This window comes from Anopheles gambiae, chromosome 3 (genome assembly GCF_943734735.2).
Source record: "Anopheles gambiae chromosome 3, idAnoGambNW_F1_1, whole genome shotgun sequence".
In the NCBI taxonomy this organism is placed as follows: Eukaryota; Metazoa; Arthropoda; class Insecta; order Diptera; family Culicidae; genus Anopheles; species Anopheles gambiae.
In genome coordinates, this window is record NC_064602.1 from 98836790 (window position 1) to 98974571 (window position 137782).

General features: G+C 44.2%; 19 protein-coding genes and 1 long non-coding RNA gene across 37 annotated transcripts; 12 read left to right on the top strand and 8 right to left on the bottom strand.

Moving 5' to 3' along the window:
* Positions 1-28987: 28987 nt before the first annotated feature.
* LOC1280324 (mpv17-like protein) lies at positions 28988-31439 on the top strand. 5 transcript variants are annotated; one of them, XM_061656185.1, is made up of 6 exons: positions 28988-29149; positions 29370-29706; positions 29781-30010; positions 30096-30184; positions 30799-30911; positions 30986-31439. In XM_061656185.1, exons 3-6 carry the CDS (start codon positions 29882-29884, stop codon positions 31204-31206), a joined length of 552 nt encoding a protein of 183 aa, XP_061512169.1. In that variant the 5' UTR covers positions 28988-29149; positions 29370-29706; positions 29781-29881; the 3' UTR covers positions 31207-31439. The 5 variants fall into 5 exon arrangements, with proteins under 5 accessions (XP_061512169.1, XP_061512170.1, XP_320168.4 ...); XM_061656186.1 differs by having other exon boundaries at positions 29027-29149; positions 29336-29706; XM_320168.5 differs by having other exon boundaries at positions 29027-29149; positions 29467-29706.
* A 2945-nt stretch (positions 31440-34384) lies between these two features.
* On the top strand, positions 34385-37135 carry LOC1280323 (uncharacterized). The gene is made up of 4 exons (XM_061656181.1): positions 34385-35725; positions 35803-36373; positions 36462-36625; positions 36720-37135. The coding sequence occupies exons 1-4, from the start codon at positions 34847-34849 to the stop codon at positions 37056-37058; spliced, it is 1953 nt and encodes a 650-aa protein (XP_061512165.1). The 5' UTR covers positions 34385-34846; the 3' UTR covers positions 37059-37135.
* Positions 37136-37318: 183 nt separating this feature from the next.
* Positions 37319-41389, bottom strand: LOC1280322 (uncharacterized). Its single transcript, XM_320166.5, has 5 exons — positions 41196-41389; positions 40969-41047; positions 39227-39363; positions 38561-38620; positions 37319-38498 (listed from the first exon to the last, which is right to left on the bottom strand). The coding sequence occupies exons 1-5, from the start codon at positions 41245-41247 to the stop codon at positions 38323-38325; spliced, it is 504 nt and encodes a 167-aa protein (XP_320166.4). The 5' UTR covers positions 41248-41389; the 3' UTR covers positions 37319-38322.
* Positions 41390-42593: 1204 nt separating this feature from the next.
* Positions 42594-44138, top strand: LOC1280321 (gonadal protein gdl). The gene is made up of 3 exons (XM_320165.5): positions 42594-42883; positions 42954-43114; positions 43183-44138. Exons 1-3 carry the CDS (start codon positions 42723-42725, stop codon positions 43458-43460), a joined length of 600 nt encoding a protein of 199 aa, XP_320165.3. The 5' UTR covers positions 42594-42722; the 3' UTR covers positions 43461-44138.
* A 1323-nt stretch (positions 44139-45461) lies between these two features.
* LOC1280320 (peptide methionine sulfoxide reductase) lies at positions 45462-47168 on the bottom strand. The gene is made up of 4 exons (XM_320164.4): positions 47012-47168; positions 46733-46935; positions 46381-46641; positions 45462-46057 (listed from the first exon to the last, which is right to left on the bottom strand). Exons 1-4 carry the CDS (start codon positions 47021-47023, stop codon positions 45823-45825), a joined length of 711 nt encoding a protein of 236 aa, XP_320164.4. The 5' UTR covers positions 47024-47168; the 3' UTR covers positions 45462-45822.
* Positions 47169-47558: 390 nt separating this feature from the next.
* LOC1280319 (peptide methionine sulfoxide reductase) lies at positions 47559-49359 on the top strand. The gene is made up of 4 exons (XM_320163.5): positions 47559-47808; positions 47885-48087; positions 48179-48439; positions 48763-49359. Exons 1-4 carry the CDS (start codon positions 47797-47799, stop codon positions 48995-48997), a joined length of 711 nt encoding a protein of 236 aa, XP_320163.4. The 5' UTR covers positions 47559-47796; the 3' UTR covers positions 48998-49359.
* Positions 49360-51404: 2045 nt separating this feature from the next.
* On the top strand, positions 51405-55969 carry LOC4577524 (uncharacterized). The gene is made up of 4 exons (XR_009765970.1): positions 51405-51609; positions 51935-52141; positions 55109-55763; positions 55831-55969. It is a non-coding gene; the product is annotated as an uncharacterized LOC4577524 (long non-coding RNA).
* A 6-nt stretch (positions 55970-55975) lies between these two features.
* LOC1280317 (DNA-directed RNA polymerases I, II, and III subunit RPABC3) lies at positions 55976-56840 on the bottom strand. Its single transcript, XM_320161.3, has 2 exons — positions 56360-56840; positions 55976-56255 (listed from the first exon to the last, which is right to left on the bottom strand). The coding sequence occupies exons 1-2, from the start codon at positions 56568-56570 to the stop codon at positions 56014-56016; spliced, it is 453 nt and encodes a 150-aa protein (XP_320161.2). The 5' UTR covers positions 56571-56840; the 3' UTR covers positions 55976-56013.
* A 521-nt stretch (positions 56841-57361) lies between these two features.
* Positions 57362-58923, top strand: LOC1280316 (COP9 signalosome complex subunit 7). Of its 2 annotated transcripts, XM_320160.5 has the most exons (4): positions 57362-57686; positions 57758-58231; positions 58297-58435; positions 58673-58923. In XM_320160.5, exons 1-4 carry the CDS (start codon positions 57489-57491, stop codon positions 58696-58698), a joined length of 837 nt encoding a protein of 278 aa, XP_320160.4. In that variant the 5' UTR covers positions 57362-57488; the 3' UTR covers positions 58699-58923. The 2 variants fall into 2 exon arrangements, with proteins under 2 accessions (XP_320160.4, XP_061512166.1); XM_061656182.1 differs by having other exon boundaries at positions 57401-57686; positions 58297-58923.
* LOC1280315 (maltase A1) lies at positions 58784-60952 on the bottom strand. 2 transcript variants are annotated; one of them, XM_320159.5, is made up of 3 exons: positions 59831-60952; positions 59655-59762; positions 58784-59588 (listed from the first exon to the last, which is right to left on the bottom strand). In XM_320159.5, exons 1-3 carry the CDS (start codon positions 60950-60952, stop codon positions 59001-59003), a joined length of 1818 nt encoding a protein of 605 aa, XP_320159.4. In that variant the 3' UTR covers positions 58784-59000. The 2 variants fall into 2 exon arrangements, with proteins under 2 accessions (XP_320159.4, XP_061512163.1); XM_061656179.1 differs by having other exon boundaries at positions 58784-59762.
* A 206-nt stretch (positions 60953-61158) lies between these two features.
* On the top strand, positions 61159-63635 carry LOC1280462 (maltase A3). The gene is made up of 4 exons (XM_320158.4): positions 61159-62013; positions 62115-62681; positions 62763-63370; positions 63430-63635. Exons 1-4 carry the CDS (start codon positions 61534-61536, stop codon positions 63572-63574), a joined length of 1800 nt encoding a protein of 599 aa, XP_320158.1. The 5' UTR covers positions 61159-61533; the 3' UTR covers positions 63575-63635.
* Positions 63636-64500: 865 nt separating this feature from the next.
* Positions 64501-66782, top strand: LOC3291576 (probable maltase). The gene is made up of 3 exons (XM_320155.5): positions 64501-65796; positions 65880-66475; positions 66552-66782. The coding sequence occupies exons 1-3, from the start codon at positions 64732-64734 to the stop codon at positions 66631-66633; spliced, it is 1743 nt and encodes a 580-aa protein (XP_320155.4). The 5' UTR covers positions 64501-64731; the 3' UTR covers positions 66634-66782.
* Positions 66783-66875: 93 nt separating this feature from the next.
* Positions 66876-68102, top strand: LOC1280314 (exosome complex component RRP43). The gene is made up of 4 exons (XM_320154.4): positions 66876-67021; positions 67091-67560; positions 67643-67763; positions 67854-68102. The coding sequence occupies exons 1-4, from the start codon at positions 67002-67004 to the stop codon at positions 68065-68067; spliced, it is 825 nt and encodes a 274-aa protein (XP_320154.3). The 5' UTR covers positions 66876-67001; the 3' UTR covers positions 68068-68102.
* Positions 68103-68774: 672 nt separating this feature from the next.
* Positions 68775-80201, bottom strand: LOC1280312 (probable serine/threonine-protein kinase DDB_G0282963). Of its 6 annotated transcripts, XM_061656177.1 has the most exons (9): positions 78824-79610; positions 78229-78402; positions 77231-78136; positions 76772-77107; positions 72585-76709; positions 72047-72323; positions 71704-71970; positions 70831-71614; positions 68775-70752 (listed from the first exon to the last, which is right to left on the bottom strand). In XM_061656177.1, exons 2-8 carry the CDS (start codon positions 78265-78267, stop codon positions 70863-70865), a joined length of 6702 nt encoding a protein of 2233 aa, XP_061512161.1. In that variant the 5' UTR covers positions 78268-78402; positions 78824-79610; the 3' UTR covers positions 68775-70752; positions 70831-70862. The 6 variants fall into 6 exon arrangements, with proteins under 6 accessions (XP_061512161.1, XP_061512156.1, XP_061512157.1 ...); XM_061656172.1 differs by lacking the exon at positions 78824-79610 and adding an exon at positions 79666-80201 and having other exon boundaries at positions 68775-71614; XM_061656173.1 differs by having other exon boundaries at positions 68775-71614; positions 79208-79610.
* Positions 80202-82424: 2223 nt separating this feature from the next.
* Positions 82425-88284, top strand: LOC1280310 (alanine--glyoxylate aminotransferase 2, mitochondrial). 2 transcript variants are annotated; one of them, XM_551780.3, is made up of 6 exons: positions 82425-82779; positions 83883-84189; positions 84270-85098; positions 85172-85285; positions 86943-87077; positions 87297-88284. In XM_551780.3, the coding sequence occupies exons 1-6, from the start codon at positions 82749-82751 to the stop codon at positions 87399-87401; spliced, it is 1521 nt and encodes a 506-aa protein (XP_551780.3). In that variant the 5' UTR covers positions 82425-82748; the 3' UTR covers positions 87402-88284. The 2 variants fall into 2 exon arrangements, with proteins under 2 accessions (XP_551780.3, XP_061510738.1); XM_061654754.1 differs by having other exon boundaries at positions 87931-88284.
* LOC5667934 (protein amnionless) lies at positions 85100-86996 on the bottom strand. The gene is made up of 2 exons (XM_001689179.2): positions 85790-86996; positions 85100-85723 (listed from the first exon to the last, which is right to left on the bottom strand). The coding sequence occupies exons 1-2, from the start codon at positions 86802-86804 to the stop codon at positions 85302-85304; spliced, it is 1437 nt and encodes a 478-aa protein (XP_001689231.2). The 5' UTR covers positions 86805-86996; the 3' UTR covers positions 85100-85301.
* Positions 88285-88287: 3 nt separating the features above from the next.
* LOC3291575 (uncharacterized) lies at positions 88288-95323 on the bottom strand. Of its 2 annotated transcripts, none has more exons than XM_061654755.1 (5): positions 93988-95323; positions 92212-93156; positions 90414-90537; positions 89481-89648; positions 88288-89399 (listed from the first exon to the last, which is right to left on the bottom strand). In XM_061654755.1, exons 2-5 carry the CDS (start codon positions 93120-93122, stop codon positions 89274-89276), a joined length of 1329 nt encoding a protein of 442 aa, XP_061510739.1. In that variant the 5' UTR covers positions 93123-93156; positions 93988-95323; the 3' UTR covers positions 88288-89273. The 2 variants fall into 2 exon arrangements, with proteins under 2 accessions (XP_061510739.1, XP_551778.4); XM_551778.5 differs by having other exon boundaries at positions 93693-95323.
* An 889-nt stretch (positions 95324-96212) lies between these two features.
* Positions 96213-102386, bottom strand: LOC1280308 (protein disulfide-isomerase). Of its 5 annotated transcripts, none has more exons than XM_061654752.1 (4): positions 102243-102386; positions 101692-101917; positions 97293-98563; positions 96213-97215 (listed from the first exon to the last, which is right to left on the bottom strand). In XM_061654752.1, the coding sequence occupies exons 2-4, from the start codon at positions 101843-101845 to the stop codon at positions 97165-97167; spliced, it is 1476 nt and encodes a 491-aa protein (XP_061510736.1). In that variant the 5' UTR covers positions 101846-101917; positions 102243-102386; the 3' UTR covers positions 96213-97164. The 5 variants fall into 5 exon arrangements, with proteins under 5 accessions (XP_061510736.1, XP_551775.4, XP_061510734.1 ...); XM_551775.4 differs by having other exon boundaries at positions 101692-102135; positions 102243-102371; XM_061654750.1 differs by having other exon boundaries at positions 101692-102182; positions 102243-102358.
* Positions 102387-102492: 106 nt separating this feature from the next.
* Positions 102493-104768, top strand: LOC1280304 (tRNA (uracil-5-)-methyltransferase homolog A). The gene is made up of 3 exons (XM_320147.5): positions 102493-102731; positions 102803-104123; positions 104187-104768. Exons 1-3 carry the CDS (start codon positions 102552-102554, stop codon positions 104483-104485), a joined length of 1800 nt encoding a protein of 599 aa, XP_320147.5. The 5' UTR covers positions 102493-102551; the 3' UTR covers positions 104486-104768.
* Positions 104769-105009: 241 nt separating this feature from the next.
* LOC1280307 (beta-1,3-glucan-binding protein 2) lies at positions 105010-106766 on the top strand. Its single transcript, XM_061654753.1, has 2 exons — positions 105010-105991; positions 106066-106766. The coding sequence occupies exons 1-2, from the start codon at positions 105010-105012 to the stop codon at positions 106620-106622; spliced, it is 1539 nt and encodes a 512-aa protein (XP_061510737.1). The 3' UTR covers positions 106623-106766.
* Positions 106767-137782: the final 31016 nt, after the last annotated feature.

Here is a 137782-nt window from a genome sequence, read left to right on the forward strand (position 1 = left end):
ACCAAAGGCTCCCCCTGCAACGGTTCGCCTGCAAATTGAGTAGAAACAAAAGCTTCTTCCTCCCTTGGGATCCCATTTACGCCAGCCAACGTTAGAGCAGAAAAGGTAGAAACATAAGAATAACACAATACCACCAACCACCAGCGCTGACCGAGAGAAAAAAGAGAGAAATAGAGAGAGTGAGATAAAAAGAGTAATCCATCCAGTTGCTCCACAACGAAGGCGAACCCTGTACGGGGCTGAGAAAAAGGTGAGAACAAGGAAACTTTTCTCGGTCTCGCGCTAACGGAGAGATTCCGGTGCCTTCAATGTGGTCGTAGCAACCCGTGTATCACGTTGTTCTTGGCCACATCCAAGCAGCCAGCTAGAAGGGTTTTGTTGCAACTTCACGTTCCAGCAACCGGCTAACAAGCCTGACAACCTATTGGCCCTACGATAGAAAGAGAAAGCGAGAGATAAAGAGAGAAAGTAAGGGAAGAAGAGAAGAGAAACATGAACACCAATACAGCAGCAATTGCAATCGAGTGAACAGAAGCAAAACAAAAAGAACAGTCCACGGCACCTTTTCCTGGGAGCTTTTCTACTCCATCCACCTACCGTTCCTCCCTCTCCGATCGCTCCCTACATTATGAAGCTTCCCTTTTACACCCTTTGCTGATCGCAAGCTCTTAGCTCTGCCTGCTCTTCTCGCTGCTTACATGAGGGCGAGGATCGCGTCTCGCCAGCTTTTCACCTGCCGCCTCCCACCGTACCCCGTTTCAAGCCGTATCAGCGTACCACGGGAAAGGGTACGCTTCTTCCCGCGACCGAAGCTCAAGATTCTTGCGCGTTCTCGGGCAACAGCGACTCCGCTGCCTATAATCATATTCTTATTAGACAGCCCAAGTTTTTCGTTTGGCCAAGTGGGCTCGCGATGGTTTGCCCCAGCTCTTTGCTTGCGCGTTTGGGTTCGTTCGCTCCTTTGCCTTCGTTCTTTTTTGCTTTCAGTAGTGTTTGGTGGTTTCCTTTTCATCCCCAATTCGTTCCCGGCCAGCCACTTCGCTTGCTGCTGCTGCTGCTGCTGCTGTTGATGTTACTTTTATTTTCTCGCTCCTCTTTATCCCCACTAATTCGTTTCTTGTTAAGTTCATCTTGCATCTTTGGGCGAAGCCCAAGCAAACTCCAACAGGGAGGAGGAAGTGGCGAACGATTCAGTGTAGTAAAGCGTACGTCGAATTGAATGCCAAAAGCGAATGCGCGATGGTAGATTTTACGCGGGTTCAGCTTAGAGGTTGCATCAACCGTGAGGCACAAGGGGGTGGGAGTGTGGGCTGTTGGTTGGTGCCACAGCCAGCCACGACGCCCGATGAGCTTTGAATGGGAAATAGACTATAAGCAGGAGCAAATGAAGGAGCCAAATCGAGAGTCAGGTCGAGGGCGAAGGCGAAAATAGAATAATCGGAGTTACGTGTTCGCACGAAACAAATCCTCCTAACAGGCTGTGCACCGGTGCAAAAATATTGTACAGGTGGGTTTGCTGTATTGTTGTGGACAGTTTTATCATCAGCTTGAGCAATGTAAAAAATAAACCATTTTTGCACTCACTTCAACGTGAGTGCATGTTTGGGCAGCATAAATGCCCTTCCTGCTTTCAGTTGTGCAGTTTTCTTACCACTGTTCTTGGCAATCATAACACTACCAGAAGCACAACGGAGCATAATTTGAGCGCTTGTTTGTTGCCATCAGCAACATCAGCGGGAGCCACGCAAGACGATCACCACCGATCGAACCCTACACCGCCATGCGAACTCGCCCGATTTCCACTTCTGATGGGTACGTTCAGCAGAATAGCCATACCAAGCGAAGGGGTAGTACTCTTGGAAACGTGAATACACTCACCCTTCTCCCCCAACCCGGTACCAGCCCACAGGAAGAGGCGTAAAGAGCCCAACAACACGAAAAGTGTTCTCGACGAAACGAGCGAACGTCGAAACCCCGAAAACGAACCATCGAATTAGCAACGAGAAAATAGGAGTCCCGCAGAAGGAGCTGAAAAGAGACGAAAGGACGCATGCGAGAGCAAAGAAAGACACAGCAGAAACACACACAAACACACACAGAGAAACGCAACAAGGTAAGGAAAAACGATCAGCATCCGTCCTCTATGCGCCCCTGCCCTCTGCTTCTCGCCTGGTGGTGTGGTACGGTTCACCCGGAAAGGTGAGAAGAGTCGATAAGGGTCGATGAGGATGAGATTTTAACGATCGAGCCCGGGAGAACCCGGTTGTAGCCGGCTGGGCCAAGCGATCGAACTGTCTCTCCGCGCGTGTTTGTGTTTGCGTGTGAGGCAAGCCGAGCCAGCTTCGCGGTTCAGACACGCCAAGAAACCAGCGTACAGCAGCATCCCGCAGCATCACAATAGCCACATTCGCGCGGGAACAAAAAAACGTTGTCGAGAGGGATGGAGGCCCGTTTGGTACGGGCTGCTCGTGGAGAATGACGGTGCGTACCAGCATCACCAGATCGTCGACTGGCTGGACTGTGGACTTGTGTCTGTGTTGGTGTGTAGTTATTCGAACGCACAATCAGGTATTGACACGATCATCGATCGACCGAGGGCGCGCGGGATACCCTCCGTGCGAGAATGCTGTTTTGCGCTGAGACCCACCCGTTACCCCTCGTTCTTGGTGTGGCTCCATTGGACATGGTTCTCCAACCACCCCCCCCCCCCCTCCCCCAGACAGGTTCATCGACGCGGAAGGTAGTGTGACGGTTTCCCGTTCTTAAGCTCAGCGGCTGGTCGATCAATTGCAAAACGTAAAGCTACGCGCAATTACAGCAACGGCTCGAGAGCCCGACACACACATCAAACATGCTTCAGCAAGGGGTGAATCGATCGCTTTCGGGCATTTAACACGATCGTATATTCGACACTTATGGGGTTGTAATGATTTTTTACTAGCCAACCGAATCAGCTACTGGCTTGCTGTTTGATGTTCCTCACCATAAAACTTAGCCAAAGTTTATTGCGGAGAGTGCCGTAAGCAGATCATCTCGTTGATAAATGCACATCCTTTGATGAATTCTGGCCAAGTAAAGTGCCATCTTTTGCTAGGCCCACCCAATCGTGGAACTATAATTTACATTTTTTTTTACCACCTTTTCATCGACAGCACGCAACGGTCGTTTCATTGCAGATGCATGAACGATTGTTGACCATTCTATAGTCGTTACCATCAACTATGGTCCCATTATCCATTTGCACCCCAAAGGGAACCACGGGGAGAGGAAAAAAACGTCTCAAAACAAAACATTTACTCCTTTTCCTTACACACACACACACACACGCACTCTACTCTCTGTAGCTCGTTACGGAGTGTATGTTTTCTATAATTGCGGGCCATAAATTGTTAAATAACACATAATACGCAGGTTCGGAGTGTTATGTTCGAACGATGCGGAAGATTTTTATTGCACCTCCAGCATGACTCGCCCCTCCGCTCTCCACTGCCACTGCTGCGCCACTCACGACCGCACGATTATCGCACTTGATCTTCGTCGCGCAGATGGATCGTGTCGAATCTGGGTTGGCGTGCCAAAAATTCGAGTGTTAAGCCACAGCACGCACCGATCCTGCCCGTCTCGCCGCATGCCTGCCTCGACAGGACATTCTGCAACGGATGCTTGCGATCACCGACCGACCAGGCGCCTCAGCTCCCGGGCCCAATTGTGCCTTCATCTCGAGTGAGGGAAAAACGTAGCGAATCGGCGAAGGACGAACGAAAGCAATCCAGGGACGGTTGATGGCAGCGCAGACGAACAAGTAAAAAAGCAAAGAACTACACCAAACTATATCCCAAAACCCATCCCAAGACATGACACGTTGCCAACGTAGAAGAAGCAAGAGGGGGCAAAGAGGTTAAGAAAAGAGGCAGCAGCAGCAGCAGCAAAAAATAAACCAGCCGCGTATGCTCAACACTCGCACATAACGAGAGCCGGAGGCACCACCGAACCTCCGGGCGCGAAGGAGCAGACGAATGCGAGAGGACGAAAAAATGCAATAATCTAAACAAATATTCATTCCCTCGTTAACATAAGACGATCGCGGTGGCTCCAGTGCGTGATGGCCCTGGCGGCCCTCGGTCGAGATCCTGTCTGGCGTCGACACGACCACTACTACGACAGTCAACCGCTCAGACCGCTCGGAACGACCACTAGCTCTCTGGTGGCGCATGCATGTTGGCTCCTACGAAACAGAAGAAACACGACGAACCCCGCGACTGGATTCCTTTGCTGCGTGCGCTGCTGCTGCTGCTGCTGCTGTTGCTGCGGTCGTTCCAAAACCCTCAATTTCGGCGCTAAGTTTTCTCTCTCTATCTCTCCTGCTCTTGCTCTTTCAAATGATCATCTCACGACAGTATTTTTGAAAAGAAGATTTTAATTGTATTTCCGAATCAATTAACTGCCACTCAACCGACCCTGACCGTGGAGAGCTGACAACGGTAACATCAACAAAAAAGAACGCCTTACATAATGGAAAAATTTATTGTTCAATCAAACGATTCCGAGGATTGGGTTTGCATAAATCGGTTTTCCATAGAATCCCGGCACCACAAAACATCGCCACATTTTGCTCATTGATTTACGACCCATCCCAGAATTGGGAGAGTCATCATCGCAAAAAAGCAGATCGTTAAATATGACTGTATAAAATGGACGGGCCGTCGTCTTTTTTTTTTACTTTCTGGCACCCTTCCATCCTATCCCAACTCCCCTAGCACATGTCGCTGGATGCGGGGTGGGTAAAAATATTCAATTTATTTGCTTCTCGCATTGTATCAACAACTCAATATGATATCACCCATCTGTATGGCTCGGGATGGAAATAATCACACGGGCTGGAGCAAAACGATGGACCGAAGTGTGTCAAAACGGTTCGATTCGTTCGCACAATGACCTTCAGCATTATTATCATATTTCCCACCGCAAGGTATACGCGAATTTTTAATTTGTTTCCCCTCTGTTTCCGATCATCTCGATCAGAGGAAAACAATAATTGCGGAAAAAGGTTCACAACATAGCTAATAAAACTTCACGAATCCTACCACCAACGAGGAACCCCATCATCCGCAGCAGCAAGGACGATTGACCTGCGCAATAAGGCTGGCTCTTTTTTCGGCTTTTGACAGTAAATCTTGTAATTTAACGCGCGTATGTTTTTCAATCCGCTCCTTCCGCTAAACCGCTTTGGCAGTGGGTTCCTCCTGTGCCCGCGCTGGCACGAGAATCCATTTCTTGCGCCCTTTTATGGAGCTTCTCGCTCACTCCCATTCGTTCTTTCGGTCTCTCTCTCTGTCTCCATCTCTTTCTCTATCTCTTCCTCAACGCATATCCCGAAGCATCCGGCGAGGTACGACGGGCAACAGTGCGAAGAAGAGGAACCGTTTCCACCCACTTCCGCCAAACACCGTGCTGGTTCCTTTCCCTTTCCGACCCTGGTATGCTTGCACAATCTCGCCCGGGCTTCTTCATACCGATGCCATTGCGGCTGTGATTTGTTTACATATTTTGCTTCCATGTATAATAAAACTCGCACAATCCTTTTCTTTATGATTTTCCATCCCCGATTTCATATATCTTCCGTTGCCGCTCGTTCCCGTTGTATTGCGAGCAAAGGGATGCTGCGATACGGGGTACGGTTGCACTGCCTTCTCTGTTGCTGCTGCTGCTGCTGCTGTGTTGTTGCTGGACCGTTTCGGCCGTTTTTCCATTAAATATTATTTTATTCCCCACCACACTACCGCACGATCCCCGCAGCGCATCCATCATCGTGCGCCGGATCCGTGACGGGTTCCGTGCCCGTACCCGAACCCGTTGAAAGAAATCAACGAAAGCGAACAACGAAATATCTACATCCCCGAACAGCAACGCCCGGAACCGTCGTCATCCAAATTTGGTCGTTCCCCGAATCGGGCAAAGGGCGAAACGAAACGCTGCCCACGGCGGCGGTGTCCTTCCTGCGTGGTACGGAGGTGGGATCCTACCCGGTGCTTTAATGCTTGTTGCCCAATATCGCGCGCGCGCACACACGGATAGTGAGAAAACATATTTTACTAACACGCACCATCCGCGGTCGGCGCGGGGGCAGTACCAGCTCCACCACACAAACCTGTAGTAAGAGGTAGGGAGTCCGGCGAGCAAACAAAAACATTACAGACACTGGCAACATAAATAGAGATTTTGTGTGTGTGCGCGCGAACGAGTGGTATGAAAACGAGACAACACACGCACCAAAATCACGCTGAGAGGCAGGCATACGCTTTGGGGAGAAGGTGGGAATCGCAGCAAAAGTGTTGTTGTGATACATTGGCTTCGGTGCAGCACAGACACTAGCTGGAATTGCTGGCTGCATGCTGATTCGGGCACCGGTAGGAATTGATCCGAAAAATGTTTTCGTGCTCGTTGGACAGCGGTATCGCTGTTGGGATAAAATCCAGCAAACCCAACGCCTAAACACCCGGACAAACGGACTGCCACTGCCCAAAACCAGCCGGCCCTGCAACATGGCGTCCGGTCGGTCGGATAAGCGGGGACACGGGAGATCTGGTCGACAATCGATAATGATGTTGCAATTATCTGATCCCGTCCTGCAGTGCGCTGGACAGGTACGCAGGGCACCAGTGCATCCTTTCGAAAAGGTTGAAGTATTTACAACGACATCGTGGCCGTGGCGACCCCTTGTAAATGGACAGTGCCGGGAGCGTGTGGTGCAGCCCAGACCCGTCCCGGAGAAAGGAGCTCGGCAGTAAATATTTGCCTTTAAAATGCAACCATACACATACCTGCGGCTAGGCCCGAGGGACCACACCGGCGATGGGCTAGTCCTTGGAAAGAAGGGAACGAATAGACCGGAATGGGAAACCAATCGCCCAGCACACAGCGCAACACAGTGCAGTAGGTCAGTCGTATGCGATGGGCTGTGCAGCATAGGGATGTTGTTTTTTTTTGTACTCTTTCCTTCCACCGGATGTGCTTTGTAATTGTTTTTATTGGACGAGAAGGCTAACAAACCTAATGTAAACCGTGTTTTTTTAAATATCACCAAAGCTCAAGCTCAACGTCACGCTAGATACTGGATGACATGTTTAGTGTATGATGTTCGTGACTACATCCTCCATCGGTACACTAAAACTGCTAGCCAGAACACACATACGTTTTTGCTGTGCAGTGTGTAACATTCCGACAGCACAGGCCCAGGTCCAGACCCAGGCACAGCACCTTACCGGTACACATCGGGACTAGATTGAAGCCGATTGTGGCGGACGGGAAAGATTGACACGTAATTCTTCCAGTGCGTCATTGTCCTGATCGATTTCCCACCGGGCTCAGCGGTCAGGTATGTGAACGGTGCTCGCTTTGCCAGGTCGAACGAACGCAAGGCCAGATTGCTTAATTTTTGAGCACCGAGAATCGCACTTTTTGCACTGTTTTGATCCCACGCACACCCCACGCGCTGCATTGTGCGAAGGTGATGGTGTTTGGTGCCGTCCCGTTGCGTCCGTAGTGTGTTTTGTTCCTTCTCTGTGTGGCAGGACATTTGTTTCGGAGAAAATCACACATCGTCCAGCCTGACACAAAGAGGATCGAGGCCAGAGGAGCACATGATGTGAGATGTGTTTTGTGCAAGGCCTTTCCTAAGGCTCGTTTTGTTCAACACAAAGCTCTCACACACACACACACACACACACACACACAATCCATTGCCAACGTTACTTGGCCCTTTTCCCATGGCGTTCGGTGCTGGTCTTTTGGAACTGGAAGGAGCGAAAACCGTTCCATGGTTCCAAGCACGGTACGGGCACGGGAAAAGCGCATTGTCGCCAGTTTCGGTCGTAACAAACCAACCTTTTTTGTTAGACACTGGGATAAAACATATAATAAACGACCGTCCCTTTCGTTGCACGTGCATTGTGGCTTCGTAAACATTTTGATGGTTTGATCGTTCCATCAATCTCGAACCTAACTACCTTTCCCTCCCACTAATCACGCAAGCTTTGGTGCCTCTGTGTGATGATTTTTGTCGCAAACTGCTTCAAACTAACTTCCAGGCAGGCAATGTATGGGACAGAAAGACCGCTGCGAGGCGGCGCACAGCTGGAGCCGAGTGTACCTCGGAACGGGATCCACCACCAATGATTGAAACACAAATTATGTTGATGCATTTAGCGTATGCAATAAAACAAAGCAATGATCTATGCTGTGTGGATACTGTGCTCTTTGATCCGAGAACAAAGTCTACCGTTCAGAGCAAACAGCTTATGTGGCCCAGCTTAGAGTCGCCCGATAGCGATCGGCACAAAGCATGGCGGGGAGTACGAAACAAAACACGAACAAAATGCTTCCAACTTGATCATGATCGTTGGCAGAGAAAATAGTTCACGATCCCCAACCGTTTTGCCGACTGGCAGGGGCTCACTGTACGAAACCTGCACGAAAACGGCACAAGAAGCTTGTGAAGGAGAGGGACAGAGGGGCGGCGAAGAGGGCGGTTGGCCTGAAAGAAAGCAGCAGGCAAAGGGATGTTTGTGGCAGGGCACACGAGCAGTAGGGGCCAGAGGAGCATCTTTTGCACGACGCGAGAACAAAAAGAAAAGAAATTATTCATAAAATTTAAATTGATGGAAGTAATCGAGGAAAAGGCGAAAGATGAAACCCCCGAGATAAAGGAGCATCGTTAGGCGGATGAAGTGAACCGGAGCTGCCTGGAGTTTGCCGAGGGAGGAGATTGAACGATCGAATGACAGATGAGGCTTACACAGACCCGGCGGAGTGATGGCTGATAAACGGCACGGTGGATTGGCCCCCGGTCGGGCGGAAGGGCGGGTTGGGGCCGAACGGACAAAATAAAATGGTGAAACACATCTCTCACTTGCCAGTTGCCACACCGTGGCTGTACTGTCGATTGTCGTTTATATTCATGCGCGCACATCAAACAATCACAACCATGGTTATCCTTGCCTACTCTAGACGCGCTAATCGCGAGCGAGCGAGAGCAAAAACGTTCCCCGGGAGCGAGACAAAGCAACAAACGCTGCGTACTGCCTGCTAGGGTCGTTTTAGGCGAGCATTATGAGCGAGCTCTCCACCGTAGCGAAGGAATTTCGATTATGCACCGTGTCGCCTGCATCACTTTCGTTGCACTCACTGTCAGCACTGCAGAGCGCACCTCTCGCCGCTTTGCATACGGGCAATTGATGTGCATAATGTGCGCCCATTTATACGCACCGCATGAAGGCGTCATAAATGAACACACAGACACGCACTTCTTGGTGCTGCTTTTTACCCTCCTTTGTCACCACATCCAGGTGTAACTTAGTTTAAATGCTGTACACATTCACCTGAAAATAGACACGCACAGAAAAAAAACCAATCGCACGTATCACAACGCGTGCTTCCTTCTACCACCGGCTGGTGCTTCCTGCAATGAATTGGTGTCTACTATGCTTGGAAAGAGCTTATATTGAACACGTTTAAGTGAAAAAGTGCTTCTTTCTCGATTTTGTCAAAACCAAACTCAGAACAACTCAGACACCCCGAACAAGCACCGAAGCCTGAGAATAGAATCGCGTTACCAACATTACTCACTTTCAGCGAACGAATTACCCGTGAGTCAACGAACTTCCCACCTTGGGCGCTCAAAATTAATTCTTGGGCGTTTTCTAACCTTCATCCCACACAGAACTTCTCAGCTCCAAACATAAAAAAACAACACTCCCTCCAATCTTGCATTCATCAAATGTAATGTTCCCCATGCTCTCCACACCTCACTGTCCGCTTCCCCACCCCTACCACACGGTAAGCCCATCAATTGGGAATTATGAAAATCATGGAATAATTACTCTAATAGCACTGGAAATCAATTTGTTTTTCTCTTGTCTTACTCACCGATTCCGCCAGTGTGTCGCTCGCACTACGCACACCAACCAGAATCCAAACATACTTTTTTTCCACAGCACCACCACCACCACCCAAAGGCAGAATCGTGTATGATTACATTGTTGTTTGGGGCTATTTAAATTCATTCAACTTAATTATCCTGACCATTTTAAAATATATAGCTTTCCTCGTGTTTCATCCGTCGCCCTGAAGCTTCGCTTTTATTTCGTGCAACATTTTAACCCCCCTCGACAACCATTCGGACTCGACAACCAACGATGGATTGGCAATGTTTTAGTGCGGCATGAAGAGAACGCTGCTCGTCAAAGGAAACTACAACTCATCGGAACCAAACCAACAATGGCGACAACCCGGTGCTGGCATGGCCCTGAATGGCGAGTTGCAGTTCCACCATCTCCGCAAAGAGTGCCAAATTGCAATCATACTTCCTGTGCACCGTCGTTTTGGCTAGACGGTCACGTGTTCCCTTTGATTCGAGGATGCTCGAGGGGATGCTCGTTTTCTCGAACGTTTCTAAAACGGGCATATCTGGCATGACGAATTCGAGGAGCCAGGAGGTGGTGGTGGTACGGTAAAACTGAAAATAATTCTCAATAGCGGATGAAACGGCATTACAATGCAACTGCAATACCGTCCGCATTAACCCGAGAAGCGATACTTATTCGTCCTGCATTCTTGGGACAACGCTTCCTGTTTCGTGCTTTTTTTTTTCAAGTCTGGCTGATGTGTGTGTGTGTGTTAGTGCTTTTTTGTACAGTTTCTTTCTCCTGCAGGGTAAAACCTTTTTTCTCACTCATTTCCTTTCCTTTCTTGGTTTCGGGGGCTGGTGCCAAATTTGGTCGACCGAAAACCGGCGCAAGATACTCCGTGCCACGGCCCGTCCGCCTGCCAGCCTGTCCATGGGCGTATATAAATAGGGCAAAACAAAATATAACCCTGTCGCCGTTAAGTAATTTAATGATGACAACGATGGCTGGTGAAAACAATAACAGCACCAAAACAAGCTACATAAAAGAACACGCAGTCCGGAGCGGCGGACGATCGAGAGGCAGCGCAAACAAAAACATACAATCGTTATTATCACAGGCGTGTGCGGCGGAGGAAGCAGCACCGCACAACGGAACGCATCGACTGCAACGGACGCGTTCAGCGTCCAAATCGAACCTGTTTGCGAATGCGATGGCGATTCGAGAATGGAACCGTACCACGGGCCCACCACTGTATACCGGCCCAGGGCCCGTGCATTCTGGTGCAGCACGGCAGACAGATCTCAGCAGCCGAAGTAACCGAAAATTGGCAATCGCTGGAAAGATGTCGCCACACGAACCAACAACAACAGCGCGCTTGTAGCGTTGAAACTTGCGAGATGTACAAGAAATCTTCGAATCGAAAATCAACTTCAACCTGAGAGAAAGACAAAAAACAACAAGCACATCGGAATACAATTCGTGTAAAAGCGTGCATTTCGAAGATGTTTTTTTTTTTCGCGCTATTCTCCAAAACGGTAGTCCCAATATACGCAAGGCAAAGATCTACAACAACCATCCCTAAGCGATCGGCCGCGAACGACTTGCAGGGGAGCAAACGTAACGTTGTCGGGATGTGGTTACGAATGCACTTGAATGAGTAAAAAAGTGCAGCTCATGGAAGGACAAAACAGTGTACAAACAGAACAAAAAATACACTGACGTTGCTTATCTACAGTAAAAACCATTCCGGACATGCAGAGACTGTCGGCGTGGAGATAGCTAACGGAGCGACAGAACCTGGAAGATTTTGATTTCGAGAATCGATAAATGTCTCGATATCGAAAACTACCACCAACATAATTTTGCTCGTCTTAATGTCACCGTACAAGAATCCTTTTCCTACTCGATCGCCGAAAACAATTCATCCCCTTTCCTTGGCCCTAAGATTGGATTTAGTGATCACCCAGTAACCACAGCTTCAATAACGCCTTCTTGCTTCCACTCGACACACAACACAACTACGCAGGCATGTCGGTCTTCCGTCTTGACCGTGGCATGCTGCGGTTAAAATTGAGTGACAACTTTGTTATTAAAACGGTGTCCGAGCAGCAGATTAAAACAGGCTGCCAAGCCATTTGCCCGCTGCACACACAAGAAAACAAGACCCCTTAGTGTTTCTCGCGTGTTCGCGACAGTTTTCACGCTTTATTAAAACATTATCTGGATTTTCCAACTCTTTGATTGAAATGTCAACATGTTGGAAGCAGGAAAACAAGACGGTACGAAAAAAAACCAACAATCTCTCGAATACATAGCATTGCATCAATAAAGACTCATCAAGACTTTGCCATTTTTCATGAGATTTAGTTTGTTTCAACAGTATAAAAACACGAAGGGAGTAAAAGTTCGGAACACGTTTGCAGCGCTCATTTCACATAGGAAAACAACTATGAACCTATGTTTATTCACACCCAGGCCAGCCAGCCTGCCAGCCAGCCAGCCAGCCAACCTGCCATCCCATCATGCCAATGGTGCTCGAACATCAGTCTTACAAACAACACTCCCATGTCTCCATGTGCTGTACCCGTAGTGCAACTTGCTTCTGTTTCCATTCACAACTGCATGCCTGCGCATCGCAATGCTTTGCACTTGCGTCACGGCGAATTCTAGTTCAACAGTCTGCAGCAGCTCTCCCATCCATCGTCATCATTACCGTGGACGACTCTAGGCGACGTTCCCGACGCCTCGAGGCCCAACCACGACGAACAAGTTTCCACAAATGCCCAATCATTTTACACCGCGAAGGCAGAGCACTAAAATACCAATCAATTAAAACCACCTTTTCGTCACCTTGCTAGTCTTGGTCGATGGTCGGCCAGAGCGAGAGAGGACAGCATGGAAGGCTCCGCTGCAACCAGACGCATTGGATAGGCCTAGGGTACTGGAACATGCGCTCGAACGTCTCGAGGTGTGATGGCTACACGGCTCGTTCGTCACGGTTTCCGTGCATTCGGAGGCTTCTTAATGCGTGCCCCATCGAAACGCTGGCCCTGCTGCAAGGCGCAACCTCCCCGGACGGTTGGACCCGGGAGAGCGAGGCGGTCGGCGGTGTCGACAAGAAAGCGATTAGCTTCCCATTCGCCATTCCGGTTTTCCGCAGGGCCGAGTCTGGAAAGATCGCATACTGGATCCCGGCCATGGAAGCCCACGATGAATCACGGTAAGCACAAACGACAACGGAAACATTCGTTCTCTTGCCACCATGCCGAAGTACACTATCCGTATCCGGAACGGATGGGCAGGAAATTGAAATTGAAGCAAAAGCCCCCCACTCGCCCAACGTCTCCGGCAGCATAAGCAGACGGAATGAGATCATTTGCGCAGAGGACCAGGCCGACACTTATTGGTAGGCACCCCGTTTCGCGATATCACATCTCCGAGTCCTGACCAAGCTCATCAAACTCTGCTGCCATCAGTGGAAACCGTGACCGATGGTTTAACATGTTGTACCATCGGCTTTTCCAGCCGTACCAACCATTGAGCGATCGTCAGTGAAAGATCACTGCACCAAAGGGAGACTCCAACAACCCTTTGCCGGGAACAGGTCCATCTCAACGCTAAATAAAGTAGCACTTGCGCCGAGGTGCAAACATGCAGAATTAAAACGGGAACTGACAGCACAACACCACTCGAAGTGATTCTTCACCAATGTGTTCGTTTTCCCGCGATACCGAGATAGCAGCTCTCGTGAGGCACACAATGTTTCATATGCCGTCTGAGCTGATTTCCGTGCCGAAGATTAATTAATTTCCTTCTCTTTTATACGATACGAACAATTACCGCACTAGCTTAATGAGCAGAGGTGTTGCACTGGTAGATGTACATGGTAATACCTACGACGAACTTCGGTCCACGAACGATTGCTCCAAACAGTCGCCCAACGATCACCCTCGATCGTGGGCTAAACAGCGAGAGAACAAAATTCCAAGTAAATTTAGTTACGGTCGAAACAGAAGAGGGTGAGCATCGCATTGTTTAGGCAATACTAAATCAAAATCTGTCAATCAGTGTCAGACCGCGTTGGGCATCAGACCATCGGATCGCTCACCCTCGCCACAAAGAGCACCCCATCTCCTTACCGTCGGCGCAGGGCACGAGGACGATCCCGCTAAAGGAAGAACGACCACCCAAAGATGGAACGATGCGAACGGACGCGATCCGTCGAACCGAAATCATCAATTCCGTGATCCGCGAACGGAAATGGCATCACGCACAGGTCCCCCTCTTCTCCAGTCCTGAGTCGCACCACAATGCTCTGCTGAGATATTCATGCAAGTGTCAGTGATCCTGTTTTATTCTCTGGTTTGGTCGGTCCTAATGAACTCGCGAGCATCGGTTTTGGAGAATGATGCACAAAACAAAACCATCCATCTACAGCGCGCCCCCAATAAGGTTCGCATCAAAACGGATGAATAATTTCCATTTTGGAGCGCGCGTTCTTCTGCACACGCCAGCGAAGCTATTTGAGTCCTGTCAGGAGACTCGACGGTACAACATTTACACCATTCTCTAAAATGTATTTTGCATGTAAGGCAGTTTTGTCTTTTGGCTTGTGTTAATCATCGCATCGAAAGTACCAGTTTCTCAAACAAGCAGCGCTCTTCGTGTTCCCCCTTTCAAAACTGAACACCGAACTGAATTATCTGGTGGCTTTAAGTGTTGATCCGTGGTTTAATTTCAAACTAAATACTTCCTAAAAGCCTCAACTATCAAAATACCACACCCACGGGTGACAACACACACTTCACTCATGGTAATAAACTTGTCCATTAGCATACCATCGGAAGTAGGAAATAACTTGAGTCCCTCGCCCCTATGAACTATAGGCACGTGGTGGTGGTGGTGTATGCGAGCAACCCAGCAGGACGTCGCACACCCAAGTGCTTTGACCGGAGAACAATTCATCCCACCCGAATGTTTCGTCATACAACAATCGAACGAGACAAGAAAACTCTTTCGATGGCGGTATCAGGAGTACAAGAAGTTTTGCTGTACCGAAAGGAAGTTTGAAGACTGTCCAATTGTCTCGTTCGGGTCTGTGCAAGCCTGCAACTGCATCTCGGCTATTATACGGCGCCCATTTCGAATGACTTTGGCTTTCGGCACGGCTTCCGGTTTTGCCTTAGTTCCGAGCATGGCGGCTAAGAAACGAACGGTGTTCACTTTTCATGTATGACAAATGGTGTCTAATCCCAAAACTGTGTGCTATCGTAAAACAGGGGCTATGCACTGGGCGTTTGAGTGTGTGGTCAACGGCATTATTGCTGCTCCTGATATACGGACTGTTCTGCAGACGATGGGTTGTCAAAAGTTTTGCATACGACCGTTACCATGGGCCGAAAGTGGACCTAACAAGTATTTTCGAAGCGTCTCGTGAACTTCGTTATTTAGCGCTTTTCAAGTTTCTAATAGGTGGTTCCCACTCAACCTTCATTTTAAGCTAGTTAAGACGCATAGACAAACAGACAGACACACACATACACGCACAAAACACACACATACGCATACGAATGAGCTCTTCTCGTTCTAGTGACTTGAAGGAAACATAATTTATCCCAAAAACGGGTCAAATTAATGTTGGAAAGAACGAACGAAATCTATTAAAAAAGGTAACCAACCAACGAAGAGAACAGACGTAGACAAATCTTCGACAAAATTGATCATTAAACAAACGTTTCAAGCCGTTCGCTCGGCCCGGAGAAGAAGAGCTTCGAGTGGTACGAAATGCCCAGCACGCCCAGCACCGTAGCCGTGACCACGCAGGAAAATGAGGCAGAGAAAAGTTGAAACCTCATTCTTAAAAATTATGTTTAGCCTAACCACAAGAGTCTCATCACGGGCCAACAAGCCCGGTCCGGTGTACGATAGAGTCTTGGGTGCGGGAAGCTGCGCTCGTTGTTCAGCGCGGCCGGGCGAATGGGAGATGCGAGATCCTGAAGATCGTACGGAGATAGGACCGCGCTGTCCACGCTGTACGATCCCCACCGTATCGCGCTAGGAAGATCGAGGGGAAATAAAACACTCAGATTCATAAGGCTGTTTACACGACCATCATCGACTAGAGCGCGGGATGCGGGAAATAGCTAAGCAGCCACTGGGAGTTTGGGTGCTTTGGAGCCAACCCAGCCAGCCCGCCACAATCCTGAACGGACCATGTCGGAGGGACAGCGTTCCAGGCGCAAAGGTACAGGGAGAAAACAAAATGAGTTTAAGAACAACAACAACAACAACAACAAAAAGGGACCCACAGACTCGCACAGACGCTGTAGTCATGAACAATCAAACATTATTTGACTTTGGTCGCTGTTGATGGGAGGTCGAGTATTGGAAGTGCGGATATATCGACGAGATCTAGGGGCGCTCAGTAACCTCATCATTTCACTTGACTCAGGTCGAGGTCCATCGCAGTGAACCATCGCTGAGGTGGTTTGAGGTTTGGCAGCAGGAAATATGCGGTCAGTTCTTGTCAATCAACAGCAACGGGGATAAAAAAAAACCTGATAAAAAAACGATCATTTCAAGATCGGTAAACAACAGTAGTGCCATTTGGCTAGACTTACAAGACATCCAGCTTCATACACCTATTTCAAAGCGTCAGTTTTGTGGTTTAAGATGATTTTGTTTGTTTTTGGAACGATCATCTGCTCTTAATGTCCAACGCTGGATGATCGCATCGTTGTGCAGTTATGTAAAGTATGATCTGCTGGCTTGGTCTTTCACCTCATTCGCCTGAGCCCTCGGCCACATTAAACCCATCAGAACCGGGCCACCAACCGAACGATCTCACTACGTATAAAATTGACCTTCTCTGGATGCTTGGTGTTTTGGTATCGATGGAACGACGAGCACCCGGGAGGTAAACCAAAACCCATCAACAGAATGATTATGAGCAATTTGAATCCCGCCAGACACTCGCACACAACACTCGTGTCTTCCTGTTTGCCCTTTCTCCATCGCTCGCATAACCATCGATCGTGTCGGGCCGTCCTCTCCCGGCTGCATCCGGGCAGCAAGAACACCAGCACCCCATCTAGTGTTGCAAGAGTGTTTCGGTGCGACGCAGCAAAACATTGAACGCGATGCGTACTCCACCGAAACTCCCGCCCGACTTTCACCATACGTCACGCTGTGCCCCGCTCGGTTCAACAGCCCGGCCGGTTAGAATCGATTGGATTTGTGACGGAACGGATCGTTGCGTTAACAGGGGGAGATCGTGCGAAGAAAGTGGAGAAGAAGAACGACACTCTCGAATGACGCGAGCACACGCTGGACGCCATCAAAATCAAAAACCATTATAAGCAGAGCAATTGACCTTGGATATTTGAAGCCTTTTTCCCCTCCCATCCATACAGTGTTCACACCCTCCGGCCGCGGGCAACGGATGTGCCAGAAGAAGACGACGCGGCAAGAAACCGACAGAAAAAAAACCCAGAGGAACCGAATAAGGCACCCATCTATCGAGCATCGCGATATGAAATCGTATATTTCTTGGCATGTTTTTGTATACACAAAAACCAAATATCTTCGAACAAAAAAAAAACCGGGAAGGTGACGGAGCAAGAGACCCGAAGATGACTTCACAAAGAATAAAAAGAAGCAAAAACGCACATCTCGACGATGAGCAGGGAATGATTTGCGTTCGATTTTCAATCCTCCTAGAGGTGATTGGTGTTTGGATTATACGGACCGAAGCTGACAATCTGCTCTACCAATTTTGCATCTTTTGCACTACTGTGTTTCAAAACTGTTTTAACAACCAATGGTACACTAAGTACAATAACATTTACAGCATGCTCAAGCTTTTCCACCGTAACAAAAGCAGCCAAAGAACACCTCCAATTCGGGGTGGAAAGAGTTGTTAGCGGGTGGAATGAAATGCAGGAAAACACGCCACGGGAGGGTCGGTTGTGGAGAGAAAGCCCCAGACACGAGGGGCGAGGGAGAATAGTGGGACACACTAAAGAAGAGGAAACGACAAGAGCGAACGAACCTCAGCATAAACGAGATATAAATTTATTACTGTTTCTTACGCGAGCGCGTTCTTGTTCTTATCTCTGCTCTGCTTGGTTTCTTGCCAGAACCAGCCCCAAACTCAAACACAGCGGCCCATCACCATCGCACCTTCATCTGGCTGCTCCGTTGTGGTGGCTCCAGTGTCTCGCGCGCTACGATCGTAAAAACGAGGCCTACCACACCACCACCTGGACACCGTGCAGACCCATCATGATTCAGCTCCCTTCGCATGGATCTGTGTCGTGTCGCGCGTTTGGGTGTCGTATTTTGTGGCCTTCTCCCATTGCACGCACCCCCTCCCGCCTAGCGTCTCTATTGTGTGTAGAGTGAGCGGGAACGAAAAATTGAAAACAGGTCTCTCCCTGGCCAACAGTGCCACTAGGGATAGGGAGCGTACGTAAGCGGGATTGGGCTCCCCCACGAACCCACCACAGCTGCGGTAGAGCTCACGCCAAGGGACCCAAGGTCTGCCTGCGAGCCGTAGAGTGGGAGCGTTTTACAAGGACCAGTCGTTTGTGCAGGAACGGATTTGTCTTTTGCATCTCAAAACAGGCCTCTCCTGTCACCATTGCCCGTAAGATAACCCTTGCATCGTTCCTTGAAGCGGGCAGCTGCCTCCGACACTCGCCCAGGATACAAACGGCAACAGTGGAGCGGATTAAAGTCTTTTGTGGATTTTGGTAATTCGGGACTTTCAACTAACTTTGTCGGAAGTAAAAAGATGTTCTATTTTTTGTGTAAACTACTCACAGCGTCCTTGCATACGAAGCTACATAAACTGTAAAAGGTTCATAATGTGAAATTCCACTTTCGCCAATATACAACGCCGTTACTCGACTGATTTCGGTCCCTTTGCTAGTTCCACAAACGCTCGAGGTGGATAAATATTTGACACCGATTTCAATCCGTTGTTCTACCGCATGTTGACTTCACAGCGCACATACACACACACACACACACCCAGCCCACTCCCTTCCCGAACCATCTGTTTTTCATGCCAACATCGCACAGATCTCCATGAGCCATGTTCGCGAATCGCGGTACGCGACACACCCGTCTAAAAGGCTCGCGCACACTGCCACCACTCGCTTGGGTTCGGCGGAAGCGTTCCGTCGCGCTTTCGGGGAGGGAAAGCTACAACAGAATGTCTAATTTATTCTAATCAGCTCCATTATTACGGACTTAAAGGTGACACATTAAACCGTCCTAAGCTGGTGTCGTACCGCGAACGGTGTATGTGTGTGTGTGTGTGTGTGTCTCAATGTGAGGTGAGTCTCACAGCAACTTACCAGACACTCTGCCGTGTGGTTCACTCGAAACATGCGTGTGATTTACCGCCCGGCCCAGAGCAGCTATTGACAAATAACTTGCTGCGCCGTTTGCGTCATACATTTCGTTTAAATAACAATCCTTTTTGCCGTCCCACATCCGGCGGTCGGGCGCATTTTTACATGGCCACTACCTATGTTGCTTACAATTACCGTTGGCCATATCGGCAAGTTTCTCAATGTACCAACGATGTACGATTTTGTGATTGGGTTTGTGGGCAATTAAAAAAAAAACTTTCGCCAACAGCAACAGCCCAGCCCAGTCAACTGCGGCAGCGCGTTCGTCGTTGCCGAGTTGTCACTCACTTCAACAAATATGGCTCGCGTACCACGCCCTGCAAAAGTGCGGACAAATTTCATCTTACGCTCAAAATCTTCGTAAAGGAGTATCAATAACAACAGCAAAAAAACGACTCAACTCCTTAAAATAGAGACACCCGTAGTTGACATGGTTTTAAATTAGCATAACGCGCATAGCGTGGAACGGCTCCTGCCATCCATTCGCCATCCTCCAGCCGGAAGCAGGCAGCATGGCAGTGAGATGAAGCAGAAGAAACAGAGAGAAAAGGAAAGAGAGAGAGAGAGAATAAACAGCGAAAAAAATACAAATCACCAACCCTATAAAATACGTAACGAGTCAAAGAAAAACGACCACCAAACCAGTTCGGATCGTTTCGCAGATTCGACCCCAAAGGTAGCTTCTGGAAGACGGACATCTTTCGCCCCCTCCCTGGCCCGGTCGTACGCGGCTTGTGGGGATGGCATTTTATGTTTATGGCGTGTTTGCTCTTTTTTTTTTGCTTAGCCCCTACACCATGTCAAAATCGGTCCATTGTGGAGGACGGGAAAGGGAGGACGGGAAGCGTTTGTTCTCAGGCCTGCCACCCATGCCAGAGCCAAAGGACTCGAATGACAAGCCAATGCGTGATAAAAGCATGTTTATCATGCGTTCGCACGCTGGAAAAGAATCACGGCGACACAAGCAGATCGTGAAGACAAACCCTCACACACACACGATGGCAGAAGTAGAAGAATTGTTATTCTTCTAATGAGATTAACACCGATGTGGTTGGTTGGTGCAAACCGTTTCTTTGTCTGGCCTTCTACCATCGGTCCATCAAGCACCCAAGCGCGCCCAACATCCGCATCCGAATGTTTGTGCTTATAAGGTTTCAATTTACCAAATATAACACCATCGAGTTTTAACCAATCCACTAATGAGTGCTAATCTCACGCATAAACCCACCAACCAAACCCTTGCGGCACGAACGAAGGCACATTGCTAGAAATAGACAATATTTATCATGAAGCGCGATGGCCTTGAATATTCGACACATATTGCACGTGACAGAGGACATGGAAATGCGAAACTAGTTTGCTTTTGCAACCTTAAGCTAGTTCAACAACAAATACTGAACGTGTTTGTTGCATTTTGCCAAATGTCCACTCACACCCACGGACAGCCACAAACGACGATAGGCAGTGTCAATAAGCAAGCTAAACCGTTCCATTCAAATGAGCTCAAGATCGTTGGTTTAAAATAAATTGCACATTAATTTAGCAGTATTTGAGACATCGGTCCGAACCTTTTTACGCGATCCACGCTTAAACTCGGTCCTCAATTAGTTTATCTTGCCGTTATCAGTCGCCAGTAACGCTTGGCCTATTCACGCATCGCACTCTGCAACATCTACAGCGTCTTATGCTAACCGACGTCGATGAGTCATTGACACATTGGCATCCGGGGCAACGCGGTTAGCACGAGGAAATAGTTTTAACGCCTTATTTTTGCACACGCGCTAGCAAAAAGCAAACGCTCCGATCAGCATAATGAGGGGGCTCTGGGTTCTTTTTCCCCTGGCCAGACTAGCCTGCCGCTTGTTGGTCATTCGGCTGGCCATGCTGCTTCTAAATTATGTGCCTCCATTCGCTTTGCTGCTGGGCCGAGGGGTTGGATGATGCAGGGGGGGGAGGAGAGGGGGGGCATTGTACGTTCGATTATCGTTTTTGACGTGTTATCGTTTGTTTTGCCTGTCTTTTTCGACGTTTCGATCGAGCCTCGTTCTGCTGTGGCTCTGGCTAGCATTTCCCTCCCATGGAGTACACCCTGTCCCAACAACCAGCCTTCCATGGGTTTATTACCATTCGATTTTCTCAATCTTCGCACACCCATTCCATCGGCATCCCACACGCCCTGCTGCCGCCAGTGTGCGTTTCCGCGCGGGATGATAATAATAATCATATCGTTTGTTATGTTTCAAGCGTGCTCACGAACGGATGGGTCTGTGCCGAGTGGCTCTCCGTTTCCTCACACTGCTACGAAACGGCGTCGATCGCAGCGGAGTGGAGAAAAACGACTCTAGCCATTGCCGAGGGAAGGTGATCGATCGGTCAATCGATGAGACGCGATCGCAAGCATGTGTAAAGTTGGTGTGGCGCGCTTTTTTCTGTTTTGTTTCACCCTCCCGCCCGGTCCGGTCGATCAATTTGGGCGCATCCGTCGCGGGTCTGAGGTGAATTGGACGTGGGTTTGCGCTTAGCCCATGCAGAAAAAATAAAACATAAGGACTCGTCGACAATGGTAACCCTCCTAGCTAGTAAGAAGCGGAGAGAAAGGGTTGATAAATGCGATTTGCAGTGTTTAATTGTAGCCCCAGCAAAGGTAACTTCGTTGAAGCTGTTGGAACAATTATGCTCATCATTACGTCATACTTAGGAGCAGGAAACCATTCGTGTTGGATGTTAATGAAATTACAGTACCTCAGTACCTAAACCAACATAGAAAAGTGTTTTTTATTGTACGTCAACAAACGAATTACGGCACAGTTATTGACCGATTACCTTTTTAAGATGCATCAAGCGGGAGTCGGAAAAAACCGGGGCAACCCGGCAAATAAACTCCTTCCACCCCCTGCCCCATCGCATACCTAGCGTGATTCCATTTTTGGTCAATCCGGTGGCACTTCGGAGAGCAATGCTGCCGGTGGACCAGGCAAGGTGTGCGCACCAAACTCCTCCATGCTGCCCGTGTCACAGCAACTACGGGGCACAGCCGAGAACAGTGTTGCATTCGGTCCGAGAAAATGCAAAACAAACACATACACCTCGCAGATGTGCAGCTGTGACGATGCGAGAGGAAGGTTCGACCGTACCGTGGCATGCCCTCCCCTCGGCACTCGATGTGCTATGTGCCCGATGCATAAATAATCGTTTACAAATGGTTCACTTCATTTTATTGATACATTATGGGTGCGCTCTCTTAAATCAACTCTCGGTGCCGCCGTTGCGCTACGACTCGACTAAGGGTTGCGGCGTAAACGCGCGTCGCTTAGCGCGGCGGCTTTTGCGCGCCAGTTTCGCGCGAGATACCGGACCTCTCTCTCTCTCTCTCTCTCGCTGCCTTAGCCCACTTGCCGGGCCTCTTTCGGTCGCCCACGAAAGTGCATTCGGCCAGAGATTAACTCAAGTTGCTGCGAAAGCAGTTGCTAGACGGACGGCGAGAAAGGACGCGGCGGGCCTTTGCCAATGCCGCGCACACATGTGCTGCAGGCCCACGGGTGTACACACACGGGTACGGATCGATACTTAACATTTTACATACATTACATTTTAAGCCGCGTCGAACGCGTCGTGAGTGGTGCGTAGTCTATGCGCGTTTCGCTCGGCTGCGGTTTCCCTGCGTACGGCATTTTAGGGGCTGCTGCTGCTGTTGCATTTTGTCGCGACGCAAAGACGACGCAATGCATGCAACCCATGGCAAGAAGCAATGAAGGGCAGCTTAAGAGGTTCATGTCTTAAAGCACACAAGCTCCGGCACTCGTCATGATCCATCTCGACCCATTTGCCTAATCACGCACACGAGCAGCACACACTCGCGCGCGCTTGTTCGCTCGCTTCGTGTCTGTGTGTGTGCTGTTCGTATGGCGGCCAGGCCGGTTTCAGCTAAAGTCAGGCTCAAGTGGCTAGAGCCACTCCAGGGCACGGCCAAGGATACTCCTAAAAGTCGGATCAAGCACACACCTGAGTGCTGGGCGGAGAAAAGAAAAGCAAAAAGCGAAAAAATATTAAAACAAATATTTACCCCGTTACACATATTGGACCAGGCACCATCCATCCCACCCCACTATTGGTTGCTGATGGAAGCGAGCGAGTAGCAGCGTGCCTGCCAAGGGCCCAACAGCGCAGAAGCCCGAGTGCAGGCCGGCCGCAATGTAAAACAATCTTTCCAACACTCGGCACACACGCCGCCTATAGGTGGCTCGCTGAAGTGCTGAAGGCTCTTAAAGATAGAGAACGACGCAGCGCGCACTGCATGTGTATGCTGCAACAAGCCCGCCCGTACCCATTTGGGGCCTGCCTGAGTGTTTGATCTAAAATTCGATCGCTCGAGCACACGGAAGATGAAAATCGTTCTGCACCATTGCACGGGCACGACCAAAGGAATGCACCGGGTGACGTAGACGCAAGCCGTCAGGTCCGTTAAACAAAAGAAGAAGAGCAGCGAAACCGAAACGAACCACAAGAGTAAAGTTCCAAAATATTTCAAAACACCTCCTGCGCTGCGTGGTCGTAAATTATCCTTGGTAGAAAGAGAGATGACGACGACGAAAATACGCATAAAATGTTCCAAGCACCAGGAAGAACGAAGCTCCAGAGAACATGATTCTCTTCTCCCCTCGCGGCTCCCCATCTCCTTCTCCACCTCCCTCCCCCCAAAAGGGCATGACCGACGGGCGCGATCGGGCGAAAACGAACCATCCAAAGTGGTGAAGGTGAATAAAAACACCTCCGGCGATAGCGAAACTTGATCCGATGACGACGAAAACGGCACGGTCGGGGCTGGACGCAACCGACGAGCAAGGTGCGCAGCAGTGCGGGGAAAAGGGCGGTCCGCTAACGAGTGCGCGCAGCCAGCACACACCCGCCCTCTCTCCTCCTTTATCTGCCTGCTTGCGTGCACCACACTCCGCCGTGCGATCCGGTTGTAGGGCTCGTTAGAAGAGTTGAGTTGGGTCAATTAGCACATGGTGAAAACAGCTCCACGCTGATGGATGAGCCGAGGCGCTGGCCACAGCAAGCCTCGAACGATCGTGGCGTGGGCATACACAGCTGCACCAGTGTGTGTTAGAGAGAGAGCAAAAGAGAGAAAGAGAGAGAGAGAGATCAAGAGTGAGAGGAAAAGAAAATTAAAAAGTAGAAAACAACAACAACACCATTCTTCGCCCTCACTGTGCAGATCGTCATCTCCATTTCCATGGGGCGCTGAGCGGAGCATTCAAGTTGGTTCAACCGACGGCGGCCCTTGGGTTGCAAGCCCCTTTCAAAACGGGCGCTCGGTTTTGAGTCTCGGTCGCTCTCGCCCTGCTCACTGGTGTGATCTCTGGACGATCGTCGATCCCAAATGGACGACCGACGTCATCCGAGAACGATCATCTGTGTGAGCTTTTCCACCACCACCGGCACCCGGTTGGGCCAACCGAGGACAGAGGCGCGCTATGCCCGGGACTCAGCACTCCGGTTGGATAATTAAGTGAATGATGTCTAATCGAGCGTAATAATTTTTATGCTCTCTCGTTTTCTCCTTCACGCCAACCTTCCATTTCCATCGGGGAAGCCCCATCGTTCCAGACGCCCGCGCGGGCCCCTCGCACACTAGGTGCGTGTGCAACATGAAACCGACCAGGAACGGCAGCACCAGCATCAGCCCCTTTTACGTGCAGGACATGCAGACGTCAGCTTCTGCTGCTGCTGTTGTTGCTGTTGCTACTGCTGCTAGTACCACTCTGCCATGATGATGATACCGTTTCGCCATTGCTCTTAAGATAATTTTCTCGTGGCCTTCTTACCCCCGACTGCTTGTCCCAAACGCAGACGCTGTCTGCTGCTGTGTGCTACTTAATGCGCGTTTACGCTCTCGCTCACGTTACGCCGCTCTGCCTTGTTTCCATGCGCGCTCACACAAACACGTGTGGAAACGCATTTTCTACCGTCCTGTTATCGGTTCAATTTGAGCCACTTATCTGTTCTGCACACTTTTGACGAGCAAATTGAATCTGCTTCTCAGGTGCGAGAACGACCAATTGCGCCTTTGCCACCGAACTGCCCTGGGAAGTGTCAAACCTGGCGTGGCGGGTTCATTGAGCTCAGCTCACTCACCCATCATGTCGCTATTATCTTCGATCGGCAGCGAAGCGCCATCAGTCCAGGCGGCCATTCTGAAAAGCCGCATTCTAATAACGATGCGTTTTGCCGCCCATTGCATCATAGGTCGGGCGGCACCCACCCGAACCAGGCATAATCAATAATTGACTTCCTTTTTGTGCAAATTCTCTCTCTCTCCACACACACACACACACACCCATAGGGGCGTGCGCGCGATACGCACCGCATGCATAAACAAGGCGATTGCAATTGATGCACTCTTCCCCGGTACGCCGCCTGATGCAAAACGGAAAGCTCGACTCCGCTACGCGCGACTCGGTCACATGTCGTTCGCAAGACCGCCGCGGCATTGAAGCCAATCGTTATGCATGCCAATTATTACCCTAGCCCCGACCGATGCAAGTGCATCTCTGCAGTGCGATTGCACACTGCCGGACTGCATCGTTTATGCATCGGTTTGTGGTGCCACTAGGCAGCACCCGCTAGGGCCACCCCGAAGCCATTGTTGGGTGGTGGCGGTGCCGAACAAGGCGCGCACCCGTACATAAAATCAAAAGGGAAGCCATACCGGAAAAAGGAATACTGGCTGCTTCCTGAGCGGAAGGCATCGCGCAAATCGCAAAATCGAACGATCATTGAATGACTACAGAGAGCGGGAGCGAGGTAGAAAAAGAGAGAGAGAGAGAGAGAGAGAGAGAGAGAGAGAGAGAGAGAGCTGGAGAGGCGATCTCTAGCCCCGTTCCTAACACGTTCACTCACTAGCTACCATGTTTTCCATCGTGTTTTGCCTCCACTGGCCATACCAAGGACAAGAAAGGATTACAATGAAAATAATGCCATGCACTTCGTATCCCGTGGTCCGTGGGGTTCCTTTTTCTGATGGTTGCACGCCCGCCAGGCTAACCGATGACGCAGCCCGTTTCGCCACAGATCGGGCAACATTTTATCTGTTCCGTTCACGATCGCGCTCAGTCCTCGGGCAAAGTGTGGACATAAAAGTGGGGCGCACGGTTAGCAGAACGAAGCAAAACAGAGCAAAAGCAGAAAAGCAATAGCTACATAGTCTCCAGGCCGCCGCCGCCGCCGCAGCAAATGCGCCCAGCATCCAGCCAGTTGCGCATTTGTGCCATTTGTTGCGCCTCGCCGCTCGCGAAGGCGTGTTTTGCGTCTGTCGTCGTCTTCTCGTTTCGTGAATAAATTATAATTATGCACTTACATCCATTGTGTGTGAATTTCAATTACGCTTAAATTGTTTCCAATGGCACGCCGGGGTGGAGAAACTATCTTTCCACCAGGATGACGCGCCACGATGATGCTTTGCGCTTCCCTTCCACGCATCCTTCCGTCGACGCCGAACCGGCTCGATGAGTCAGGATTTCGGACGGTAATCACGGACTCCGGCTCCGGAGGTATTCTCCCGTTCGGCGCTCGGCGACCGGAAATACTCTTCCCATCCAGATTGCCTCCCTCTCCGCGGTTAGCAGTGGTGCCGGGTTTTCCGATCTTACGAATCGCAGCTCATCACGGATCGTTCTAGCGAAACCACCTCCAGTCCAATGTGCTTCGCCCGTGTTGTTCGCTTGATTAGCATGGGGTAATGCTGGACGCTGCTGCTCAATCTAATAGCAACTGTGCTGCGCCCTCGCTCCCAGAATTTGTAGCATGATCACCCGCACTGGCAGCGCATGGCTTTAGCTCCCGATCCTTCGCCATAGTGCGATGGGTCTGGGTGGAGCAGACGATCGAACACCAATAGGGGTTACCTCCCCCATCAGCTGCCGGTCGGATGTGGGAAATTATGAGGTCCGTTCGCCTCTACTTCGGCCTCCCGGACGTTTCTCATAATCACCGTTTGGTGCTGCCAGCCTACTCCAGCTGCTCCGTCATTACCGCACACACACACTCATTTGTGTGAGATGTGTGCTGGTGAAGAATATCACTAATCACTCGCCTTGCCACGAGTGCGAGCTGACCCTGTAAACATCAGCGAATGAAAAACGAAGGTATATATGCTCGCAAGCGTGCAGAATACGCTGGCCTCTTTGCTTCGAAAGCTCTTCAGCGCCAGCCAATGCCAACTGGACTCGGACCACCGACTTGAAGCTGTAGAGGAAGGGCGGTAGGGCGGGGTGCACATGCGGTTATTCAGTCATCTATATCTGTTTGTTTTCGTACGCTCCGCGAGTGCCGTTGGGAAGGAAAACATATCAATCTTCCATTATTTTATTTGCCAACACCATACACGAAGGGAATTCAGTGCCCGCTTCATTACGATCATTTACGTTCGGGTGCCATTTTCGGGGAGTTGGCAAGAAGCGACAGCCGTGCCGTCGGTACCTTGTTTTATCCGGTGGGTACCGTGTACGTGACATCAGGTTCAAAGAAACTACCGGCTATACTACTACCCTAATGGATGTAGTGCAGCAACCACTGCCATGATGTCATACCACCGACCGATTGGTGGTGAAGTGAGCGAAAATTCCATCCCCAATATGCAGCACACAGCAAACCCCATGCTCATGACAGAAACGTCTACATTAGACACAAGCATTTCGTGGCCACGAGGTTCCTTGCGAGTGCGCATTTTGTACATCTAATAATCGCAACAATAAAATTAATATTTATCACTCGCTGTAGATTCGGTAGCCGATCGCGACCAGGAACACACTTTGTAAAGCAGGAGGAACACCACCGCTTAACCACCGCTGCGCCACATGTCGGCTACCCGTCTATTAGCCACGTGGTTACGCACGACGCTTGCGCCCCTTGCGCAAGGCGAACCCTTGCCATCGAATGTCATCGAACGATCATCTGGCAATATCTGGCGCCATCGTTGCAGGCCAGCCGCTGCTGCGGCACAGCTATTGCCTCGCGTTCTAGCTGCCACCGCTCCGTTCACCATTGTGACCCCGTGCCAAAACAAGAATAACAGTGTCTCGATGCGTGGGCCGAGGCGCTTGTTAATGTCGTTAACTGCACCGCGGCTCCCAACTCAAACACACATCGAGCAACTGCAACGTTGTTGTTGTTGGTTCGTGGTGCAAGCCAAACGGCACCCAGCACAATTAACAGGGCAAGCGAACGCAAGAACCAACGGTTGAGCAATACGTCACCGGTCGAGTTCTATCGAATCAAAGGAATAGTTGTTTTTTTCTTCTCACTACTGCTACTAAGCAAATAATTTGATATCAATTGCAATGTGCAGTTTGATCAGTCTGCAAATTGGAACGTTCGATGATATTCTTACGCCATCAAAGCAGTGCAAATCTTTTGAATGCTATCGCCACCAACACCTTCGCCACGCACGTAATGGTTCGCAGAGAAAGCAACATCCAGCGAATGCATTTGCCAATTACAAGCATGTCTTTTCCCGTTGGGCACGACACGTTAGGGTGCCGCCGCCGAATCAAAGCCCGAACCGTCCACCGCCCGCGACTGTTTTCTCTCGCCGCCCGATACTTTTCGGTCGATTTCAATTTAAAACGATCGTGGCGAGTTTATTAGTATCAATTGACGGTGATTACTCTCGGCCGCAACGGTCGCGTTTTGAGGCCACCAGCACCGGCGCACTGTTGTGCCGTCTATCAGTCTATCGTCCAACACCACAACGATCTGTTCTCGAATGGTCGTCCGCTTCAACCAGGGGGACCTCCGGTTAGCCGTACCGTTTCATACCCAAAGGTAAGCAGCGCTAAACACGCGGCCCTACTGCGTGACAGTATCACAACAAACGGGGGAAATGTCAAACACAGCAGCTTGATGCGTGGTAGCAATATCCCAAACATGCTTGGTGCGTTCTGCGCATGAACGATATCTCCCCACGAGTTGTGTGTGTGTGTATGGTGCTTGTGTGTAAAGTGTCTGCAGGCATGCAGCATTGATTTGCTCTACCGCTTGACAGCTCAGTAAATCGGTACGGTCACGTTAAACTCAGCTCCCAGTGAACCGGGACCAGGACACATTTTTGCTTCCGGACACCTTACGAAGCACACATACAGCTCTACTCCAACAGGCCCACCGCCTACTTGACTACACTTCCCCAACCAAGCATGGTGAAATTGTGATACGGTAGGGTCACCAGCATCAGTCCACGCGGGCGTTACCGCCTTCTCCCGACCAAGGTTTTCCGAAACCCGAACCAAGCGAACCAAAACGTTGCCCTTTGGCCGAGGATTTTCTGCCACTGTTGCACGATCCGGTGCGTTCTGCCTGCGTGTGTGGGGCGGAAAACGCGGCACGTAAGTTATTGGCTAGTTGACTAGTTATCCTGGCGCTGATGCACCCTACTCACCTTATTGATTATCTTCACCAGAGTTCACCGAGAGCGCAGCCTGCTGGCCAGTGAGTGTTCCGTCCGTGCACTGCAGTCAGTTTGGCACGCTTTCCAAAATACAAAGCGAACGCGCTGCTGCCATGGCAACGTTTCTGCGAGCTTTCGGTCGCTTTTTCACAAAGCACCCGTTGGCGGGAAATGGACTCGTGTACGGCACGCTGTACGTTGGTGCTGAATTTTCGCAACAAACCATTACGCGAAAATTGTTGGTACGTATTGACGGCTTCGGTTGCGTTTCGGCAAGTAAATTAGTATATAGTACTTATTTGGCCATTTGTTTGTTTACACTTTTAGACTGACCCTCCGCAAGATATCGACCGCCCCACACTGGCGCGGTACGCCGTTATGGGAACGTTTATCTACTCTCCCATACTATACAATTGGTGGGTATGCGTTCGACGTTCTACGAAAATTGGTTTATGATTTCCATTAACTAATATATGCAACAACATATGAACAAATGCACATTTTAATTGAACATTTTTTTCCCTTAACCATGTTTCATCAAATGAACTCTTTTATTTTCCCATCTCACTTTCTTTCTTTCTTTCTTTTCAACATCATTCAACCTGCATGCGCCTTAATCGAATTGTTACATTCCACGGCACAGAAACAAGCGCGACACAATAGCAAATATAACACATTTCCGCTACCAGCGATGCACAATGCATCTCGTATTTCTCATTATGCCATCGCTTGCACATCATTTCCACATAGAAGCCTGTACACAGGAGAGCAAAGGGGAAATATAGCTGAACAAATTTGCTCATCGAAGGTAATTGCTTTACGTAATTGTCGTGAAAGGGGAAAAGTTTGTAAGATTTTGGTAAAAAGATTGTTTACGCTGCCGGAAAGGAAATCTCGCAACGTATCTGCATCTGCTGCTGGTATACTGAAGCATCGTTTACATATGTATAATATGTTTGTGTGTGTGTGAATGTGTCTTTTAAACGAATTCCCCCCGTTTTCTCCCACATATCCCGCCCTCCATCCGCAGGTACAAGTGGCTGGATAAAACATTTCCCGGCACTGCCAAGCGCATTATTGTGAAGAAGTTGCTGTTGGATCAGTTCATTCTTACGCCACCATTGTTGGTAATATTTTTCACCGGTACGTATGACATAGCCCAACCAACATCAGAATACCATACCAGCACCTAACCACCGTGTTTCACCCCCTGTCAGGAATGTCTCTTATGGAGCGACAATCATCAATCACCGAAGAGTGCCGGCAAAAGTTTTTGCCCACGTTCGCACGATCCTGCCTGTTCTGGATGCCAGCCCAAACGCTCAACTTTGTTCTAGTGCCACCGAAATTCCGCGTCGTTTACGTGGGCTCCTGTGCCTTCGCCTGGGTCAACATCCTGTGCTGGGTAAAACGCCAGAAGATGTTAAGCTCCAACTAAGCATAAGGAAACGCACAACAGCAACTCACAGAATGTCGCCAGTAAGCTTTTAGATAGGAAAATCCAAAGGCCATATATGTTTTACCAAATGAAATAGGTCGCTAGCTAGGTGAAGCGCTTGCAGAGCATTGCGTTTTATACGTCTCTTACCAGTAGCATAAGCCGTTGCGAATGTACGATGTAAACATATTTATTATTGCTATCTGAATGCAATAAATGTCTCTAAACCGAAATGCCGCAACCGTTAGCATGAATTACAACCCCGGTAGACAAATGGTTCGAATCTGCTTTCGAGGTTCGATCGCTGGAGAAAAGTTATGCGGCCCAGCTCATCCATTCCTTTCCACGCATTGCATTAGAGTGCGTTCGTTCTACATCAGCTAGCAAATTGTAAATAGTAAATCTCCACTCCGCTAGACAGTTTTGTCCATTTTCTCAGCTGTGTTGTGTGCTCCTGTTTCCCATCGTTTTTCTCATTCCCTTCCTTCCCCCCGCAATCACCATCGGGCCCGCCCGAAGCCATACGCACGGCGAATAGCAACGTAGGTGGGAATGGTATACTAATATTAGCCACGATTTATAAAAATATTTCACACCATGCGCAGCTCCAACCACTCTCCCCATGAAACATCGTTCCCCCCTCCCCCTGCCTCCTCCACAACTGCTCACTAAATTAATACAATTCCACATAGACTGCGTGGAGTGGTAGCGGTTTACGGTTTACCGTACGCTGGCCATATCCTAAGGTGTACACGTGAGCAGCAAAGAATCGAACCTGGGGGGGCTGACTGGCTGGCTGACTGGTTGGCTGGCTGGCTGGCTGGTTGGCTGGCTGGCTGGGAGGTTCGACAACGCATTTCGCTGTTGTATACAAAACTGAAAAATTGATTATAAACAAATGATTTTACTCGATCGTATTTCGCTCTCATCACCTTACCTTACCGTGGACAGGGACTGGCAGAGCTGGTGGCGGTGAGCTGATATGGCCGTGTAAAGTGCACACGGACATCTAAACCCTTTCCTGCTCAGTGGTACATTGTGCAGCCACGCACTGTCATTGCACGTCGCTTTATTTTTGAACTTGTTATTGTTGGCCTTCTCTTTACAGTTACCTTGAGGCATACAAAACATAGGTTTGTTGCATATTCCAGCTAGAAAATAATTTAAAAAGTTTAAATAAAGCGAGGAAAAACTGTGGTGGCTTTTTTTTGCACAGCACTGTACCTGCCTTCAACATCTCAAGTCATCGCGCACTACCTTCTCGCCCTCGGTGCGCTTTCTGCGTTCATCCAACCATCCATCCATCCATTGTGTATAATAAAAAATTAAGAATAACAAAAACAACGCAGCATCCAGTCAAGCTCGATCGTTTCCAACACCACACCAGCAAATATGATCGCAGTACAACAGTAGTAGTGGTGGTAGTAACAGTAGTATCGCTGCGCTAGAACGCGAACAGGAGATGCAGCAGGGCGTGGGGAGTTCTTGGGTGGTTTCGAGTAGGATGAAAATATGCACCATGCAGGGGGAGGGGGTAGGGGGCATACACTCACTAGTGGACAATGCGGCGCACACGCGGACACGAGGGCGGCGGTGTACGATTTATTTAACGATCCAACGGACGATGGACGCGCGTATTTAGCGCCTCGGCTCCCCGTCTCGTCGCCTACCGTACACGCGTGGTTTATGTACATGGGCGTATTTTGTCGTAAACCAAACCGCATGGCGCAGTTTTCCTCTCCCAAAAAGAGAAAAAAAACCACCCGCACGCATTTTCCACTGACCAATGGGAGCACAACTGGGGGCGAAAATAAACTCGCTCCTATCACACCAATCCCAGCCACCGTTCCTCCAGGCAATGCTACAAACCATAACTTTAGGAAAAGTGCAACAATCCCTTGGCTGACCATGCTACACATTCATCGTAGGACCACACATTGAACAAAATCCGAGGAGGTGGAGGGGGATCGCTCCTTTTTTTGTATGTTTTCAGCCCTCCAGATCGGGGGGGGGGGGGGGGGGGGGACTTATTTGTATTGCGGCGTTTGTAGTAAGCATTTCGCAAACCGTCAATCACGATACCGTTCGTTCGGTCTTAGCTGCGCAGAAAGACGCACCAGCTATCGAGGCTGTGCTGGTGTTTGGTGCTATACTGAAAACAAACAACATCCAAACGACCAAAACCCCAAGCGACACGCTGCGGGTGCACAATGTAACACGTGTTTCATATTTAACCACGTTTCTTCCGCTATTTCGTCCACTTCCTGGTGCCACAGCGGGCCCTTCTGTTGCGGGCCCCGTTGTGGCACACCGCAGGATACGAACGGAGGAAAAAGGGCACATACACCGATACGCCAGCGTAAATTTTGACCGATGCGTAATTATGTGAAGCGGCCGCCTGGTTATTGTTGTGAAGTTGTGTAAGAACAAGCTTAAATGCGCTATCCAGAAAATATGTTTTCACAACAGCGAGAGGCCTTATCTTTTACGATGTTTCCTTTCCCAGGCACTGCGTAGTTGTTCCATGTTAGGACAGACAATAGTCCCCCATCTGCAGCAGCATTAGGCCAAAGCATAGTTTCCAAATTACTATTCAGAACGTTACCGCAGTTGATACTAGGTGCTAGGTTACATGACACACTGCTACAAGTGCGTCAGTAATACTGCCTCCATTTACTGCACTTTAAATAATTGCATCACTGACATCAACGCAAACATAACTGCATTTCACCCGAACCATTTTGCGCAACACTGTTGCATACCACATAATGCTTCTGTTCGTTCTTTTGAATGGAACAAAAAGAACACAATACACAGCACGCGCTAAAAAGTAATCTACATATTAACCCCTAAAGGTCAACATTCATTGCGCAAATTGAATATTTTCGAGCTTATCTACAAATATGTTTTGAGGGTTTTGTTTTGAGGCCAAGCAATATATCCGCCTCTTTACACGTTGCTATAAAAGGAACATAAAGGATAGTTATGCAGCAACTGTAGAGCACGATTTGCTTACAATTTCTACCAGATAGTGCCCAGTAATGATTGCCTCGCTGTCTTCGCCGTCACCGTTGTCACAGAATTGATAAGGATTCCTGCCACCGAGCGCGACGCGAAGCTACTGTCGTTTAGCGCTACAGCACATGTGTTCGGTTATATACCGACAAACGAACACAAAGCGACAAAATGCATTCGCAATAGCAACTACTGGGCAGTCAGGACAGTCGCAATACCAATAATTTAATATACATCTTTTCGTGGTTCCGTCAACGGAGCCGTTAAACCCTCTGCCGGTGTCTACGTGCCCGGGGCGAAAGCTATAAAAACCCTGCCGCAACATTTCGCTCAACTTACTTCGCCCGCGACGGATCCCCTGATAACACCGCTCTACCAACGACCGTGCTGTGCCAACGACGGAAACATCCTTACGCATGATACTCTAGCGTGTGTGCTTCGCGTCGTGTAAGCCAACAGCTGATTGCTGGAATCGGTGCTTCCGCCACTGACCTTTGCCAAGTGATCCTCGCATTTTTGTGGTTTTGTGTGTCGTCGAGAGCGCTCGATCGATCAAGTGCAAAGTGAAGTGCAAAGATTGCGAATTCCTTACACCAATCCTCGGTTCCTGCTATACGCCGAATCAATGGCGCTCGAAGCTACCACATTCTTCGATTGGGCCTCCAACCAGGGCGTTTCCTTCTGGGAAGTTGTGTCCCGCAACTTTACCCATCCTGGTCCCTTCGGTCCGGTGCCAATATCAAACAGTGCACAATTAGTGCCGGATGAAAATCGGCTCGATCTGCTGCTATCGCCGGCGCAGTTTGGACTACTTACTGGCGTTGTTTTGTTTCTGTTTCTGCGACACAAAATAGCCCGATGGAGGGAAGAGCACAGCCACCTCAAAATGACCAGCAGCGCAGACATTCGCCGGGCAGCGTACACCTTCCTAACGTTTCTCGAGTTCCTGGCGCTCGCTCCGTTCTTGTGCACGATTCTGCTCGTATTCCAACTGTACCGTACGGTGATAGGAGCTGTGCTAAAACACCGCCATGGGAAACATTTCAAGGGCTTGCTGGACGGTGCCGATGTCGTTTGGGCAATTGAAGATCAAAACTCACGTGGCATGATCAACATCATGGCGAACGTAGAGGAGCCCGTGGCGACCTGGACAACCGGTGAGAGCTCGATGAGCGCGGAAATTCTGCTGACATTACGCAAACGCATCTCCTCGCGACTCATGCGCAACTACCGACCGCATCCAAAGATGTTCTGGAAACGCAACGTAGAACTTGGATACTACTTTTGGTCCGACCAGTCCGAGCTTACCGTGGAAGACTACATTCGCTATATGGATACAATGCCCTTAGCTGATGGAAAACGATTCATCGAGGAACAACAGTTGCGGAGTTTGCTGAGCAAAATTAACAATCGACACCTTCCAGCAGATCACACCTCCTCGTGGGAAGTGCTTGTAGGCAGGCAACCATTGCTTGATAAAGAACGAAACATTCTCCAGTATCCGGTACGTCACGCAATACCACCGCCAGTACCGGAACAATCTTCTTTAACTTATGTTCTGTTTTGCCCTTCCTCACACAGATCCTCTTCCGTGTCCATCATTCACTAGGAGACGGAGTGGCCCTGATGCGTCTGCTTCTGGAAGCTATTGTCGACAAGGAAGTACCATCGCGCTGGAAGCATCTGTCCAAGCTAAAGGTGATGAACATCGACTACATCCTGAAAGAACAGAAAGCCTCCGATCATCACCATTTGACTATAGGCGAAACAATGCTCCAGCGCATATGGAAAAGAATTCCCTCTCTCACCGATCTAGCAAAGCAACGGGACCACATTTTGCGAATCCTTTGGACCATCTACACTGCACCCGCCTTCTTTCATGATGTATCTAGACGTCAGGTCGATAACAACTGCATCCACGCTTCACAAATGGCCAACGAGAAGGTGGTCAGCTGGATACACGAGGATCACAACCGTGATACACGCTGGGTTGAGATTATCAAGCGCACTAAACGGCTTCTGCCTGGAACGCGGTTCTCGGACGTTTTCCTCACTGCACTTTCCTCCAGTTTGGAAACATTCTTTGCCAGCAAAAATGGTACATCGCCAAAAAACCTCACAGTCGTGCTTCCTGCAAGGATCGAGAAAGAGTGTAAGTTTACGATACTGAACCATTCATGGAATACTATTTCCACCTCACAAGTTCTCACTAATACTAATATGTTCGTGTCTATCTGCAGCTCCTCACTTAAAGCTACATAATCGCTTTTCGGTAGCTCTGCAAACGCTACCAATTACTCCCGGTATACAGATGAACGACACCAATAGGCATTATGCACTCACTAAGCGTATTTTGGCGGTTAATAGTTATTCCGATGTATTGCGTTCTTCGTCCGACTATTTGGTACGCACATATACAATCAAACAGACAGATAGCAGATATCGTCATAACAAGATAACAATCTGCTAAATTGATACCCTTTCGATACCTTTCGCAGATTAACTATTGGATCATGTCTAAAATGACTTGTCTCTTTCCGGAGACCATACTAAGGAAGATTCTCAAAAGCGCACACAGCACGCTGGCGATCTCGAATCTACCGGGACCGCAGCAGATGCCCCGTATTCAAGGCAGAGAGCTGAAGAATCTCTGCTTTTTCATTCCCAATCTGGGCACCACTGCCGTTGGAATTACGCTTCTTACGTACGGTGGTAAGCTGCAGCTGGGTATACTAGCCGATCGTGCGGTCATTCGCACAGAAGACGAAGCCCACAGCATTCTCCGTGGAACGATCGAGGAGATTGAACGTATGGGCCAGTTATTAGATGAAGTTTGATTAACTAAAACTTGTGATTTTTAATTTTGACCTATATCTCTCGCATTTAAAATATACTATCATTATTTTAATTAAAATCTTCAACGTGTGCGTTTATCTACGGAGTGCCAGCTTTTCCTGCTGTTGGAAGTTTGACCACGATTATAATCTCGTACAATTTCGACTAGATGTATCATTATATATCTTGGGCCTGTTTTTTTTTTTTGTCACAGTTTTCCTTTAAATGGTCATTTCTTTCTAAACATTCATATTCTATAAGGTTGTATCAAATATGGTGATTCTATATTTTCATATTTTCCGCCACTTGCTTAACCAACGCAATTACATATGCAATATGCAACTAACTTGTTCAATCTATTGCAACTAGCCCACTTCAACACAATCAAGACAACCGCATTACGATAAGCAATTCAGCCTATTATTTTTCTTCAGCCTTCTGGAACCTATTATTTTCACTTTACAAACTACTCTCAGTTATCTAATATCAGCCTGAATAGTCAATATCCAATATCAGGATGAATTGTATGCGTTTGTCAATAGATGTCCTTGTAAAACGATGAGTCTATTTTTTTTTCTCTTTAAATCAAAGTGATCTGAACTTTCCACAAACAAAATTAAAGTTCAGTAGAAAATAAACTATTTCAAAACCAGCATGTATTGATAACTGAGAGCAGCATAGGCCTATCGAACCTGTTTATTGTTCCAAAAGAGCACGTCGCGACTACACTGCCTCACTCCAAATAAAAACAACCGAATGAAGCAGCTAACCAACACGTGCTCTTGTGAATCTTGATAATTAATTGAACGTTGCTAACAAATTTTGCAGGACTGCCAGCGAAACAGATTCCTGTTTACGTTTCGTACTCTAAACGCTAATAAATGATCATGATGCATGACAAACGTATGAATACATTTCTTCGATAGGAACTACGTAGTAAGATCTAGGACTGGGTTTCATCTGAACATTTTCGAACTAAAACATATTGCTAACAGAACGTATGACAAAGACTAACAGAACGGAATCTACCGAGAAAACAGAAGATAAACAATGATTCCAGCATTTTTTTGCCGCGATATTTGCTTCTCTACCCATCAGCAATCATCGCGTGCATCTTGACGCATACATACATTCACAATATCGCAAGCCTCACTCAAAGCTCTCGTTTCCGCGACATCTTTGCCTCAAGAGACACACGTCAATTACTAATTAGCTATTCGTTTAAACGCTTAAAATACACATGATTAGGTAAGCAGGGGAGGTAATTCACAGACTTTTGGTTATGTTGTTAAATATTCTTTTCCCCCACCATGTCTCAAGGTCGAATGGTTTGAAATCTACCAGCAGCGGATTGGGTAGTTCATTATAATACACTGTAGACGTGCTCGATGTCGACGATACAGAAGATGTACTGCTGTTAGAAGATAGCGAGCAATTCGATCCTGAAAAGCGGATCCAACCATTAGAACAAAATCGGTATGATCATTTGTTGCATTCGTCTTACCCGTACTATCCGGTGAACCAGGTACATCGTAAGGATTATCAGCTACCACCATATTCCATGCTGAAAAATAATAACACGGTGTATGTTAGATCGCGCAACGTTAGATTCTCAACCATAGCAGCTGATGTCGGTAGCTTGTTTGCAAAACGCATAATTCGAGTTCAATGAACGAACACCTCCCATCCATCCTACCGACTAATGAATGTGCCAAACCGTGCCAAAAATAATACACTTTCACATGACCGTTGACGTAAAAGCACGGGTGAAGTAACAAACAACGCGCACACGATCAAATGTGAATCAAGCTAGTAGCGAGAGAACCTGTTGTTGTTTCGCTAGCTACTGAGATATTTTACTAAAAGGTCAAGACGCGTTATGGCCCCATGTGCCTTTCAATTTCACTCTTATCACATACGTTGGTGCCGTTCGCGCTGTAACATCACAGCACGAAAACCACATCATCGATTCATTCTCGTGCACAATCGAGGTACAGCACAGCACAAATGGTACAGAATTTTGTAACTTCAAACAGGATGTTCTGGCACGCAAAAGGATGGATGGATCAGATAATCTTTATTTGTTTAGGTCGTGAACCAAGCGATAACGAAATGATTATCTAAATGGTTGGGCGATTGCTTCACTAACGGCATATTATTGAATACCTACAATCATTGATGTATTTGATGAGCTCTTCATGCTGGGGACTGACATTCTGTTCATGCTGCTGCTGCTGTTGCTGCTGAGCCTTTAGATACTGTACTGCAGCGGATTTTGTGGACGCTTGAAACACAGGCCGGGGCACACTGCAACAGAAGAGAAAACGCAAATATTTAAGATACCGCTTGCAATATAGTATTTGTACAGACTCGTAGTCGCACAAAGTAACATTAAATATTTATTTCGCACTACACTTCCCCCAACTGCCCTGCGCCTCACACCCATATTGTACCAAAGCTTGTGTGAGGCTGCAATCCAATGAAATTTGTTCACAATGATGAAGGAAAAAGCTTTTCCTCTTGTTTGCATTGGTACGCTTTCTTTTCTGCTTTGTACAACACTGATTTTCAAATTATTAACATCCAACAAAAAACTACCTGATAGATAAAGGCATGCCATTTGCTCTTCCGGAATTTTACGGATAATCCGGACGCAAATCTACCACTAACGATGTACAAAAACTACAAACCGGATAATAGGACACGAAAACAAGATGTGGTATAAAGTTTATACTTTCTCAGAAGGATTGCCAGACTAAAACCACTACGACGAAAAACAAAAAAACATTTTAACATTAAACGACAACACTTATACCAATTTAAAAAAGACAAACAATCAGCATTTGAACGCGCCTCACAAGTTACATTTTGCTTACAAGGAAGTTGTTTAAGGATGTGAAACATTCTTTGGGTGCAGTCCAATGCAACTTTGAAACGTATGTTTCATTGCAAATGATGATGATCATCATCATCTCGAGGGCACAAAGCAACCTTAGTGTAGCAATCATGATAATGGTAACAATCTTCTCGCACATGCCGCTTCTAAATGGACCACTTGAGCCGACCTTGTCAAACAAATCTTTACTTCATTTCATTTTTCTTTTCATTTTGCCCCTGCGCCTTATCATTTGCTTATGCTTTCGGCGTCATAAACATCCTCTTAAGAAGTTTCCCTTAGCAACCAAACAGTAATACCTGATTGTTTTCCTATTGGAACCACCGTACAATCATACATTCATCGAAGGAAAAGAATTCATCGTTGAACCGGCATTCCGTAACTGTAAAAATAGTTCTGTCAATCATTTTCCATGCTGCCGCCTATAAGTGTGGTTCATACATCGTTATATAAAAAAAACACCACGGTCTCTGCCCTGCTCGTAAACACGTGACTACCATACGGCTGCTGGGCACATCTTGGCAGGAGACGACGTTGATTTTTTTATTGTTACATTTCGCTACCAGCGACTAGTCGTTCCTGTTTCTTTTTCTCATAAATCGTGGAACTGATTCCTGACATTTAGTTGATTAGCTGTTTCCATAACCCGTGTTTCCATTACCACGTGTAGTTGATGTTTCACCTCTTTGCTTAATAATCAGAACGATACGGTGTTAAAGCTAACATGTGAATTGAATTAACACCTTGAAACGTTTGGAAAACTTTCCCAACAGTGCTGAAACTGATGTACTGAATGCAATTGCCTGCATGGGTTCAATTTCGAGCACCGAGTAGAGCGATTCTACCCATTACATAATGCTAGCTCAAAGCACGCAGTCAGAATATATTTCAGAAGTCACTCTTCGCCGTTCCAATGCAATTGTCCCGCTTACTTCCATCATACCGTTAACCGTTCCTCACCACATTGCCTGACGTTAGCGGGTTGTTATGTAAACTTTTGCGATTTCTCCACTCACCTGAATTCACTGCTAATATCACATTCTTTCCGGCCCAGGTCACGAAACAGTTCGTATTTCTCATAGTTTTGTGGTATTCCTGTGGTCACAAATGAGAATCAACATAAAATTATGTCCTGCAGATACAAAAATCACATTTTCCGTTGCTATTCGGCACCAACTCTATTGCACAACATTGCCTCAGCTGTTTTCCGGCCTACTCCTGCACAGTTTCTCGCAAATCTTACCTCTCCGAGTTTTTGCCACCAATTTACTAGGCCCTTTCGATACCGTATACATGATTTGTACTGTTCACTTACACCACGATTCAACTTTTGTTTCAATAATTTCAATTCAAACAAATGTCCCTCCACGAAAACAACACACTTCTTGCGACGACCGAACTTGCCCAAGTGACAATTTCAAGTGGAAATCGTGAGAGTTTCTCCCTCTCTACACGCTCCCAAAGCATCGATGCTCTGTTTGACAACCCAATTGTCACACAGAAAGCGCCCGTTAACAATTCAACTGTATGACTGCCATTTTGGAAAAAAAATATCAACGTACATACCTAAATTCAAATGCTATTTTATTATTCAAACTTGTTTGTATGTGATTCAAAAAAATTAAAAAAAAAACATTTGCCTAAAGGAAACAATACGATCTTGTTAATGTGTTGCTACTGAGTGGCTGTTTTTTATTGTATTATTCCTTTGATAAACTGTGTAACAATTAAAGCCGCAGATATTTCCTTTGATTATTCGGTTGTCTAGTGTGGATGCGTTGATATTTTATTGCCGTATCTGGTGATAGTTTCACCGGTGCTCTTGGAGTACGTATGCAGTCGAACTGACTTAGTAGATGATGATCGATTTCGTAGTCTTTTCTCCGCTTACTTATGGATTTCAGGAACTCCTCTTGAATGATTTCTTCTTGTTCTAAATTGTATATACTGGAGCAATTGCTGGGTTCCAATGTGTACATTAATAGACTATTGCTAGCACCGCTACTCAACACCGGTGTCGATGTAAGCAACGTCACTCGTTGACCATTTTCTCTCTCAGCATCTCGATTCATCTCGACAACGCGTGATCGCTCCAAATGTGTACCAACTTCGTCATCAACTTCTACCAACTGTTCAGCATACGAAGTAAAATACGATGGATCTGATGGACGATCGTGCAACGATTCCATTGTTTGTCGCAGTGACCACGAAATTTTAATCACAATTGTCACAACGATCGCACTTATCCACTCTACCAACTCCATGATGTGACTGAAGCGTCCGTACTCGGTTATTTCAGAATAGTAACTGAACACGTTCTCTATGGTTTACATAGAATTCAACTTTGTAGCTGTGTAGTCATTGCTGTTATGGGGTGCGTACCATTTTCAGACTCAACCATACATAAACGATTGCCACAGGTAATTTTACAACTTTTTAATGTGAGCTTAGACGAGACGAAAAAATAATAATTGTACCCAGCATAGCCGCACTGTACCTTTACATGGAAAATACTCATTCCTAACAGCCCAAAAAAAACGTTGATTTAGGTAATTTAATGTAGGGTCATGTTTCTAAAGATTATTACGGGTACTAAATATTCATCGTTTTTGTTACATCCTGCACTGGAGAATATTCGTATCTGGAGAAATACCTAATGGCAAATGTGTTACATGGGTACAGACTAATATGCTTGTCCAATTATGCTCCCACTGTGTGGTTGAACTGCTGTCATTTAAGCTAGCTTGCATTGTGCCGGTGGTTTGTAAACATGGAAAACTCGAACAGCACGGAAAATGCTGCTACAATCAAACCAGATGCAGGAATACCACCAGACACTGTCGCTGATCCGTTCAGCAACCAGGAATATCTTCAAAGAAAACTGTACTTCCTTTTAGAGCATCTTAAAAAAATGCACGGCGATCTGCCAGAGTAAGTATGTTGTTTACATCGAACAATTGCAGAGGCTGGTGTAAAAAGGCTCCGTATTTCTCTTTTTCAGACAGTATCAAATGAGAATATCTTACGATCTATTAGCTGGCCTGGCGAACTCTTTGCTAAACGATACGATCTTTGAAATCGTAAAAGGATTGATGGAAATTCAGCATGTAACCGAGGCTCATTTGATGCAAGTGCGCGAAAAAGTCGAAAATGACCACCAGCGTACGTATGCACCAAAGTGAGTAAATGGCTCAAAGTTCTATCACTAATTCTTTCTATATTCGCTACAGTCGAATTGAAACAATGGGAATCGAAAATACAGGATCCCGAAGAGCTAGAGCATATTGTGGCTCTGATGAAAATCAAGCATGGAAAGAATATGAAGGAAACCGATATGAAACTAGTTCTTCATCTCGATCAGAAAGTTAAAGATCAACAATCCACTCTGGAAAAAGCAGGCGTTCCTGGATTTTACGTCACAGACAATCCAAAAGAAATCAAAATTCAGATGTATTTATTGGATTTCATTCTACGACTTAGTCGAATTAAGTTTGAATCGAACAAATAGCATACGGATGAATTTGGATTAATACTGGCTGCTCCGGAGACGGGTAATTTTCTCAAGCTTAGCTAATACAAGAACCCAACGTTAGAAAAGGCCTTTTGCCTGGATAACAATCATTACATGGTAGTGGTGAAAATCGGTTGGTTGTGTATGGGTAGTTTGTGCATGTGTGTGTGAAAACATTGACGTCGGCAGATTTATGCTACGATCTGGAACATGTGGCTGTAGGAGACGGGAATAAAGCAAGCCGCATCTTCCGTAGCTGCTACAACTTCTGTTTCTTTGCTGATTTTCGCACGCTTAACGTCATTCGTTTCAACAGCTGATGCAAAATTGTAAAACTCTATACAATCGGTACATGTAAATGCTACATATGCTAAACTACAACTGCATACGCCAGCTGATGTATAGCATAAGGTCAATGACCTACTAATACATAGGACACAAAGCAGTTTTATGTACTTTCAAAACATGTTTTTTACAATCGTTAAAAGCACGTGATCGGACATTTGGGCGCCTTTTTGTTTAAGAAAGTAATAATCAGCACAATTACAATCACGTTATCAAACCAAAGCAAAAGACGCTCTTGTATAAAGCATCATATATGCCGCTCTTCGCAACGACTTAATTATATTTGTAAGTTATTAAACAACAAAAACTATAGAAATAAAAATAATATATCTGAGTAGTTACGCATCAATATTCAGTTTCATATTTACACGCATCACAAACTGTATCGAAATAAAGATCTCGTTTCACCCTTTCCGAAAAACTTACTTTCACTCCAGTTCGCCCTTTAGAAGTGGCTGAAATCGCGACGAGAAAAATAATTTGAATGAAATTCGCCATCCCACATCGGAAGCAAGTGCGCGCCGTTATCATCGTCACGAGCAAGGTATTGCCCCGACCGACAGCGACGGAAAGTCTTGAATCACCGCCAAGCGAAGCGAGAACGACAAGCAAGCAGCGTTTTACGCCGGCAGGGAGAGGCAGCACGAGACAACGACGAACCACGCCGGTAATTGCCCATGCGCACGGGCTAAGCGTGGTTTGGCGGTGTGATGATCTTGAAAAAAAAAACGTCCTACTGTTTCTTTGCATCAATAATGGACGGCTGCGAAGCGTGAGCTTTCTGAGCCGGAAAGGGAGTCACAATTCCATTTGGGAACTGACCTCACATTGGTACCGCCAATATGCGAGACATTTTCTGCGACGCAATAAGGTTTTCTTGTGTGAATTGGCGAATGTTTCTTTTTGCTCAAATTTGATTGGCTTTGATTATCACAGAAATAGACCCATTTCATCCCCTCCTGAACTTGTCCAATGATTGCTAGTTCACGTGCACATTGAAAGCTTGTAGCGCACACTTTCAAATCTCACCGCAAGATAGCTCAAACACTAGCGCACGGTACGCGCACACCTTCAAGTGAACCGACGGGCACATCAGCGCACAGCTGGCACCCCCGAGATAACCTCATCATCACTTATCGCTCACGAAAGTTGCAAATCATCTTATTTTTCCGTTCCATTTTTATTCATATTCATATACTTGACATTCAATTGTACAACAATCATCAAATGCCATGTGTTTCGCTATCCTAACGAGATATTATTTGATAAAATAAACCGTATGGAACTGTCCTGTAGGATAACCGGAAAACGAATCAATTAACAAAATCCCATTCTGGATTTTAAATCTCATATGAACCGGTCCGAAGGAGGTGCATCTGAAGTGTGCTAATTTGTTTCATAAAGAAAAACCATAACGCTTAGTTGGTATGACTCCGAGAAACTTAGACTCCTTTGGACCCCTTTCGTCTTTTAAACCATACTACGGCGCACTAGCCGCAAACAGTAAATAAGCTCACCGTAACATTTGATCCCCTGGATCGCTGAAATCGCCGCTAGGATCACCTGATAAGACATACTGTTTCGAAAGTGGTAGTAAGTTTCTTCCTCTTTTCGGTTATATCAAGGCCCAGTCCATCAAGATGCAATATGACGTAGCTGTGTTAAAGAAGTGCAACACTTCAGTATTTTATTCAATTTCTTATTATCTATTGTTGACATCTTCCAGCTCCTAATACCTTATCACAGCAGGTTTATCAAGAACGAATCTGCCATTAAAAAAACATCTTGCTTGTAATCAGTATGGCTAACATCACTTGTCCAATCGCATCGTAGCGATCGATCGCTAATCTATCGGTGATCCAGTTTTTAAATGTAAAAGTGACAACGCTTTATGAAACCGTTGTCAGCAATCGCTCCAGGGACAGAGAAAGCTTCACTGTGTTCAGTTCTCCATCAAGTCGAGAATGGATTATATGCACTGTTGTTTCTTTCCTCACAATGCGTCCGGAATGCTTCAACAAAAAATGCCACCGCCCTCGTTCTGGATGACGTACTCGCGGACGTACTGCACCTGATCCTTACTCAATCCCAGCAGATCGGCCTCATCTTCAAACTGCTTCAGTCCGGATACGCCGATGAGATATCCGTTCAATCGAGCCGCCACGTGTGACGTATGCAGCAAGTCCGGCGTGAGTCCGATGCCCTTGGCCAGATCGGTGTGGCCCTGCAGGCGGTACTTTTGATGGTAGCTGAATGAGGAACACAGAACGAATATGCCAAACATCGTGAGTATCTCGTGATTGCACAGAAGGCCAGTGTATGATGAGCAAGGGGAAGTGTTAGACGAATAGACGTGGTAGTGCGTTAAAATGCGGTGAATCTCTACCGTAGTGGTGGTGTTTTCGCGCTTTAAATGCGAACACAGCTTGTTTGATGTTGGTGAAGCCTGTCGCGACGTCGCCATAGAAACTGAGCTGTGACAGTGAACTTGTGAGATCGACTTGCGGCACACGCCTCAAGTGTACGACCCTGAAAGTTGAACGATCTTTCGCGTTCGGCAAGAGATACTCACTTTTCGGCAGGATAGAATGGTCCGGCTGGTGCAATTTCGGTGATGATCTGCTCCGGAGCACGCTTCACCTGCTCCTCTGCCCGGCTCGCTTCCGCAATTTGCCGTTGTTGCTCGTTATGATACAAAATCAGCGACATGTACTGGCGCTTCATGCGAGTGGTCAGACCGTACTCGTGGTTGTTCCAAAACAAATCCAGCAGATCGATGTAACTGATCGTTTGAGGATCATAATCAATTTCGATGACTTCCGTGTGATCTCCCCTGTAGAAAACAAGACACAGCAAACACACGGGCGCAACCATTAGAGCTGTCGGTCTCATCGACGCACTATGCACAGGCAAGAAATACGTACATCTTCTTATAGGCCGGCGACTCGGTAGAGCCTCCCGCATAGCCTACACGTGTCCGCAGAACTCCCTTGGTGGCGCCAAAGAGCGAGTCACATCCCCAAAAGCACCCCATTCCGAAGGTGGCCTTCTCAAAAGGCGTGTCGATCTGATGCAGCGGCTGCTGGGGGATATTTTCCAGCCTTCCAGCTTGATCGTGAGCGTGTTCCTAGAGGGGCAAAGCGTCAAAGGAAAGGTTAAGCATCCACCATCGATGCAGCAGTCCTCAGCTCGCTTCTACTTACTGTAGCTACCATGTTGATGGTTTTGACCAAATTAGCAGCGATCGCTCGAATAAATAACGCGTGTAAGATAGTGTTCTCTCGCAGCTGTCTGAACGATTGTGACGATCGCTTGGCACAAGCAGTGACTTAGGTTTGATGCTGCGGTTTCTCGCGCGCCCGATTTATATACATCCCCCACCACGCTCGGGGTGAAAACAAACCGGTCCGCTTGTAATACTCACACAACTAACTGGTTGGTGTACGAATACGGCCCGAGTCTATCGTATTCACAACATAACGAATGTATTGTGTACGCATATGCTAGCAGATCTGTGTGAGTTGTCTATGAGTGTTTTAAAGCTACAAGCAGAAATACTTTTTGTACGCGAAAAACTGGGTTACCTGCTTGGTTATTTTTATCATCTTGCCTGTATCTGCCTCTCGTCTGTAGAAGCTATCTAATTGAAAACTAAAAAAATGTAACTCTGGCTAGAAATATCGTTGAATGTTCGTGCACAATACATTCAACCTCATATAATAACGACAAGTTGTGTAGCTACATCGAATGCCTTATCGCGAAACGGACCAGTTAGTTGTGTGAGTATTACAAGCGGACCGGTTTGTTTTCACCCCGAGCGGGGTGGGGGATGTATATAAATCTGGCGCGCGAGAAACCGCAGCATCAAACCTAAGTCACTGCTTGTGCCGAGCGATCGTCACAATCGTTTAGACAGCTGCGAGAGAACACTATCTTACACGCGTTATTTATCCCAGCGATCGCTGCTAATTTGGTCAAAACCATCAACATGGTAGCTACAGTAAGTAGAAGCGAGCTGAGGACTGCTGCATCGATGGTCGATGCTTAATCTTTCCTTTGACGCTTTGCCCCTCTAGGAACACGCTCACGATCAAGCTGGAAGGCTGGAAAATATCCCCCAGCAGCCACTGCATCAGATCGACACGCCTTTTGAGAAGGCCACCTTCGGAATGGGGTGCTTTTGGGGATGTGACTCGCTCTTTGGCGCCACCAAGGGAGTTCTGCGGACACGTGTAGGCTATGCGGGAGGCTCTACCGAGTCGCCGGCCTATAAGAAGATGTACGTATCTCTTGCCTGTGCATAGTGCGTCGATGAGACCGACAGCTCTAATGGTTGCGCCCGTGTGTTTGCTGTGTCTTGTTTTCTACAGGGGAGATCACACGGAAGTCATCGAAATTGATTATGATCCTCAAACGATCAGTTACATCGATCTGCTGGATTTGTTTTGGAACAACCACGAGTACGGTCTGACCACTCGCATGAAGCGCCAGTACATGTCGCTGATTTTGTATCATAACGAGCAACAACGGCAAATTGCGGAAGCGAGCCGGGCAGAGGAGCAGGTGAAGCGTGCTCCGGAGCACATCATCACCGAAATTGCACCAGCCGGTCCATTCTATCCTGCCGAAAAGTGAGTATCTCTTGCCGAACGCGAAAGATCGTTCAACTTTCAGGGTCGTACACTTAAAGCATATGCCGCAAGTCGATCTCACAAGTTCACTGTCACAGCTCAGTTTCTATGGCGACGTCGCGACAGGCTTCACCAACATCAAACAAGCTGTGTTCGCATTTAAAGCGCGAAAACACCACCACTACGGTAGAGATTCACCGCATTTTAACGCACTACCACGTCTATTCGTCTAACACTTCCCCTTGCTCATCATACACTGGCCTTCTGTGCAATCACGAGATACTCACGATGTTTGGCATATTCGTTCTGTGTTCCTCATTCAGCTACCATCAAAAGTACCGCCTGCAGGGCCACACCGATCTGGCCAAGGGCATCGGACTCACGCCGGACTTGCTGCATACGTCACACGTGGCGGCTCGATTGAACGGATATCTCATCGGCGTATCCGGACTGAAGCAGTTTGAAGATGAGGCCGATCTGCTGGGATTGAGTAAGGATCAGGTGCAGTACGTCCGCGAGTACGTCATCCAGAACGAGGGCGGTGGCATTTTTTGTTGAAGCATTCCGGACGCATTGTGAGGAAAGAAACAACAGTGCATATAATCCATTCTCAACTTGATGGAGAACTGAACACAGTGAAGCTTTCTCTGTCCCTGGAGCGATTGCTGACAACGGTTTCATAAAGCGTTGTCACTTTTACATTTAAAAACTGGATCACCGATAGATTAGCGATCGATCGCTACGATGCGATTGGACAAGTGATGTTAGCCATACTGATTACAAGCAAGATGTTTTTTTAATGGCAGATTCGTTCTTGATAAACCTGGTGTGATAAGGTATTAGGAGCTTAGAAGATGCCAACAATAGATAATAAGAAATTGAATAAAATACTGAAGTGTTGCACTTCTTTAACACAGCTACGTCATATTGTATCTTGATGGACTGGGCCTTGATATAACCGAACAGAGGAAGAAAGTTACTACCACTTTCGAAACAGTATGTCTTATCAGGTGATCCTAGCGGCGATTTCAGCGATCCAGGGGATCAAATGTTACGGTGAGCTTATTTACTGTTAGCGGCTAGTGCGCCGTAATATGGTTTAAGAGACGAAAGGGGTCCAAAGGAGTCTAAGTTTCTCGGAGTCATACCAACTAAGCGTTATGGGTTTCCTTTGTGAAACAAATTAGCACACTTCAGATGCACCTGCTTCGGACCGGTTCATATGAGATTTAAAATCCAGAATGGGATTTTGTTAATTGATTCGTTTTCCGGTTATCCTACAGGACAGTTCCATACGGGTTATTTTATCAAATAATATCTCGTTAGGATAGCGAAACACGTGGCATTTGATGATTGTTGTACAATTGAATGTCAAGTATATGAATATGAATAAAAATGGAACGGAAAAATAAGATGATTTGCAACTTTCGTGAGCGATAAGTGATGATGAGGTTATCTCGGGGGGTGCCAGCTGTGCGCTGATGTGCCCGTCGGTTCACTTGAAGGTGTGCGCGTACCGTGCGCTAGTGTTTGAGCTATCTTGCGGTGAGATTTGAAAGTGTGCGCTACAAGCTTTCAATGTGCACGTGAACTAGCAATCATTGGACAAGTTCAGGAGGGGATGAAATGGGTCTATTTCTGTGATAATCAAAGCCAATCAAATTTGAGCAAAAAGAAACATTCGCCAATTCACACAAGAAAACCTTATTGCGTCGCAGAAAATGTCTCGCATATTGGCGGTACCAATGTGAGGTCAGTTCCCAAAAGGAATTGTGACTCCCTTTCCGGCTCAGAAAGCTCACGCTTCGCAGCCGTCCATTATTGTTGCGAAGAAACAGTAGGACGTTTTTTTTTCAAGATCATCACACCGCCAAACCACGCTTAGCCCGTGCGCATGGGCAATTACCGGCGTGGTTTGTCGTTGTCTCGTGCTGCCTCTCCCTGCCGGCGTAAAACGCTGCTTGCTTGTCGTTCTCGCTTCGCTTGGCGGTGATTCAAGACTTTCCGTCGCTGTCGGTCGGGGCAATACCTTGCTCGTGACGATGATAACGGCGCGCACTTGCTTCCGATGTGGGATGGCGAATTTCATTCAAATTATTTTTCTCGTCGCGATTTCAGCCACTTCTAAAGGGCGAACTGGAGTGAAAGTAAGTTTTTCGGAAAGGGTGAAACGAGATCTTTATTTCGATACAGTTTGTGATGCGTGTAAATATGAAACTTAACACTTGCATTACACAAATTGATGCGTAACTACTCAGATATATTTTCAAATATATTACTTTGATTGTTATTTTAAATCGAAATTCGCAATAATTCTATATAATACATACTGAGTTCAAGGAAACACAGACGCCGCTTCATTCATGTGTGTTAGTGCGTTTCATTTAATGATTTGTTTTAGTTAAATTTCGCCTGCCTAATCAAATGTGCTTCCCGCAAGCTTTTTTAACAGATAATTCAGCACGCACTATCACTCTTCAAAACATTTTAGACGGCAAATAATCGGTCACGTGTGCTTTGCCTATTCGCACGGTACATGTATGCAAAGAATGCGAACGAGCGGACATTATCCGAGTGATGTTGAATTTGAACAGCATACATGTACATATATCATACGTGAGATATTATACCATCAAACTTTTCGGAAATTAGGATGATATTAAAAGTGCGAAAACCCCGCAAAGAAAAATGTTTTGAAAGAAACGAAACGTGCTGCAGACATACATTTGTTTGCATTCCCGCCCCTTTAAATAGATGTGTTAGTGTATGGTATAAATACACCGATGTATGCTGCTTCACAACACACACATACACACATTACACTGTTCTTAAAATATTACTCACACATACGCAGCCAATTAAAAGGCCTTTCAAACGGTGCGATGAGGGGCGAGCGATTGTTGCATAGGTTGTTGTATTAGCTAACATTATAATGCTTCGCTTGAGCTAGCACCGTTACTTGTTTGACAGATGGTTACAGCTATCGTCTGTCAATCGTAATTCTGTCCATGTTTATTTTTCACAAAGGCTGCTACACCAATAGGCTCCATTTTCATAACCTTGTAAACATTATTGTTGATAAAGTTTAAATTATTTCCCTTTAAACAACAGTGCCAAAACAATTCCGCATACAAAATGTGCAAATGCATCGCTGGAACATGTGTCTGCTGGTAAGAAATAGTTACTCACATTTCACACACATTTGTTGCGCAGCATCTATCCATACTCAAAAATTGGCGTCTTTATCATAGCTTTTCCCTTAATTTATTACTTTGCGTTTTCTATAAAACAGACTAAAGCTCCCAAGACAATAGGAATATGAACCTTCTTATCGCGGAGCTCATAAGCGAAGCGAAATCAAATCATTGCTTTCTATTCCCAAATGCATGTCTCAACTCTGTCAAATTTGAAACCCATATACCATATTACGTACATGCATTATAATTTTAATGGTTTATTAAAAGATACATTTAATTTTCTTTTCTATTTTAACAGTTGCTGCCAATGCGCTATGAGCATGTTCATATCGCTGCTGTTCGTCTTCATACTGATCGCTGCAGCTGTCGCATTAGGAATTTACTTCGGACTGCTGAACGTGGACGATACAGCTCCGAATGTATCGGACTTCGTGCATAAAACTGGCGATTCTATAAAAGATAGCATTAAGGACAAGTTCCAATAGTTCCTTTCCATATTCTATGGGTACATCATAATTTTAAAGTTTTTACATCACATTGTGAATCTCTCCATAACTATACGCTATGCACACCCGAAAAAAGGGTTAACTACCATTGTAAGCCAACGATAGTGGCCTACAGCAATTAAGCTACGCAATCGTACAAAACATAAGTGCTTTAATCGTCTATGCATGAAATGGTCAGTACGACCAGCAAACGTATTATTAATCGCTGCAGAGCCATCCAGAGAAACATAACAAGCATGATCGATACATAAATTTGCTCAGGAACAATTACCACTGCTCCGCTCTTCATTCGAAGGTGCTTCATTGTCGTGGTAAGTTGACCAAATTTAAATTCCATCTCCGGTCCTTGCGTTATTATTTCCATTCGGTGACTGACACAATTCACATTCTGTTGGTTCGCCATTCTGTATGATTCATTCAAAACAACTGAACCAATAGTATTTGTTTGTCTTTATACGTTTTCACACTGCACACTGAGGGCTTAGTACGCTTAATACAGACATTGAAGTTTACGCTAGGTTTCTTTCAAATGTCCCACAAAACATGACCTTAGTTTTCAGTAAAGTATGCTACCGCACTCACACAAGGAAGGAGCTTATCCTCGATGTAGGATGCCATCAAGGTTCAATGGTCTTTTTTTAACCCCGGCTACCTGTAGAGCAAAAGTGGTGAAGGATATCGCGTTGCTTGCGTGCTAACTGATTTGGACAGTGGGCTGGTTAACAGTTCAAGGGCAGGTATGTCCATAATTATTTTGAGCTAGATGTACAACTATACATGTTAAATACATCTATGTTATGGATACAAGTTCACAAATTATCATATTTGAACACCATTTGCTATAAAGAAAGTTCTTTCGATTTGCTTTACGATCACTGTGTAAAGAGGAAATATCACGCAGCAAGCGCATTATAGGGAAGGGTGTTGCTGGGGTGAAAATTACTCATACCCTCTTCCATACCGTATATTGAATTAAAAAGGTGCAATAATGGCTTGAAGCGTTCCGACTAGTGTTGGCCGTTCCGGTTCGAACCTAGTAAAAAAGTTCCTTTCTTTCCTTTCCGTTCCTTCCGTTCCGTTCCTTTCAAAATGTTCCTTCCGTTTCGTTCCATTCATTTCGTTCCTTTCGTTCGTTTCGTTCATTTCGTTCTTTCCGTTCCGTTCCGTTCTTTCCGTTCCGCTCCGTTCTTTGCCGCTTCAATATTGTTAGTAAGGTGCTTTCGTTCGTGCGTTCCGTTCTTTTCAAAAAACCGGTTTGGTCCGGCTGTTGGGGCACAACCTGTGTTGCTTTCGCTCTCTCACATGCTCACAAGAATATTTATCGCACTTCGTCGCTCATCGTTTATACAAATCGCGGTAAGCGAAACAGGAAATGGTGCAGCATTTAGTATTACGATGCAATGTAATATCTGTTATACTTAACAAGGGGATTTAACAAGGGGTTGGAAGAGATTGGAGCTTGAAGGTTGGAGGAGTCGATAATATTTTCATTGATTCGAATTGATTGACATGATTCCAATATTTGGCCATCCAATTCGAAGCAACAATTTGATTAAAATAATTAATGAAATTAAAATAATTAGTCGGTCTCGTGATTCACTCGTCAAATCATACGTCTTAACAACATGCTCGTCACGGATTCAAGCCTCGAATGGACCGTGCTCCCATACATAGGAATGATTATCCTGCGATTATGGTAATTAAAAAATCACTGATAGCCAAGCCTTAGTGATAAAGGAAGGCTTCGACCGACAATTGTTGTTACATCAAAAAAAGGAGAAGAAGTTTGAATAATACTAGTTAGCTTGATACATCTAGATTTGGTGCCATGTATGATTTCAAATTGAAGAAATGTCTTTTTATATCTTTTTACCACTAACCGCAAACATCCACCCCCCCCCCCCCCCTCCAACTACCACGGATTATCGTTTGTCGTCTCTGGGTCGATTCTTTAGTTCCGTTCCGTTCCTTTATTTTAACTTTGTTTTCCCAACACTACTTCTGGCGTATACCAATTGCTTGTGTAGTGGTGAAGCATCAGACACGTTTGAGTGCGATCGTGGTCGCATAAACATTGGCATTCATTACAAGGCTCATTGGTCGAGATCGCAAGACGTGTTTTCTAAAGGTTCTTCGAAAAGTTTTGCAAGCCGTAGGGAAAGGAGTTGCAAAAATGTGTCACTGTGGAACAATTATTGTCTGGTAAATAATCAAGTTTGTTGTTGTATCGGGTTTCAAACAAGTGAATATAAATCAGTACTTTCCTTTCGTACGCCATAGCCATCGATCATCCAAATGAGCAACTTCGTTCCAGAACAATGTCATATAAATCAGAGGAAAAGGCTTTAACCGAAAGTTTACCGTCGATTACTAACATAAAAATGATTTCCGTTTTTACAAGCATGTTTTGCTCTTCCGCTTGAAATCTTATATTGTGAAAGCAAAACGTGAGTGTAGTGTACACTTTTGCACGGCTCTTCCCCCACTCCCTCGTTTCAACTCAAGGTTATTCTTGTTGAACAAAGTTAATTGAGTTTTTGTGCACAATCAAATTACATCATGTGCAAATAAAACGTGGGAAATGTGTCCATGAAATAGAAAAATAGACTCAACTTTTAATTGCAAACAAACGTATGAAAAGGAAATTCCCCAGCGGAGTCAGAATATGTTACGCTTCTCACACGGTAGCAATGATACAGTGCCTCAATTGGAAAACCGTACAGTTCAATAAAGTTTTGTCTAGTTCAAAATAATTCAAACTAGATTTGTATAGTTTTCCGATTGAGGCACACTGTATGTTATTTCCTACGATCTCAAACCCACACAACGACAACAAACAGCCAACAAAGAAACACAGACTACGGAGTTACGCGAATCATGAATCACCACACTATCACAAAGATGCATGCAGTAATAGCAAAAATATAGAATTATAAATTGCGTTTGTAAACCACTTCTCATTTCAGTTGCATTCTTTTCGCTATCGCCATTGCCGTAGCCGTTTACTATGGATTTATTCACGTCGATGAGTCCGCTTCCGATGTAATAAAGGACACTGGATCTAAGATTAAGGATTCCATTAAAGATGGCTTTAAAAAGCTAAGCGACAATTGAGCGTGTTTGCAAATGTTACAACACACAACATAGAAGATGCTACCTGAAAATGGAACACCACCTCACTACCAAAAACGTGCCAGCTATTACGCATACAGATATTTGCTCCCATCTATACAAACACCTAATACTATTCCGTATAAAACGAAGCATGTAACGCGCCTACCTCGAAGGTGGGCCTACAATCACAAACAGAGATCTGGTATTAATCTCAGCAGATTGCTAATTTATTAAATCCGCGATTCAAAGGAAGCTTTTTATGAAGAATTTTTGCGATATTAATTGAATAAAATTTCTATTTAACATGTAATCGTCTAATTTTGCTGAGTTTCATGTTTCTTGTATATCTCTGTTCAGAGATCGCTTAACAACTAGCACAACTGACGTACCCAGATTTGGTAACAGATATCTGATCCTCAGTATGCTTTGCATGCATGAAATAACCGTTGCTCCTCTACCAATGGATTCATCCCAAATTTCCGAAATCCAACATACTTCTTGGTTGTGGTAAGTTTTTGAAATCACGAAAAATCAAATGCACACGCCTAATAGCATTTCTGATTATTAATTTCAGTCTCATTTGTGCGACACTGGTGATTCTGGTGATGACAATAAGTGTTGCACTAAACATTTTTTTATGGATACGACTTTCAAAAGCATTCCAGCAATAGTGATCATCATGAACCGGGGTAAAATAAAGTAGATAAACTCAACTCACGTTTGTTCCTTGTTAAGTGTACTCAGGTACGAATACAAACTAAAACGCCAGCTTCTTCATTAGCAAAAACATGTGTTGATCAATTTCAAATCCATGTAGATTGTTGGCATCTCCCTGCAATCGCATCAACAGACCACCAAACGAAACGTACGCCGACAGCCGATTGGAAGACTCGGTCTGTGAATCGTCACCTTCAATCCTGTAAACTTTGCCGAACATTACGTACTCGAAACTGTCGGCACGCGATCCTTCTATTTCTGCAGCGTTGTACTCCATGCTGGCTGTGAAAGAAACGATGTTCAAATACAATGGTAGGTAAGACTTTCCACAACAATATTTTCTGTAGTTGTACGTATGTATTTCTCGCCCCTTCCAACCCACTTACCTGCTGTTCCATCTTCGTGCAGAGTCGTTGCCAGAACGAGGCGAAATTTGTCTCCCAGTTCCAGAGGGTAAAGCCACGAGTTGATGTCCAATATGAGATCCATTTTGAACGATTCGGATTCACAGTGAAGCCGGCTAACTCGATCAAATTTTTTCCCTTCTGGGTCCATGTCTTTCACATTGAAAATATCTTCGAACAATATTCCCGACATTCTGTTGCCAATGTGAAGCGCGCGTGCCTGCCAAACTTGAGGTTATGATGACCGGTTATTCGGTTTCCAAACTTGACACCACAAACCAGACCGATCTTTGTTTGTTAATTGTATAAAAATGGTGTCTAATGTTTTAAGACGCTATTTGGTACTTATTTTAATTCGATTGCGAGGAATTAACTTTGTTTTAAATGTGCTATTTCGCGATTGCTTGTGGCAATCTCGTTGCCGCACTTGTTTGTTTATTTCTGTGGCGTTGCCATTTTGACGTTTCCGTTCCGCTGATCTGATCTACACCGTGTATTGCAAAACTTGCCCACATCATTTTCTGGCAAAGTTCATCGTAAAATAAATGAAAATATTACATATTACAGTAGCTGAATCAAAGTGCTTATTTCTGAGGTATTTCATAAAATTGTGTATATTTTACCAGTGAATGCCACACTTTTATTATTTCCAAATTTAAATTAGCTAATATAAACGAATATCATACAGTCTGCTCCCGAGTTACGCGCTTTGTGCGTTCCCGAGAAATCCGCGTAAGTCTAATTTCGCAGTTTTAGACCAAAATACAATTGGTTACTCGGTATTTTTATTCAATTTAATACTTTTATACACTTTATAATTTATTTTATACGATTTGTGTAGAACATTATGATATTTTTCGCTTGCAAGTGGATTACATTTATTAACAAAAATGCAATTTATACTGCATTGGGAGCAAATTGTATTGATTTGACACTTGATCTGTAAAATTTTGAAAACCGCATATCTCCGAATCCGCGTAAGTCGAGAATTGCGTATCTCGGGAACAGACTGTATCTGCAGCTCGTAAATGTCAATCGATGTTTCCAAACCATTTTCTCGCGAAGTAACAAATATAACAGGTCGTTTGGAAGAAAAAGTACAACTAGCACCATGACTCCGGAATTATCGAATTTTGAAACCGACTCTCCGGCCCGTCAGCAGTACTCAGCGCACAATCCAATAGAGCAATACGTTTTGCTCGCTAAAGGAGCCAAAGGTGCGGCCTGTACGGAATTGATCAAACAGGTACTGGAAGCACCGGGAGTTCACGTTTTTGGAGAACTGTTGGCCATGCCCAACATTAAAGAGGTAAGCAATAATGGAAGGAGGATTGTGTTTGTTGATTTATTTTACTACTGTACCTGATGATTGCCTTTTAGCTACAAAATGGTCCACACGCTAACTACTACAACACACTGAATCTGTTTGCCTATGGAACATATCGTCAGTATCTAGAGAATCAGACGAAACTTATACAGCTTTCCCCGGCAATGCAAAAGAAGCTGCAACACCTGACGGTGGTATCTTTGGCGATTAAAAGCAAATGCATTCCCTACAACGAGCTGCTTGATGAGCTGGACATTAAAAATGTACGTGTGCTGGAGGATCTAATCATCGAAGCAATTTACGCCGATGTGATTCATGGCAAGCTGGACCAGAAAAATAAGCAGCTGGAAGTAGATTACGCCATTGGACGAGACATCCGCAAGGGTGATGTGAAGGAAATTGCCTCCACCCTGCAAGAATGGAGTGATTCGTGCGAAACCATTCTGCTCTGTCTTGAGACCCAAATTAATCGAGCCAACACTGAAAAGCAGAAACGTATAAAGCACAAGGAATCGATCGATCAAGAGGTGCGTTTGGGGGGAGCGATGGAAGGATACGTTCGAAAAGTAAATTACCATACTTTCTGTTTCAGATTGCCAATCTGAAAAAAGCGATAAAAACTCAAGCAGTAGAGTCCGACGAAGCAATGGCTACAGACACATGCCGGGATATCGTTGGTGGGCTAGATCTGCGTAAAAAACCAGCCAAATCGAAGAGCCTTAAAGGTTCCGGTAAGTCGTGGTTTAAAAATTTTACCTAAGTCAACTTAAAGGGCTATTTTTATGGTCAGTTATAGATGATTTCTTGTTGCTTTACAATGGTCTTACGGCCTGCTACCGAAAGCATCCATTTCATTCCGTTGAGTGTCAATGACGCTCTCTGTTCTTTCATTGTTTCTTTCAACATCGTTTTATTATTTTGTTTTGATTTTGTTTTTCATACAATTCACTTATTTTCTCATTCGAAAGGTCCAGGAAAGTCAGTATCGAAATGATTGGCTTAACTCCCTCCCAAGAAGACACACGCGCCTCAGCCTGCTAACCAAAGGGCAGCTTTTGGGATATTAAATCATGAGTGTCTTTTTACTTTACTTATTCACATTATTTATTCGACGTTTCGAGGAAAGACGGTACACGTGGTGCCGTTTCTTTATTTTTCTCATTACTAACCTATGTAATGAAATGCGCGAATAAAAAATATATATATCAGCGATTCAAAATGAACGAGTCTAGCAAGCTAATGATAATCCGAAAGAGTAAAGGTATGCCAATGCTGTTTAAAACAATGAGCCATTTACTAGATTTGTACAACTTCCGGCTGAATATGGTATGCCACTAGAACGAACGATTCCTTCGGTCCCACAACTATGCTATCCATTAGCACTGGTTCATTTTTCTCATGAACAGAATTGACACTCAAAATCGCAAGCAAGCCTACTTTCAGGGACGGTTCATACAGAGTAAGATTGATTGTTGTCTGCTGATTTCCAATGTTTGCAATTGTGTAGACAGAGCTTAACGTACCACCTATATTGGCCTGCCGCAAGATGATTAGTACATTCTCTTGCACAAATGTGGCTAAGGTATGCGGAATATATGAAACTATCTGCTTCATTCTAACCAAACTACGATAAACGTGAAGGTGGCTATGTTCATATTCTACAAGCTGCTTTTCTACATTCACTAGTGTGTAGTTCGGTGAAACTGGGAGCCATGTATGGTTTGCTGTCGAGAAGCCAGCATTCTTAGACGAATCCCACTGGAAAGGTGTCCGCTCCGGATCGCGTGTAGTATATTGGTAACGATCTGGGCCCGCATTACAAGCCGCTGGATCTACAGTGTCATTGTACGATATCCATACGTCGTCCATACCTATCTCTTCACCCTAAAAGTATATGCAGTTTTAGATGCTTTGGTTTCGAGCTGATGGCACATATCTGTTAATGCGTACATTGTAAGTAACGGCAACACCCGGCAGCGAAAGCATAATCATATTCATGGAATCTATCATATCTTCGCCAAATCGACTAGCTACACGGTGTTGGTCGTGGTTTCCAAGCTAAAATGGATACAAGTTGCATTCGAGATTAAATGTAATACATGCTTCGTACATGCTATTAGACCTACCACCCAATTTGGAACGACAGAGTCCATCGGAGGCATATGGTCGATCCAGTAGTTGATAGTATTCAGAAAATCCTGTGCCGTAGAATCTTTACTGAGATCGGTTATGAAATGAAAATTGAACGGAATTTGTGCTCCAGGCACGGTTTCATTGCCGTAATACTTCATAACGATATCAATAGGCGAGTATGTTTCCGCCATAATAATACGTTCCCGTACGCCGTATTGCTGCTGGAACTCGTCCAGAACGGCACGCCACTGATAAACCATATCAAGCGTTTCGTTTCGATCCTGTGTATAGATGTGCACCAGATAGCCAGGGTCGTCCGGGTCATTGGTGTTTCCACTCAGCGGCTCATCCGGGTACTGGCCATCGGCATCAGGCGCTACTTCGAACAAGGTCGGCACCGCATCAATGCGAAACCCTGCTACGCCGCGTCCCAGCCAAAATCGCATTACGTCTTTCATTGCTTCCACCACGGCTGGATTGCGGTAGTTTAGATCCGGTTGCTTCACCGAGAATTGATGCAGGTAATACTCCTTGCGTGTCTTGCTCCACTGCCAGGCACTGCCGCGGAAAAAGCTAACCCAGTTGCACGGTGCGAGAGGCTGACCGTTGGTATCGTTTGGATTCGGTCGTCCAGGATGCCAGATGTAAAAATCTTCAAAACCGGGCACTCTCAGCTCGGATTTTTTAAACCATTCGTGCTCATCGCTGGTGTGATTGGGCACGAAGTCCAAAATTACCTCCATATTCAAATCGTTAGCCTTCTTTAACATTGCGTCGAAATCAGCCATGGTGCCATACTCTGGTTGAATTTTGTAGTAATCCGATATGTCGTAACCAAAATCAGCCATCGGCGATGCGAATATTGGTGATAGCCAGAACCCGGTTATGTTGTGAAGATCCAAATAACCTAACCGTGACGTGATGCCACACAAATCGCCTATACCATCACCATTGCTATCCATGAACGATCGCGGATAGATTTGATAGAATACAGCTGATTTCCACCACCCGTTATCATTTCTTTTATCATGTTGAGCACTTCGGGCTAGGAAGTTTCCTAAACCTAGCCAAAACACAAACAAAACACTATATACGGCAGACAGTTTATTTCTCATCGCACCGCAGCCGAGTGCCGAGACAGACTGAAGAGAGAACACGATCACATTTCTTTGCAGCACCCGTATTATGTGTGCCCGAAGGGAGATAAGATTATTACCCGAATCATGTGGTTAGCTATTTTTAGAACCGCATAACGAGTGCAGCTGCTCACGCTGCTCACTCGTCTTTCCCGTCTTACACAAAGCATGGAAAGCGATCGTGATGCGATTGTATGCTTTGTACCCCAAATGCAATGCGATGAGTGTGTTTGTGTATCAAGACGCACTAATGCCTTAGACGCACGCGGACTGACATGCTGGAAGAGGTGTTTTGAAACCTTTCTTACCTTCAATGTCCAATAGGAATCATCGAAAAGGGAAAATACTACATGCGAACACGGCCGTGTGATTCTGTGTCCCCTCGAGAGCCATTGTCGAGAGGTTTGCAAATAGGAAACTAGTAATCAACGCTTTCCGCGATTATAAGATCCGCTCGATAACGGTAGTAGGTGTACCTATATATACAACTATGGTTTTGAAACACCGACAGCAGTTTGTTGAATTGTGTGTACCGAACTACGTCTGAACTGTGTGCCAGTATGGCCCTCTACTACTGGCTAGCTTTACTACTGTTGGGCTGGTCTACTGTGACCGCCCAGAAGGATTGGTGGGAAAGTGCGAGCTTCTATCAAATCTATCCGCGATCGTTTCAAGATAGTAACGGCGATGGAATAGGCGATCTTAATGGCATCAAAAGTCGGTTGCCGTATCTGAAGTCACTCGGTATGACTGCATTTTGGCTTTCCCCGATCTACCCTTCGCCGATGGCCGACTTTGGGTATGATATCTCCAACTTTATGGACATTCATCCGAGCTTTGGAACGTTGGCTGACTTTAAGCAGCTGGTGGAAGAAGCGAAAAAACTGCAATTACGCATCATCCTCGACTTCGTGCCTAACCATTCGAGCGACGAGCATGAGTGGTTCAAGAAAAGCGTTCAGCGAGTAAGTGGGTACGAAGACTATTACGTGTGGCAGGATCCCAAACCGGGCACGGAACGCGACCCTCCAAACAACTGGGTAAGAAAGAAGGAATAAGAAAAAAAGCTTCGCTTTGCCGCTTGATGCCGTATCGAAGTCGTTCTTTTGATTTACAAAACTCTGCTTTCTGCTTTAAAAAGGTTGCAGCATGGTACGGTTCGGCGTGGGAATGGAATGACGAGAGAAAGCAATTTTATCTGCACCAGTTTCACAAGAAGCAGCCCGATCTGAACTACCGCAACCCGGCCGTGGTGCAGGCTATGAAGGATGTGTTGCGCTTCTGGTTGGACCAGGGCGTCGACGGCTTCCGTATTGATGCGGTCCCGTGGCTGTTCGAGACGGTGGGTTTCCCGGACGAACCTGTTAGCGGTCATTCCACCGATCCGTTAAGTCAGAACTACCTTACCCACATTTATACGCTCGATCAACCGGAAACCGTTGACATGGTGTATCAATGGCGGGAATTGATGGATCAGTACAAACAAGAGCACAATACCACCACCAAAGTGCTCATGACCGAGGCATGGTCCTCGTTGGATGTTGTAAAAACGTACTTCAACGACAGTAACAACCGGCAAGGATCGCAAATGCCGTTCAACTTCCAGTTAATCATGCGGCTGGATCAAAATTCTAAAGCATCCGATTTTCAGACGGTTATTAACTCGTGGCTGGATATCATTCCTCCTGGCCACACGCCCAACTGGGTGGTAAGTAGTGGATTTCTTCCTACTGGTTTGTTGTAACCTGACCAGATAATTAAAAAAAACCGTTTCCTCGTTTCCTACCAGCTTGGTAATCACGACAAACGTCGTGTTTCGTCACGGATGGGTGGAGATCATATGGTAGACATAATGGCAATGATCGAGCTCACCTTACCCGGCATAACGGTCACTTACCAGGGAGAAGAAATTGGAATGCATGACGTTGATATCTCGTGGGCGGACACTCAAGATCCTGCTGCATGCCAGCTGACCGAAGAGACGTATCAGGAAGGTACACGCGACCCAGCCAGAACACCGTTCCAGTGGGATTCTACTGCAAACGCAGGTTTTACGAACGCTTCTGTAAAACCGTGGCTTCCGCTAGCTACCGATTATCCGCTGGTGAACGTAAAAACACAACAAGAATCAGCCCAAAACAGTCATATAAAGGTGTTCAAGGAGCTGATGAACTTACGCGGCACAAACACGCTTATCTGGGGCTCGTTTAAGTCACTGGTACTTGGCGAAAATGTGTACGCTATACTGCGTTCTTTCCCCAACGACAAACGAACATATGTCGTGCTGGCAAACATTGGCTCCAAGAGCGAAATAATTGACGCTACAAAACTGGACAACAGTTTACCGAACGAGCTTGTGTTTCGCGTGGTAAGCGTATCGTCAAATCATATCACCGGGTAAGCCAAACCTCGCCAAATTTCTTTGACCTGCACTACATCTATCGTTTATTTTTTAGAGAATCGGTCGCAACAAACAACATTCTTTTACAGCCTTACGAAGCCGTAGTTTTGGCTAACCATGCAATTCGACTGGCGCAGCAGCTTTATGTATTGATCGGTGCTTTTGGTATGTTGGTGGGTGTGCAATTGTTTAAGGCGTAAGCACAAAATTCGCTTAAAAGTGTAGCAGTGAAACAATAAAAAAAGAATATCCTTCAAAATATGTAATTGTATTTTATCACATGTTTTGAAATACTATAAATCCTATATAAGCTTTGAGAAATGTATGATCCCGCTAACATGTACGGCATCAAAGGAAATTAGTTTGAGTTTGAATGATCCATGGGCCGGATTGTCACAGACCATACATCTTATCTCTTCCGCCTGCCTGTACCACACTCCTGGGCATGGCTTTCAGTGACTTACTGATCTGTACACATCGCAGGATAGTCAAGTCAAGGTCCTACGGGAATGGGGGAGGGGAGGGGGCACGATCCATTCGGGGTTTGAACCCATGACGGGCATGTTGTTAAAGTCGTTGTCGTTGACGACTGTACCACCATTAATATAAATAACCGGCTTAAATCCAAATATCGGTTATTCATATGCGATATTATTAATTCTTAACCATGTTATGTGTTATGGTGAATGGCTAGCTAAAGCCTTTTCAAAGCAGATAAACCTTTAAGGGTTCTCATAGTTCGTCATTAGATGGAAGTAGATGTTATCGGAATCTCGAGAAATGTATGAAGGTTATGCAGTATAAAGGAGGTAGAAGTGTTCGAAACAAACAAGAATTTGTTAACTTTTGGAAACTGTCATAATAAAAATGATATATTCGAAACGATATAATAATTTGTAGCTCAATGATAGCATTGAGTTTAAAGAATACAAAATCAAATCACTCACTGTACTGCACTTTAGGTGGCAAGTGCAACCATTGAAGTCAAGAAACAATGCCACCCCCGGTGACCCCTTCAATGCCGTTAGTAGGTATAAAAAATGATCAATTTGTCGCCTCGTGAGTGTCCGGAAAAACAACACTGAACTCTGTGTGTGATTGTGTCTTATCAATCAGCAAACATCGTTCAAGTCATCGCGTTTAGCGATTCTTTTCTATCTCGCATGCCGGTTTGCATAGGCATTGTTTAGTTTGTGCATCAAACAGCAAATACTCATCATCATCAAAAAGATCAACTACCGGTGGCTTCAGGGCGAGCGCGAAGGGAACGAATGTAAAACGCCTATAAAAATAGCAGCTGCCGTATGGCCGGGAAGCATAGTTGTTCCCCCGCCCAAAGCAGCGCGTGGTCGTGACAATGTGGTCCACGGTGATTCTTCTAGGTGCGCTTTTGATCGTGCCATCGCTGCTGGCCGACGAACACTGGTGGCAGCATGCCAACTTTTATCAGATCTATCCACGATCGTTCAAAGACAGTGACGGCGATGGAGTCGGAGATTTGCGCGGCATAATGGAAAAAGTTCCGTACCTGCGACGCGAGCTCGGCATCGATGCAATATGGCTGTCGCCGATCTTCAAGTCACCGATGGCCGACTTTGGCTACGATATTGCCGATTTCCGCGACATTCATTCGGAGTTTGGAACAATTGCTGACCTGGAAGCGCTGGCGACCGCTTGTAATGCAGAGGGGCTCAAGCTAATCCTGGACTTTGTTCCGAACCACAGCAGCGATGAAAGTGAGTGGTTTCTAAAGTCCGTCCAGAAGGATCCCACCTACAGCGATTACTATGTGTGGCACCCGGGTAAGACGCTGGCTAACGGGACGCGCGTGCCTCCTTCGAACTGGGTGAGTGTCTTCCGTGGTTCAGCCTGGGAGTGGAACGACGTGCGGAAGGAGTACTATCTCCACCAGTTCCTGGTTAAGCAGCCCGATCTGAACTATCGCAATCCCGCGCTAGTACAAGAAATGAAAGACGTGATGACGTTCTGGCTTGGCAAAGGCGTCCATGGATTCCGCATCGATGCCGTGCCGTATCTTTTTGAATCGCTGCCCGTTAATGGCGTGTATCCGGACGAGGAGAAAAGCGGCGAAACGGACGACCCAGACAATCCGACGTACCTGGTTCACCAGCACACACAGAATCTAGATGAAACGTTCGACATGATGTACCAGTGGAGAAAGGTGGTGGATGACTTCAAGCAACAGACACAATCCGAGGATATCGTCCTGATGGCGGAGGCTTACACGCCCCTACTGAACATTATCCGGCTATTTGGCAATGAAGTTTCGGAAGGAGCACACATTCCGTTCAACTTCGAGGTCCTTAGCAATACGTTCAAGGATACGACGGGACAACAGTTTTACGACAACATCAAGCGTTGGCTGGACGTGGTGCCAGAGAATAGATTTTCCAACTGGGTGGTATGTACACCCGATCGACCCGGGCACCGCACGCTTCTGTCTTTCTCATACCGTTTTTTTCCCTCTTATTTTGATCCGTTTAGCTTGGCAATCACGACAACAAACGAGTTTCGTCGCGCCTGGGTGTTGCACGGGCAGATCTTTACCAGATAGCGCTGAACGTGCTGCCGGGAGTTGCTGTCACGTACAATGGCGACGAGCTAGCGATGGAGGATGTCTTCATCTCCTGGAAAGACACCATCGATCCGGCAGCCTGCAATTCTAACCCCAAGGACTATCTGCTGTACAGCCGCGACCCGGTGCGAACACCGTTCCAGTGGGACGATTCGGTTAGTGCCGGTTTCTCAACCAACCGCACCACCTGGCTACCGGTCGCTTCCAACTACAAAACCCTCAACTACAAAGCGCAGAAAGCTGCGCCACGCTCCCACGTGAAAATATTCAAAGCTCTCGTTCGGCTCCGCAAGCAGCGCACACTGCGCGAAGGAACGATGGAAATGCAGTTGGTAGGCGATAACATAATCGTGATTAAACGGCACCTGGAAGGAGCGAGCACAATTATTGCCGTGCTTAACTTCAACAAAACCACCGAAACCGTTAAACTGTCGTCGGTGTTTCAAGGACTTCCATCCGCCTTTGAGGTGATTACCTCGTCGATGCAAACCGACTACATAGATGGGTAAGGTTGTTCCATCAATTGACTCACCAATTACTTTCAAGCTTAAACGAGTGGGTTTCCATTTTTACCATTCCAGTTCCATCGTAGGACGAGATGAGGTTGTGTTGCCCGCTGACGCAGCTATCGTCTTGGAAGGAAATGTCGCGAATGGCATTTAGATCGCGGCTGTATTATCATTTGACTGTTGTTATTCAAAATATGTAGCAAACTTTAAGTGTATAAATTGCGAGTGGACAGTTCTCTGCACAAAAATAAAAAAAAGAATAAAAACTACTCCGGACCATCACGGCACCCTTGATTCTTCCCACTTCCGGTTACGATTCTTACTAAAAACTAGCCCGCGCGGCGAGATTTTATATTAGAACCGCTGTATTGTTATGATTGCGTATTTAGAACAACGTCGTTTGACGTACGTTTCGGTTCAGGATGACGTTTCTACATAACCTCCTCTTGTGGCGGCGCGCTGCTGCAGCACATTCATTTGTAAACATTGTCGCGAAACGATTGCCCTGCGGCCCCCAAAACGATGGATCTCAAAACGTTCAAGTGGGTATACACTCTTGCAATTTGCGCACTTCATGCTGTTTCAATGTATGGGCCACTTATTTTGTACAGATTGCTGCATCCTGTGAAGTACTACAAAGATTACCTCGAAAACAACATTCGTCCCGATGGGCGCGAACTGGAAGAGCTGCGGCCACTGGCTATTAGCTTCGATGTGATCAAAAGCGCGGATGGATCCGCAATAGTGAAAGTGGGCAACACAACGGTAGTGTGCGGAATTAAGGCAGAACTGGCCACACCGAATGCGTTAGCCCCAAGGCACGGCTTTCTCGTACCGAATGTCGATCTGTCACCGGTATCGTCACCGTCGTACCGTCCCGGGCCACCGTGCGATGAGGCTCAGGTGTACAGCCAATCGGTAGCGGACGCGATCAGCAATGCCCGCTGCATCGATTTGCAGCAGCTTTGCATCTCGCCCGGAAAGCTGGTATGGTGTTTGTACTGCGATTTAGTATGTCTGGATCATGACGGATGCGTCTTAGATGCTGCTATAATAGCACTCGTAGCCGCCTTCCACACAGGTAACGAAGAATGGGATACCACGGATGCCGAGTGCGATGCATAATACTGCTCCATCGTTTGATAATATATTTCATCTTGCAGTTAAACTTCCGACCATTCAATACAATAGTGACACAGAGGAAACGGAAGCAGACACATCCAGGCTTTTGCCGTTGACGGTTGACTGTGTGCCTGTAACGACCTCGTTCGTGATGGTTGCTGGGTAAGTTAGATATATGACGACAACGCCCAACACGGAGAACCTTATGTATGATTCGATAGGGTAAATAAGATATCATCTATCATCTTCCAGCCGCTTGATCGCGGATCCGACCACCGAAGAAGAAAAACTTGCGAGCACGACCTTAACGGTAACGGTAAGCGATGGCAAGATGAGCTTTTTCAACCAGTCCGGTGGCGATCCAATGGACAGCAGAACGCTTAAAAAGTGCACCGACAGTGCAATAAAACGCGAACGGTCCGTGAAAAAGATGATTCAAACCATGCAAAGAAAATCATCCAGCTGAACGCAAATGAAAATAAAACGATTAAGAATTGAGAACAGTTTCGGTCATGAGTGTAGCTCATTTTAATTAAGTTTCAGTTCATTATTCACTTTCGTAACAGAAATACATACACTTCGGCGTGTGGCCGTCAGATGAGTAGTATAAGTACCTGGGTGAAGCTGAGAATTCCATCAATAATTCATCATTCGGTCCAACCACAAGCGTCGAACATTATATGTCCGATGGATAGTCCGTTGTAGGTTTCATGGCTAAATCATCCGGGCTTATCCGACTACTAAATGGTTCCTCTCTGTTCCTCTCGCCCCTCCAGTCCTGTCTCTGCTTTCAATATCAAACCAACCACCTGCAAGATTATTCAAAGCAGCACCGCCTCAAACTACATATGGGAAGCGTTTTTGTACATCAGGAACGTTACACTGTGGTACACTGTCTACGTACATCCAGATTCCATGTCTAACATATCATCTAGATGATGGCTTAGCACTGTTTATCGTTACACGCAGCAATGAGTAGTAGCAGCACTACACGCGATCCTGCTTCTCGGCGGGCAGTACAAACATTTAAACCAACTATCTGTTTACTCTCTTACATACATAATCACATACCTATGGATAATATTTTCTTAGCGCATGGGTCGACTCTTGGTTTAATCAATAGCGTTAAAAACAACAACTAAGAAACAATTAGGAAAAATAACTAAAAAAATGTTTCGTTAAATAATACAAATTTTTATTTACACCAAAAATAAACCAGCTGCTTTGAGTTTCAGTCATACTATTTGTAACTGAATTCTGGCTGTGCATTACACAAATCATGCTCGCTTGAGCATGCGTAACCAAATCAACTTAAACAACAAAAAAAAAACGTCGATCCATGTGTGGTGTCCTCGCTTACTATTGAGATATGTTGAACACAATACACCGCCGCTGCCTATCGGTCTCGTCACTTCGTTTGTGAAGCAATTGAATTTTGCAAATTATCAGAAAGATCAGAAACCCATTGGTTCTGCGGTTATGGAAGGCCTGGATTCATTCTGCTGCTTTACATTTGCCACAACGTCAACATTCCCTCTATACAGTACGGCAAAGCTTTCTGCTACATGTTGCTGGCTGTTCTGTCTTTCACACTGCAAAATGTATTGCATCGTTTCGAAACTAAAATTTTACAATTTTCTCTCGTAACATTCCTTACTCCATGGTCTATCTAACTTCTTTTTCTTCTTCTTTTTCTTTTTTGCTCGGGTTTCTTCGGTGTTCCCGGTATGCAATGCCCTTTCACTAGTCAGCCTAACAGCGCAGTATTGTATTTTCTATTTAAATATATTAAATTGTTATTACCTTCACGTGTTTCCGACGAATTTTCAATTTGTTTGTGTCGCCTATGTTACTACTTCTTTCACCCGTAGCATTCGGTACATGCAATATCAACATATTATTATTATCCACGATTATGCTCGTCCCCATTCACATATCTCTGCCGTTTCCTACTTCTCTATCGGTTGCAATCTTTAAGTTAGTTTGTATCGTGACTGGAGTTACCAACACCACCATGACGACCAATCAGACTATTTCAATAGTAGTAGGTTCTGACTTCGGTAGCAGAATTACTGTCGATACCATCCATCCAACCATCATATCGGTTAAGCTTCACTTATCTACGTGTGCATTTTAAGATGAATGGTTTTCAGTTAATTTATTTATGCATCGGACTACGTCTTAACATTAACGGCAAGGTAATTTTTACTTTTGGTTCTTACGTACGGTCTACAAAATGTGTCGCACTCCTATCACGTATTTCGCTTTAATCAACATCTAATTCGGACTAGCAGAGTGCGATCTGACTAAGATGATGCCTTTTCCTTGCCCCTGTTGACTCTACTCATGCCTAGTTGAAGCAACCATACGAGTTACCAAAAATTTCAAACCAGCCCATTTGATCATTCAATCAAACAAATCAATTTAAGAACACGCGAAGTATCATCAAACCAACACGTGTGATATCAGCCCACTTTTCAGAAAACGCATCAATTTAAATAAATTTGTACGACGTATTGTTCCGCATATGAAGATACAGAATCGCAAACACAGTTGCAAAAAGAAATGAATAGACATGCACAACCGGAAGGAGTTTTTAAAAAGTTGAGACAATGACTTTCGACTTCATTACACGATCTAAAGTCTACAGGTACTGAGAAAAAAAATCAGTAAGAATGTGTCTTCGGAAATAAAATTAAAATTTTACTCGAGGAAAGATAACAAACTATAGTAGCAGTAAAAATTAATCAATCTTATTACAAAAAGGTACATTAGAGTAAAAATACGCCTCATCTCACTGAGTTTTGACGAGTTTTGGCCATCATGCACCGTGTTATGAAGTATTTACCAAATTTTCAGTATGCGCACTTAGTGTAACAAACCTCCTCATTGTAATGTTTTTACACATTTTTAGCTTTTTAGTCTACTCTCGGTAACCATGCACGGTAACCAGTAAATGTCTGTTCCATTATGTTCACTTTATCGGAACCAAGTAGACAGTAATACCAACTTTGGAGTTGGAGCAGTAACATGACAGGCAATATTTGACTGATATCGCTTTGCTTCGCATAACTTAGTTGCACTGCACACTGGGGCCCGCCATAGGCTCCGACCAACGTCCACGCTTCGTGTTTCAGCTACAGGAGTAAAACTAATAATAGCAATACGTGAAACTATAATAGCGTTTTGCCAACGTCTTGATCACCTCTGATGGGTGTGTCAGACCTACCTAGGCTTCACATCTGTTATCGAATACGTCTGCTACTTATTCATGTCAGCTGCCGATCTTCTCCTATGTTTGCTAGCTGCAGTAGCCGCAGCGATTGCGTTAATATTCGGATGAGCGGTCGCTTGGGACACTGCTGCACTCGCCACTGCCACCGGGCTTGACATCGATAGTGGAGTCAACACCGTGTTGTTTATAATGTTTATCTGCTGAGTAGCTTGTGGTTGTGCTTGTGGTTGTTGCTGCTGTTGTAACAATTGTGGCGTTTGTTGTGATTGCTGCTGAATGTGAATTTGGGTCGTACCTGGCTGTTGTTGATTACTAGCAGCAGCTATTATTTGCTGTGCCGGTTGTTGTTGTTTCTGCAGCTGCTGCTGCTGTTGCTGTTGCTGCTGCTGCTGCTGCTGCTGCTGCTGCTGTTGCTGTTGCTGTTGCTGTTGCTGTTGCTGTTGCTGTTGCTGTTGTTGTTGCTGTTGCTGTTGCTGCTGCTGCTGCTGTTGCTGTTGCTGTTGCTGTTGCTGTTGCTGTTGCTGTTGCTGTTGTTGATGCTGCTGCTGCTGCTGCTGTTGCTGCTGTTGCTGCTGTTGCTGTAGCTGTTGCTGTTGCTGTTGCTGTTGCTGCTGATGTTGCTGCTGCTGCTGCTGCTGATGTTGCTGTTGCTGTTGCTGCTGCTGCTGCTGCTGTTGAAGCTTTAGCTGTAGTTGTTTCGTACTCATGACCAATTGATTAGACGTAGTATTAGTAGTCACGTTTAAATTACTGCCCAGTTGTCCTGCATGATGGGAAGCTAAAAGTGTTCAATAAATATTTCAAGTTCACACTGCTAAGCACACATTTGTATGGCAAGATGTACAATCACAAGACCAGATTATTTACCTGTAATTGGGGTTGCTATTTTCAATGTCGATCCGCCTGCTGTGCCCATTTGCTGGCGATGATGTAACACCCGCGCCGTTAATTGTTTGGTTGCCATCGCAGAGGTGCCTGTGCAGCTAACCACAGGAAGCTGTCCAGCACGTGGACGTTGGCTGATGTTCAACAGTTGAATTTGCTGACCCGGTTGACCAGTATTTACAGTTAACGGTGTGCCGGTTCGTATACTCTGCTGGCCAAGCCCTTTCATACCGGAAGTTACAATTTGAGCTGAAACAATCCCGAACTGTTAGTAAAAGATCCACACGAAATGAGCTAAGTTATCGCTTAGGAGAAATGCATTTACCAATTGGAAGAGAGAGTAGACTAGATCCACTCGTCTGTGGATTTGTAAGAACAACCGTTTGCGTCGTCTGCGAGTTGCCAGAGAGTATGTTGCTAGTACCACTGGCGTTGATGGTGTTCACAACCTGTGTTGTGTTAGTCACTGGGACAGACACTAGCAAGCTAGTTGTTTGACCTGCGTTGTTAGCAGCCGTATTGTTCAATACGCTCGTGGCACCTCCAGATGGTGTTGATGATAGGGACAAAGAAATAGGTTGCGCAAGTCCCGGAATTTGTACCTATGGTTGCGAAACAAAGCATTTTGTTTATTAATTGGATATGCCAAAAAAAACGAAAAACACAGATGTTTTCTCTTAGAAACTGCAGCAAACGCTATTACGCCATACTATCTCATTAACCATAGTATCATTTATCTCATAGTCATCAGCAAACTAAATGAAGCTCTTGCATGTCAAAGAAGTAAAAGGAATAAATTCCCGACCACCGTGAAATCCACAAGGAGAGTTGTTAACCAAGCATAAATGATTTAATATATTTACCTGCACATTTTGCAATCCAGGGATGGAAGTCATTGCGCCATGTAGGCTGGCAAAGTTCAAGCCTTGCAAATTGACTGTGGTAGGTTGCTGCTGTTGCGTTCCAGCTTGCGGCTGCACCTGGCCGTGCTGTGATTGCTGGGATTGATGCTGCTGAAGCTGTTGGTGCTGCTGCTGAGGATGGATGGTGGAGGACTGTGGTGGAGGACTAGAGAGGGGCGATATCGAGCCTGCGGGTGATTGTATCTGGAGATGCGTTTGAGATTGCTGTTGAGGCGTTTTTGGCGATGGGATGGTAAACTGCAATCCGGGACTCGCCGCCGGCAGGTTACTATTACTAGTTAGATTTAAGCTACTAGATGAAGTCAGTCTTTCGATTAATGCTGAGTTTGTAGAACTATTGCCGCACACGGTAGCGTTGCTGCTACTGCTACTGGCAATGTTGTTGCTGTTATTAGAGTTGCTTGATAATCCACCTAGCCCGACGACGGTCGTTGCCCCAACCACGGATACAGGGTTCTGCATGGTCCCATCTCCATTCTCACTGGCACCGGTAGCTAGTGTGGGTTGCGTTACACCAGAACTGGCTGTATTTGCGAGCGAGGCGCTTAAGCCGGTCATGTTGTTAAAGATGATGCTATTTGCATTAGCACCATTCAATGTACCTACACTACTACCAGCACCGCCTCCATTGCTGGCAAGTGAAGTGGACGATGCATTGGAGTGATCACTTCCGGGCGAAGCAATGCTCTGTATCTGAAGCTGGTCGGACACAGCTGTACGGCGCAATCCACTTTCTGATGCGACGCTAGTAATATTGCTTATATTTCCACCTGCAGGAAGGTTTGCCGAGCTTTGAGTGGCAGTGAGTCCCTGAATTTGAAGCTGTATGCCACCATCAGTACCCATCGCAGGGTTGCCAGTCGCACTGACCCGTCTAATTGCTCCTCCGAAAGCGGCAGCAACAACAGCGGCTGTTGAGGTGGCTGTCGCAGCGTTGGTATTGATGTTCAACACACGCTGATTGGCGTTGTTTATTATCAATTTACTGCTAGAAGAGTTACCACCACTAAACGAACCAGTGTTTTGGGTGGAAACTGTAGTACCGGAAGCATTGCCACTAGATGTTGCAGCAGCTGCAGCAGCAACATTGAAGCTCTGCGGCAGATTGGAAGTAGTTAAGATGGCGGGTGGAGATGCCAATTGCGTAGCTAATGCAGACATAGTAACGCGTATATTTCCCGGTTGTTGCGTTTGTTGCTGCTGCTGTTGCTGTTGCTGTGGCCCCATTGATTGAACTGATGTTTGTCCAGATTGATGTTGCTGTTGGTGATGTTGCAAATCGCTTGTTTGAATATTGATGAGCTGCGTTTGATTGCTGGTTCCGGTACCGCCACTGACAGTGATGAGATTGGCATGGTTGAGGATACGGTTTTGAGAGCCTTGCGCTTGTTGAATGTTTATTTTTCTGCCTCCCACACTGTTAAAAAGGGCTGCAGCGGTACTTCCACTAATCGTTGTTGTTGTGCCTACCCCTGCTGTTTGAAGATGATGTATGGTATGTTGCGGTTGTTGTTGTTGCTGCTGCTGCAGTTGTTGCTGCTGCTGTTGCTGTTGTTGTTGCTGCTGCTGTTGCTGTTGCGGTTGCTGTTGTTGCTGCTGCTGCTGCTGCTGCTGCTGTTGCTGTTGCTGCTGTTGCTGCTGCTGCTGTTGCTGCTGCTGCTGCTGCTGTTGCTGTTGCTGCTGCTGCTGCTGCTGTTGCTGCTGCGGTTGCTGCTGCTGTTGTTGTTGTTGATGCTGTAGCTGCTGTTGTTGCAATTCTGTTACTGTTTTGCCGGCTGGTAGCGTGAGACTACTGCTCAATACCGGTGAATTGGTCATCGCTGCTGGTGCGCTGTTCAAGAGGCTAAGAATTGCTGCATTACTATTCGATTTTGCACTGGATTGTTGCTGTTGTTGCTGCTGCTGCCGGTTGGTAAATTGATTGGCTGAATTCATTATGCTTATAGCAATTGCCTTGATCTCAGGATTTGTTGTGTGGATCGAGCTGGACTGATTTTGCAATTGCTGTGTGTGTTGCGATAACTGCTGCGGTTGCTGAATTTGTACCACATTCTGCTGTTGTGTTTGAAGTTGTACATGACCGGCAGATGTTGTTTGCTGGGATAGAGCGGAAATCAAATTTCCCGAAGCATCCCGTGACACCTTTGTGTTGTCCAGGCGAACGAGCAGCGGAACGGTGTTGCCAATTGTTCGAGCACCGGCTTGATTTATTATTGTAGCTGTTTGTCCACCTGATGAGAACGTGAAACTTTGCGCTCCGGTCACTGCATTTCCACCTGCTCCGGCAGCAGTGGCTAAAAGTTGCTGTTGTCCGGCAGCATTGGTGGTCATTGTAAGATTCGATATTTGACCAGAAGGTTGCACAAGAAGCAACGATCCATTGCTCAGACTGAGCGTTTGCTGTGGTTGTTGATTTGGTTGCAATTGCTGCTGTGGCTGCTGCTGTGACGATGGTTGGGTTTGAAGCGTAATAGTTGTCCCTTGTGAAGCCGCTATGTTGTTTGCTGTTGTGCCTGCACCAGTGTTTACGATGTTGGTCGAATCGTTGCTTGTATCACAGGTGTTCGTGTTAAACATTTGCTGTTGGTGGCCAGTACTAGCTATTAAATGTTGCGGTTGAATATGGATGTGCGTTTGCGCAGCCTGCTGAACTGGTGAGTGTAATGGTTGCGTAGCTGACGCTGTTGAACCAATACTTATAATATTTGGACCAGCAGTCGCTGTCGATATAAGCTGCTGGTGCGACAAGGTCTGATGAACGGTAGCCGATGGACTCGAAGTAGTTTGCGACTGCTGCGACTGATTGCCTGGAAGTGTGTTAGGATTCGTTGCATTCAGTGTGATGCTGCCATTGACTCCCGTTGCTGTCGCTATTTGTGATGCCAAAGCTGGATTGGTCGCCTGTAACCGGGTAAGCAATGCTTGCGTTGGGTGTGATTGCAACCGTTGTTGAATTTGAGATATTTGTTGTTGAACTAGCGATTGCTGCTGTTGTTGTTGCTGCTGTTGTTGCTGCTGTTGCTGTTGCTGTTGCTGTTGCTGTTGCTGTTGCTGTTGCTGTTGCTGCTGCTGTTGGTGCTGCTGCTGTTGCTGCTGTTGCTGCTGTTGTTGTTGCTGCTGAAGTTGTTGTTGCTGCTGAAGTTGTTGTTGCTGTAACACCTGTTGTTGCTGTTGCTGTAATTGCTGTTGCTGATGTTGTTGCAACTGCTGCTGCTGCTGTTGCTGTTGTAACTGTTGCTGTTGAACGTTTTGTTCTCGCATACCAGCTGTGTGCAACACCTTGGGAATCTGTCCCGGTACAAGATGGGTTATTTTGACAGATTTTCTACCTTCTTCAGTAAATATTTCCGTAAATTGTTGAATATACCGATGGGCATGAGCACGCGTTCCGAGCGAAAATTGACATGCTTCGCCATTTCGTTCGTTCTCGCGATAGTCTCGATCGACATACAGTTCACCAAGATATTCCGAATTGGATGGCCGCTGAAATATGGACAGCTTAATGTGATACACTCTTGTATCGCCCCGATTTACAACACGGTCTGTTTCCAAAATGTATTCTTCGATCAGTTGCGGTATACAATCGCGACTTTCCTTGGGAGCCTCATATTTGCGGGCATACTTCTCTACGTTTACTTCAGAGGGTGAGGCCAGTTCGGGCAGCTCCAGGTTGGGTAGGTTCACAGTCGGCACCACCTCGGAAGGCTTTTTAGGTAAAGTGAAGCTTACCACACCACGCCGGATGCTCTGTTGGCGGGGAGGACGCGCCCGGTACTTATTCATAAAATCGCTAAGTTCCAGCCCAAAGTTGTGTGTAAACTGATCGGTTTTCCTCTTCCGGTTGACTGCGACCTGAGAGAACTTTTTCGCCTGTCGCCGGATTGGAGCTGTGTTGAGCAATTGTCTTCGATGTTGCTGGTTAATAGCCATCATCCCGACTGCTGGATTTGGATCAAGACATAACGGTTCCGCAGTTGCCAGTACAAGCTGACTTTCCAATGCCAGCTTATCCTCCGCACTCCACTCTCCCTCAGCAGTCAGAATATTCACATCGGCCAACAATGTCTGAAAACAAAGATCATATTCTAAGCAAGGTAAACCAATGAGCACCGCCGTGAACTGCTCACCTGATTGGTGGGTTTCAGCAACACATGGAAAGTATCACAGGTAAAAATAGGAAACGATTGTCGGTAGTCGCGAACCTCCGCCACCACACAACCGCAGTAAAACAGTGCCGGACACTTGCTCTCCAATATATCCACTAACACCAACGGCAGTTCCTCTCGATCGATGGATTCTAGCAAATCCTCTTCCTCATATGGCCATCGGATGGTTTCCTGCAGGTTTTCACTATTGAGATCACCAGCATTCGACGTCATTGAATCGTTGCCGGACGGTGGCCCTACTCCTGTTCCCATCGACGGGAAACCCGACAGGCTAGCAGTAGCTCCACTTTTCGAGACCTAAAACAAAATATATAAAACCATATAAAGAACATTTAACAAAGTTACACCAAATCCAGCAGAAGCTTTGACCGCTTCAATCGTTTGCAAGACGGGTTAAAACAATGATTAAATGTTACATACATTCCGACATCCTTCCTCCTGTGACCCGAGTCGAAATGCTAGGGAGTAGCCTTTATTCCCTGGGTACAAATTCACAATCAGGGTGTTCAACTGCTCGCGCAAGATGAGTTTTTCCAGCAAAAAAGATGTACTCCTTAGACTTAGTCGGTCACTTTCACTAGAATCCTCCGCAAGAAGTTCCAGAAATAATTCCCTAAGCTTGTCATGTATGTTTAATCTCTCGTGTGTGCCTCCATGCCCCGTAGTACCGCCTGATGTTGGCGAGGAAGTGCACAGGAGGCCATCGACAGTTCGCGATGGTTGCAGTACCCCGCTGGCCATAGTGACTCCATTGCCGCTGCCCGCATCTTCACCACTGTTATAGTTGTGATGGTATTGGTGCTGACGATATAGGACGGAAGACGACGAGGTTGATGCCGTGTAAACGTGAAAAGAGGATGCGGACGACGACGTCGAGGAAGAAAGCTTTGTTTTTTTCGAAGGAGTTCCACTCCCGTAGCATGACGCATCTGATGCTAAACGCTTTTCTACGTGTGGATGATGATTGAGAGCTGCTGAAGATGAGCGGTTCGAGCTGCTGCCCGTAGGTGTAGTAGGTGTAATCGTTGTTGTCGTTGTGGTCGTCGCCGTCGTCGTTCTGGTGGTCGGTGAGGATGACGGTGAAGGTGATGCTAGTAACGTCGCCGGCGGCGAAGTGGAGTGATGCCCGGCGCTTAGAGAGGCGAAAGTCGTCAATGGTGAGCCAGGGTTAGGACTGTTGCCGGATGACGAGGTATTGAATAGCGGCGTGCTGTCGTTAAGAAGGGGACTGGGTAGATTGGGATACTGCGGTGGAGGATCAATCATCAGGGACGACTGCCGTGCGGGGGATTTCCTCAGCTTGCAGTAAGCATCATTTAGCATAAACTAGAAATGAACAATCATCCAATCGTGTTAGATATTCTATAAATATTCGCTGGAAGAAAAAAATCTTATCAGCAGTGATCGTGTTTGCTTACGTCGGCTTCTTGGCATGCTGTTGTTTCCAGACTTTGCATTGTGCTCTTTGCCACCACCGACCGCGACTGCTTGTTGATGCATTCACCCAGCAAGCGATTATGGGAATCGCACTCTTTGGATCGCAATGTGTGGGTATAGACACTTTTTTACATTGAACAGCTTACATAAGAAATCTGCAAAGAATATGGGATTTGTTTTCATTATTTCTACCGCAGCTAGCAATACTTCATGTCCTGACACTACACCAAACCCATTCAGTCAACACAAGGTCGACTGCCTGTTTTGCAGACTAATGCGCCATGTAATACATGTACCTCTGCCCGTCAGCCTACAGTACGCATGCAAAATTTCACTGATTCGGTAGCCGTGTTTTGCTTACAAAGTTACTTTCTCGATCGCTGATTCAATGAACACGCATATGTATGCGAGCAATAAAACTTCATTTTTGTACCTTCAACATCGTCCTTCAATGTTCAGCACTAACAACGGAACTATGTGTGCATGCCTTTTGATTGTCGCATTTAGAGAATGTTTCGTCAATGGTAGCTCATAGCAGCATGAACATAATAAACATTTATCCATGCTAATCCTTACATTTCTTCCACCGATCTGCTGTTGCTGAGTCTGCTGCTCCTGCACTGGCGACAGTGTAGGATGCAATAATGATTGTGGAATCCGCCTAGTGCTACTGCCTACAATAGCGTTACCGCAGTCGCTTTCTTGCCTCTCAAAATACTGCTGTTTCGGATATGTGCAAGTATCACGGACCTTTCCAGAAGACACTAGCAGTTCAAGTAAACGAAGTAATGTAAATTTCTCGTCGATTGCTTCGTCTGCCGAATAGGAGCATTCGGACAACAGCAACAACAACAGAGACAGAATCCTTGTGGCCACTATGTGTACAGCATCATCACTCTGTATCCTTGCTTGAATACAGAAGCATTTAACGCACTTTTGCACACGGTGTTGGATACGCACTACCGAACGTGACGTACAGCAGCTTCACGACGATCCTTTCTTTTCACAAAACATTCATTTTTTCCTCACGATTTCCTTAAGCCTCTTGGACTGCTTTTTCGTGCCTGCTTTTGATGGACTTTTCAGCTTTTCTCGTTTTCGCTCACACCACCCGTTTCCGTGGGTTCTCTGTTTCCTGCCTCGTCTTTCGCACCTTTCCCTTTCGCTCTCATGCGAATTTGACAATTCATAACTGACAGTTCTCTCGTGGAAAATCTGCACATGTTTACATTAAGGTGCTTGACACTTTAGCTCTGGCGATGGTTGCGGCATCCGCTCATTGTGTAACCTATTTTCGTATCCATAACAAACTTTACGCCTACAGCAGGAGCAAGACTAATCTCTAACAGCATTCGTAAGTTTAATTTTATTCCTTAACTAAGCACTAAAAAAACCCCAACATTAAGAAACAAACTTACGCTTCAGCGATTAGGTCGTTTTCGCGAGCAAGGTACAACCTACTCTGCATGCCTTAGCATTCAGCAAACACGATTTGTCAAGCCAACCGACCAAAACATTCACTTTGTTTGGTCTGTGATTACCAATTGTTTTGCTTGCATGTACTTTCCTCTGCGTTCGCGCAGCGTTCTGCTCATCACGACCCAGCACCTACTACCGTTGCTGGAGTACTTTTCTTTGTTGCACAGCTGCTAAAACAATCCAGCTGAGGATGCATGTATCGCTTTCCTGTAAATCCTTACTCTAGTAATCGTGTTCCTTGCAAATGACCACAATGCGTCTAGACCATATCGGATCTGCTCACGTACGTAAGAACGAGGCGTGCGTTTCGCGATTATCACTACCTCAAAACACACTACAGGGATACCGAAAGCACATGTCGAAATTATTCACAGTCGTAACGAACGGGACGATACATGAATTGCTGGATGAAAATGGAACGAACACTTTTCTTTTCCGACGTCGCTTTCGTATATAAACATGATCATGACGTTTATCGTTCACCGCTAATCGCGTCAGAGCTCTTTTACACCGGACGAATGTGGCAATTCGCGCGTTTAGCGAACTTGGCTCATTTACAAATTTATGAATGAAAATCAGGCAGTTCGTGGTACTCGCGCACCCTTCAGGTGTGAACGCAACAAGAAGTTTGTCGATTACACGTTCAAACCAACAATCAAAAACTTTGTAAAAAAGGTTATTTTAAATTGTTTTGATTATTGAAAATGTTTGCAACATTAGTCAACAATTGTATGTAATACGGACGTGACACTAGGCGTAAACTCAAAAAATGTACGCTTGATTTGTATGGGAGAGCGTAAACTTCCTGTCCAACGTTTATAGGGTTGTATGGCTGAAATCCAATTTACGCCAAAGTGTATGTTTCGTGTGACGTCTCTATCCCAAGTACCACAAATCCACTAAACGACCACTAAACGGCTTCTAAAATACTCAAGTTCTCTACCTAAACGGAATATAGAAAGACTTCGTTTAGCAGACGGCAAACGACTTATGCATTCTAAAAATAGCAAAAAAAAGCTGGTGGCACCATCTGTTTGCGGGATACCCAACCAGTTGAGCTTCCTCGCTTGGAGGAGAGCTTTCTCATTTCCTCTGTACTGTTGTATGGTTTCGCATTGAAGTTATGCATCGCTAGAACTAGAACGGCGATACGATTGTTTAAATACTAAACTCCAACGGAAACCACCAGCACTGAAGCAAGTGAGATTTGAGTAATGGTCGTTGGTGTTGATATCCATGTATCTGACCACACGACCATTCATATAGATTTTTGCTCAGAAAGTTAGAAGGCTATATAGGTCATGATAAGATGAAACTTGTCGAAACACATTGCAAGAAAAGGATAGCAATATAATGATGAGTTGTAATACGTCATCTATTGATCAAACCAATGAAGCTGTGGAGCTTTCATTTTTTTCTATGGATATTCAATTTCCCAGTCGTTTAAGCTTAATCTGTGGCGCTTGGGATAACATAAACAGTGGAGCGCCGTTTATCCAGGTACCTTTTATCCGGCTCTCCGTTTATCCGTGCTGTTGTTAAAAGACGTGCATATAGCGATAATGAACCTTTGACTGCGATGGCTATTAGATTTAATGCACATTATGACTCTTTTGACTGGAATTCCCTAAGTTAACCTGTTTTTCTTGTTGTGATACTCTGTGTTATTTTTTTTTTGTGCTGATGTTACATTGTACCGTGATGCTTTATGTTATTATAAGTTTAGTTTATAAGATCAGTGATAAGGCCATTGATGGCCAATCGCTTAACATTTACAAATAAACAAAAGGCATTTCAATACAAATGTCACCGCGTTCTGAGGAGGATATTTGAAAACACGGTTATCAGATCACATTGCAAGAATAAAAAACACTATGTTTCATGGAAAATTTCAAATATTCTCAAAAACTTGAAGTCAATAAAAATTGGGTATTTTTATCAAAACATACAATAAATTTAAAAAAAATCCATTATAAATGGCGCTCCACTGTATTATCACGTTTTGTAACAAGTCGGTTGAACTGTCAAGTTTGCCAGTGTGTCGAGAGTTCGTGCCTATTTCGGTATATTGAGCTACAGCCAGACTGAGCTACACGTTCGTCGAACGCGCGAATTGTCACCGCGGTGTTCGGAAAGAGCTCTAAGCGGTGGATAGACGTTGCTGTGCCTATTATCCCGCACAAAAGCCTGTTCGTCCGAAGGCATGCTGTAGTCGTTGTGATTTTGAATTTAATCTTTGGCCGTTTGGAAGTTAATTTGTGATTGATAATCAATAATATATTTTGCAATAAAATATTTAAATCCGGTAATCTCGCGTGAATGGTAAAATATCCAACACGGAAGAGCAGCAATGCGTTTTATCGCTTAGCGATCTCTTGTGTTTCGCTTATGTTTACTCGATTTTCTCAACCAAATTAAGTTTTTCTTCAACCTGTGATTGATTACTTAAAAAAAAAAAACAAAATTATTTCCATCCTAAATCTAGCTGCTTCCATACTAATCGTTGCAATTTTGGGAAAAAAAATTTCAAAGCATTATTTGCATATTTTTCTCTAAATTTATCATCATTTCTTTAAGTAAATATAAGCATGAAGTTCTTCTGTCCATAAGATGTCTTCATTTTAGCATAAATTTAATGACCCGTCCCGCAAATTGCGTGTGCTCCCTTCTATAACAAAGAGCAGACCAAATGCACACAACGACTATTGCGCCCGATCGTGGAACCCGCCTGGGTCGAGAGTAGTGGGTCAGAAATATTCATTCAATTTCATCCGCTCACACCAACCAGTCTTCCGTTGATCGCCGAGCGCTGAAGTTCATCGGTGCGGCACCCTCGAGCGACGTCGGGCGTAAATTGCAATCAAAACCAATACCGTGTGCGCTTGTGTGCTCTGCGTCTGTTAACGTATGCCCTGTGAATACTGTTAATACGTCCCTTTGATTACAACGGGTGCTCCCTTTTCCACGTGGTGTGTTTTTGTTGTTCCCTTTTCAAACGTTCAAAAACCACGAGCGGTTTGAGATGCTCCTGATGAACCTACAGCGCTTATCAGGTTAGTCGGTGATGTTGATCTAGATTATACCACTACTGCACCAAAAACTACTAATCGATGTTAAACCGAAACGTGAAACTGAACAAACGATTGAGAATTTATGTTTTGCTGCAAATCGCAAGTATGCTAACGGTTTTGTGAGTAGTTGAGATACACGTGTTTTTTTTCTTAATGTTCCGTGGGCATGGATTATGTGTGCGTACCTCGTACGTGACCATTATCTTGTGTCTACGTGAGCTTCTGCTTGCGCGAGCATGGTAGAGAAGCTTTTCTGGTTCGAGGCTAAACTTCCTTAGGCGGACATGAATGAAGCAAATGGTGATCTTTGGCACGATCATAAGGAAGTAAAACGAAAAAAGTAAACACACACACACACACACGCACTGGCTTGTTTCCTTCGACAAAAACCAGTTGTAAACCAGTGACACAGCTTTAAATGGGGTCTTTTGCAAAAGATCCGCCGTCTTTAAGATGCGAATATAGTTCAGCACTCTAAGAACACAAATGGCCACGCACGCTATTGTGATGGTTCATTGGTTAACGAAGAATAACGCCGCAGCGATGATGATTGCCGCTCAACTCGTGCTATTTTTAGCCACGATCGTATCGCGTTCTAACTGTTGATTAAGCGCCGCAAACTGGTCGACATTCTTAAGAGTGGATCGAGATCGCTACTACAGAAATGTGAATCGGTGACAATGCACACGCATTTCACAGCAAATTCATGATAAAACTCGCTAAAACAAGTTCCTTTCTTACGCTTCGAATCGCACAACTTGAGTCTCGCCTTTTCAGTTTTCACCGAACCGGTTTAAGCCCCAACAATCCAACAATTCCCCCGTGCCCGCAGGCAAATCCAACCCACTCGAGCGGTAGGAAATCGGAGGATTAAAGGGCATTTCCGATGCGCAAATAAAAATGTAAATAAACTTGACCTTCGCGATCTCTCGCCGGAGAGCACGAGGTGCGTTGGAATGGTCAAAATTTTGCCGATAGACCCGTTCGCCTTGATATGCACCGAACCCAGTGGAGCAACAAAATCATTTCCAATCAGCATTAGTAAAACATAACAAAGGAATAACACTTTTTTCTACTCCTAACAGCTAGTTCACTTGGAGGCCGATCACTGTGCCGAAGACTCACAACGCAACCCAACACCCAACATCCAGAATCGTTAAAGCGGCAGCAACGACAGACCCAAACGCAACATGAGTCGCCGCCGTACAAGGGCCAAAGTTTCGAGGAGGTCGTGGAGCTGCGTAAGCAGTACCTAACGCCAAATGTGACCTCGTATTACAAGAAGCCGTTGTTAATTCATAAAGGCAGCGGGTCACAGCTGTTTGACCAGGACAAAAGTTATTTGGACATGTTTGGTGGTATCGTTACGGTGTCTGTAGGCCACTGCCATCCGTAAGTGTTATTCCTTTCTTGTTTGTTGATAGCTGCAGTTTGCATCCTTTAATGCCATTTACACGTCGTTCATGCGCTAGGAAAGTAAATGCTGCCCTCGAAGAACAGCTGCGCACCCTGTGGCATACGACGAACATTTACATGCACCCAAAGCTGCACCAATATGCGGAGAAGCTGGTCGCTAAAATGCCGGGCGATCTGAAAAACGTTTACTTTGTCAACTCGGGCTCTGAGGCGAACGATTTGGCCATGATGATTGCGCGCCTGTACACGGGCAACCATGACATCATCAGCTTCCGAAACGCTTATCACGGAGCGTCGCCATATACGATGGGCCTGACGGCCCACTCTACCTGGCGCTATCCGCTGCCCGGTCTCAATAGCGGCATTCTGCACGCGATGAATCCCGACCCCTACACGGGAATCTGGGGCGGCAAGCAGTGCCGTGATTCGCCGGTGCAAACTACACGCAGTTGCGACTGCCAGGAGGGCCAGTGCAAGGCGACGGATATGTACTATGACCAGCTGGAGCAGCTATTCAAATACTCGCTGCCGCGTGGCAAGGTGGCCGGCATGTTTGCTGAATCGATTCAGGGCGTCGGCGGCACTGTGCAATACACCAAGGGCTACATAAAGCGGGCCGCCGAGCTTGTGCGAGCAAACGGTGGACTGTTCATTTCGGACGAGGTGCAATCCGGTTTCGGTCGCACTGGAGAGCATTACTGGGGGTTCGAAGCCCATGACATCGTGCCGGATATAGTGACCATGGCGAAAGGAATCGGAAATGGTTTCCCTATGGGTGCGGTGGTTACTTCGCGCAAAGTGGCGGAGGTACTGTGCCAGGCCCTGCATTTCAACACCTTTGGTGGCAACCCGCTCGCCTGTGCGGTCGGAATGGCTGTTCTGGATGTAAGTTGTTGGGATATGGTTTATTTAACAAAAAACCGACCGTAAGCACACCCTTTCTTTGCCGTCGCTTCAGGTCATCGATGAAGAGGAGCTACAAAAAAACTCACTTGATGTGGGCACCTACATGTTGAAGGGATTAGAACGGCTCCGGGACAAGCACGATGTAATTGGGGACGTGCGAGGAAAGGTAAGACGTTTTGCTGTTACTTCACGAGCAACTCCACATCATCGAACACCTCCATTGCGGGATCAACCTTCGGCGCAGGCTTTTCGTACATAGGGTTATTGAACGAGGATGCGTGATGGTTTTCCACATCATCAGCCAGAGCTGCTGATTCTTCCCTTTCTTCGTTGGCTAGTTGCACTGCGCTAGGATAGGTAACGTCCACCGAAAGCCCGTCCACATCATTGTTCGGATCGAAACGTGCAAACACGAAGGGTGTTGTGAAAAACTGACGATTGCGTACCGCCGCTCTAAGCCGCGGAAGCAACACATCGTCATAGTAATACACGTAAATAATGCTGAAGAAAGTGGACGCAACGATAAGGGTTAGCATGACGAACGCCAACAGCTGACCTCCCTCCAATGGTGTATGCGGTTGACCGGCGTGTGTTACTTGAAAACCTGTGGAAATGTGCAGAAAGGTGTTACGCCTTTGGCTAAGACGGCATCAAACATCATGACTCTTACCTGAGGAGAATTGCTTCTCGAAGAACGGTCGCAGACTGTCCATCATACGGGTACTCTTTTCACCATACTCGCCCTTGTCTACGATGATCAGCTGAACAACGTTCGCCCCAGCCGATCGATCCACCCCGATATGAAACTCCACGCCGGAATCGTCCACCTCCCCCGTATTGATCTTGCGTCGCAATTTGTCCATGAACGTTTGCATGTTAAACACGCCCTTGATCGTGGCCATATCCATGCGAAACCAACTACCACATATCGGACAACAGTGTCCCGGCGGATGTATAGGCGAAAGACAATGCGGTACGGTACAGCGTACGTTCGAGCAAATGGCATCCATCTGCCGTGGTTCTTGACACGGACATTTGTCCGCATTTGCACATTTACCTTGACGGATTAGCGTGTCCTCGGCATTGTAGAACAGGAACTGTCCCAGCTCAGACGACACGAAGTTGTGAAAGCTGTCCAATCCTTCGATCGTGTCTCCAAAGCGTACATTTCCAACTTCGATCGATTCGTGGTACTGCATGTCAATTGGTTTCGGCATATTTTTTCCCACCTCGAAAACGACCAGCTCATACTGACAGGGCACACGCTCGGAGTGCGGAACGGCGCCATTGGGTGTCGAGTGGGTGGATCGTTGCTCGTCGTAAGTTGCCCAGTTGCTACCGGAATAGTAGGGTGTGCGCCCGGGAGCGTTGAAGATCGCTACAGAAATCGCCGCCGGGTCACGCGAAACGACATTCAGCGAAAACGAATGGTCAGGAAAAAGTAAGCCACCTTGCTGTGGGAGTATAAGCGACGACACGGTCCAAATGCCCACCGGGAGACTGACGAGCGCGTTCAGTTTGCTGGGAAAGACGATCGTTTGGCCAGCGGTAGGCAAATTAGCCGATACCCAATTCGCGGCGTCCGAGAAGCTTACGTGAGGCACCCAAACTTTGACACCATTGCTAGGATGGGTCGCAACTACTAGCAGGATTACAACAACACTAGCTGCGGGAGTTGCTTTCATATTGAATACTTGAAATGAACTGTATTGGTTCTATCCTGGCCCATGATCAGAATGGGGCGTATAGCCACTGAAAACTACACACTGAATCAGCGATAACCACCCCCATCCCATGTGTGTGTTTTTTTTTGCCTTTTTCAGGGATTGATGATTGGTGTGGAGCTGGTTGCCGATAAAGAAACGCGACAGCATCTGAGTGCACCGCATTTTGTTGACATCTGGGAGATGTGTAAAGACATGGGCGTTTTGTTCGGTCGCGGTGGTCTAAATGCAAACGTAAGTATCTTTGCTCGTATGATTATTTGCGATCATTTCCAATGTCCCATCCGTACATTTCGCCACAATCAATATTATTCTTCAGCTCACCTCTTCTAACGGAACTGATTTAGCTTTTTTTGTTGCTGTATGGCAGTAGTAGATAACAAGCGACGAAAACACCGATAGTAGATATTATTTAACGAATTGAATTTCGTATTGTTCCCTTCCTCTCAACAGGTCCTTAGAATTAAGCCTCCGATGTGTATAACAAAAGCTGACGTCGATTTTTCCTTGCAAGTTCTTGATATTGCCCTGCGCAAACATTCGGAAAAAACGCACTAAAATATTTGAGCTTCTGATTAGCACGGAATTCGCAATAATGAAGAAGATGTTCGAAACATACATGCGGGCACTATTTGGCAAATAAACAATCAATTGAAACACAACTCAATCAACATTCTAAAACAGTTTAGGAATAACTATTTCATTCGAATCTCCTATCAACTAGTTGCTCTTAACACACTAGCTTTTCCTAATGCAATCGGGGCACTCATTTGATATTAACATCGTGTTTGTGGTTATACGTTTATCACGAGTGGACATGTTTAAGCAGAAGCACAACGGTATTAGTATTTTGCATTAGCTAGACTAGATTCTTGGCTTTATTTATTTTGTGTGTGCATGCTTTTTAACCAAGCTATCCGATTGTTTATCTAACCTAGCGTTGATTGAATCGTTCCATCCTTACTAACACAATAATGTCTTCCTTGGTTTTGTTGCGTGGATTTTACCGGGCGTTTTGTATTTTGGAACATACACATTAAAATTTTTACAATAATCTTCATCGATTTGTTTGATTTGATTATTATAGGTATTACGTATTAAACCGCCAATGTGTGTCAATCGAACGGATGCTGACTATGCACTGGCCGTCATCGATTATTGTTGCGATCAGTACATGAAGAAACAAAAGCGTGGCTCCAGACGCTGACTCTTGTCAACTGTGTTCTACTGTGATGTTTTTAGATTCCCTTCAGGTTTTGTGGACACCTGCATATATTTAAAGTGCAAGTATTTTTTTATGATTAAGTAAGTTTATGCCTGCTCTTACGAAACATGACATTCCATATTTTATCTGTGATGTAAGACTGTGAAACAATAAAAAGACCAATAATAAATTCAGCTCTTTGAGTGGATACGATTTCGGATAACAAATGAAACAAAATGGTTTTGTTTTTACTTACACGCTCCAAAAGGTTTAATAATTTTCTTTAGGTATCTTGGGATCGTCTTACTTCGATACTACATTAAATTACAAAATTTAAAATGTGTCCACGTGATATATTTTACCGAAAGTAATGGAATCGAGGCAAAATCCGATGCCCATTAAAACTGCCGCTAAAACGAATTTCAACGCGCAAGCTCGCCAGCGACTCAAAACTTAAACGTTGAAAGGTGAAAAGAAATTATTCTTCAAAAAGTATATATTGCATGTATGATTTTTGTTTGTTTCACATTTCCACATATATGTTCGAATCTTAGTTGAGCCGCGTATAAACATATTGAAGACATGCATTCCACCAGCATTTGAAAAAGTTAATAAAATTACACGTATGCAACAGCATTTTTGGTATGCTACAGACTTGTACCATTCATTTGGGATATAGTTACGGCGTTGGCAAATGCATTGCAGAAAAATAAAACTATCTTACTTGCTTGCTTGTAACTGTTTAGTTCTATTTTTCCCAAAAATCCCACCAACTCACAACTTGCCACAACTTGTACACACTCTTATGGAAAATTAGTTCGTTGCTATTCCAGATGGAAATTAAAATGCATATAAATAGGTGAACAAAGAGTTGTTAGCCTACGGACGGGTTTTGACAGTCAAGAACGTGCTCGGTCTGATCTTCGATTGACGTGGTTAGTATGATTGAGATTCTTTCTTTATCATAATTCATACGAGAGAATGTTTTTTCGTTGTGTGCATACAGACTTACAGCAATTACTGTTGGTTTTCAGTGGTTTCGTGCATGGGTACATGACTGCTAATGCGTTTGGGATCCTTAATCGTTAGCTGGGTCTGGTGGACCAATAAATATCACTATCACCTAGAACAATACAAATATTAACAACTGATTGACTTATTTCACTAGCCTGGCGTGGAAGGACTCGAACGATTTTTTGGAGCCGAAACTGACAGTCGTATCACAACTATGCCTCGATTTCGATCAGTATTTTTTCGTCCGAATCCGCATCGGTCGTAGCGAGCAGCGCTGCTGAGAGTTCCAGTCGCGCCTTTTGTATAACCCATATCATAAGAGCGGCGCCAACAATCACCTAACAATTGAAAATCGATCGATATTAGCACACTTCACACTTCCAGAGCACGCAAAAAGAAATGGTTTATTATGCTCTTACCTCCACCACAAATACGCCATATCCTGCCAGTCCCAGAGCAGCATTGTGGTCACTTAGTACCTCGTGAATAGAGCGTAGCTTCGAGCCTAAGTATACGTTAATAGTTTGCGCTGGGAGCAGTCCAATTACCGTTCCGGCATGGTAGCTCCGGGTATTTACGGAGCTTATCTGTAAGATGAAAGATTGACAGTATAATATCAGTTGGCAGTTGACCACGTTGGACAGCCGAAAACCGTTTTTTACACACTATAAACAATACAAACACATGCCCCAACCCGAACGTACGTGCTCGAAGGGAAATAAACTAGCAAAATGAAAAAAAGAGAACGTTACTGCTCACCATTATACCATTTCGAAAAAAACTCTATGAACAAATGTGAGTGCAAATAACAGGCTACAATTATTTTAATCTGATTTTATAAGATATAAATAGGCATTTATAACGACAACTATTCCAGCACTGTACTGATATTCTGTTCAAGGTAACATTCACAAACAACAGCCAACAGAAAACGAGCGTGAAAAGCTGGCAAAATCTCTGGGACAGTAATGATTCTACCTGCAATAGAATAGCTACAAACTTAAAAAGTTTATAATTGTACACCTTCGAGTAAAGTGGTCCATTGTTAGTTGATTGTGTTTGGGATGTTCATAATATTTGATTTGGCAAAAATACGACAAGGTTTGCTCATTTTAGTATACGCATCTTTTTTCTCTATGCCATTTGCAGTGACTTGACACATTAAACACAGCCTGTTACAAGACTGATTCTACCAAGCGAACTATCACGCTTTCCAAGCCTAGTTGCATTATAAGCTCGAGAATAGTTTCTGGCTCGCACATCACGTGAAACTAAGCCACATGGTGTCACGTTTTACGGATTTCGTTCAAGCATGTCTACTCACGAGGCAACACAGTCTAAAGTCAACTTACGCCGAATATGGTGTTTTGCAGCCCGAATGGTATTGGTGTTAAGCGTGCAAAGAGTACAATTTTGAAGGCCCTTGGTCCGGATATAACCCGAAGGATGGCACGGCCGGTTTCGTTTCTGATGAGCCTGAAAAAAGAGAAATATGACGAAACATTACCAAACGACAAATGCAGCTAAACGCAACCAGCCAGATGTTATGTATGTTGTAAAGCGAACACAGACCGAAAGGCGAATTACGTTTCATGGCCACTTAATAGGGCCAAGTGTTAACCAGTGCGATTTAAATCACCACAACTCTCAATTCTGCCACCCTATGGCTATGGGTAAAAAACCAAATATGCCTGACACATACATATATTCAAACTAAACAAATATGTATTAATTAACACGAACAGAGGAAAAGTCCAGCTTCGTTACAGCCTGATACTACTGTTTCCAAATCTTTGAATTAATTCTTTTGAAGTATTAGACACAAACTTTGCAGCAATAATTTACTAAAACAAAACTAATACTGCAATGTTTCAATGATCTAGAGCGACTCTTTTAACATATTTACTCGATTACGCTACAAACGCACATAGGCAACTACTTTGATCAGTTGTCAAAGCGGCTGACCTCGATATAAGCGTAACCTAAAACGAGTAAAAATTGAAGTGATGTTTCCACGAGCGGCTGCTGTAAGCCAACGCATACAACGGTAAATTGCAGAGACATACGAATTTAGTAGTCTAGCTCCCAGCTTCGTCCATTGCCTTTATAATAGCTCCATGATGCTGTTTGTTTGTTTGTTTGTTCGACGTTAGTGCGAATGTCTCTCGCTGTTACTCATGGAGCATGCGTCTGGTGCTTTAATACATTCTAACGCTTCGAAGAATATTACATCAATTTTTTTGTGTAGATACTGTTTGCGCTGGTGCAAAAAACTCTTATTCACATTCAATGCGCAATGCACCGCAACGGTTTCCGAAAGTCGGTGATATTTTTAATTGGGAAACAATCAAGGAATGATGGATTTGGATAAATAATAATGACGATTCTGTTAACCGACTGTTAACTTAACTGTTAGACTTTTTTTTGCTCATATATTATTTTTGTTCGATTATTCGATTCGATTGTTCGAATCATTAAGCGAACTTCAATTGCTACCTTTAGCAACTAGCAACTAACTCGCTATTGGAAGACATTCTTGGTGAGTGTAGAAACACAAATAATTGTTGCCCCAAGTGTGCTATGGAAAAGAGTTTCAACTGTTCAATACCACGTAGCAACCGTTTAGTTTGCTGCTGTTGCTAACTTATTTGAACACATGTGCCACGTCACATCCACCCTTTCCTAAATTGAGACTTGTAAATTAACGTTAATCATGAGTAAACATACTGCTCTTGCTTTAGTATGTGCCGTGTCCACTGCTATCTGTATGATACAACAACAATTTCAACAATATTGGCAACAGTGGCGATTTGGCAAAAAGATTCGTGTATCACCATAGTTCATCACAGTGAGTCAGATGCTTTAGTTTATTAAATATTTAAAATATCGTATCTATTCAGCATTTCAATATTACTACGATTAATGTAATTATCAGCATCCACCTATAACACATATAAGCGACTCCTTATCGATCGCATGCGCTTAACGCATGTTAAACTTTTGCGTAAACAAGCAGACTTCTATCATCACATACCAACCATCATGTACTATGTACAGTATTAATTTGCAGTTCCAGAAAAACCGCTGGAAAAATAACAGCCTCAAACAGCCCCAACTACTAAAGAAATGTTTGAAATAAATAATACTCACTTGTGTACGGGCAGTTTGCTTTGAAGCGATTTGATTGTATTGTGCGCAATGGCCACACCAAGATTAGCGCCGATCACCACAGTCAGCAGCCCGCGAATGAACCCAAACAGGTAGCCGCTGGCAATGATCAGCACTAGATAACCGACCGTTACGGGAAAACTTACGACGGTGAACATGCACAGAAAGATGACAAATATTATCCACGTGTTCTGCGTTTCGATCCAGAACAGGACACCTTTGGCGGTATCTCTGAATGTGTAGATTAATAGCATGATCCCGATCAGCAGGCACAAGGGAAGCAGATAGCTGAACATGGGCCTACGCTGTGAGGCCACTATGCGCTGCAGCCGGTACAGCCAACTATCGCGCATTGCGATCGTGTCACCGTCTATCGATGATCGCTTCCTATCATTAGTGATCGTTGCCTTGGTAACTGGCAATGAGGAAGGCCTTGATAAAACTGCTTTTGCGGGTAGTTCCCCGAACAAACTGTAGTTTCCAAACTGTTGCTGTTCGTAAAACGATAGACAGGCGCCGCTGGCCGTCTGTTGCGTCACAGGATCGTACTCATATAAGCAACTGCTCGGTTTCTTCTTTGGGCTAGTTCCTTCCAGTGACACTACTGTGAAAAATGCTTCTGTCGGTTGTACCAATGATACTGGCGATTGGTCCTTTGCAGTAGCAGCCGAATGATGTATGCCCTTAAACAAAGGCTTATTGTGATGGGCGTTCCGGATCGGAGGCGAAGCAGGTGTTGGTATCGTCCTAGGTGATGTGATAGTTTGTGATGCCGTTAGAACGAATGTCGGTGAGGTCAGTGTCGGCAACTGACGAAAATCCTCCGTCGTCTTTTGAACCAATGATATTGCTTGTTCATCGAATTTGATTCCATTCTCGTTCGAACAGTTCATACTGGTTGCAAGATCCACGGAAACACGCAGAACGCTAGGTAGGATTAATTTAAAACGAATAAAACCAATCAGTACACACTATCAACGTTTCAAGTGAGGGCCAGTTAGTTATTCCCCTTTTATGTGAGATCGGTTACAGCAGTTACTCTGGTTGAATGGAGACCGGGAGAAAGTGAGCAAAATACCACAACCATCAACAAATGTGAGCAGTGTGTTAAATCGGTGTCGGAATGGCGACAAGCACTCACAAAAGAAATGAGTGAAAGCGGGTACTTTAGCCGGAACTAGCCCACAGGAAGACAATAAAAAAAAGTACTTAACACCATCGGAATTGGTGAATCATAGTATGTAAGCTAGAAAACGTACGTTAAGGCAATTACATATGAAAATAGATTCTTGTTCCACCACACCATAATCAAAACAAAACACGCAGAAGCGCATTCGCACCCAAACCCACTTCCACGTAGATAACATATTGAATAGAATGAGATGAAAAAATGGTACAAAATCGATCGTTTTAATTTACAGCAATCACCGTCACCGTACAAAGGCCCACTTGCACTCATTTACCACTGATGCACGAAAACGGGACGGATGGGCAATATGTTCCCATCGACGCTGCGATAAATAAAGATGTTACTCCAGTAGCAGGGTCCATTTTCCAACCAAAAACACACCAGTAAAGTTACATCTTCCTACAAGTCTGCAAATCTTCCAACGTTACATTGACATACACTGCTCGAAGCACCGCACTATCGTTTTAGAGACTCGTGCAAACTTCGCAAATGCTTTTAATTACACGCCACAACTGCATTGCGTTTATGTGCTCCGATGCGTACACAGGAACCACGCAAAAAAAACTTACTTCGACTTCGGAGTTTCAATGCACAGAGCCCGAGTCCGAGCGCGAATGTTTACATTTTAACTTATTTTCGCACGCATACGAACAAAGTTTTCTCTTTGCATTGCAAACGGAATAATATATAGCACTTCACGACTCGCTCATACTTAACACACAACACACTTCTTTTCTTCACAACAGACTACGTGAGAATACGAGGATGATCGCGCTTCCATCGACAACAAACCTTATTTTTGTATTTAGATTTTTCTTATTTTCTCTTCGCAGTGTCGTTTGACTCCCCGTACAACATGGCGAGGGTTTTTGACGTTCGAATATCGCTGCACCTCGCTCATTTTCTCTACCTTTCCTTTACTTGCTTCCAGTGGTCTTGCTCCAGCGAGCTTATGTGCCCCCCTCTCCCACTTCACAACGAACGCTTCGTCCACCATTGTACATATGCCTTTCGTTTCGTGGTTGACTAAATTTAGTGTGCCCAATTTTGTTCAATTATTTGCATAGGAAGCGATAACAGTTTAGTACAAATGTAAATAACTTGATGGGTAAGGACCTTAGGAAAGCTGCGCAACCCGTAGGACCTCAATTCAAAGAGGCACACGCAAAAATCTGCGCGAGAAAAAGACCCGGATGAACAAAATGATTCATCTTTAAGCATTACATTAACAAGGCGTGCTATTTTGCATCTTGCCGATTGCATCTTTTGCGGTTTTGCATCTTTTGCGGTTTGCCTCTAAACCGTCATGCTGTAGCGGGTACATTGCAAGAGATATGTGTGTTGTAATCGTTAGAAAGTGCTACAGTGTACGCTTATCCTGATGTGTTTACTTGCTCTTTTTTGGGCAATCACTTAAGACAGATTTTAGTGCACCAGTTTTGTAGAAGAATGGGAATGACTACAAACATCGGTATATTCACACGCCATCATGCAGCTGAATGCATATCGACGGAAAATTGAAAACATTGAAAGTAAAATTCAGTAAAAAAAAATCGTAGTATACGAGCCAATATGCTCCGTAAGTACAATAAGCTATCGGGCTATGGAGCGTAAAGTATTAGAAAAATATGTGTACTTGTTTTTTTTTACTTGTTTGCCTCGCCGTTTTAGGTAGACTGTGCACTGCTGAGCACGTAGGAAAGGTGAGCTCCACCTGATCCAGCCTTCGAGCACGCTGTGCGATGCTGCGCCGTACAGTACCGTGCAGCATGTCGTATTAATCACTCTTTTGACAACGCATGTGTCCGCTTTTTTGCCATTTAATTTTTTCCACCAACACAATCGCACACCAGCGCGAGCTTTTTGGCGGTCATCTTGAACCATCAAAATGACTTACAAAAACGCTCGCCAGCGAGGAAAAATCGCACTGATTTGGAGCGTTGGCGAACTCATGAAAACCGGTTTTTGGCCAGCGGGTTCCGCGTTTATACTTCCAGCGCCAACAGTTACTCCACAGCCAACGATATGCCCAAGCAATGCCATGTCATTGTTTGGACCTTTGAAAAATGAATACGAATTAAAACCGTTAGATTGGTATGTTATTTCATTTCTCACAACGGGCCTTCTGGAGTAACTTAGGAATTAAGTTTTAGGTGCCTGCCGTAGATGTTGTGATTTACAGAGTTGTGCTCGAGAAATTGTGTACGTAAAAGATACATTGGGTTGTATCTTAACTTTTGCTTTTTTTTATAACTTAGTCAACGCGATACAGTAGAAAATTGAACAATTATCGACACTTATCCATACACGTTAAAATACTAGGACGCACCAGCTGAACCGAGCGCCCCTACCGAGAGCTCCTGCTCGATTGGCCTTCATGCACACTTCATTCAGTGGTCGGCACACCTGTCCACACCAGGATCGGTATGGGTTCAGTATCGGTTCCAGGACCGGTATGGGTTCAGTATCGGTTCCAAGACCGATATGATTTCATGTTTTTTCTCCAGAACCGGTATGGCTCTAACTTCAACTCCAGCAGCGGTATGGGTTCATCATCATCGGTTCCAAGACCGGTATGGGATTCTGATCTGTTCTAGGATCAGTATGAGTTCAGTTTCAACTCCAACACAGGTATGAGTTCATGGAATAAAATTTATAACTAAAATAAAAAAAAAAACCCATGCTCGTTGGGTAGTCCTGCAATCGTGGCCCGTTTGGTCAACCGGGAAAATGACGCGGTTCTTTCTGAATATAAAAACAAACTTCGCAAGAAGCTGCAAAAAATCCGCTAATGTTTCAGTTTTGTTAAGTTTTCATTTTAATGCCTCGAGTGTTATTACATGGTTTGTCGTTGGTGTTTGTGTCTGTGAATGTGTGTGTGTGTGTGAATGTTGACTCTGTATCTTTGTTGTGTGAAGGAAGAATTCTTCTGCCTTTCGTCCATCGTAGAAAATCGACGGAGATGTATATCCTAATGTTAATATAACATTCTTCTCGGCATGTTCTTAACGAAGAATCTATCAAATGCAATTTGTTGTCTGGTTTAGTCACTACCTGTTTCTCCATAGTTTTGGAATTTTCGTTTTAACATGGAATTCATACACCACCATACTGTGTTTGTTGCTTCTGTCCTAGTAGTCCGATCTTCCCCTACTGATGGATAACCAATTTGCTCGATTTTTTCGGCTGCGCTTCAGTGTTAATTAATCTGTGGAGCTTACCTCTTATTTTTTTAAGCTTTCAAATTAACTAAGGAAGAAGGAGCGATTGTAAGGAAGGTCGCGAAAACGAATGAATGCAAACATAACTATTGCAAAAATGTAGAGATCTTGAATAGCGGGCCTATCAGATGTTCAGACGTTTTGTGTAATTTATCTATATCGCTTCATCTAACATATTACCGTTTCCTTCATAAAATATAGTATATTACAGTCTCTTTGCGATGTTTTATATTACTATTATGCATAAGCTATCTCTTCTATTCTTTTGAATTTTTATGTTGCTTCACTTATGATTTTTTTAGGCTTCACGGGCGTTCGTTACATGATGTTTCTAGTCGATAACGCTTGAGAACCTATGAAACTGAAACATTACTGTATTGTTTTGATGGTGATTTGGACTTAGAATATTTTTGTAGTTTGTTATGGTATTAATTCACTTTGTTGCTTTTCCTTCCCCGCAGATTTAACGATCTAGGGCAGACACTGTTGACGATCGTGTTGTTTATAAGCCCGCTCTCCTCACGCTTATAGCTCGTCCTTCGTCGGTTTATCGTCCTTCTCCTCTTCTTCTGGTTGCTGTTTGGTGAAAAGAAAAATTCGGTTACATTAGCGTTACATGCCGGTAGCATAAAGCACTTGCAGTCCAAACGTACCTCATCCTTTTCGCCTTCCAGGAATTTAACGAAACCCTCCAGCGTACGCTCGCCCTTAAACTCCACCTTCTCGTTGTCGCCCTTTCGGTACAGGTAAATTGTTGGGAAGGAGGAAATCTTAGTATGCTCCAACTCGTTTGCAGTGGCGTCAATCTTAGCAATGACTACACTGTCACTGTCCTTGTATTTCTCTCCGAGCTTGTCATAGATCGGCACCAGCTGTTTGCAGTGGCCGCACCACGGAGCGTAGAATTCTACCAGCACGTCCTTGGTTTTATCGAACGCAACCTCATCAAATTTGGTGGCTACAAGCACCTTCACTGGCTCTTTGTCCCAATCTTCGGGCAAGTCCTGTGACAGCAGGTGCTGCTTCACCTTGCCATCCAAGAACGACTGCACAAACTCAAGAATCTTGTCTGCTGATAGGTCATTCGTTTCGGGCTTGTACTTGGCCATGTCTTCCTCCAAGCGAATGATGCGGAGCGAAGGGACTTCGTCTTTCTTCATGCCGAAGAATTCTAGGATGCGGGTATGGTCCTCCTGATCGGCGTCGATAGTAACGAACAAGATTTGTTCACGGAACTTCTTAGCAACTTCCTTGGCCGGTTCGACGAATTCCTTCAGGTGTCCAGCCTCCTTCGAGATGAAGAACAGAAGGTGGCTCTTGATTTCTCCACCGAAGATCTTTTGGGCCGTTTCGTGGCTAAAGTCAACAATCAATGGCAGGGCCTGGGCGGTGACAAACTTCTTCAGAGCCTCCTCAGTAGCTTCTCCTTCAAAGACAGCCTTTCCTTCATCGAAATGTTTGAACAGGATCACAGAGCCACACTTGGCTTCGTACTTGGCGTACACTTCCTCACTGCTGGTCACACCGAACGGATAGTCGTCAACAGCGACTGCCGTGGACATGAATGCCTTGGCTTCCTTTGAATCACGATCCTTGAAGAAACCAACCACAGCTACATTATTTTCCTTCAGGAATTCTTCAGCTGCCTCAACAGTTTCGAGCTCCTTAGCGGCCGGGCCAGTCTTCTTCTCCAGCCACGATACAATCGTGTCTTGTTCGCGTCCACCAGTATAATCGACCTGGGATCCACTGCGGAAAAATTTCAGGGTGGGGTAACCACGAATTCCATACTTCTCAGCAAGTTCCGGCTCAACCGTGGCGTCCACTTTGGCAAGTTTGATGTTCGATTCCTTGTCCGCGAGCACCTTGGCAGCTTTAGCGTATTCGGGAGCCAGAGCCTTGCAATGTCCGCACCATGGAGCGTCTGTAAAATATGTTTACCGTTTATATTATTGGTATCAGCAATAAAATGCAAATAATACAATCCAAATTGCGAGTACAGTTATCCGTGTAATTTATTCATAGTTCTGAAGACTAGCAGTTCACATTATCATCAAATGGATGAGTATAATCTGTATGGTAAATTATATTTTAGCGAAACCACCGATATCCCGTGCTCTTTTCCCCCTTCATTTTGAACAAGATTATATATATTGTCATGCATAGCCAATTACAATCATTGGCAGTGTGTAATGAAGATAACAACGGTTTAATTCTACAGATGGTTGTTTTGCTTTCCTACACATGCTTGTTGGTTTGATATCTGTGCATTACCAACTATAGAACCGAACATATTTTTGCAACTGTATGTTAAGTACATTCATTTTTACTTTGACATCAAGGCAACAGAATAAGTGAACAAAAGACCCTAAAATAGTAAATAGGACATTTTTGCTTCATTTTGATAAGTATTTAATAATTATTAAATCGAGAAACACATTATAGATTTCAATATTATCATATATTTTACAACATTACTTTAAAAAGTGCATGATACATATACTGTTAGCAACAAAAGCAGCCAAGGAAAACAGAATATATTGGAGTCATAAATGCCAAAGAAAACATTGAACATGACCCTGAACTTGAACTGAAAAAAAAAAATCCTCTGATCGAATCTATTATCGACTGTTAATGACTAGAGATCAGTTAATGAATGCAAACGTTAACTCTTTTAAATCATACTTCTCTTACTTTTTGAAACAGTTTCCACGTAACCGGTACCGTATAGGGGTCGATGACCGGAAACATAAACGACAGCGTTTTCTTCGTGAATAGGCAGGCAACTGTAAAAAGGCTGCGAGTTTCATCTCGGTACAAACACACGTACACATTCGATGAAGAAAAGACTATAAGATGCGAAAGCGGCTGTGGCGATGCGCGATAGACCCTAGCCACTGACGCGTACAACATTCATGGAGAATATGTGTTGGTTTCTACAGTCTTGCCTCACCAATCGACACGTCACGGCTGCTGAGCAGCTTATTAGAAAAACCGGTTTACTGACGCATCTTAGTCTTCGTAGCTCCCGATGGTGCATGTATTCTCATACCTTACTTTGTCAATTTTTCTAATGGATGTTATGGAAAATATGTGTTCAACAAACTTCTAATGTGTATACACGTACGGCAATATCACGTCCGGCTCGCTAATTACTCGTATCAATTTTACAGCCGAAAAAATAGCTTTTTGTGTGGCGGAAATTCACAAAGAACGAGCGAATTTATCGTATTGTTAAGATACTTGTAACTGATATGAGAGCTACGAAACTACACTGCAGCCCAATTGCTCCGCAACATTACATTGAGACATTTGATAAGAAACTATATATGGTATTGCTGTGCTGTTCGAAATTTAAACCTTGGACCTGCTGTTCCTACTAGGTTTGACACAGCAAAAAAAAACAAAACTGAAGAAATACATGCATTGTATGTCACTTGTATGTTTTGCTTTCGGCCACGTTGGTGCTCTTCCAAGGGAACACACCCTAAACACTTCTCTTGTGATTCGTAAGATAAACAAGGTGAAAAAATACGCTGGCAAAGCAGCAACACACACTTCGAAACACAAACATTTGTGTAAACACAGAGAAAAATCTGTATCATCTTTTTGTTTTTTTTACGTGTCTTACAGTCCTCTTAGCATCGCGCTGTGTTTGCACAGAAGTAGGCTGCACAAAATGTGCCAAGCTTGTACTGGAACCTAATACACAAATTGGAGCGGTTTGATATGTACCTGATAAGGGAACGGGAAAGCGTATTATCGACGTGGCCTGCTGCAATAGACTTTTTAAATAATCGAAACACGTAAGCGGATTCGCAAGACGATGATCCCGCTTTACGTACACGTAATCGTAAAGGTCAATGACGAAATTCTTCGCCAACGTTTGGATAAACCAAGTGTGGGAGGAAAATTACAAAATCAGGTGTACGTATATATAACACTTTTGTCACATGTATTTGAGTATGAAAATACCGTTAACGTTTATTTTGTACTAGTAACATTATTCGTACATAGTTGAAAAATACATCACAAAACCGTATGGACTTAACCGAACGACGTCCATAATAATCTTTAGTTTCTTAAAGATTTTGAAGCCATGAACAGCTATGTCCGACCAGCGCATATCTTCTACTAGTAGTTTCAAGCAGCCAGTTTGAAAGTACGCATAAAATTCATTTAGTTGCCGGCCGGCTACTTAAGAAACCGGTTGAAATAATCAATTTTTCCCACCAATCTCAGCATAGTGAGTTGCTGCTTGCTAGGCATTTCGCGATCAACGGGTGAAACGAGGGAAACAAGAAACTTCCACGTATACAAATCTTCCAACGAGGCATGACCACTGGCCGTCTCGGTTCCACTAACAGACGAGCAGGCGCGTTCATGCTCCTACATGGACTGTTCCTTTGTTTGTTTCGTTATCGTTGAGAACTGGTTGTCCGAAAGAGAGAGAGAAAGCAACTCCTTCAAGAACCACAGATAACATACTCCAACAGGCAGAATATAGCGTTGAGGAACATACCGAAACATAGCCCTTGGAGAAATGTGGCTAAACTGACTGACATTGCGTTTCTTGACCGGGTCAAACCGCACGCACTTGTTGGCGTAATTGTGCTAAAAACTGCGCTCGCTATCGCGTATCGGATATTTGATGCATCTATGCATCTCCATAATATAAGTATTTGCCTTAATGGAAGGAAATACTTACAATCCTTTAAATCCCAATTCTAACAAATTAAACTGCATTCCTAATAATAAACTGTACAATTGAGGTCAGTTGCTGCCTGTCCGATTTTTTGCACTGATTTTTGCTCTGTTCAATACACTTCAGGAATAGTCGGCCAAATCGTGAAACTTTTGCAATAAATACGATGAAATAAAGATTTCTAATCGAAAATATAAAAAACTGCCCCACTACACTATCGTTTGTACTGCTAAACAATTAAGGAAACGGCTTCGCACTAACATCAGACTGGATCCCATATTGAAACTCCGATTGCCCCTCCCTCCCTACCCCGCAAAAAAAGGAAAAATAAATCTACAGGTACTTACAGAATTCCACGAGCACAAATTCGTTGTTGGCGATGACCGAATCGAAATTGTCCTTAGTCAGTACCAGCACTCCATCTTCCGTTTTGACCTCTTCGGCTGCAAGCGCCACGGTGGCGAATGCAAGCACCAGCCCGAATGCCGACAGCAATCTCATTTTTACTCGATGGGGTAGGAAAACTGGAAAATGCGCCTTTCGTTGATTCAAGGGACAGGGAACACAGGAAAACTGCACGCGCGTTGGCGACAATGAAAGGACAAGAGTTAAAGTACTGTTAGCCTCGCATATAACCGAACTGCGGGGCACCACTGTCTCGAGCGTCGGATCGACCGAACCGGCAGACGAAAAGTTGATCAATGGAAGCTCGAAGGAGAACGGAAGCGCTTTAAGCCACTGTCGCCATGGAAGTGTTGCAGGAATCTGTGGTATACGTGGGACGCTGGGTGCTGGGGTACAGGTGGGAACCGTTTGTCAATACGGTCAGCGACAGAATCTGAGACACGTTAGGGTTGAACGGAGAAATGGCTAAAAATCCAATAAAAATCGTACTTACGCTCACTGGATCACTTGAATTCACGAAAAAACGAACAATTGTATGTTTTTTATCCTCTGACGTGGCCACAAACCGACGGATGGCTGCACGCACACAATCGCAACGCACAATCCACTGAACTGGAATTCTATCGCAAACGTCATCGCAGTGGCACTGCGGCTCAAAATCCAAGGTTATTGAATGTGTCACAATTGATTGTGTCAGCTCACTTTGTTTACAAAACACGTGCTTTGCGATTTGTGAGCCGGCTGCATGGCTTGCTAAACTTTTATTGGCAAGAAAAATACGAAACTTACAACGGCGCAAAATATGGAAGTAGAAAATGATGCTGCTATTGCTGAGGAATCTCCTAAAGAAGAGGTGCCTAATAAGCATGATGATAAAAGTGAAATGAAAGGTGAAGAGTACGCGTATCTGGATGCCACCGGCTTCACCTCCGAGTTGTTCAAAATCGAACTTCGAGGCCTTCCCAAGTATTACGGAATTGGTGTAAGTTAAATGGAATAATTTCATGTTAAACCCTGAAACGCCCTTAGTTATGCCAATTCTATTATTTGCAGGAGCTCAAGAAGCTGTTAAACGTGAAGATGAAGCTTTCTACGAATAAGATAAAAATTATGAAGCCTGGAAGCCCTTTCATATTCATTTGCTTTCGCAATCAGGAAGATCGTGAAGCAGCCATCAAAGCGCTTGATGGGTACAAATGGAAAGGCAAATCGCTGTCTGCCTTTGAAGCTAAGCCTGCTCCCGATCCACTGATCCGTAGGCGCAAGGAAGCATCGACCGCGGAAGGAGAACCATTAAATATAAAGCGACGCACGGTGGAAGCATCAGCAACGTCGCTCGCATACCTCACGTATGATGAACAATTGAAGCAGAAACAATCGGAGATGGAAAATGTGTTGCAAAAGTTTGGCAAAGAGCTCTGGTCCTCCATTCCAACGCTACGAACTTTTGTGGAAAAACAGCGTCTTTTACACGGCGGCCTTCCTTGCGCGTTTGAACCGATTCGCCCGTCCCCAATGCAAGACGGTTATCGCAATAAGTGTGAGTTTTCTATCGGAAAGGATGCTTTAGGTGTGAAACGTGTGGGCTTTCGAGTAGGCAGCTACTCGAATGGATTTCTAGAAGTTGAATCGATAGCGCACCTTAAGCACATACCAGAATGCATGAAACAAACAGTCGTACTCTTTGAACAGTTTGTACAAAGCTCCCCATTCGATGTGTATAGTGCCGAGACGTATCAGGGCCACTTTCGGCAACTGACCGTGCGTATGTCGCACGCTACCGGCCAGGTAATGGTAGTGGTTGGTGTGCATCTACAGTCATTGTCAGAGGAAGAGAAACAGACCATGAAGTCTTCAATTGTCGAGTGCTTAACATCGGAACCGGGCAAACAAGCAGGCATCAGTTCGATCCACTTCGAAGTGATTCAAAAACGGCAGCAAGGACAGTACACAAATCCTATAGAACATTTGTATGGGGAAACACACATCGAGGACACAATTTTAGGTCTCACATTTCGTATCAGTCCTGCGGCGTTCTTTCAAATCAACACTCCTGCGGCCGAGGTGCTTTATCAGTGTGCAATCGATGTTGCTGCTCCAAGCAAAAGTACAAGCATTCTCGATATTTGCTGTGGCACTGGGACGATTGGGCTTTGCTTTGCCCGCCATTGCAAACAAGTTCTTGGTGTCGATATCGTGGAACAAGCCATCGAAGATGCGAAACACAATGCCCAAAAGAACGGTATAGAGAATTGTAGTTTTTTTGCTGGAAACTCGGATGATTTAATCATGTCGTTGATAAGGCATGCTAACATTATGCCGGATCAGCATGAATCTTTGATAGCGATCGTCGATCCGCCGAGAGCTGGACTTCGTAAGTAATGCTAAAAAAGTTGGTAGAACGGTTCAGTTTGATTTTTTACTTCTCTTCTTTCAGACATTCGCTCTATTACACAATTGAGAAATGCCCGGGGACTCGATAAGCTGGTGTACGTGTCGTGCTCTCCCCAAAGCGCTATTAAAAATTGGGTTGACTTAATGCGTCCCTGTTCGAAGCAACTTCGCGGGGAACCATTCGTTGCGAAAAAAGCAATGGCTGTTGATTTATTTCCACATACTCCACACACGGAATTGGTCATACTGTTCGAACGTGAGAAGGAAAGCAAACAGGAACTCGTGGTGGATTCAGAAAATATTTGCACCGATAAACCTGTTGATCCACAGCCGGAGACATAAAACAAAAAGATTAATATAACCATGGGGAAACCAAGTGGTTTAATGGTATACGTGCCGATCCTTGCAAAGGTTTGGCACGAATCAATCCCCATCTGGTCAATTCCCTCTCTATCAAGGTCTTAGGTGTCATCTGGTTATGTAATATAATCAAGTCGATGTAGTAAACCTTCTGTAACGTCCTAACACCAAGCTAATGAAGACGAATAATTCTATTGTTTATTCTATTGAAGAGGAAACCATGTTTATTACAGACTAAAATACAATTATGCTATACTACATCAGATTCGTTGGCATTTTACTGTTGTGACGTGTACCGATGACGCAGTTGCAATAGGATCAGTGGTATCGTGCTGCGCTTCGATCTAAATCGCTCATCCATTATACTGTATGAATGGCAAATTCCCACGATTCGTTTCAAACGCCCTTCGAAGTAACGGAAATCCCATCTACTGGAAAAGGTGTGCGGGTTAGCTTAGGTGTGAGGGTTTGTGTAAGATTAGTGAACAGCTACATCTACAAGCAGAATGAATCGTTTTCTGAGACTCTTTATTTTACTTTTTGTGTTTCCCTTTTCATATAGTGATCCTCGTAAAAGTAGTCGCTATCAGCCGCCAAAGCCCCGATTTGAAGTGTTTGATCCCAAGGGATTGATTGTGTGGATTAACGCTGATCCAGGAATTAGTTCGTTTACATTTCACGGGAAACTTAATCAGCAGTTTGTACAGAATTACGATGTTGGACGATGGGCTCAGACAATAATTAAAATAAAAAACGGCCGATACCTTTTCATCGATCGCGAAGCAAAACTCGTACCAGGTGATACCATATTTTATCGTACAGTGATTGTTCGTAACGGACAGACCTACCGTACGAATTCCGGAGCGTTTACCGTGGAAGAGCTGCGTCCGGCCGCTACACCTTCACCCACATCCACTTCCGGTATCGTGTCGCGCTCTGCTACGTCCGAGCTATATCCATATGTGCTCACCGCAAATGAACGACGAACTAAGGACGTGAGGTCAACCGCTACCCAAACTGATGATTACGAGGGAAATTCAGCTGAACATTGCGCTAATGCACAAACCATTGTAAATGGACGAAAAGTGTGTGCTGGTAAACTGTTGTTTGAGGATAATTTTAATGGTCGTTCGATAGATTTGCGCAAGTGGCGCATTGAGAACCGTTTTGCATCTGACCCCGACAATGAATTTGTGGTTTATGCTGATTTCCCAGAAAATATAATGATACAAAATGGTCTATTAGCTATCCGCCCCACTCTGTTCGAGGAAAAATTTGGACCAGGTGCGACGACTCAGCAGTTTAGGTTTGGCGAAGAGTGCACGGGCCATAGCAGTTCGCGGGACTGTATCCGAGACACGAAGATTGATTTTGACATGATTCCGCCGGTACTTACAGCCCAGATTACAACTATAACTAGCTTTAAATTTACATTTGGAAAGGTGTTGATTCGGGCAAAATTGCCTGAGGGTAGTTGGATTTTTCCACGTAAGTGCTCTTCCCAGAAACTACAAAAAAAATATCAAGAGCAATCTTGTTAAGAGTATTGTAATCGTTTACAGAGCTATATATCATCCCTGCCACGGACTTTTATGGCCAAGACAGTTATGCTTCCGGATTAATGCGCATTGCATTTGTACCTGGTGGACCGCAGTTCAGGAATCAACTATCCGGTGGACTGCTTGTGAGCGACAGTGAACCTTTGCGCTGCTCTAAAATGTGCACTTTGAACAAAAATGTCCAATGGAGTTCTGATTACCACGTGTATGGGCTGAAGTGGACTCCAGAAGGAGTATGGATGGAAGTGGATGATGAGGTGTACTGTGCCATTGATCCTGGAGAAGGGTTATACCGAACCATTCAGTCTAGAAAGCCTCAAATTGCAAATCTGTGGCAATTGAGCGGATCCCGGATGGCTCCGTTCGACAAGGATTTCTATCTTGGTCTTGGAGTAGGTGTGGGAGGTCATTATGATTTCCATCAATTTAACGGGAAACCTTGGAAAGATTTAGGAGTAAAAGCCATGTTTACCTTTTGGAAAGCTAGAGACAAGTGGTATCCTACTTGGAATGTGAATAGTACCATGCTTGTCGATTACGTTCGCGTGTTTGGTGTTTAACCATGTTTGCCTTCAAGAGCGTCGAATAACATCGACTCAAACCATATGCCAGTCTCAAAATGCGTAAAAACATTTTTGCTTGATATTCAGATGGCATAAGAGTTATAACATACAGCCATTTTTTAATACATATGTTGGTCAAAATTGCCCTGCCTTAATTTGATTTCAATTGCCAGCAATAAAATGGACTAAACAAGTTTCAACTCAGATGATCATTCACGAGAAAAGGTGGAAATGCTTTATATTAGATTCATACTACTGTTAATTTTAAGTAAATTAGGATATGAGAACTAACAAATAATGTAATACGGCACAATACATAATTTAAAAAAAAACATCAATAATAAAATAAATTGGCGTATTTTTGTCATTACAAATAGCAGCGAAACTTTACAGTGTACGATACGGAACCAAATCATAAACTGGCAGCCCGGCCGCGCTTGCGCAAAACGTAAACAAAACAAGCTTGACGGTGTTCGTAGATGTCAAACAGCGGAAAGTACAATACAGTAGAAATTTAGCAAAAGTAAAATCCTATTGTGCTGTATCAAAACGGTCTCCTGTTTTCGGCTCTCTATTTAGTGATTAATGCAGTAATATGTACATTTGAAGCAAAGTCGAGGTTTTCAGCTAAGTAAAAAAGTGACAAACGCCCAAAAACGCAATCGTAAGTAAAACTTATCTTGTGTGTTCATGCGAGCAAGAAGACCCCGATTTGGTATGTTGTGCATGCAATTTTGTACAGTGATTCGACACTGCAAAAGAAAGAAACTCTCGTTTTATCGCCCGATCCCCGATGACGAACGCAGCTGCATGGTACGTACGCATGAGTTAGTTTTGTTACATTTTCACAGCCAATGCATTACAGTCTATTGTAATCAGTAGCAGAAAAAGATCCCACACAAACGCTGTCCCGAAAGGACAGACACTGGAACCCTCGATCCCACATTTATTCCAAGAGAAATATGGAAAACTTATATATACGTGGCCGAAATCGTGTGATTCTCAGTCTCTCGAATGGCTTTCCACACTGATTGTAATGTAGCGAGTGCAGTTTGAACAGGAGCGAATCCTAAAATAGAACATTGCGTAAGCAACAGAAAACGAAAACTGAGATGTGCCGTGACTGAGATGCTGCGTGAATGCATTGCTGTACGTCGAACCACAACTGAGGTATGGGACAGTTTTAGCAAATGAAACTACTCTTTCTACAGGCGCTAAAACTCTGTCATAGAAAACCTTGAAACTCTTATCGCTATCAATGTTGTAGGACTTTTTTTCACCTCAACCATTATCTCCGCTCTCTACCTATCGCGCATGTTTCTCACCACCATAGGGGTGGTGCTTTCTTATCAGTCTAAAGAAATGTCGTGAACTAATGTCTAAGAAAAAGACTTCAATGCCCGGTATTGCCCTATGTTTCGTGAGGGTAAACGAGCCTCGATTCGGTGGCCAAGGGCTAGGTGGCCATTTTATAATCGGGCTTTAAAATAAAAAATAACTTGGACACTCGATATCATATTGATGCCACGCTTAATTGAAGAGCGCAGCCAAGTGCAAACTCTCGCCGTCTCGTCGAATCTGGAGAGCAAACCCATTGGCAGGTCCTGGGAACTGACATCGGGCTGAACGTGTTATTTGTTTGATGTGAATCTGCTGCAATGAGATTACAATTTTGCATATTTTTAATTATTTTTAAAATATGATCCAAAAGGGATTTTTTTTGCATTTGAAAATAGATGGAACAATTTGTAAAATTTAGCCAACCAGCCATCACTGAACCCCTCCGTATCCGTGCTGCTTGTGTAGAGAGAAAATTCAACTACAGCCGTATTCAATTAAGGCCTGATGTAAAGTAATTGTGGAAACAATACTTTAAACTAATGTATGATGCGTTGGATCTATGGTGAAAAGAAGGCAGTGTTTTTAAAGTTAGTAAAACAGGCGAACTAAATAGAGTTGAATTATTCGTTTCAAATCTTACTTTAAAAATGAGATAATAAGTAAAATGTGTTGCTGTACTTTTAACTTACAAAACAATCATTGAAAGAATAGATAACATTACTGCTGAAGTTCGTTGCCTAAACAGCACTAGAGACTTGGTTTAGGTAATCGGCACATGACAGCTATTTCCTACATTTGTCACTACTAGAAAATAGTAAGCGAATCGTTAAAGAGTCTCTAGTTCTCTAGTAAATTTAAAGATACGCTCTACATTGTCGAATGACAGCCTTCGACAATTAGTGAACGTTACAAAAACCTCACAAAATGACACGATTCAACATACTTTCTACTGTAGTAAAGTTTCTTAAAGCGCCTCCGTATCGAAAGTTGAGAAAAGCATTGTGTGTATTTTGTGCTGTTGGAATAAATTGATGTCACCACCAAGAGACGTTGCAGTCCGCGATGAGGCACGGAACAAACAGAAAGGAACCGTTTTATTAATTTATCTATCGCTTCCACTTAATTAAACATAACACAGTTCGCCCAACGCTGTTGCACGTTTACACGCATACAAATGTGAAGCAGGCGAATCAAACAGGGTGGTTTATGTTTCCTGATGTATTCATACAGTGCCAGTGTTGGTGCGATCGCTTCTGCTTATCAATGTAAGCAAGAAGCTCTTGGAAATGCACGTTTTGGGTATGATAGTATGGTGGTGCCCGAGTTGTACCGGCAACTCAAATTCAACCAGCCAAATACAGCACAAGTAATCAGAGGGTTGCCGCAGACCCGCCCCGGACTCATCAGAAGTTCTTCTACGGGGTGGAATGAGGTGTGTCGTTGCACCACCACAATGCTGAAGGTCGCACATGTGTTATCTTCTCCGACAGCATGGAAGAAAAGTGGCGAATGGCTTATCTTGGCCCAAGGGAATGAGTTTCTAAACGAATGAGAATCGAACTGTTGCTGGTACGATTGCCCAAAAAGTGTGCGATCGTTTATACTGTACAACAATATTAGGTTAGTATGAGTCACTTGCGTACTTGCGGAACGCGTATGCGAGCGATAGAATGCGCTGTACCCAAGGAAATTATAACAGCGCACACATATTCTTACACAATATCGTAGGACAGTTACCCAGAGAACTATCTGGCAGGGAAGTTCCTTACAGCTCGTAAAGATGAGCACTGTGAGTTCAATGTGTGGTCTTAGACGAATCCGTGTCGCTTCAAAAGACGCGGGATGCTTATTTTTACCATTCTGAGCACTTTGGTGAGAATGTACTCTTGCCCCATTTGACGCTATATGTTGCCTTTTCTCCAGTCCGAGATTCTCTCTCTAACTTAACGCGAAGCGAAGAGTGCTCGATGTGTGTGATAGGACTATGCTGGTTTCAACCAACTCATTCGTTTGCGCTCAGTTAGGTCGATCGGTTGGACTTTCAGTGTACGCAGGCATGCGGTTCGATCAGTAAAGCATGATCATGCGGTGGACTTTTTGCAGAATATTAGCCGACTTCTTTGAAAGCAGTACAACCCATAAATGAAAATAGTGTTTGGATACTTTTTCTCTACTAAATGTTTCATTATCCCAATGATGCAGCAAAGGTAAGTAATAGTTAGTAGTGACTACTGCTTAGTTGATTAGTGCGCTTGTGTATGTGCATGAATGTGTGTGTTTGTGTGTGTATGTGTGTTGTATGTGGATATCCCATATTCTACTATATAAGTGTTTAAAATTAGTTTAAAGTCTGATAAGTCGTATTGCATCACTGCATTCAATTGAGTCAATAAGATGTTCAGTGCGCTGCATAAATTTTATGAATGCATTATTTTGAAGAAAATAACCATTTGGGAAATACTTTTTGCTCATAGTGATACATGCGATCGTGACGGTAGAGAAATTTAAGCCCATTGCACATAAGACTTGGTAAAATAAAATGTCTCGTTTTGATAAGAGTTTATTTACTCAATACCAACACAAGCAGCGTATCGCCAAGTGTTTGTTTTTAGATCTTGCTCGAGACGATGCGATAGCGCGTGGACGAAAGACTTCAACGAGGTTTACAGCCAGCAACATTAGGTACAGTATCGTACTGGTTTGAACAAAACGACTGTCCTCGTTTCTTTTCCAAATCTCTTCGAAATGAATTTGGAAGTATTATCTCCAGTATTAACTCTCACTGGTTTGAATATAGCGCAATATTGTTCAAACAACATTTTCTACAAAAACGAACAAAGAATCGGTGAACAAAATCGTTTCACACAACGACTACACTTATAACGAGTAATATTAATATATTGACCTTCTTGGCGTATAGAGCAGAAGTAACAAAAAGAAGCAAACGCCGAACGGTTGGCGGCGGCCCGGTTTTGTTTTTAATCATTCAAGCATTGCATATGGATATGTTTGTGCTCTCGGCTGGGGCGGGAATGTATCAAGCATCGAACCGCGCCTTCCACATCGTATGCATGCTTTCCAGAGCTACAATATTGCGCGTGTCATTTTTATTTTTCTTCTTTCAATCGTTAAATCAGTACGCTTCAAACCCAAGAATATCTTTGCCAGACGCGGCAACAGTGTTCGTTCCATCGTTGGCTACTGAATAGATGCGTTTCCTGAACGGGCGGGCATGGTCGCTTCTTCTCTCTGTAGGAGGTTTGCGAGAGGCAACACAAACTATATTGGCCTCCCCTGAAGCTTCGGTTTTCACTACCACCATAAACTGCGTTTTCAGCTCGAACTGAACAAACGGGTGGAGTTCGAAATGATGGTTTCCTTTTTGCTGACCTCAGTCAGACGCCAGCGTATGCCACACCAGATCTTTAGCGCTACGACCGAAGCGGGATGTTGGCACTCGAACGCAAAAGAACAGTCGCGTAAGATCTCTTCCAGAACACACGCAATAACATTTTGGGAGAGAAACGAATCAGATCGTTTTGTTTTTCATCGCGAGTGTATACGTCTTAGGTTGATGTTTTGTTCATATTGCTCCCACTACATGTTTCCTACTCGCTCGTGCCTCACTGCAGTAGCAGATAAATCCAAAAGATCTTGCATTTTGTTGTAATCTAGCAATCGTTGTAGATTGAACACAGTTCACAGTAGTCTATGAACGTAGTTAAGGATTAGTTAGTTGCAATAAAACCTTCAATTAGATCAGACGTCTTTAGGTTATGGGCGACAAGCACAAAGAAGTGGCGGTTCACGGAATACCGCAGTTTTCCGGAACAGGCTACGACACCTGGAAATTTCGAGTCGAAGTGTTTTTGAAAGCGTCGAAAGTATGGGACGCAGTGGTAAAGGACGTTCCATCAGTGGCCAGTGAAGTGACCAAGTTTGAGGAAATGGACGCGAAGGCAATGTCTCTACTGGTGAGCTTTATTTCTGACGAATACTTGGGATGTATTCGAGAAAAATCCACTACGAAGGAAATGTGGGAAGCACTAGAGAATACATTCGCCAAGAAATCCTCGGGAAGGCAAATGGTCTTAAGGAACCAGATCGCTCGTCTGAAGTTGAAGGAAGGGACATCGTTGCGCGCCCACCTTCAACAATTTGAGGATCTGGTTCGGCAGCTTCGAGTGGCCGGATCAAAACTTGAAGAAAGTGACGTCTGTTCGGCTTTGAGTTTAACGCTTCCGGAGTCCTATGATCCCCTGATGACGGCATTAGAAAACCTTCCTGAATCACAATTAACGTATGAATTAATGAAGACCCGGTTGCTAGGCGACGAATGCAAGCGCTTGGATAGAATCGAAAATTCTGAGGAGAAGCCTACTGCATTTGCCGGAAAAAATCGAAATAGGAACGGTTTTGAAAAATTCAACGGAAAATGTCACAACTGTGGAAAGAAAGGGCATATGAAAAAGGACTGTCGAATTAAAACGAAAGCCAACGTTGCCAGTGAATCAAGACAAGTTGTGTTCATGGCGGATGGAATCGGACGTAGGGTACAAACCGGTGATCAGCTTCAATTCCTGCTGGATTCAGGAGCTAGTGACCACATGGTAAATTCAAAAAAGTTTTTTACAACCGTGGAAAACTTGAAACAGCCAGTTTTCATCGATGTAGCGAAGAATGGGGAATCTCTCGTGGCCAAAGAAAGCGGCGTTATTAACGGAATGAGCAACCATGGCGTTCTGATGAGCGCTGAAAACGTTCTGTATGTGCCGACTTTAAGAGAAAACCTCATGTCTGTGAAAAAGCTAACGAAGGCTGGTGTGGAGGTCATATTTCAAGAAACGCAAGTGATAATGAAAATCAATGGAAAAATAATTGCAACTGGAAAACAGCGAGGAAATCTGTACGCTATCGAAATGAAAATTGAACGGGCTAATGCAAGTATAGCAGAAGTGGAGTATGCTGATCTTTGGCACCGTCGTCTCGGTCACATCAGTGAAGGTGCCATGTCTACTATGATACGTGAAGACCTTGCTCTGGGTGTGCGCTTCAAACCGGAAAAGCTCAAGTTCTGTGACGTGTGTGTCTTGGGTAGACACTGTCGGGAGCCGTTCAATGGTGCCAGAGACAGGGCAACCCGACCGTTGGAACGTATCCACTCTGACGTATGTGGACCGATCGACAAGCCATCGTGGGAAGGACATCGCTACTTCGTCTCGTTCATAGACGATCAGTCCCATTTTGCGGTGGTGTATTTGCTTCGAAAGAAATCGGAGGTCTTTGAAAAATTCAAAGAGTTTTCAGCAATGGCGACTGCGATGTTTGGTACGAAAATTTCAAAACTCACTATAGACCAGGGACGTGAGTATTTTTCGAATAATCAACAGAAGTACTACAAGGCGATGGGAATTCAGGTGGAGCCAACAGTAGCCTACTCACCGCAACAGAACGGGGTCGCGGAACGGTTCAACCGAACTCTTATCGAAAAGGTACGTACTATGTTAATTGGATCGAATGCGCCCAAGTCATTGTGGAGTGAAGCTGTGCTAGCAGCTGTGTTCATCTTAAATCGAAGTCCAACGTCTGCGATATCAAAGAACGTTACGCCTGCTGAACTATGGTATGGAAGAAAGCCAAGTCTGGAAAAGGCTCGTGTCTTTGGATGTCAAGCATTTGCATGGGTGCCGAATCAACAAAGAAAGAAGCTTGATGCAAAAAGTCGCCAGTTATTCATGGTCGGATATGCACCAAATGGCTATCGGCTATGGGACAAGGATTCTAAACAAATCGTTATTGCTCGTGATGTGAAGTTTAACGAAACATATTTTCCATGGACGAATGATACAAAAAATAACGGAAAATTAATTGTACCGCTAACCTACGAGCAAGAGGGGGAAGAAGTAATCGAGGAAGAAGTGATCGAGGATGCCGTTAATGTACATCCGGAAGAAGAAGATCCAGACGAGCAATATGGGGAAAACTCTTCAACTGAATCACTTGACTGCGATGGTGTCCAATCGTGTAATGATGATGAAGATGCAGCGGAAGCAGACGATACCGCGCTCCCTTCGCATCTAGATCTGGACTTGTCTTCCGGCCCTAGTGGCGAACAGTCTAGGAGGCGCAGCGAACGGGAGCGCCGATTTCCCGGTAAGTTCCTTGACTATATTACCGGATTCAGTGCTTGTGCTGTTGGCCCTCCGTTTTCTTCAGACGTTCCAGAAATGTATAACGACATTAATGCTCGTGAGGATCGTGACCGATGGTACCAAGCGGTACAAGATGAACTAAACTCCATGAAGGTCAACGATGTGTGGAAGCTGACGGTGTGTCCAGCCGGTGTGAAACCGCTAAAAACAAAGTGGGTGTTCCGGCTGAAGGAGGATGAAACCGGACAACAGGTCCGGTACAAGGCACGACTTGTAGTCAAAGGGTTTCTACAACGGCCCGGGATTGACTTTGAAGACACATTTGCACCCGTTGCTAGGCTGTCGACAGTTAGAGTAGTACTAGCTGTTGCCGTCCATCATGGCTTACACGTACACCAAATGGACGTCAAAACGGCTTTCTTACACGGAGTGTTAAAGGAGGACCTGTACATGGAAGTGCCCCAAGGCGTGAGGGCTAGACCAGGCATCGTGTGCAAACTTAGAAAATCGCTTTATGGTCTAAAACAAGCTCCACGATGCTGGAATGACCGCTTCAACTCGTCATTATTGAAGTTTGGGTTCCGTAGATCAAACCGGGACTACTGTCTGTACGTTTCAACTGAAAAAGATGATGAAATTTATCTGGTGCTTTATGTCGACGATCTTCTGATTGTTGGACGAAATATTCGAACGATGGAGAGACTGAAACGGCGGCTCACAGATGAATTTGAAATGACCGATTGTGGGCAAACGAAGTTTTTCCTGGGAATGCGAATGGAGTACAACCGTAATCGTGGCGAACTGAAGCTGTCACAGGAGGCAGCTGCAAACAAAATTTTAGAAAAATTTGGAATGTCGGAATGTAATCCAGCGAAGACCCCGATGGAGAAAGGACTTCAGTTGAGTCGAAAAGGAAATCATACTGCACAGCCATATCGAGAGTCGCTAGGCAGTTTGATGTATCAAATGCTATGTGTGAGACCTGATTTGTGCTATCCCGTAGCTTACATGGGACGATTTCAACAATCACCAACGGAAGATCATTGGCAAACTCTTAAGCGTATCATGAGATACCTTAAAGGAACCGCTACTATGGGACTTCACTATAAGAAAAATCCAGGAAGTAGATCACTCGAAGGATATGTCGATGCTGACTGGGCGTCCGATGCAGAAGATCGCAAATCCGTAACTGGTTTCTTGTTTAAGGTATATGGTTCAACAGTATCTTGGGCAAGCCGGAAGCAGTCAACAGTCTCCTTGTCATCAAGTGAGTCTGAATATGTAGCGCTAAGTGCTGCTGTTTCCGAAGGAATCTGGTTGGCTGGTATTTTGGAAGATTTGCAATGCAAGACACCATCGGATCCAGTTATTATATACGAAGACAACCGTGGCTGTATTGGTCTGGCTAAGAATGCTGAATCCAAAAGGATAAAGCACTTGGATATTAAACATCATTTCATTAAAGACCATGTTGCTGCTGGTAATGTTAAGATTGAACCGATAAGTACTACTGAACAGCAAGCGGATATATTAACGAAAGCTTTGGATGCAAACCTATTTGAATATCTCAGAAGCAAAATTGGAGTCAGCGATTGAGAGGGGGTGTTGTAATCTAGCAATCGTTGTAGATTGAACACAGTTCACAGTAGTCTATGAACGTAGTTAAGGATTAGTTAGTTGCAATAAAACCTTCAATTAGATCAGACGTCTTTACATTTGTTATCGTCCATTGAAGGCAAAGATTTCAACGATGTCCACCAGAGAAACCCTACCTCCATGGCGGATCGCTGCGCAAACACATCGAAAGGGAAAGATGAGATGATCTAGCTACCGGAAATAAAGCATAGCCGAGGGGTTAGGACTGCATTCTGAAACAGAAACACCAAATGTGCGACACAGATGTGGGTTCGCGTAGCAAACGATGTGAAATGGAAGAGAATAAATGTTTGCCAGCAGCCGAAAGCCGGGCGCGTATGGCATAGCGATATAGAGACGAAAGAATGGTCCTCATGGATGAAAGGGAAACAAGATAGAGAGTAGGATAGATTGCAAGAAAGGATGTCGTCACGCGTTGGCACGTGTGTTGCGTTTATTGTGTTGGTGTATTTTGACTGCACAATCGTGTAGAGCAGGGGTCTCCACACTTTTCAGCTCGCGGACCGTATTGCTTCAAAAATAACTACGTTAAGGGACATTTGACGCTACCTTCAACTAATGGGTCAACGTTTAAATCTAGTTTTTATAACAAAATACTAACGAGACTTTTACCGCTTCGTATTACTACAGCTTGGTTTTTGTGTAAGAAAAGTAAAAAAAAAATACAATTTTATTAAAAAAAGTCAAAATAATATGATATTTATTTTAAACTTTCACAAGTTCGTCGTGGGCCGCATTTTAAGCTCTCAAGGGCCGTAGTTTGGAGACGCCTGGTGCGTAGAGCATTATATGCATCTGATCTGATCTGATGTATAGATCGATTCACCAATGATCGACGAATATGACAATGATCAACATGATCAATCGTTTGTATCCTTCTATTTGAATACTATTTTCTACTAGTGATCATAACACACATTCAAAGAGAAGCGTATTACGCATCGTAAACATTGGAAATTTTAAATTTAGGGTTGTTTGCTTGAGCTAATGCATAGGCCACAGTATGGGGTTCCAGCTTGAAATCGTGTTGAGGTTATTCCTTACGCTAAGGGAATGTTTTCATATTTTAATTCTAGGGGTCGTTTTATATATGTGTGTCTGTGTGTGTGCATAAAATGTATTTAAATGTGTTAATTTAATCGTAAGCATGTCGTCTAGATTATGTGACGAATGGGTCAATGCAGTTGAAATCTCCGCCAATTTCTTAGTTCATGAATAGAACACGAACCCGATAATTCATTTTTTCTCTATGCGGTTCAAACCATGTACAGTTTGTGTACAATGAACGAACCATTGGATCTGCTTTTTCGGTGACTTCTTTACGTCTCCGCCATGGAACCGATCATGTTGAACGTGACATTTTATGGATGAGGGTGTTTTCCTTTATGTTAATAGCTGGTATGGTATAGAATTTGTTTATTCAGCTTATCTGAACAAACTTTTATAGTTTACATCACTGCATTCGATTGCTGTGAACGGGCTCGAAATGATCAGATCGATGCTAGTGTAGAAATAAAATAAAATAAAAGAAGGTTGCCTGTTGCTGCCAAACGATGTGGTGTTTAGCCTGATAATCCTTACGGCTACAAAAGGTAACTGTATGCAAAAGAGTATTAGTTATAATTGTTGCTTGTTGTTGGTATGCGAGGCAATATGCTTAGCTCAATGCTTTTCGTTCATTATGCACTCGTTTCAGTCTGCTAATAATAATTTCTATTCATTTTCACAGCTCTCACGAAGCATTGACAATGTAAGTGTGGTCATTGCGCATGGTAATAGCCTATATTGAGCAGTCTTTAAAGGAAGGAAGAAAGAAAGGAATATTACGCGGCAACGGATGGTAATACAGGTCACCAAATGGGTCAAAACGGTTAAAGGCCAATCGTTGCGATCTGATCGAGACGAAACGTGTAGAAAACAAACGAACCGGCAGTCGTTGAAATGTGATGCATGCATAATATCTAGCTAACCTCGTTCATCGACACCGAGAACAGCGCCGGAAACAACAATTGGTGTGACTTAGTCATCGAGAAGCGCATTTGGAAGCAAAGCAAAGCAGCGCCAAAAGAACATAACAACCAAAGTTTAGTCAAATGGTTGTAACCGCGTAGAATGTAGAACAAATCCGTTAAATATTAGAAATGGCATCGTACCTAGCACACGGTGTGCCTTTGTATGTCTAAACCATTGTATTTCTTAACGCCTTAAGCCTAGTGGTGTGTGCAAACTGGTGCCATAGCAAGCGCGCCCAAAAGACCATGTGTTAGTGTTATAGCGCCATATGTGATCTCTTCCTTTCTGATGGTGGTGGTGGTGGTGGTGGTATTCTATTAGGTGCATTTCTTAAACTAACGCTGCTGATGGTGAAGGTGATACGGCTCTTATCAGTAAGCTCGAAGCTCTTTCCACTAACACGCTAACGCGGTGGACACTCTTACTTGGTGGTGGTGAAATATATTTGTGTTACTAACGAAACTCAACAATTTCGAAAACGAACTACGTGTACGTGTATGCATCGATCGCCTATTAACACGATTCGATAAAACACAAACTTCTCTCCCCGGGAGAGCAGTTCGAACGAAGCGACATCGCGTCGTGTTTGTTTCTTGTGAGTTTGCGATAGTTAATAGCGACGTGAAGTATACCGATTACAAACCCGGCGTACGAAGGGTGCACACTGTTCAGCCAAGAGTGGTTATCGTGCGAAACGATGAAGAAATCAACGCGACAAACTCGAATGTCCCGATACGTGGGGAAGCATTCGCCCAAAATCGCATCTCCAGAAGAAAGCAACAATAATATCAACAACAGCAAGAACCCGATCGAAACCGTCCCGAAGGTAATCAGCGGTGATGAAGTGATGAGCGATCTCCCTTCGTACATTGTGGAAAAACCGATTGGATACGACGAATCATCCGCGGATGATGAGGAGGATGACAAGTCGATAGTGAAGAAACTAGTAAATGCGTCTGTTGATGCCGGCGAGGGACGAGACGGTGCAGAGTCCGGTAGTGGCACTGATGCGTCCGCATCATCGACCGGTGGGTCTTCGTCATCGAAACGTGGCCGAAAACGTCGTGAACGGAAGCTGTATCAGTGCGAGGTGTGTCAAAAGGACTTCATGGGCACCAACGATTTGCGCAAACATTTGCGAATACATAACGACGAACGGCCGTACCCGTGTCCACACTGCAAGAACCGCTTCCGGCAGGCAGGGTGCCTGAAGAATCACATCGCCTCGCAACACGGCACGGACGAGCAGTATACTTGCGACCTGTGCGGCAAATCATTCCCGATCAAAGAGCGTTTACGGTTGCACATGCGTATCCACACCGGCGAAAAACCATACAGCTGCTCGCTATGCCCAAAAACTTTCGCACGTGGTGGTCAAGTAAGTAGAAAGTGATATTTCACAAACAATGAATAGCAGAATGTAATATTATTATTTTTGCTAATAATTAAGTACTGCATTGCGATGGCAGTACAAATCATGTATCTAGTAAGACAAAAAAAGATCGTCGTATCGGGAAGTGCGAACTAGCAGAAGGTGTTTCACTTAAATTATCTAAACATTCGCTTCTGCCTGCTCTGTCGGGCAAGGTTTTAGGTCGATTAAAGCATCCATAGAAGAACGCATACAGTCGACAAATTCGAACTCGCTGTAATGCCCACCCAACAATAACGGGCCCTCGAATCCTGCAGTCTCAGAACATCGTACTAGCTTTTTGCTGTCCATACTGCAGAAGAAAATCGTTCACCTGCGTTTGATGGGTATATTTTTTCACGATCGAAGATGAAAGCAAAACGAATGTTACTTGTGCGATTGTGCTGTTGTGCTGTTATTTTCCAGCGGAGGCACCACGGTAGTCGTTTACTTACGGTGGAGTGAAAAGTCAACAAAATAAACGAAGCCAATGCACAATTATTGGGGGCAGATTATTCGAAAGATCTAACAGAATTTCGATGCGCACAAAGTATGTCACAATTTAGTTCGCTATGTTTGCGATAAAAAGAGATTTTTCCGTTTACTTGGTGATTCTTTTTTACACTGCCAGCCCATGACTGCGTACACAACGATTGCTAGAGCAGGAATGGAAGTTGTATCTTTCTCAGGTTCCCTTACGCGTACGTTGGAGAACATAACGTTCGACGAAAGGACGTCGACAAACAAGAAACGAAGCAATATTTGTACATCTAATCAAATCGGCGTCTTTTTGATTACAACCAAGTTGTACTGGTTTAAAGCTTTGCTCTCTTCGATAGAACAAACGGAAACATTTGGAACAACATATTGCCAGTTTGCTTTTGTTGTTGTTTTTTTTTAAATCGCTGAACACAGAACGATTTGCATGACAAATGTTTCAGCAAAAATAACCAAACACGAATTTATCAGAAGCACTCAAAAAGTATATATTAGTTCAAAAAGTATGTACAAATTGTCAAAATTTTAAATCAACTGGATAATTACAGAAATTAGGAATACTTGGCAATTACAACTTTTGGCATCAGCGTGATGCTCGCATTCTTAGCTCTTGTGACTTAATATAACTGGCTGATTAATGAGCAAATGGCGCGAATGATGGGAAAGGGATTGAAATGTTGTAGCATGATTGTAAAAACAGATTATCCCAGTTAAGCAAAAAGTGAATGGTAAAATTCATCGCACCCGAAAGATTGCTTGTCAAGGTTTAAATGAAAGCGACAAGTCCACGCAGAAAACGTTCCCCCTAAAAGCGAAAGAAGATGAAGGGGAAAGATAGGATAGATGGGATAGAGAGGAGAGTGTCAGAAACAGGAAAATAATTTCCAGGAATGTTCAGCGCATAATTCTGCAGCCGCTCCTGCGGTTGAAAGGTTAGCCGGCGATGGAATGATGTGCGTAGAGAGCAACTTGAAACAGCAATGTTCTGTACAGTGAGCTAGGTATACTAAGGTGTCTTCAAACTGCTGTTCCCTCAGGATAATTTGGCTAGCTTTCTAAATAGAAGTGGCAACAGGTATCGTGAATAGAATAAAAAGATTTTGACATAATATACCAGGGTAGCATAACACCTGCTACAATGCTCTCAGGCTCGGTAGTCAATTTTTCTGAGGGTATAACAAAACCATGTTTAGTTTTTCGTATGGGTAATTTTCTGTTTTGACTTTTTTCGTACTTTGTTTAACTATCCGTTTTTTGCATCTTTTGTTACAGTTGACCCAACATCTTGCTACACACAATGGTGTGAAGAAGCACAAATGTGACCAGTGCACGGCAGCTTTCTCCTGTGCGGCTAATCTGAAGATGCATCTTAAAAGCCACATGGATATTCGTGACTATACGTGCCATATCTGTGGCCGCGGATTCTATAGGCCAGATGCTTTGAAAAAACATCTGCTTTGCTATCATGCCAACCTGAAGGCATTTCACTGCAGCATTTGCAATAAAATGTTTAAGGGCCATTTACCACAGCACATGCGAACGCATCTAAAGGTTCGTCCTCACGGTTGTGCTGTATGCGGTTCGGTGTTCTCTCAACGATCGCAGTTGATCGTTCACCAGCGAATTCATAGCGGTGAACGTCCCTATCGTTGCCAGGTAAGAGCATACAACGGCGAACTTTTTCGTTGCACGTCTTAATCCTATCTTTTCGCGCATTGCAGGTTTGCTGGCAGGCGTTTGCACACTCTAGTGTGCTGAAGCTGCACATCCGTAAACACACTGGCGAAAAACCGTTTGAATGTCCGCTTTGTTCATCAAGCTTTTCGCAGCTACCACATTTAAAGAAGCATATGCTGTCTATACATCAGCAGGACAAATCGTACCTATGTCAAAAGTGCAAAGAATTTTTCAAAACCAAGATGGATTACCAATTACACGTTACGGCGTGTTACAAGGATCCGGCAGCTGTGAAGAATCTCGACAATATGATGGACCCAATGGTAAAAATCGCTGTGCATTCGTTTTAATGAAACACCAACTAATCGAACTTTTACTATCTCCATACAGTATCGACCGACCGAAAACAATGGCGTTGATCCACCAATGACTATTTCTAGAATGCGTTTTCTAGTGGCCATTTTGCTGAAGAAAATTTCTAATGAGGATCGACTGAAGGAGCTGGGCTTCGATAAGCGATTGATTGACAATGTTCTAATTGATTCCTTAAAATGTGCTGGCCGAAAGGTTTGCGATGACAAATCGTATGATCCTTTGGAACGATTGAAGCTAAACGTGCAGGAGCTTCTCGAATGGACAGTGCCGCCCAATTACATGGAAGAGTTTCGTGGTGCCAATCGTAGTACGGAGGAATTGCTTGAGGAACTAACAAACTAAGATCGTCTCTTCGTTCATTTGTTTTTTTTTCCGGAGAGAACTATATATTTTTTTGAATTATTCTATTTTCCATGCCCCATCTAGGCATCATTATGAAATTATTTAGAATTTTCCACAGCTAAATGGAAATTTACATTCTTTCTTTCTTCTAACCTATCACTGGTGGTGGGGTTTTTTTTCATATAATTTGTTATTTTTTTCCTATCGTTGCCAATTATTAAAAAGAGCCGTATAGTTGTATTAATAATTTCTAAAGTGTGTGGAATTTCTAAAATGTTGAGTAACATACTAATATCTTTTAACTCTTCGAACTTTCTACTAACACGAACAAAAGCAAACTATTTGTGGGACTTAGCAAAGCATAGTAGAACAAGAACGCACAAGCCAAAAACGTAAAAAAAAACAAACAAACAAACCAATGAATGCGCACACTAACGGTGCATAAAAGCCATGCCAAAAATGTAATTTTGATGCCATGCAACTTCTTATGTTTAATTACGTTAATTGAATTATTATGTTTTGTTGAATTATGCATAAGTCGCTTAAAAACTACTTGCGAATGAAAAAAAAAGCATTTGAAAAGCATTGTAGAAAACTACACGGTTAGAGATTTTTCCGATGAATTTGCATATCTGCCTTAACACACACACACAGCTAAGTTAGGCCGCCATTGTTATCCTAGTCTATTTTTTAATGACAATCCGTGAACGATTCCAATGAGAGTTTGAGTTTCGGTACGATTGGAAACCTATTCTTGTCAAATGAAACTCCAATGCTAATTGCACTCGAGTACAAAGTCAAGTAAGGGAAGTAGGAGATGTATCTTAAACTACGAACTATTATAGAGTTGTCATTGATTTTCTTTGGGATTTGTTTGTTTGTTTATAGACGTTATTTAACCATGTATGTATGGTTCCAAGAAAATGGAATATTTCAGCTGAAAACCAAAAATGAAAAGTAAAAAATATGAATGTAATGTGTCACGATTATTGTTTCCTGCGGGTAGCACTCAACAACAGCTATAGAAATAGAGCTCAGTACTGTTATCTTGTTCTCGTAGCTTTCCATAGTTGTCTGCAGGAAGAAAGACCGAGTACACACATTAGTCTGTACAAAAAGTGAATAGAAATCAAAATGTATGACCGTAGCCCAGTGTACCAAAAAAAGAAAAAGATCAATTTTTATACGATCTTCTTTTGTGTATGACCGTATAGTGACAGCTTCACGATGGGCAATTTAGTGGCCATTCATGCTCATGCTCAGTCTTGAGCGGTTTCATATTTAATTTGAAACGCAGTAGTTTAGTAAATTTTATATCTCATCGTTCAACTGGTGTCTATGTGCCGATCGTTGTCTCGTACGCCTAACCAATGTAAAACCAAACATGGTACCAAGAACTACCAACACAAAAGTTTACCATCTGCGTTTCGCTAACGAAAAGTGAAACGTTTTATCTATAGGTAAAACATACAGTGTATAGTGACTTCTAGTTAAATGTAGTAGTATTTTGTGTGGAATACAAAAATAAAAACACACGTGCAGAACATCTTAGAATTAATGTGAGTAACTCAAATTTTTCGGTGGACGTTTATTATAACCAATGATATACACTCTGCTGCTTCAATATAGCAGTGAAATCTTACGTTAACTATATCTTAGCTCTGAGACAAAGTGTATTAATTGTATGAAAAGTAATATACTATGTGAATTGTGATGTGACCATAATAAAAAATAAGCGTTTGTGAATTTAATCCGAAATTTAGTTTAGAAAGACTTCATTTCTATAAACCTTACAATAACAATCATGATTTACTATTCTACCTTAGGCTCTTCAACAGTCAACATCTCTTCTCTATCTCTTGTGTCTACATCTCGTGTCAAAGTGTTTGTTGCCAGCACCCTCCGAAACGGCTGGATCATTTTCAACGAAACTTTGCATTTACTTTTTGGTGGCATGAGAATCGGTTTAAGACTAACAACATATTCAGATGTTTCACTTAACTTAATTTAATTGGGGGCGGTCCCGTGGTACACTCGCCAACTCGAACGACTCAATAACATGCCCGTCATGGGTTCAAGCCCAGAATGGACCGCCCCCTCGTAGCAAGGATTGTCTTATCCGGCTGGTAATGAATTAAGTCTCGAAAGCCTGTACAGGCCGGCATGTTCGCGTAGGACGTTACGCCAAATATAAGAACAAGAATTTAATTGCCATTTTCTAACTCCCATACCTAGAGCAAGATTGTTGCTGTTGTTGTATTCAGCACTTTGACACTCGGTGTAAGGTGCCTAGCGGTTTACACTCGATGTAAAGTGCCAAGCGGTTTATGATGCTGTCTCAAATCCTATCCTAATTAACAAAGCAGAGATATGGTATATTTTAGTTATTTGGGAATAACTAGGTTTAGTGGGCTAGCTAGTTTATATATAATTTTCCCGTTTACTGCTGAAAACTGTGAAACTTTTCAAAGAGGGTGTGCACATTTGATTTGGCAAAAAAAACAACTTTGATGTTAATTGCGTCACCATATGCAAATCTCACACCATCATGTCCCTCCTCTTCATATGCGCTGCAGAATAATGATGATTACTTGCGTAGCCGGTAGGGCACTAATCGAATTGCTCAATTTTTGTATCTGTAATTTTTGTATATGTGAGTATTCAACCATGTAAAGCAGGGGTCTGCACACTTTTCACTTTGTGGGCCGCATTGCTTTACAAATATCGGTTTTGAGTGCTATTTTGGCGTCACCTTTAGCTAATATTCGAACGTTCAAATTTCCTTTTAATGAGAAAATACCAACTGAATGCATCAAAATTGTACAGCTTTCTCTTATTGAAGCTATATTTTAAACATAAAAAGTAAACATTGCAATTATGATTAAAATAATCAAACTAATACATTGTGCGTTTTAGTCTTTACAAAGTTATCACGGGCCGCATTATAGGCTCTCGAGGGCCGCATGCTGCCTGTGGGCCGTAGTTTGGAGACCCCTGATGTAAAGCATAGCAAGTTGTATATTGAGCTAACGGTTGTAGATGAGTCATCACGACTTGTGTGTGTGTTTTTAACGATTTGTGTTGCTATTTCCATCTTTAACATACAAATCAACCGTCCTGGGAGCAAATCATGTGACAAAAAAGCATGTAATGTTAACATAAACCTTTTGTTTGAAGGCTATTTTTTGTTGTGAATCGCTCATAAACTCAGAAACATATTTCTCTGCGTGCAGCATCCATTCAGGGGTCGTGGTTTTGCGGCTTTTACCTTACCTGGCACACACAAATGAATAGGCTGAGGAAGTGTGTGCGACACACGTACAAGCACACGTACGTTGGATCGAGGTACTTCAGCGCTTTCAATGCGCACACGCTTGCAGCTAACTTTATGGGAATCAGTACTGGTGCCGCTGAAATACAATGCAGACGATGGCTCTTTTTGCAAACGATGGTAGGATGTGAACCGGAAATGGGTCTAGCGCGCACCCTTCAATAGGAGTGAAGTAGAGTAGAAATGAATGCAGGTTGTGTAATGCATCTCATACATCTACATAGTATGTCGGCCTGATTTCCCTTCCTTTCTACGGATAATTGCTTCTTGTACGACAGCTTGTTCCGTTTCGGACGATGATCCGATTTGTTTTGTTGAAGTTTCGGTAGATTGTATTAAATTTAACATTTGCTGTCGGTTGCGCTTTGCCAACAATGCTGACATGGTTTGAAATAGCAAACCAATCCAATCTCCTTCTAAGCATGACTGGATAACTTCTCCATGACCTAAGCTATGTAAAATATACAAAAAAGTTTTTGTTTTTGTTTATTGTATTGTAACAGCGGGTAGCTGAAACGATCTGAATAATTTTTAAGATTTTCTGCTATTAAATATTCTCTGCTGGGCCGTGTTTTCCCATTTCAAACCGCCAGTTCGTTCCACCGGATGAATTCAATAGCAATACTTCAAATGCATTCAAATGCACATATGTTTACCACCCCCAGCCAGCACATTCGCATGCGTTGACTTTTATCAGCATCGTTTCATCGTTGAAATCCCCTTGTTAGTCCTGTGCAACTTCTTGCCTCATTACATTCCGTCCTTGCTTTTATATAATAACCATGATGGGTTGAAGCGCTTGCATTCCGGGCGTTGCACCACCATTCCGCAGCAGACTGAAGCCGAAGCACGTCGAAATCAACATGAAACATGAACACGGATAGTGCAGTGGAGTAGTTTCTGTTTGCGTCAGCATAGTCAGTAAACAGCGGTAGCCAGTTGCTCCACGCCAACATACGGACTGTAAGGTTGTGGTAACAAATGTACGGTCGCCCTCTTAATTGATCGCTCGCAATTCATCGGCTGGGCGACGTACGACGACTCCGCTTTCTTGCCATGCAGTGCGGTATCTATCGACTGATACCACCAATGAATGATGGAACCATTTTCCATTGTGAACTGGCCCAATCGGAAATAAATGTTCTGCATTATAGAAACATCGCGCACCAATAATGCTGACTTACATGTACAACTTTATCATATGCACAACCTCGACGTCGTTTAGCATGCTGCGACGGAACAACCACCATCAGCTAAGCTAACAGGACGACAGCGGATTCGACAATTTTCAGACTTTTTCCCAAAATGTACCAATCTCTCGCTCTGCCGCCACTATGCCTCATGCCTTTTCTATAAAATTGTGGGCCCCGAGATTCCTTTCCTTTTTTTTTTTTTTGGCTCTGAACTCAGCAAGCCGCTTTGTACCATTTCGAGGCCATTTTTATTCACCATTTTACGGGCCACCCTCTTTACCCACCCAGCCTCTGTGTGGCATACTGTGTACTTTTTTTGTCGCTGATTCTACTACCATTCCTTGCTCAGTATTTTACTTCGTCAAGCTCAACAACCCTATTCCAATTATTTTTACATTCTATCAACTCTCGACTCGATTTTCCGCCCCATTCGAATACTTCGAATTTGCCCGTGCCCAATCATTCAACGAGACCACCCGCCTCGAAGACCCGCGCGCTGTGCGCACTCCCGCCTCGCGGTCCATCGGATCGTTTCGTGCTACCGTCAACAACGCGGATGACGACGAGGCTCGATGTTCAATGAAGATTTTCCTTTCAATCGTATCAATGCTGATTTTCTGTTTTACATCCTTCCTGCTAGATTCCGTTTGCCCAAGCTTCTGTTTGTGTCTCAGCCTTCCACGGGATACTAACGAGTAATCAGAGGGATGGCATGGTGCGCGCGGTAACTGGAATGCCAGAAAAGCTTGCCTTTCTACATAGCCGATAGTAGGAGTAGAAGGTTTTCCTTCGATGCTGGATGACAGTTTCGGTCATGCGGCCATTTTTTTGTTGTTCCCCTTTTCCGTCTTGCTGAAGGTTTTCCGGGATTTCCTTTGTCCCATTTCATTGTCGGTACAAGCTGAAATGGTGTATCAACCGCCGAGAGCAGTTACGGGTAATGGTACGCTTGAAGAAATTTCGAATCGTTTTTATCGGATTGGACTAGACGCTGTGCGCAATTCGTCATAGAATTGGGAGACGTAATTGAATCATTTAATTGGTCACCAGCAAGTGAAACGTACAACAAATATCGGCTTTTGCATACTTTTATTAACTAACGCAAAAGGTCGATGTAGCTTACGGTTTATCCTGACACATCTTTGGCGTTTATTAATGTTGCTTACTTAGTAAGCTTGCCAAGGGCACAAGAAACTGAGAAACAACTTCCTAGAGCTGCTTTAGCTTGTACTATGTGTTATGGTTCCGATGTAAGTCGTTTTACCGACAAAGGTAAGGGAGCGATTTTTTATTTGTGTATTTGTTCGATTGTTCTGCCACCTAATGGTTCTTGCGCGGGTTTCGATTCACAAGAAGTGAATAGAATCGTCATCGATACTTCTTTTTTTTTTCAATTCTACACATACATGTGTTCTTCAGACGGAAATCATTTATATTTTATTATTCTACTCATTTATTTATTTCTCATCCGCCTCGTACGAAGCACCAAACCCATGATTTAGTCCTAAGTTTTTCAAAGACGGGAGGTTCAAAGGTTCTTTGCAGGTGGTATCATACAGTAGAAAGTTGGTTTTAGTGCTGCACTTCGTCAAACGAGCAAGTATGATACGTGTATGTACTATGTTTGGAGCTTACCGCAGGAGCTTCCCTATACACCGAAGTATATTTAACCCCAACATAGCGTTTTATTCGTTTAGCACATACCACCTGACTATGAAGGTGTGCGACATGGTGGCGACAACAACGGGCTTTCGTTCGCGTTTCTCATTCCCATGTTAACTCAGCCTTCAGTTGCAGCTTCTTTGAGCGATGGTTTTTTATCGTCTCTTTCCATCAGGCACTCGATTGGTGGGTGGAAAAAGCTATTTGCCTTTTATTCTACGCAACATTTTCGCTTTTCAATATCGATTATTATGCGTTGAGGCGTATTTCGCTTTTCCCCGTGCGTTCCCACTACCTCGCGTCAGTTAGCTTTATGAAAACCCTGCTTCTGGGCCTCATATTACATTCTTTTTTGCTGCACCTTCTCACTGCCAGTTGTTGATAGCCGCACGTAAGAATAAGATGGGTCTTTCTTCCCCATAGCGAAGACGAAACAACCTTTGCAGTAAATATTTTAGCAAGCATAGGGACTGTTTTTATTCTGGCTTTTCAATACGCCTTTCCCCCCCTGCCCAACGTAGGTTTTCGATAATCATGGCTACTATAGTGTGTATACCAATATCAGTGCCGGAATATGCATTAAGTCTGTTTGTTTTGTTAGTCATTTTTAAAGCTAACAATTCAGTTGTTAGCAATTTAACAGTTGCAACATTGCAATGCGGTTGGTCCCGTGGTGAAATCGTCAGCTCGCACAACTTAACAACATGCTTGTCGTGGGTTTAAGCCTCATATGGACCGTCTCCCCGTAGCAAGGACTTTACTATCCGATTGCGTCAAGTACCACGCAAGTCTTGAATTCCTGTATATAGCCCGGCATGTCCGCGTAGTACGTTAGGTCAAATAGAAGAAAACTAAATCGACAAAATATAAAATCATTGACTTGTGTTTATTTTGTAGGCTCTTACATAAACATTATTGTTCATCATTTACGTATCTGCTTTTCAATAAAATCGTATCTGAAGGGGTCGAGAATTGATCAAATTGCGCCTAAGACATCTACATGCACTTCGTATTCACTTTGCTATGCATTGTGGCAAGCTGTATAATTATTCTCCTCATAAGTCAACTTCGAGATATTACAGGGGAGCAATGCTTCTCAATCTCACATGTGGGAATTGTTTAAAGTAGTCCTTCTTTTTCGCACCTGCATTCTCAAGAATACGTGACGAGATGCGAAACAGAGATAGAGATAGATAGAGAGAGAGAGAAAGAGAGAGAGAGAGAGAGAGAGAGAGAGAGAGAGAGAGAGAGAGAGAGAGAGATAGCACTTGCGATTATTGTACGAACTTGTGCTAGATTTGATCCAAGCAGCCTGCGATATTTCTTCCACATTACTCTCCCAATATTTCTTGCTCATTTTTCTCATTTCTATTGTATCCCTTTCTCATTTTCTCTTTTGGCGTACACTATTTAATACGAGGGAAAAAGATGAAGTTAGTTTGTAATTTGTCCGCTAGTAGCCGGGATCGTCTGTTTGCGTGGTATTTTCCCTGCCTCCCTTACAAGGGGAAGCCGTTACAGCGCAGGTGAAAAAGGCGGCAAGGGGTTGCATTCGCGAAAGTTCACTCATTCGTTCGCTCGTTAGTTCCGCGTGTTTCTGGACTCAATTTCTGAGCGCTGAACGCGATCTCGTTTGTATATGTGTTTCCTTACAATCCTCAGCAATATGTATACTGTAAACGGTGAGGTATGGGTTGATCGGTGGTGAGCATGAGGAAAGTTATGAAAAGATTGCAACCCCGTTTGAAGAGCGAGCGAACTTATGCACGGCGTTATAATATAACATCGCAGCGTAACTTTTCGAAACACGCGAAACGGTAAGGAACGTGGAGACTTCTTCTGATTGTGAGCGTTGGTTTGTGTGTGTGTGTGTGTGTGTGTGTGTGTGTGTGTGTGTGTGTGTGTGTGTGTGTGTGTATTTGCTGGTGTAGCACGTACGACGAGATTTCCTTTTTTCTCTCAATATGAAGACTGTTCTTTTCCATCGTTTTCTACAAACCTCCTACATCGCTCTTCGCTTGACCTACCATTCCCTCTTGCTTCCAAGCCCTATATCTCGTCTCTGTGTCATGTACATTAGTCAGATTTTTGTGCCATTGTAATGCATGTACAAGCTTTCCATTCATCCACTTTCTGGCAGTGGAAGAGGAAATGGCGCGCAGCCAAGTAGGTACGTGGGAGAACAGACGATGGATGGAGGGGAAAGGCATGCTGCCACTTGCCAGAACCAGCACACCATATCAAACTCATCCAACAAACCCTAAGGCCGCATCGTCGATGGAGCCCGTTATGTTATAGCATAACCTACCTGCCCACTGGCTTCCGCATTTCCTCTTTCGCGTTGCTCGTGGAACAGTTCAGCCTCGGGCGGGGATGTATTGAAACGGGAAGGGTAAGTTGATGGCAAACCATACCGACCGTTCCTTCGCATCCACCTAACCGTCCGACTCGTTTCCACCGTTCAATTTCCATCTGGATTCCGGATATTTTCCTTCACCAACAGCATCACACGGAGTAACACGGTGGCGGCAGCTGCAGCCATGATTTGGTTTGGTTCAGTACAGCTCGTTTTGTAGATTGTTGCGCTTGCGAGATTTTAATCAATAATAGTAAATTGGAAAAAGGCAACATTCAGTTTCAGCTTCTTTTCAGTTTCAGCAACAAGGTAGTGTAGCGGAAGAAAAACCAAGCGTTGTGACGAATCGTACTAAAACGGCAAATGGACAAAAGATGCAAACGAATGCATTGGCAAATGAGAAAGTTGAAATTTTTGCAATCGCCAAGTGTGAAAAATTTTACACCCAAACTTAATTTTTACATCGAATCGAGCTAGTTTGACATTTGTTAAACAGTATGTGTTACGTATATAGTAGTAAAAAATGTTCTCAAAAAAGCAACATAGTTGCACACTGAGTTTTGGACGTAGTTCGAGCAAAAAATTTAAGGCTTTAATTTTTTTATTAAATGTAAGATACTTACATATAGACATCATATATGAAATATTATTATTATTATTATTATCTATATTATTTATATGGTTTTTTAGTATGTCCTTGTGTTATTTAATAAATCATATTATCAGTTGTTGTAAAGCCGGTCTCGTAGTACAGTCGTCAACTCGTACGACTTAACAACATGCCCGTCATGGGTTCAATCCCCAAATAGACCACGCCGCCATACGTAGGACTGACTATCCTGCTATGGGGGGGAATCAATTAGTCACTGAAAGCCAAGCCCACAAGTGGGTACAGGCAGGCCTTGACCGACAGCGGTTGTTGAGCCAAAGAAGAAGAAGAAGATTATCAGTTGTAACGGAATCACCTGACAATTGATTAAACTGATGTACTGAAAGTGTGCAATTCGAATCATTCAATTTCGGCAGAGGCCAGAATCAGCTGGTGTTGATTGAAGTGAATTTTTCGTTTGTTGACTAATTATATTACATATTCAAGTTGTTGCGTAACTGATTAGTTGAATGTTCAATATCCATCCACTTGTTGGTGTATCCATACATCTCTTTGTAGTTGTAAGCAAATGTCTAATATAATATAATGGTATTTCAGAATGATTATTCGCTGAGTAAGAGAAGGGTGAACCGGTGCAGGAAACAACCAAGCTGATCTGTTTCCTTTTCACTTAATGCTGTCATCGAATCTGCTCTAGCTACTGCAGAGGCGTGGCAGCAATCGATGTTTGTTTTCCAAATATTTACAATAATAAGCATGTAATAATTCATTCAGTTCCGGCGAGGTTCGAGAGCAGCGAAGGAGTGAAATAATTGTTAATTGGAAGCTGCTCAATAATTGGCAGTTTGCTTTCAAGAATATACTTTACAAAACTAAATGATGGCCAATAGTTTGTGGAATAACATAATAAAAAGGCGGAACAATTATGAAACGCGAAATAAAATTAGGAATATGTCTAAAAAAAATAGAGACGGGGGACTTGTAGATCATATTGCTACAATTACAGGTAATGATAGCATTTTCATTATTCTATGATTCAAAACATTATACAAACCCTGCGGTACATGTTTACAACAAGGCGCAAAGGCGCTATTTTTATACTTCATACACATTTCCTGCGGCGCTTCGTCTGTTTGTGTGAAATTTGTTTACATCCGATCACTTCAAATGGCACTGAAACGCTACGCACCACATGAACCATGTTGTAACACTGTAAACTGCAGGTGGGCTCAGTGGCGAAGCCATCAGTTATCATTGTTGTGACTAATTGTATTAACACTCTACTGATTCACGCGGCCCAAAACAGGTCTGTTGGCGGTTGGTACACCGAAGAGTGTTGATTTATATTGGCGCCAGTGGCATAAGTGACATGATGACAGATCGGGCTAGGCGATATCACGTCCGTTGGTGGAAGTGCAAATTTTTTAATCACTCATGCTTTGTTTCGCTTCTCGAGCGCTGGTACGCGATGAATGCAGCTAGATTCTTTTGTTTCATTTTGAAAGGTGCACTATATTCCATGAGGTGCCGTTCATTAATTGCGAACCAGTTCTATTTATCACTTGCCCGTCGCCACGAATACGACTGAAGCACCATTTGTTTCCTCTTGTGGTATTGTCCCTACCGGTGCCTTCGGCGATGTCGCTGTTGCATTTTCACCCACAAAACTTTGACACCCTTGGATAGGCAACACAACATGTAACACAAAGCAAAAAGAAATCAGAACCTTGCTATGTCACCGATTTTATTCTTTTCGTTCCGTTTTATACACAACGGCATGGTATGGAGGAGCTGCCATTCGACTGCACCAAGAACCAAAATTGTTATTCCCTACCGAGAAATCACTCACGCACTTGTCGTGGAATATCTTCGGGTAGCGTAGAACAATGGTCTGTGGATTTTGTCATTTTCTTGCACCCTTTGAATGCATGTTGTCCGCCAGCTCCGACCAATTATCCTTGTCTCATGAACAATTTCTTTGGCTTTTTCTATGTTTCTTTCATATGGAATGAAAAAATAGGAAATGAATAAAATACCTACAGGGAATCAATGTGAGAATGATGAACTCGATACAAATTTACAACATTTACAAAGAAAATTGACCGAGAATACTAAGGCAACATAGAAATGTACACTGTTTCAGATTTCAATATCTATTTTTTCAATTGCAATCGCCGAATTAAAATGGAACAATTCATTTCGTCAAAAAGTACTTACAACCCAGGTTGAACGTAAGTCTTAAAATTCCATCCAAAATGACTGAAAATCTCGGTGGGTTGGCCGATAAAGTATGGTACAATGAATTAGGTTTAAAATTTAAGTGATTAAACATTATACAATACGCTTAACGTATTCCGTGGTCCAACTCTAACAAGGGTTTCAGCTATCTTGCATGCAAAATTGGAACTGTCATGCAATCTCGATTATAAGTACTTTTTATCATTTACACAATGCCTCGACCTCCACGCATAAAATGTGTAGCATAACAATCGAAGCGCAACTGTGTCAAATACCGGGCGTCTCCATGCGTCAACAGTGCATGGCGGCATAGGCACCGTTGCAAAAATATGTAAGTAATAAATAAATAAGATATAGTGTTATTAATAAACCAAGTATTGAAACCTTCATTACAAAATAATACTTACCCGAATGTGGATTGCATTGATGGTGATCTGTTTAATCATAAACAACGGAGACGTTTAAATCAACAATTGAGTTTGAAGAGAACAAAATTTGAAGTATTTCTCAATTTTTTAATAAACTAACACATAAAAATATCTTAATCACTTGTCAATGATTACAATAACATGTACAATGTTTTCTTCTAATGTGGCTTTGCAGATCATTGTTTGCCCGGTTTTGAATGTTTCTTTTTCATCCTTAAATTGTGAAATAGCTGTCTTGCAATTTTCGTTTTGTTTTCGAATCCTTTTCTTCTACTCTTGATGTATATATAGCTCGTTTATGTTCACAAATATTTCATTTTTGTATTTACTCTCATTGTTCATCTTTGCATGTTATTTTCGTTATCTTTGTGATGTGGTTTTTGTAGGACAACAAAATACAAAACATGTGTTGTAGTTTCTGTATGTTTTGTGCATAAGCTTTACGTTTGTATTTTACCATATTTCTGGAGTAATAGCTTTTCTATCGGATTCGATTGCTCACGCGTTGTACATACAGCGCATTGTAGACATGTCAGAACTAGCTTGACATAGTATTTACATTTTTATCATAGAGTAAAATTTTGTGATTCATTGTTACGGATTTTGCTGCGCCTATTTTCTAATGTTTTCGTGGTTGGAAAATATGCGTCACATTTTCTATCACCATTACCAATAACTCACACCTCCACTGTTCGTCATTTAATCGTTATTTCCATCATTTCGAATTTCACAACATTCTCTTTTTTCCCTATTTGTAACATACACCCTGCTTTTTATCGGTAGACATGTAGTTTACCATCTTTTTATTAAGCTCCAAAAAAGGATTGTTTACAAAAATTCTAAAAAGTCATTATTTTAAATAATTACTTTGTGATAAATTCGATCGTTTTGCCATTTTTTGTTCATAGTTATCTATGACTGGGTGTTTTTTTCACTTTGGCATTTAAATTTTTGGCGTCCTCCCAAGTTCTATGATGAGATTGAAATTGTTGTTTTCTTTAAGGATGTAATTAGCATTCTTTTACAGGTATGCCGAGCTTACGGCATTTGAGCGACCATATGAACTTTTTTTTTCTGTCATAATCAGTACATCCTTCGACAAACTAAGTAATAATATATGCTTTTCAAATACATGCTCGCATTTAGCGATGAGATTCCAATCGAAAATTCTCTAAGGAACATACAATAGGAAAAATCTCGATAGTGCTTCATGATTCTCATTATCGTTTATAGGGTTTCTCTAGCCAACTGAACACCGTAGAGTTCATTTTCAATCTGGTAAATCCGTATATTTCAACATTGGCAACTACATGTTGCATGTAGTAAAATCAACTAATGACACATTATTCGAGCTACCATTGCTATCCCGTTCACGACCATACGATTTCGAAGACTAAATGTGGCAATGCTATTGTGAATATAAAGTAAGAGACTATTACCAAAAAATTGTTTTATTTTTTTATTCGTTCAGAACTACATTTGCCATCTTTGACAAGTGTTTTATTTTGGCATTTTGTCAATAAACATATCGATTTAATAATAATTTATAAACCTATGACAAGTTGTTTTTACAAGGGAAACATATTTCCCGTGATTGTGAAATTGGTATTGAGCTGTCTAGAGAAGTCCTATAATGTGTAATTTCGTTACTGAAGCGTGTCACACACACTTCATAGCATATTTTTTCAAATAGTACCATTCCATTTTAGAAAATTAATATGAATAATTTCACGATTGCAAAATGTCCCCTTGCATGATATCTTATAGTTCAGCGAATTTCCCTGTATTTCTACAATCAAGTCTCATTCTCTTGTTTGCTTCATGGGAAAAAATAAATGTGTTTGAAATGATTCTACAGCAACGTAAAAACCCAACAAAATAAAATAAGCCATAAAACTAATACAAGATAAACGATAAAATTACTAATAACCAACAAAAAACCAAATTTCATTCTAAATTAAGCAATCATTTGCATTCAATTTTTTGTGTTTTCTATTTTTTCTTGTCTTGTTACCTCTTGACAAGCTAAAACCAAATAATGTTGCTTAATTGTTGAAAAAAATACTTTGGCACAAATTACTCGACGTTTCAATTTCTTGTGTTTGATATATTTGTTTGGTTTTCAACAGGTTTTACAATTTTGATAAGCAGTTTCAATTCGATTCATTCTCAACCGTGTAAATTATAGATGCATTTTGTCTATAGTCGTTTGCATAACCGGAGCATGATTGTTGGAATATTTTTTCCATAGTTTTAACGTTATAGACGTGCTTGTAAGCTACATCACCAACAGCCGTTACAGTTAGAGGAAAATATGTTAAACAAACAGGCTTTCATCTTCCTCTCTACCGTATCATTCCGCCTTTATCTCTCTCTAGCTTTCTTACTCGCTTCCTCGTTGCCGCATTGTTACCGTTACCGTGCCGATACCCAACATAACACTGTTCGGCTCGATGGCTGATTTTATGCTATGGGTAAATAATCATTAAAAACTTGATTGTTGATCAGTAAGCCATAGGGTGGGACTAACACAAACAGGGTGTTGTACAAAAAAGAAGATTGTAGGAACTGCGCACTGAATCGTCTTGTCACTCTTACTACTCTTAGGCTACTCTTCTACTGGTCCCAAGGCAAACTGCGATAGAATATACCTGTTACGTTACAGACCAATTGTCCATTTTCGTTACCGTACAGACGAACCAGATTACAAAGCTCAACCACAAATATTTGTAAAATTGTCTGATTTAAGCCTCTTCAACATTCCTACACATTGAAGATAAAAAAAAGTCTCATTCGACCAACTAACGAAAAACTTAATTGAATCACTAATTGAGGAATGACCCAACTGTCAGGTTTTTAAAATAAAACATTTGTTTAAAATGTTCAATAAATGAATAACTGCAAAAGAATCTTAAATGACCCAGCAGCAAAAAGTGCGAACTGTATAAACGAACTGCTCCAAACGCAATGCTAAAGTCCCTTGTATAGCAGTGAAAGACATGTCTTAAAACATTTCAGAATAACAAATAAGCGAAATCTGTTCGAGGCATGTTATGATCTCTATTGAAAGTAAGCAATAGAGAGTGTTTGTTACCACTGTACCAAACCAGCTAGGCTTGGTGAAGACTCTAAAAGGAAGTGATTGCATTGTACCTGTTATGAAAAACCCGATGAATGCTCATAAATCCACGATTACTTTACAGACGGGGAATATGCGTCGCACTATTTTGAGCAGCGAAAGCACATTTTAGATTGCATGAAAACATGTATACGAAAAGCAAAACGAAAAGTCAGTAAAAAATTAGAATAAAATTGAAAACGTTCTCTGTTATTCCATCACAAAACACCAACTGTGCGTTAAATTATAGCGTTTCTGAATAAGCAACGCTGGTTTAGAATAAGTAAATACCATTGGCAAGCAAATAACAATGGTAGCGACTTAACTTGTTTGGCTTGTTTATTAACCCTCTACTTCTGTAAAATGTAGAATGAAGCTATTTTCATAATCAGGACGATCAGGTGAGGCGGTCGGCCTTTGTCTGACTGCAGAATTGTATGCAATGTGTCCACAAGAATGTTTAGTGTTCCCACAAATGTTCAGATAAATACTATTTATTCCATAAACCTTGAAAGAATTTTATGGAACATGCATAAACTCCTACAAATAAAAATGGAGGTAGTTAAGGTGAGTTGGTTTCACAATACTTTGAACAGATATTCTTGACTGCTCTACTTTAAAATATATATATTGTTATTATCAAGAGTATCTGATTATTCTGAGAGAAAATAACGTTTTTACGTATTTTCATACCCTTTCCATAATTGTTACTGGCGGCACGTGACCACGTTCAGAAGCGTGCCGTAGCAGTGAATG

Coding starts and splice junctions, on each gene's coding strand:
- LOC1280323 (XM_061656181.1), top strand. CDS start 34,847: ATGGCGCTCGAAGCTACCACATTCTTCGATTGGGCCTCCAACCAGGGC. Junction 35,726..35,802: donor GAAACATTCTCCAGTATCCG/GTACGTCACGCA, acceptor TTCCTCACACAG/ATCCTCTTCCGTGTCCATCA. Junction 36,626..36,719: donor GTTCTTCGTCCGACTATTTG/GTACGCACATAT, acceptor TACCTTTCGCAG/ATTAACTATTGGATCATGTC.
- LOC1280317 (XM_320161.3), bottom strand. CDS start 56,570: ATGTCGGGAATATTGTTCGAAGATATTTTCAATGTGAAAGACATGGAC. Junction 56,256..56,359: donor GCACGAAGATGGAACAGCAG/GTAAGTGGGTTG, acceptor TTTCTTTCACAG/CCAGCATGGAGTACAACGCT.
- LOC1280315 (XM_320159.5), bottom strand. CDS start 60,952: ATGAGAAATAAACTGTCTGCCGTATATAGTGTTTTGTTTGTGTTTTGG. Junction 59,763..59,830: donor CTGTCGTTCCAAATTGGGTG/GTAGGTCTAATA, acceptor TATCCATTTTAG/CTTGGAAACCACGACCAACA. Junction 59,589..59,654: donor GTGTTGCCGTTACTTACAAT/GTACGCATTAAC, acceptor ATATACTTTTAG/GGTGAAGAGATAGGTATGGA.
- LOC1280322 (XM_320166.5), bottom strand. CDS start 41,247: ATGTATACGGTATCGAAAGGGCCTAGTAAATTGGTGGCAAAAACTCGG. Junction 38,621..39,226: donor CATCAAATACATCAATGATT/GTAGGTATTCAA, acceptor ATTATTTTTCAG/CATGGAATATGGTGGTAGCT. Junction 38,499..38,560: donor TGGTTCACCGGATAGTACGG/GTAAGACGAATG, acceptor TCCGCTTTTCAG/GATCGAATTGCTCGCTATCT.
- LOC1280314 (XM_320154.4), top strand. CDS start 67,002: ATGGATCTCAAAACGTTCAA. Junction 67,561..67,642: donor CGTAGCCGCCTTCCACACAG/GTAACGAAGAAT, acceptor TTCATCTTGCAG/TTAAACTTCCGACCATTCAA. Junction 67,764..67,853: donor TCGTTCGTGATGGTTGCTGG/GTAAGTTAGATA, acceptor ATCATCTTCCAG/CCGCTTGATCGCGGATCCGA.
- LOC1280312 (XM_061656172.1), bottom strand. CDS start 78,267: ATGCAAAGTCTGGAAACAACAGCATGCCAAGAAGCCGAC. Junction 78,137..78,228: donor CAGCATGCCAAGAAGCCGAC/GTAAGCAAACAC, acceptor GTTCATTTCTAG/TTTATGCTAAATGATGCTTA. Junction 77,108..77,230: donor AGGAGGAAGGATGTCGGAAT/GTATGTAACATT, acceptor ATTTTGTTTTAG/GTCTCGAAAAGTGGAGCTAC.
- LOC1280304 (XM_320147.5), top strand. CDS start 102,552: ATGGAAGTAGAAAATGATGCTGCTATTGCTGAGGAATCTCCTAAAGAA. Junction 102,732..102,802: donor CCAAGTATTACGGAATTGGT/GTAAGTTAAATG, acceptor TATTATTTGCAG/GAGCTCAAGAAGCTGTTAAA. Junction 104,124..104,186: donor TCCGCCGAGAGCTGGACTTC/GTAAGTAATGCT, acceptor CTCTTCTTTCAG/ACATTCGCTCTATTACACAA.
- LOC3291576 (XM_320155.5), top strand. CDS start 64,732: ATGTGGTCCACGGTGATTCTTCTAGGTGCGCTTTTGATCGTGCCATCG. Junction 65,797..65,879: donor ATAGATTTTCCAACTGGGTG/GTATGTACACCC, acceptor TGATCCGTTTAG/CTTGGCAATCACGACAACAA. Junction 66,476..66,551: donor CAAACCGACTACATAGATGG/GTAAGGTTGTTC, acceptor TTACCATTCCAG/TTCCATCGTAGGACGAGATG.
- LOC5667934 (XM_001689179.2), bottom strand. CDS start 86,804: ATGAAAGCAACTCCCGCAGCTAGTGTTGTTGTAATCCTGCTAGTAGTT. Junction 85,724..85,789: donor CGAGAAGCAATTCTCCTCAG/GTAAGAGTCATG, acceptor ACATTTCCACAG/GTTTTCAAGTAACACACGCC.
- LOC1280307 (XM_061654753.1), top strand. CDS start 105,010: ATGAATCGTTTTCTGAGACTCTTTATTTTACTTTTTGTGTTTCCCTTT. Junction 105,992..106,065: donor GGGTAGTTGGATTTTTCCAC/GTAAGTGCTCTT, acceptor AATCGTTTACAG/AGCTATATATCATCCCTGCC.
- LOC1280320 (XM_320164.4), bottom strand. Junction 46,642..46,732: donor TCGCCGGCCTATAAGAAGAT/GTACGTATTTCT, acceptor TGTTTTCTACAG/GGGAGATCACACGGAAGTCA. Junction 46,058..46,380: donor CCATTCTATCCTGCCGAAAA/GTGAGTATCTCT, acceptor TTCCTCATTCAG/CTACCATCAAAAGTACCGCC.
- LOC1280324 (XM_061656183.1), top strand. CDS start 30,262: ATGCACATTTTAATTGAACATTTTTTTCCCTTAACCATGTTTCATCAA. Junction 30,714..30,798: donor CTGAAGCATCGTTTACATAT/GTATAATATGTT, acceptor CTCCATCCGCAG/GTACAAGTGGCTGGATAAAA. Junction 30,912..30,985: donor GTTGGTAATATTTTTCACCG/GTACGTATGACA, acceptor ACCCCCTGTCAG/GAATGTCTCTTATGGAGCGA.
- LOC1280310 (XM_061654754.1), top strand. CDS start 82,749: ATGCTCCTGATGAACCTACAGCGCTTATCAG. Junction 85,286..86,942: donor TTGGGGACGTGCGAGGAAAG/GTAAGACGTTTT, acceptor TGCCTTTTTCAG/GGATTGATGATTGGTGTGGA. Junction 87,078..87,930: donor GCGGTGGTCTAAATGCAAAC/GTAAGTATCTTT, acceptor TGATTATTATAG/GTATTACGTATTAAACCGCC.
- LOC3291575 (XM_061654755.1), bottom strand. CDS start 93,122: ATGAACTGTTCGAACGAGAATGGAATCAAATTCGATGAACAAGCAATA. Junction 89,649..90,413: donor TGCAAAACACCATATTCGGC/GTAAGTTGACTT, acceptor TTCATCTTACAG/ATAAGCTCCGTAAATACCCG. Junction 89,400..89,480: donor ATGGCGTATTTGTGGTGGAG/GTAAGAGCATAA, acceptor TTCAATTGTTAG/GTGATTGTTGGCGCCGCTCT.
- LOC1280319 (XM_320163.5), top strand. Junction 48,088..48,178: donor TCGCCGGCCTATAAGAAGAT/GTACGTATCTCT, acceptor TGTTTTCTACAG/GGGAGATCACACGGAAGTCA. Junction 48,440..48,762: donor CCATTCTATCCTGCCGAAAA/GTGAGTATCTCT, acceptor TTCCTCATTCAG/CTACCATCAAAAGTACCGCC.
- LOC1280308 (XM_061654749.1), bottom strand. CDS start 101,845: ATGAGATTGCTGTCGGCATTCGGGCTGGTGCTTGCATTCGCCACCGTG. Junction 98,564..101,691: donor ATTTGTGCTCGTGGAATTCT/GTAAGTACCTGT, acceptor CATATTTTACAG/ACGCTCCATGGTGCGGACAT.
- LOC1280462 (XM_320158.4), top strand. CDS start 61,534: ATGGCCCTCTACTACTGGCTAGCTTTACTACTGTTGGGCTGGTCTACT. Junction 62,014..62,114: donor GCGACCCTCCAAACAACTGG/GTAAGAAAGAAG, acceptor TGCTTTAAAAAG/GTTGCAGCATGGTACGGTTC. Junction 62,682..62,762: donor GCCACACGCCCAACTGGGTG/GTAAGTAGTGGA, acceptor GTTTCCTACCAG/CTTGGTAATCACGACAAACG.
- LOC1280316 (XM_061656182.1), top strand. CDS start 57,489: ATGACTCCGGAATTATCGAATTTTGAAACCGACTCTCCGGCCCGTCAG. Junction 57,687..57,757: donor CCATGCCCAACATTAAAGAG/GTAAGCAATAAT, acceptor ATTGCCTTTTAG/CTACAAAATGGTCCACACGC. Junction 58,232..58,296: donor AGGAATCGATCGATCAAGAG/GTGCGTTTGGGG, acceptor TTTCTGTTTCAG/ATTGCCAATCTGAAAAAAGC.
- LOC1280321 (XM_320165.5), top strand. CDS start 42,723: ATGGAAAACTCGAACAGCACGGAAAATGCTGCTACAATCAAACCAGAT. Junction 42,884..42,953: donor ATGCACGGCGATCTGCCAGA/GTAAGTATGTTG, acceptor TCTCTTTTTCAG/ACAGTATCAAATGAGAATAT. Junction 43,115..43,182: donor AGTCGAAAATGACCACCAGC/GTACGTATGCAC, acceptor TATTCGCTACAG/TCGAATTGAAACAATGGGAA.